The sequence below is a fragment of the Ostrea edulis genome, chromosome 1 (assembly GCF_947568905.1).
Source record: "Ostrea edulis chromosome 1, xbOstEdul1.1, whole genome shotgun sequence".
In the NCBI taxonomy this organism is placed as follows: domain Eukaryota; kingdom Metazoa; phylum Mollusca; class Bivalvia; order Ostreida; family Ostreidae; genus Ostrea; species Ostrea edulis.
Window position 1 is genome coordinate 75,704,079 of NC_079164.1, and position 121,896 is coordinate 75,825,974.

The 121,896-nt window shown below is 35.1% G+C and overlaps 5 protein-coding genes, 1 long non-coding RNA gene and 1 other non-coding gene across 18 annotated transcripts; 3 read left to right on the forward strand and 4 right to left on the reverse strand.

The window, feature by feature from the left end:
* Window positions 1-11,094: 11,094 nt before the first annotated feature.
* Window positions 11,095-13,828, reverse strand: LOC125681063 (uncharacterized). Its single transcript, XM_048920975.2, has 7 exons — window positions 13,679-13,828; window positions 13,181-13,486; window positions 12,905-13,069; window positions 12,150-12,326; window positions 11,878-12,064; window positions 11,509-11,723; window positions 11,095-11,385 (listed from the first exon to the last, which is right to left on the reverse strand). The coding sequence occupies exons 1-7, from the start codon at window positions 13,722-13,724 to the stop codon at window positions 11,231-11,233; spliced, it is 1,251 nt and encodes a 416-aa protein (XP_048776932.2). The 5' UTR covers window positions 13,725-13,828; the 3' UTR covers window positions 11,095-11,230.
* Window positions 13,829-25,522: 11,694 nt separating this feature from the next.
* On the reverse strand, window positions 25,523-35,657 carry LOC125681753 (cyclin-L1-like). 2 transcript variants are annotated; one of them, XM_048921961.2, is made up of 11 exons: window positions 35,454-35,657; window positions 33,659-33,733; window positions 33,430-33,539; window positions 31,637-31,757; window positions 31,299-31,363; window positions 29,674-29,773; window positions 27,249-27,353; window positions 26,977-27,097; window positions 26,799-26,892; window positions 26,607-26,648; window positions 25,523-26,260 (listed from the first exon to the last, which is right to left on the reverse strand). In XM_048921961.2, exons 1-11 carry the CDS (start codon window positions 35,655-35,657, stop codon window positions 25,906-25,908), a joined length of 1,392 nt encoding a protein of 463 aa, XP_048777918.2. In that variant the 3' UTR covers window positions 25,523-25,905. The 2 variants fall into 2 exon arrangements, with proteins under 2 accessions (XP_048777918.2, XP_056016760.1); XM_056160785.1 differs by lacking the exon at window positions 35,454-35,657 and adding an exon at window positions 35,076-35,100.
* A 19-nt stretch (window positions 35,658-35,676) lies between these two features.
* Window positions 35,677-47,133, forward strand: LOC125681119 (45 kDa calcium-binding protein-like). The gene is made up of 6 exons (XM_048921055.2): window positions 35,677-36,270; window positions 40,116-40,252; window positions 40,404-40,517; window positions 40,653-40,811; window positions 41,360-41,535; window positions 45,356-47,133. Exons 1-6 carry the CDS (start codon window positions 35,993-35,995, stop codon window positions 45,530-45,532), a joined length of 1,041 nt encoding a protein of 346 aa, XP_048777012.2. The 5' UTR covers window positions 35,677-35,992; the 3' UTR covers window positions 45,533-47,133.
* Window positions 47,134-59,105: 11,972 nt separating this feature from the next.
* LOC125680981 (phosphatidylinositol 4,5-bisphosphate 3-kinase catalytic subunit alpha isoform-like) lies at window positions 59,106-83,072 on the reverse strand. 10 transcript variants are annotated; one of them, XM_056160820.1, is made up of 23 exons: window positions 75,197-75,252; window positions 74,733-74,850; window positions 74,537-74,633; window positions 73,826-74,078; window positions 73,359-73,577; window positions 72,118-72,368; window positions 71,653-71,770; window positions 71,400-71,518; window positions 71,032-71,217; window positions 70,586-70,721; window positions 70,269-70,411; window positions 68,615-68,724; window positions 68,415-68,496; window positions 67,807-67,971; window positions 64,615-64,718; window positions 64,070-64,229; window positions 63,743-63,858; window positions 63,507-63,628; window positions 63,275-63,353; window positions 62,653-62,817; window positions 62,045-62,162; window positions 60,786-60,937; window positions 59,106-60,554 (listed from the first exon to the last, which is right to left on the reverse strand). In XM_056160820.1, the coding sequence occupies exons 3-23, from the start codon at window positions 74,627-74,629 to the stop codon at window positions 60,287-60,289; spliced, it is 3,159 nt and encodes a 1,052-aa protein (XP_056016795.1). In that variant the 5' UTR covers window positions 74,630-74,633; window positions 74,733-74,850; window positions 75,197-75,252; the 3' UTR covers window positions 59,106-60,286. The 10 variants fall into 10 exon arrangements, with proteins under 10 accessions (XP_056016795.1, XP_056016790.1, XP_048776810.2 ...); XM_056160815.1 differs by lacking the exons at window positions 74,733-74,850; window positions 75,197-75,252 and adding an exon at window positions 82,953-83,072; XM_048920853.2 differs by lacking the exons at window positions 74,733-74,850; window positions 75,197-75,252 and adding an exon at window positions 76,365-83,052 and having other exon boundaries at window positions 73,365-73,577.
* LOC130053529 (uncharacterized) lies at window positions 66,025-67,094 on the forward strand. The gene is made up of 2 exons (XR_008802059.1): window positions 66,025-66,656; window positions 66,746-67,094. It is a non-coding gene; the product is annotated as an uncharacterized LOC130053529 (long non-coding RNA).
* LOC125681162 (uncharacterized) lies at window positions 83,053-99,175 on the forward strand. Of its 2 annotated transcripts, none has more exons than XM_056160861.1 (8): window positions 83,053-83,512; window positions 84,987-85,131; window positions 85,260-85,400; window positions 88,853-88,912; window positions 91,967-93,768; window positions 94,016-94,191; window positions 95,377-95,555; window positions 95,978-99,175. In XM_056160861.1, exons 2-8 carry the CDS (start codon window positions 85,002-85,004, stop codon window positions 96,226-96,228), a joined length of 2,739 nt encoding a protein of 912 aa, XP_056016836.1. In that variant the 5' UTR covers window positions 83,053-83,512; window positions 84,987-85,001; the 3' UTR covers window positions 96,229-99,175. The 2 variants fall into 2 exon arrangements, with proteins under 2 accessions (XP_056016836.1, XP_056016829.1); XM_056160854.1 differs by having other exon boundaries at window positions 83,135-83,512; window positions 88,850-88,912.
* A 5,284-nt stretch (window positions 99,176-104,459) lies between these two features.
* On the reverse strand, window positions 104,460-104,531 carry Trnac-gca (transfer RNA cysteine (anticodon GCA)). Its single transcript has one exon. It is a non-coding gene; the product is annotated as a tRNA-Cys (tRNA).
* Window positions 104,532-121,896: the final 17,365 nt, after the last annotated feature.

Below are 121,896 nucleotides of genomic sequence, written 5' to 3' on the forward strand. Positions count from 1 at the left end.
TATCAGACGTCATGCAACGACCTAATCTGCAGGGACACACAATATTAGTAAGTTTATTAGTATTTAAAAATGAATTAGCTCAAACAAAAATCGATGATCACCATTTTTCTTTGATTAAAATATCACTCGTGCAGAGGAGGAAGTAAAAAAAACTTCATATCTAATTTAATGGCCTAATTCAAACAAATATTATTCTTGATATGGTCAGTGTAATGTATACCAAAGGCTGATAAAAACAAAATTTACACTTTCACTACCTTTATCCGTATTTACATAGCTAGTCTATAGTATATGCATACATGTACATCTTGTACCGACCCAAGCGTTCAACAGAACACTGAACGTACCTCCATCAAAGAAGAGCTGATATCTCGGAAGTTGCGTAAACACAGGCGAAGGTAAAACTCATGTCAATTTAATGTTGAAAAATCTCCATTTATTCATAATTTACAGTGAAGAACCCGTCAAGAACTTCCAAGATGTCAACAAAAAGAGTAAATACATTATCCACAGATTGAGATATTAAACTAAAGTTTACAATTATTAGGACCCCTGGATACACCAGAGGTTGGATCAGGTGCCTAGGAGGAGTAAGCATGCCCCTGTCGACCGGTCATACCCACCGTAAGCCCTATATCTTGATCAGGTAAACAGAGTTTATCAAATTTCCCTAAAAATTGTTTTTAATTTTTAAAAAAAACGACTAAAAGGATACAAATTAAGTAATGAACAATTCAAAGCTTGAATAAGGATAGGAGGTTAGTATCCATGCACAAATAAGTTCAAATGTATACCGACATGTTATCAAAAGTTATTAATTTTATTTGATGAACCTTTCAAAATGATATCATTATTACAAAAATCCCACCATCCATTAACTAGATATGAAATATGGTCGTTATACATTGAATACCTTAATTTAAAAAAAAAAATGACGAAAAGGATACAAAGTAGTGAGCAATTTGCAACCACAACTTTATTTTTTTTAATTCAATTTCAGAATAATTCAGAAAAATTATTTAAGGTTGATCGATCCTCGTGTGATGTCATAGGTTTTTGCCAAAGTCTTTAGTAAATGAAAATTTGCACATAATAGAAATATATTTTTCAAAGGAATTTTATTCACTGCATAAAATAAACAAGATGTGTTTGTGAAACACAAATACCCCCGATAATGGCCAATTCCGAAGATGGCCAAGGTCACAAGGGCAAATATCTTGGTACCAGTAGAAAGATCTTGTCAAAAGAAATGCTCATGTACAATGTGAAAGCTCTAATATTTACCATTTAGAAGTTATGACCAATGTAAAAAAAAAAAAATTAAAGTAGGTCAAATGTCAAGGTCAAAAGGTCCAATACCAACGGAAAGATCTTGTAACAAGGAATACTCATGTGAAATATCAAAACTCTATCTCTTACTGTTCAAAAGTTATTAGCAAGGTTAAAGTTTTCAAAAAGTAGGTCAAACGTCAATGTCACGGGGTCAAAAATGTTGGTACCCACGGAAAGGTCTTGTCACAAGGAATACTCATTTGAAATATCAAAGCTCTATCTCTTACTGTTCAAAATTTATTAGCAAGGTTAAAGTTTTCAAAAAGTAGATCAAACTCCAAGGTCAAGGTCAGGGGGTCAAAAATGTTGGTACTCACGGAAAGGTCTTGTCACAAGGAATACTCATGTGAAATATCAAAGCTCTATCGCTTACTGTTCAAAAGTTATTAGCAAGGTTAAAGTTTTCAAAAAGTAGGTCAAACTCCAAGGTTAAGGTCACGGGGTAAAAAATGTTGGTACTCACGGAAAGGTCTTGTCACAAGAAATACTCATGTGAAATATCAAAGCTCTATCACTTACTGTTCAAAAGTTATTAGCAAGGTTAAAGTTTCAGAGAGAATGACAAATTACAGAATTACAAAATGACAATGACAGAATGACAGACAGGACAAAGACAATATGCCCCCCGATCTTCGATCTCGGGGGCATAACAATATGGTAAACTATTGATACTGAGTAAGTTTATATTTTCCATAGATAATCAATCATTTATAATTTTTAAAAAACATCGTCAAGCGCATAACTCCTTACTGGTATTCCCTCTACTGTATGTCTATTATACATGTACAGATTTATGAATTAGCAGTTTTTTTTTAGTCCCCTGCCTACGAAGTCGAAAGGGACTTCGGGTTTGCGGTATGTCCGTTCGTCTGTCTGTCTGTTCGTCAGTCCAGTTTTCCGCACTTTTTTCTCTGTTCTTGCAGATATTTATTTTATATTTGGTACGTTTCTTTGCCATAACAAGTTGCAGATCAAGTTTGAATTTGGTGCCAGTCCGTTGATTTTTTACTTAGTTACGGCCCTTGGACTCAGAAAAATAGCATGAATTATCAGTTTTTCATTTGATATTTGGTACATTGCTTAGCCATATTGATAACAAGTTACAGATCAAGTTCGAATTTCATCTCGGTCCGTTGATTTTTCATTAGATTATGGCCCTTGGACTATCGCATGAATTGTTAGTTTACATCCAAGTTTCTTATCTCTGTAGATAAGAGTACTACACTCATTAAAACTTCTAGCATAGTAATACAATAATATAGCTAAATTATCCATGATCACCTACATGTCACAGTTTATTGACTTGGTTAAAGACCTAAACTTAATTATAAATTTGTCTTTTTTCCTGGTCTAGTCTCTACTCGAATAGTAGTTTATTTCCAACCATTCCTATCCTGGTTCCCCAATTTTTCCTTTTACCATAACCTTCATAATGAACTTTGAATATTGGTGTGGTACAGTAATTTTTGCAACCGATAGGGGACTATGTATTGCCATGCAATACTCTCAGAATGCTTCTTTAATGTTAACTTTTAAAATTTGTGATTTCAACAAGTTTTTTTAAAAATTTATTTTGATTATTCGTTATAACGAAGATATGTGATTTTCTGATGTTAACATATACTTCTGTTTTTGTATGTCTGACATCTTAAAATATGTGGCAACATACACATTTTCGTTGGTCATTAATTAAATTTAACTATATTGAGTGGAAATTAATACAGTTTTTCCACTTTCAACCATTAATATTGATAAGTCACATGAGGATCGACCAACCTTAAATAGTAAAAGTAAGCCGGCAACTGTTTTGAAAATAAGATAGTTATTCAAAGAATATTCAGGTTAGTTAACTTTAACTGACAGTTAACTAATTGCCAGTTAATAACTTGAACACTTATATATAGTGCTAACTTGTAGTTAAATGTCAATTAGACTTAATTAACTTTTGTCCAACTGGACACTATTCAAACAGTATGGTAAATAGTAGATTTTAACACCAAGTCTTTAAGACACATGTGAATCAGAACATGCAAGGTGTGCAGCCGACATCTGTTGTGGTGCCTCGGGAATGACCAGTTGGTGACACACGTTTGTGATTCTCGGCAGAGATATTTGGACAAGACCAACATTATTATTTCATATTTAGATGAATAACTAAAACGGATAGGAGGTTATTCACCGTGTACAAATAAGTTCTAAATTTGTACCGACATGTTAGCGAAATTTATTTAGATGGTCCGCATTATTTTTCTGATAAACTTTTTAAGATAATTTGCATGTAAAGATAGATCCACTGGCAGGTCTAGAGGAGACTACGGAGGTTGCTCTCCTCCCTTTTCCTGAATCATTTTGGTCTCTTTTGCCATTTTAGAGTATGCAGTCACTTTTTGGCAGAAAAGATATACTACCTTGGGTCACACTCCTTCGGAAAAGACTTGGATCCGCCACTATCTGATAAAGGAACATTCTCGGAATTCCAAACGAACAGGGTTTTGTAAGGAAGAAAATAAATGAACTATTCTAGAAAAATGTTGGGAAAACAATAAATATAGCAGAGCTATATAAATGCTTGATTAAAGGTAAGGTGGGGAAAGCGTGTTTGGATCGTATTTCATTTCCCCCCCACAATCTTATTTAGACAAAAAGAAACTTTTACCCAGTGATCGTATAATTCCAGCACACAAACAGCACAGAAGACTTCTGATCGACGAAAGTGGCAGACCTAGGTCAGTATGGGAAATCGCCGTGTGTCCGACCGCCCGAGACGCACAAATTGTGCCACAGGCGAACAAACTCCATGGTATATAGACGCCCGACGGGACGTGTTGAAATTGCCGCTAATAAAATTTAGATATCGTACCGGTAACGAAGTTGTAACAAGCCAAGGAACTGAATCTCTTCAAGGACGACGGATTTCGTGCTTCTGCGCATAAAACTAAATCCGTACAAGTTGTGCCATGAATCAAACTGTCGTACGTATATACAACAAAAAATCTACACTCTTTTGTTATCATAAAAGGTTAAAGGTTGTGAAATGAGAAGAAAAAGGAAACAAAAGACCACGTACACACTAAATATATCATAAAGCCGTCGGTTCAAGCTCCAGTACTGAGCTCTATATCTGTGAGATAGTTCATATAATTCATTATATACTTTGACATCACCCTTGGAACAGCATATGATGATTAAATGATAAATCTTTTTCTAACTCCATATCATTATTTAGTAGGAAGAAAAACTGACGATCTGCATTTTTAAGAATGATTTCTAATATTACATATTTGTAATATCTTCTTGCTTTCATACTTTTTTATTGTACAGGGGAATTTTCCCATTTTTTCCTTTGAAATTCTGAAATTTTTACTCCCTACTTTTGAAGCACCCCCGCATAAAATCAAAGTTCATGACCGTATGGTTTTTTTTCAAGGACTTTATTTAATTCATTAATGCATATTTTACTGTATATTAAGATTTGAATACAATCTATATGGTAGAAAGGAATAAGGCACGCCGTCCTTTACTGATTTTAAAAATGGCAGTTATTTCCTCAGGGCTAGTAAGCCTTTGGCAGAGCTGACAACTTTTACAAACAGTCAGCCCTGCGTGTCTAACTTTTACAGCGATCGAGTTTCAATCACTGCCGATGTACTGGTTCACAAAGGTTGGCATGAATGGTATTAGTCCTGCTAATCTGACAAAAATTAAGAAAAAAGTAGCAACTAATTTGAATAATTAATTTGACAGCTTAACGTTTTTCTTCATGGGTTTTACAAGGCGACTCGCTTCATCTCTACCGCCACATTGTACACGCTGTGTATGGCATCATGGTCGGTTCTTTTGATATTATTGAATTAACTCTTTAAGGGTTGCTATTCTATTCCCATACATCTACTGTAATATTTAAGCATTAATTTTGTTTATTTTTAAACTTGTCTGTAAGATCGTAATGTTTATATTTAGGCCTAGCTAACCCGACAACACGTGCTGATTCATATTATTCCTCTGATAATATTGTTCAACTTCGTAGAAAATGTTGCGACGTACCAAGCGACCATCTAAATCGCCTTACGCTAGACCGGCACAACATCCAGCTCTTCGGTCATTGCCCACACAGAATCTGACCCCTGCAATTCCAACCCGGATTCAGCCCCGTCCGACAACAAGTCAACCCCAAGAGGAGAATCAGATGGGCATATAGGACACAGCTATCATTTAATCACAAAGGCAGCCTCCCAGCCTAATCGCGGAAACCACCGCACCCACGTGCACACAGCCACCGGCGACACCCTTCATAACAGGTGAAAATCCCCTTTCTTAACGCACAGCATGTTTATAATTTTCGTAATTTTATTTCATATTATTGATGTTTTGCTAGCATTGTTTTGATATTACCTGCCTTAATGCTATGGTAATTTCCATTTACTACTTTAATAACACGCTGTATCAATTTTATTGTGTGCGTGCTTAATGGTTATTCGTTATAATATAATATTATGAGCCCCCCCCCCCCCCCTTTTCAAGCAAGAGGGGCATATATTAGTTTTCACCTGATGGTTGGCAGACTACGTGTTGCCCGCTCAATATCACCAATTACTTCATCGTAATGATATTTCATACGGGAGTTGTTAACTTGGTTATGAGTTGACGAGGACCCCTATTGTTTTTCTGGTCAAGGGTCAATCTTCTCTGGACATAGGAATACCTAGTCTGCTCAATATCTTGAGAACCCTTTGCTTGACAGACATCAAACACATCCCAAAGAGTAGATAACCCCTATTGATTTTGAGGTCACATGGTCAAGGGTCAAACAGGACATAGAAATTATATACTGACCACTCAATGTCTAGAGAACCCTTTGCTTGACAGACATCAGACTTGGTACACTGGTACATCATCAGAAGATGACCCCTCTTGATTTTAAGTCACATGGTTAAAGGCCAAGGGTCAAACTGGACATATGTATATATTGACCACTTAATATCTAGACAACCCTTTGCTTGACAGACATCAAATTTGGTACACTGGTGCATCTTCAGGAGATGACCCCCCTTGATTTTGAGGTCACATGGCCAAAGGTCAGTGGTCAAACTGGACATAGAAATATATTGTCCAATCAATATCTTGAGAACACTTTGCTTGACAGACATCAAATTTGGTACATCTTAAGGAGAAGATGACCCCTATTGATTTTGAGGTCACGTGGTCAATGGTTTACTTGTTTCCTAATTTTAAGAGTTCTTCGCTTTACTGACACCAAATCTGGTACAGCATAAGAATTAGATGACCCCCCCATTGATATTTGGTCACTTGGTCAATCCACTCCTGACATTGGAAGATATTGTCTGCTCTATTTCGAATTGGTGATACTACTATCAATCAAATTAGGCACGTGTATACCCGTTTTCAATTTTGCACCATGGGGGCATATACATGTATGTTTTACAAACACATCTTGTTATTACAAGCATTACTGATGAACTTGGGGCTCACGTTTCTCAAGCCATCAAAGATAAAATTTGGGCAAAGCATTATGTCAATTTATTTTAACTCTTGAATTCACAATCACACAACAACCATGATACGCACAAATTTTCAATCATACAAGGTCAATTAGTTCTCGAACCCATCATCAAACATAAAATTCCCATGATTCATAACTCCATAGACGGATTTTTGATATTCGCAAGTATATATTTAGCTAGGCACCCTTCTGACATCCAGGGCATCTAAAAAATATATTTATGCCATTCGCATAGCACATGATCGTAACTAGTTCTAACCGGCTCGAGTACGATAGGTGTTCAGGCCAACAACAACAAAATCCCTCAACCTCCTTTGGTTCCATTGATGCTGGGTTATGGCTCATGTATATATGCAATCCTAGGTTTCCTACCAGGTAACCCTTCAAATCAGTGAAAAACCAGACACATTGCTACATACACACTGGTACATTTAAATATTCATTGTTTGATTAAAAATATTCAGTGAATTATGGATCCATTGACCTCAAATGTTGCGATCATCACTTTAAAGGCCCATGCTTTAAACCACACAGCATCAACTTATCAAATGGGCATAAACTCTCTTCAACCTTTCATACCAAATATGAATTCCAGCTATGTTGGCCCCCACCAGTTCACCAGTGTATCAACTATATTGCTTTCTTAAGTACCACCTAAGTATCGTTTTCAACGGCTAGGTGCATTAGTTATAAAATTCAGTTAGAGGGCGGTATTGACAACACAAAACCTTCATAGTAAGCTCAATCCTACAGGGATTCATTAGGCTGAACCTAGTAAAGCATGCCCGTTTCCCTATCACTCTTCGTATATCTATCCTACCAATAGTTCAAGTTCATACGAAGCCGCCACGTTTCCCACCGCATTTCAGTTGGCAATTTTTGCATTGTTGCGGGTTGTTGCTAGTCATGCCGCTCCTACACTATTGTACAATCACGTATCAATAGGCGATGTACATATTTCGTTGTTATAACTGGCTCAAAACATTAATGCAATAGGGGTTCTATGTTACACATTTCACTCAACTCACGAGCAGATTCATTGTTCAAGCACATGCACAATTTTTTGTCCATTAGACCAATCACGTGGCCCATTTTACTGCCACCTTAATGCCAAACCGCTCACAAAATATCAACCTGCATCATTATTGCACAGGCCTATTGAATTCATCGGTCTAGATCCCCAACACGAAATTAGGCTAGAGGCAGATGGAAATGTCAATCATTTAATGCCTATATCAGAGCCTAAAAATTCAAATTTTTAAGTATACCTGCAATATTGTGCGTCCTAATTCAATACTACTGTCTGGATTATTGCCTCTTCCATTATCCTGCCCGCCGTATATGGATTTACTACAGCACATCTTTTTAGTGTGGTAAGAGTGGTATGGTGTGGAAGGAGGTGGAGCCTATTGTTGCACAAAGGGGCAAGCCTGATGTTATATTAATTAATTGGGGAGGGGGGCCGTATTGGTACAACGCCATTGGCTAGATTGCAAAAATTTCTGAAATTAACTATTGCCAGGATGCCTATTTACAAACTTCTTCCACAAACTCGGTTCATATCGTCCCAGATCCTCCCCAGGCGTTACTATACACATACGTTCTCAATATTGCAGCAGACAACGCACGTACGAGTATTATCAAATATTTAGCTCCATTCGTAACATCACACAATGCCGAATACATAAAATACCTAGGTCTTCAACAATGCTCTTCCAAATTTCACAGACACAGTATGTATTGTCTGATATTGCTCATGTTATGTTTTTAAACACTATCTGGGATGGATTGCTCAGCATTGTCCAAAGAAACGCTAGAATATTTCCTTAACCTAAATACTATTTGATAAGCAGTCTCCCTGTCATGGCTCGAGCAAAATTTTGCCCGCTTGTGGCGGATGTCTTCATGTATGTTCTTAAACATACATGAAGACATATGGCCGAATTTTGCCAAGCCTGCCACAGATTTTGTTTCAGTCCAGGTCCGTGGCCAATAATTGGGCTTACTGACATTGAATGATTGATTGATATATTTATTGATTGACACATTGGTGGATTGAAATATTTGATTGATTGAAAATATTGATTGATTGACACATTGGTGGATTGAAATATTGATTGATTGATTGAAAATATTGAATGAATTATTGATTGATATATTGATTGATTGACACATTGGTGGATTGAAATATTGATTGATTGATTGAAAATATTGAGTGAATTATTGATTGATTGACTCAAACATGCATAGACTATTGATGCTACAACATTACTATCCAGAAGTCGTTGTAGATCATGCATTTCATTGCAGAGTGTGTATGATATACATACTGATGGTTTGTATTGATATGAGCATTATCGTTGAATTGGAAATATGTTTTTATTAAGTAAAGCCATGACAAAGACTGCCAATACGTGTTATCGTTCTGTTCTATTGAAATAACTGACTTTTCGTTTAGAATGTCTCTAAAAAAAATTCTATATAAACATCCTCAATTTCATTTTCTTCAGCTAAAGTATTCGAAGAATGAGATACAGTGGCTTAGTGATGATTGATAACCTGCAAAAAATCATTTATAATCTGAAGGCAGTTTATATTTTCTCTAAGTTGAATAAACAAGAGGCCCATGGGCCGCATCGCTCACCTGAGTCACCTTACTCATATTTAAAGATTTTTCCTATTCGCATTTAAAACTTTTATCCCTATTGTGGGCCCAACCTACTCTCGGGGGCCATGGTGTTTACAAAATTGAATATGCACTATTTCATGAAGCTTTCATGTAAATGTAAACTTTTCTGGCCAGTGATTGTTAAGAAGATTTTTAATGATTTTCCCTATATATTTGTATGTAAAATTTTGATCCCCTACTGTGGCCCCATCTTACCCCCAGCGACCATCAAACTTCAATCTGCACTATGTCAGGAAGCTTTTGTGCAAATGTAAACTTCTTAATTTTTTAAAAGATGTTTTTTCTATTTATTAGTTATGTAAAACTTTGATCGCCTATTGTGGCCCCATCCTAACCCCAGGGGTCATGAGTTTCACAAACTTGAATTTGCACTATGTCAGGAAGCTTGTATGTAAATCTCAGCTTTTCTGGCTCAGTGGTTCTTGAGAAGAAGATTTTTCCCATATATTTGTACAGTATGTAAAACTTTTATCCCCCATTGTCGCCTCAACTTACTCCCCGGGGTCATGATTTTAAGAAACTTGAATCTGCTCTATGTCAGAAAGCTTTCATGTAAATTTCCACTTAACTGGCCCAGTAGTTAAGATTTTTAAAGATTTTCCCTATTTCTTTGTATGTAAAACTTTGATTCCCATGGGCCATGATTTTAACAAACTTGAATCAGGAAGCTGTCATAAATTTCAACTCTTCTGGTCCAGTGGTTCTTGAGAAGATTTTTAAATGACCCCACACTATTTTTGCATTTTTGTGATTATCCCCCCTTTGAAGGGGACATTGATATCTTAAGATTATCTTAAGATATGATAGTTTTGTGAAACGGCTATGATCATCACCTGCATACGGCGTTTATATATATCTCAACCTATTCGATACCCAAGAGCTTGTTCTGCGTATGATAAAGTTTTTAAATCGAGGCAAGCTACTGGCAAACAAAGTAATGTTACGTACAGGGGTTTCAAACATTCTAGTTAAACAATTCGCAAATTCTATATGGTCCTTATAATGATCTCGTTTGCCAATACAACCTATACTTTTGCCCAACTCTTATTTACAGATTTCTATAAATTGCAAATACCAAAGTTTTTTTTCGCATTTTGGTCAAAATTATCTAAATTTTCACGTTTTACCAATATACAATCTTTTGCAATTCTGAGCAATGTATGTTTTAAAACGTTTTAATTTTCATTCCATATGCATTACTATCGGAGATGTAGTCCAGCCAGAGAATCACTCAGGTGCAAAATATGGCGGATAAGCCGAGAAATGTGTACGTATTTCAGCTTTAAAGGATTGTTGGCACCAAAACATAATTTGCCTATAATGGACGCAGAAGTAGATATTCTTGCATTTTAAATATTCTTTACTAAGTAGAAAAGGTCATATAAACATCTGCACCATCCGTTAGAAGCGGTTACTAGAATACATGTATTCAATACAATGCAATTACAATATAAAGTTTTACTACATATTTATCCAACCTTGCAAATTAAGAAACTTAATATTTCATTGAAGATTTCTTCGCCTAGAAACTCTTGCTCAGTAATAACACATGTTTGGTATGATATTTTATTGTTCAAAAGAGGGTTTTGAAAGCACTACAAAAGGGTCAATGATTTCTGCAAGGATTAGCCCTTTTCACATGGTTTGGACATCACATGTCGATACGTCATACAGTCCAGGCGTCTGTTTCATCTACATTCCCCGTTGAATTCGCTGCATGTATACGTTGAACGTCCGTTACCGGTATTTTCGTTCCTCATTTGTTCCATTCCCATGATGTCGCGATTATCCCCTGAATTGAGGAATTCAAAGATGGACTGCAAATACTGGAGTTGATGTGGTGCTGCAATTGTATGCATAATCATTAAATTCCATATATCCTTAAAATCAAACTGCTAAAGTTCGTGAATGATTGTAAACTCAGTACATGTGCAATATATATATTCAATGCTATCTAAATCCTTACTAAGAAACTGGGATATAAAATTCGTGATGTCGGTCGTCTTTCCGCTGGTCACGTGCTTCTCCACTTGTTCGAAGTGTAACATGACCGACTTGGCGTAGTCCGCGTACACCTGGAGGATGGCAGTAATGGCGGGGGTGGGATCTGTAGTGATGTATGTGGGTAGGATTTTCTTTAGCCAAGCTTCCGTCTCGGCGAAGGGTTTGATTTCGGACAACCTGTTTTAAATATAAGCCATTTTCAGTTAAGTTTTGAAACAATTTCCCAGCTGTCAGATTCATAAAGGAAGCTGTTTTTACTAGTCAATCGGATATCTACTAATATAGAATTGTAATAGGACGAAAACTGTTAGTTGTAAACTTTCAGCGTTACCTCGGTTCAAAACGGCTAACAATGTTTTTTCGAGATTTCCATAGATCATGCACACTCGGACATTGGAAGACGAAGCCATTGTCCGTCAAAAGTTGATTCAGTTTCTCATCGAACATGACTGGTGTCCAGTTATCCTGCTCAGCTTTCCACATGAGCATTTTCATTTTTGCGAGGAATTCCACGATATCTTAAAACATTGTAATATAAATAGGACAATTACGCTTACCAAAATATATCTATACAGTATCTTATTAGCAAAGATTTACATATACCATGGAGTTGGAAATATTCAATATGTTCCATAATGTCCCCGTGCGCTGCCATAACGATTTTCTGGGTGACGTCGTCCACAACGGCCTTGTCCGATATCCAGTTCTCTAAGACTTTCCTCACGCCAGTGTTAATTTTCCAATCATCGGCCATTGTACGTACTTGGTCCTTGAAAACATCTGGGATAAGGAAAAGTTCCATGTATATGAAAGTCCGTATAGAACCGTTTTTGTGACAATATAGACTGTAAAGCAAGAGGACAAAGATTGCACCCCCCCCCCCAAAAAAATGTGTATGAAATTTCATTAAAGGTCAATAATATAATTGAAATTAAATATGCAATAAAATTTTATATTCCAAACTTTTAATAAGGTTGAGAAATAAGTTCTATTTTTGTAACCCTTTTAAGTCCAAGATTAACCACTGCTTTTCATTCATGTGTACAGTTTGAAAATGCTACGGTTTGTCATATTGTAGACCGATTTACCACTAAAAAGAAAACGCCTGGCCGAGAAATTTCCAAAGCATGAAATGCTTGCATCCAATATTCATAAATGGACCAAAATTAACTTGTTAATGTTTTCTCAAATGCAATTGTCAAAATCATAATGTTGCGCAATATTTTTCGTCTCTAACAGGTTGGGAACACTTCCCATACAGCGCGATATTCTCGTGCACTTATCAAATTACAGCTACTAAAATTTAAGAGTATATTTCGGTTTTAAGTCAAATATCAATTCTCTATAGCTATACTCACAGAAAACTATTTGGTTGACTCTTGTCGTTGCACACTGGAAATGGGCGTCCAAGAGCTCTCTGGCAACGTTAACAAAACTCTGTTCTTTGAGCATCATTTGGTCAGCGTCGTTATACCACACATTCAGCATTGTAACAACATTACGTGGTGTTAACGGCATCTCCACTGAAAATTAAAGGGATGTCAATGAAATTTTGAAATGCAAGTTAACGAACCCAAATCTGAAAGCATTAAATGCGAACCTTTGCTTTTCAAAAACTATATACCGGTACTTACATTTATATGGTCCTCTTGGGAAACTGCGGAAATATGGTTTCAGAAGCTTTTCAATCACTTTGTATAGCCATTTGTTTGGAGAGGAGTGGTCAAGTGCATCATTATCGAGCCCCCAAGGTCCGAGTGGTCTGGTACCGGGGATATGAAATTCTGGCCTAGACCCGCTCAGTGGTCCGATACCCCTCATGGAATACTCAGGCCTACTTCCATCAACTACATACTGTCTTAAGCTTGCTGCGAGTCTCTCTAGTTTTCCGACGATGACAAGTAGTTCATCCTCAGAACTCGCTGGCCTTGATAGCGAACCTGTGTGAAAATATATGACAGTTGTAGTGAACACAAATCTATATATTATTCAAAGAAGACTAGCATATGTTCACTCCATTCTGTGCGTGTTGGAATGGTATAATTTCTTTCACTAGAGTTCAGAAATACTTGTCGATACATTTCAAATCTCATTATTATTCACAATGGAAAAGTCAAAACAAAATGTCTTACCGTGCAAAACTACCAACACGACCACGAGGACTTTCAAAAACTCCATGCTTTCCTCCTGCAATTTGATGTCAATGATACCTGTCGCCTAGAAGTACACGCACTCACCCGCTCAGTCCTTTTATACCTACCCGACGTCGTGCTGTGTAACAATTGGCTGTTAAAATTTGATGACACGTGCAATTTGGCTGAAAGTACGAAAGCCGACTTGGCTCATTTTAAAAAATCTAACTCGTTATAACGAGTTAGATATCTGGTAATAACAAATTACAAATGTAGTATCTCGTTATAACGAATTCTATCGTTATAACAAGGTAGTTAATTATCTCGTTATAACGAATTAGTTATCTCGTTAAATATTACGAGTTAGTATCTCGTTGTAACGAGTGAATTATTTTATTATAAGGAGTGAGTTATCTCGCTATAACGAGTGAGTTATTTCATTATAATGATTTAGTATCTGCATGCGTGCGTGTGCATATGTGAGTGTATCAAATAAATGCTATTTATTTTCTTCTGTGAAACTTTTTAAAAAGAGTTGTATATGCATATTTATAATTTATGCTCCATGTCCACGAGTTTTTGAAAAGTTTGAATTGATCACAAACAACTATAATGAAATATTATTGTAATTGTAATAAACTTTTTGTATGCAGGTAATTTGTAAGAGGTTCCCACTACAAGGAGGGACCCTGTCCTCCTGAAATGCTGCCATAGGGTTGTGATATAAACATTTGAATATGTTAGCCTCTCGTATGACATTTTTGAATTCTATACGTACATGTACTGTTAAAAAAAACACAAGAACATCCTTCTTTTTCTGCTTTTTCATGACAATGATTTTATCATATATATAATTGGTTTTATTAAATCGCCTGTATCTCGGTATCATTAAAACTAATCATATTTTGTATAAATATATCCTTCAACCTTTGCCGTACTTGTAATAACACAAGAGTTTCATTAACAGTATTTTCGTACCATACATGCCCTAGTCCAGCAGAAAACAGCATACCCCTTACAGTAGATAACCAACACTTGGTGTTTGGTTCAAAAGATATTGTTTAAACATTTCAGAATATATATTACTTAAAACACAGTTATCAGTTTTCTTAGCTAGAAAAAATATTTTACCGTTCTAAATTTTCTCTCGAACTCTAATGGAAATCTACCTAATTCTGAATAAATCATCATCGAAGCTGTAGATTTTTGAACACCTAGGACTTTCTTACAAAAATTCAAATGTACACTTTCTAATTCTTTTGCAGGGACACAACCCCACACTTTACAACTATAGTTCGCAATACTACTCACATATGTGTCGAATAATTTTAACTTGGTAGAGACATTTAAGTGCAAGGACTTCATTGTAGATAACAGAATACTCATACTCTTTTTACATTGCATAGCTGAAATACTTTGTGCTTTATTGAATTTACCATTGACGTTAAATTTACCATTGACGTTAAATGTGACTCCTAAGTAGTTAAAATGATCTACCACATCTAAAGGTACGTTATCATAACACCATGTATAACAGTTTTTCATTTTACCACCTTTTCTAAAAACAACAATATTTGTTTTATTAGTATTGACATTAAGTTTCCATTTCGAGATGTAAGTAAATAAAGTATTCAACATATTCTGTAAACCATCTACTGTATCTGAAAAAAGTACAGTATCATCAGCATACATTATGAGAAATAAAGCAATATCACTGACATCTTTTGGAACACATAAGGTGTTAATAAATTCCATTTCAAAATCATTCACGTATAGAGAAAATAGAATTGGTGACAATTAATTCTCCTTGCATTAAACCATAATTACAGGAAAAATATTCTTACTATTGAAATTTATATTTTACACATGACTTCACATTTGCATACAACGAACGAATGATATTCATTAATTTTACAGTCTATACCACATTGAGACAGTTTATAAAACAACATGTTTCTATTTACTGAATCGAACGCCTTTTGGTAGACTACGAAACAACAGTATGATTTCTTACCTTTCAATATATGTCTGTTTATTAGAGAATGTATTACAAATATTGCATCCGTGGTACTATAACCCTTTCTAAAACCAAATTGAGGATCTGATATGATATCTAGAGTAATACCTCTATAATTATCACAGTTATGTATATCTCCCTTTTTAAATACAGGGACGATTACCCCTTCGGACCATGACAAGGGAAAACAACCTGAGGAAAATATAACATTGAATGATTTAACATGATATTCCACTAATTCATCATTAAAAATTATAAGATGTTATCATTTCCAGGTGACTTTTCTCTTTTCAGAGTGCGTATAATGTTTGAAACTTCTTTTGTGATCGGAGTACTAAGTTCAGGGTATGCCTGATAATCAGAAGGTTGAGGTGAATTCATATGAACATTAGAGGAAGACAGTGATGACAAGTTTTTAAAATGATTATAAAACGCAGGCAATTGTAGTTCAGAGCTAGATTTTCCAGTACGTTTCCGAAATAAATTGTAAAATGCCTAGGATGAATAAATTCTGAAATGAAGACAATTCTTGAGAACTCAGTTTGGTATGATTTTTATTTGTCTGTGTTGACTCTGTTGAGTTTGTAGGAATATTTAGATTCAAGTTGTGATGTTATTGACGATGAACAGAAGATCGTGACCCCGAGTCTGGAGATTTACGATGAAGAATGGACGTTGAGGCATCTAACTTTTACTGAACTACAAAAACTAAGTCCTCGGTTTTAATGTAAGACTGTTCTTTTAATGTTGATCTATGTAATAGTATATACATGTACATTGAAACTAAAAGATAATATACAAACAGAGTAATGTTTATTATATGTAAAATTCAAAATAATAAAACAATAGAAGACATAACTAACTTAAAGAATATTCAATCAGACACAAAGAAACCACACATGTACAGTGTCAATACACAGTTTAAATACATGCGGCTGTTATATACACAGTGTTTAGGAATGTAATTAACGTTTTGTGTTTGGGGTGTTTTTTTTTTGTAGATGTAATTTTAAAACACAGTAATCCACACAGAGCTGTAATTAACACTGTTGAAAGATGTAATTAACAGTGTTGAGATGTGTAGTTAACACTGTGTTTATAGATATTGGATTTTCTTCACTTTAGCAGTGTAACACTCAGCCACAAAGAGGTTGTCCCTGATGTCCACACTTATACCCCATGGTTCGTCTAAATTACAGTTCTGAATGTAACGGAGGAACTGTCCGTCCTGATCTAGGATGTGGATACGGTGGTTGATACTGTCTGACGTCAGGATGTGACTCTGGCTGTCTGTATTGATGCCATGTGCATTAAATGGTTTCTCCGTATTAGAGGGATGACCAGTGTATCTGAATCGGAGTTTTCCTGACTGATTGACCACCTTTATGACTGCTTTAGCGTCATAGTCAGCCACACAGATATCCAGGTTCCTGTTCTCACTGATATATTTATCGCCATTACCAGATGAATAGAGAGGACGACCCTGATCATCAAACTGAATGGTTTGTGTCTCTGTGGAGCCAGAGTAACGCACAACTTTGGATTCTTCTCCATCATCACAGTACATGGTAACCAGGAGACCATTAGAGGAGGTACTGCTGACGTATTGAGGTGTCCACCCCTGTAGTGTGATCACTGTCTGTATCTCTTTATTCTTTACTAGGTTTACAGTATTATAGACATTGTTAGTATAAACAAGATCTCCGTCTCGTGTCACTGCTATGTCCACTGGTACGATACTATACATGTATTCGGTTTGTATTGATGTCAATAGTTTACCTCGGAGGTTGAGGAGCTTCATATTACCATACCCACTTGTCCAGACTTGTTCTTCATTGACACAGCTAACAGTGTAAAGTCTGTGATATTCAGTGTCTATGGTGGCGGTGAGTCGCGGTTCATCAAGCAGTGTTTTGACTGGAGGAGACAATACAGCTTCTGGTGACTTCATTGTTTTGACTGGAGGAGACGTTACAGCTTCTGGTGACTTCACTGTTTTGACTGGAGGAGACGTTACAGCTTCTGGTAACTTCACTGTTTTGACTGGAGGAGACGTTACAGCTTCTGGTGACTTCACTGTTTTGACTGGAGGAGACGTTACAGCTTCTGGTAACTTCACTGTTTTGACTGGAGGAGACGATACAGCTTCTGCTGACTTCATTGGTTTGACTGGAGGAGACGATATAGCTTCTGCTGACTCAATGATTTGACTTGTTTCGGACATTTTGGGTAGTTAGGAGCAGAACTTTTTATGAACAATATGACTTGGTGTTTTCTAGATGAATCCTCCAGGTGTTTTCCTGCACAGTTAGTACAGAGATTTATATTGCAAAGTTCGCAGAGACTCTCGGAAGGGGGGGGGGGGGCAGTTTTATAGGAGTCACACAGTAGGATGTCCAGGACACTGCGCCGGGGTTGAAGCATTTCTGATGTCGGGATGACATTAGTTTACTGTAAAAAAAAATAAAAATAAATAAAAAATAAAAGAACCTTTCATTTTAGTGTTAATAAAAATTATCATAGGATGCAGATGTGAACTTTAATAGATATGGTACATGTAACCAGTTTAAACAAACAATGTACGCTTTAGTCAATTATAATTACGTCAGCTCTAAAATTAGGTATCTTTTATAACTTCTCATCTTCACAGGTCAAGGGTCATAATTGATTCGTTACCTCGCACTAACCCTTGACATCAGTCACCATTCAAAATATGGACTCGAGAGGGAGCATATGATTGGTGTTGCAGCCTGTAGCGTGGAGCCAATCAGACAACGGCTTTTAGAATCAGTCGAAAACGAAACTAAACACGCATGGCATAGCATCAGCTAGTCTGTCGCATGCCTGACCCAATTTCTGCTACGATACATTAACGTAGCGGAAATTGGGTCAGGCATGCGCCAGACTAGTATTCAAATGGCACGGAGCTCCGATTAGGGAAAATAAAGATTCTTTTTAAAAAATTGGCTAAACCCAAGAAATATTAATTTATGTGTAGAGTTTTTCTTGTGCTAGAATATCAATGTAGTGACATTTTAACAAAAACTGAGCAATTGTAAGAGTATATGATATGATGGATTAGTAAAATACATTCTAGACTACTTACCAGTGTCTGTACGTAGACATAAACAATCGCACGTTGATTGTTAAATAGAGACACCACAGACACTCAACGTTTTAAATATCTATCATAAAAAATTGTCTTCCTGTATATTATGTTTACAGGAAGACAATTTTTTTTATCATGGATATTTAAAACGTCGAGTGCCTGTGGTTTATGCTTAACTTTGTGACTTTTGACTGCTTCTCCATTGTTTTAATATTTGGAATAATTCTCAATCCCAGAAATAATCTCATTGGCTGATTAATTTTCGCCTATTGTGTCATCCTCTGTCCCAAACCTATGTTTTGATTGATAACTTATGTTAAGGTAACGAATCAAAAACCTTTGATTTGAAAAAGACGATTAGGCTACTTTTAAAATTCAAGACATTTTCATGATCAGTATAAGCCAACTTATCTTGTTAAAGTCACTGATCATTAAAACAGATAGCTAGTATATTTATAACAATTTAGTGACACTACAATGTGTTTAGGCCTATATTTTGCCTCACCTCTAAAATCCAACATGGCCTCTGTGATATTTCGACTTTCATTGTCGTCCTGTGCTTTAGAAACTTGTACTTGAAGTGATCGATCATGTATTATATGTACACTATCCAGTATAGGATTTAAAGTTCACATTGAACCAGTTCTTGATATAGCATTGCAATGCTGCACACAGATGTATTTCAGATAGCATATATTCACACACACACACACACACATATATATATATATATTGACCCCACTCTAATACCAAAACCCCGATCCCTAAGATCATGGACTTTGAAAGTTTGGTAAAGGGTTATCTGCTCAGTCATTATAAATATCTACCTTGGTATTTACTTGAAATCAGTTTAGTATCAATAACATTAAAGAAGATGTTTTACCTCACCTGAGCTGAAAGCTCAAGTGAACTTTTCTGATCACCCAATGTTTGTTGTCCGTCTGTCTGTAAACTTTTCACATTTTCGACTTCTTCTTCAGAACCACTTGGCCAATATCAACGAAACTTGGCAAAAAGCATCCTTAGGTGAAGGGCTTTCAAGTATGTTCAAATGAAGGATCATACTCCCTTCAAAGGGAGATAATCGCAAAAATAGGGTAGGGTCATTTAAAAATCTTCTCAGGAGCCACTGGGCCAGAAGAGCTGAAATTTACATAAAAGCTTTTTGACAGAGACAGAGTGCAGATTCAGTTTTGTTAAAACCATGACCCCCGGGGGTAGGTAGGTTGGGGCCATAAAAGGGGATCAAAGTTTTACATGCAACCATATATGGAAAATCTTTAAAAATCTTCTTCTCAAGAACCATTGGGTCAGAGAAGTTTACATCTACATGAAAACTTCCTGTCATGGTTCGGATTCAAGTTTGTTAAAAGCATGGCCTCCGGGGATAGGGTGGGGCCACAATAGGGGATCAAAGTTTTACATACGAATATATAGGGAAAATTTGGGCCAAAGAAGTTTACATTTACAGGAAAGCTTCCTGATATAGTGCAGATTCAGGTTTATTAACATCACGTCCCCGAGGGTAGGGTGGGACCACAATAGGATCAAGTTTTACATACAAAGGTATAGGGAATATCTTTAAAAATCTTCTTCTCAAGAGCCACTGAGCCAGCAAAGTTTACATTTACATAAAAGCTTCCTGACACAGTGCAGTTTCAAGTTTGTAAAAATCATGGGGAAAATCTTTAAATATGGACCAAGGCGACTCAGATGAGCCAATGGGCCCGTATTTAAAAATGCTTTATACATAAATACTACCAGAATATGCTAAGTTTGGAGTCTGAACCTCTACCCCAGGGACCATGAAAATTACAATTTTGGTAGAGGCATTCCTGCTCTTCACTATTCATTTATTTTATCTTTTACACGTGTGGGTGTAGAGAACATTTTTGAAAATGGTCAATTTTTGGCATTTTTTTTTTTGGTCCCGTCCCTAAGTATCCGGGGGTGCAGTGATCCTGAAATGTACAATTTATGTCCCAAAGATGCTTCATACCATATTTGAAAAGATATGTAATTTTCCCTTTGGAAGTTAAAAACCTTTTCTCCCATTGTTTGATTTTAGATTTAATCTGTACTAATTTTGGTTCATAGCTTTATTGTGGTATCTTATTTAATTCAATGTCAAAATGTATTCCTAACAACGTAAATCTGGTGCATGGTACCCCACCTAAGCCTATAATTTGGCAGCAACGTTTCATCACTATACTTTTTGGGACCTAACCATATTACATGAATTTTTTCATAATTGATATGTACATAGTCCAGATATTTCTGAAAAATATTCTAAAGTTTTAAAAGTTTCTGCGAGCGATTCCCCACTGCCATCACGCATCAAGGATAAGTAAGGTATCAGTAGCCAATTGCGATATCTTTTTTTCTACATGTTACCATTACTAAACCATATTTTGATGCCAACCCCAAATCATTCTGAACTCTACCTTAAGGAATTAGAAAAGATGTTTTTCTTGTTTATATGGAATAGTATTAAAACACATAGGGTCAAAAAGGAGGACATTGTTAAAAAATATAAAGATGGGGGGATTAAAAATGGTAAACCTAATGCCATTTATAGCATCTATGAAATTATTCTGGATAAAAAATATCTCATGTTTTTAAATGGAAGGATGGAATATTTTATTCCAAAGTTGGACTTCAGCAAATTAATAAACTGTGGAATTCAATACATTACCATATTCTTGAAAACACTGAAAAATAAATTTTGGATAGATGTATTTAAATCATGGCTTACATTGCATAACCTTAGTAAAAAGTCTGATGTTGCCGCTGATGCACCTCTATTCTATAACCCACATATTCATATTGGTGGAAAATCATAAAATCATTTTATAATAAACAAAATTAATGTTTGACAGCCGCATAAGACAACTTGATGATATAATCAATGAAGATGTTTGGGTGAAAAATTATGGATGTGGCAAAACTATCAAAAAGCTCACAAATCCATCGATTATGTCAAAGATATATAGTGTTGAAATGCAACAAATCAAAACTTTTTTTTTTTTTTTTTTTACGAAATTATAAATAAATTATGCAAAATACCTCAATCACATCAGGCAAAACAAAATGGAGTGAGCTATTAGAAGTTAACACTAAAAAATGGAAAATAATTCATAAAATACCCTTCGAAGAGTGACAAAAGATAGCAATTTTATGTATGGTTTCAATACAGAATTATAAATCGAATCTTAGCTACACATTCTATTTTATTCAAAATTTTTAAAAAAAATTGACTCCAAGTACTGCAATCATTGTCTTTCTAAAGAGGAAACAATTTTTTTTTTTTTTTTTTTTTTTTTTTTTTTTTTTACATTTGTTTTCTAGAAGAATTTGAGCATTTTCTGGAAGGTAAGACTGACTTACAGACAGCTAAATTACAAAAAAAAAAAATCTTTTATTTTTGGTTTTACTGAAAATAATAGTATGATACAAAACACTATTATCTTATGGTTTGAATACTATGTGTACACAGCATGATGCACCGCTGAGAAGTCCTTGAGTGTGTGTGCTGCAATATCACAAATGAATTTTGTTTATGAAACACAAATATTTATTTGTAAAAAGTATTTATTTCGTATAAAAATAATAAAAAGGAAAAGTTTGATGCCCAACGGAATCGTTGGAACCTGTTGTTTTCTTAACCGACCCCCCCCCCCCTCTCAAATTCCACATACCTTCAGCTTATGCTTTGTTTCTTTTTTCCCCTGGATATAATATATATATTAATTAAGGAAGTTAGCTCCTGGGTTTTTGAGCACAACTGCGCAGGATGCTACAACTAAGTATCTACTGGTTCAATCCCATTGGTGCAAACACATTACACATCTATTACTGAACACTATCAAGTTGAAAAAAAAATTGTGTCAATTCAAATTTTGAAAGGGTTTTGCAGGGACTATATTTTGTGGCGGAAGGATTGATTAATCAAAACGTTCTAAATCTGCGTGATATTACAGTTTCCGTTTCATCCAATATATCTTCTATTTTTATACTCCTATACGTGTATTTCAGTTTTCTAATTTATGACACAAGTAGTTAAGACTTGGAACTAGTTCAAATGTTGTAATCTTTTAATTTGTTTCCGATTCTTATAAGACTATTTGAAATTTCCAATTGCTAAAGTAGTCCGTTCTAGATTAACAAAACTAAGAATATCTGCCCACCCTTTAGAAATTGAAACTGGTAGATATTCAAAACCATGTATTCCAAAAGAATGTCGTTTTTGTCAGTTTTGTAAAACTACCGTTGAAGATGAGTTACATTTTTTATATGACTGCTTCATGTGTAAAGATATAAGAAAGAAATATTACCCTTTGAACATCTACAATTCAGAGATGATATATCAAAGGAAAACCATTGTAAAGTACTATGCAACCCTGTCAATGTAGTTCATGCTACAAGGTTTTGTGAATTTTTACATGAATGTTTTGAATTGCGCACCAAAAAAATGAGTGCTATAACATTTAATTTATGTATTATGCAATACTAAATTGCATACATAGTCTAATATCACAGGTACATATCAAATATATACTTGTATTTACATATATGTAAATGAACTGTTAGTAATTAGTTTATTGTCATTATATATCTCATATTGTGTAACATGATTGTATGCCAACATTCTTCAAATGGTGAATCAATAAATAATTGAATTATAAAACTTACTTGAAATTTTGATAAAAAATTCAGTATTTTCGCCAATAATTTAAAAATTTGGTCTCCAACCCCCATTTTTTAAAGTTCCATTTCAAATTTTAAGACAAGACCTGGAAAATTATGTGGAATTTTAGAAAATGAAATTAATTTTAAACTCTCAAATTTGATATCATGATTTTTTCCCCCCGTATATCAAGCGCAAAAAGGTCATCATTTATTTCCAATACTAATATTCAACTTTTTTTTTTTATCTGTAACTGTAAGAGGACATGATTATGTATCTATTTTATGTAATGATTGATTTGTGTTGCTAATGTTGTGTTCACCAACAGACAAATCAATTAAGTTTAATTGAACAAGAGGTACTGTGAGCAATGCTCACTAAGAATACCCCCCGCTTACCCCAATCTCCCAAAGGGTGTTGGTAATAGGTATAAACTACCTCTTTTCTGAGTGTAAAAAACAAATGGCATGACAAACCGAACCATATTGCTACTTCGATGTCCAGTGCGCTTGACCTTTGACCTTTTGACCCCAAAATCTTCACCCCATGGGCAGTCCATATATATGATATGGTGACGGTAGGTGGAAAGGATAATGCTTTAGAGCCCGGAAACCATTGCGTCTACAGACGGACGGACGGACAGACGGACAACCTGATTCCAGTATAACCCCCCCCCCCCCCAACTTGTTGGGGGGGGGGGGGGGTATAATAAATATTATAAGTGCAATAAGGTCATGTTTAGAACATTGTAGCTCAATAACAAGCGCGTTGTGACCCGTTTTTTCTTTTTAATTTCCTAATTCTCCTTCAATGTAGAAATCAAAAATACACTTCCCAAAAAATGACATTTCTCCAAATCTCAGGTGCGAACATCTTTAATGTACATATCTGATGTACCGGTATGTGCACACACAAAAATATAAAAAAAAAAAAAATAATAAAAAAATGAAAAGATATAGGAACTTAAAAATACTTAGGTGATCTAAAATCTAATCTCAGTCGTTTAATAGCTGTTGACGTTTGCGGGTGGATCGCGATGGTGGATGACGAGATGTATGATGAGATAAGAAAATTAATTAAACTTCAGATTGGTTGATATATATGAAAGAAGAAGATACATGGAACAGTGATCAATCTCATATAACTCTTATAAGGAATAAAAAAATAGGGAGTTGCGCAAACACGGACCCCTGGATATATCAGGTGCCAAGGAGTTAGCTTCCTCTGTCGACCGGTCACACCCGTCGCGAGCCTTAAATCTTCATCAGGTAAACGGAGTAATCCGTAGTCAAAATCAGTGTGCCAAGAACGGCCTTACAATTGGTATGAAACACGCCAGACAGCATTTAATCCAGTGATAAGGTTGTATTAGCAAACTAGATTATAACCATATAATTTGCAAAATGCCGACTTAAACAAGACGGTTGAAACAACTGTAACATGAACTTGTTACTACCCGTGACATTACTGGGGTCTATTCGACATCGTACCAATATTGTCATCGTAATCAACCGCGAAAGCATATTCTGTGGCACAAGTCCTAGAATGGGCGCCAAACGCGCTATTCCATTAGTTCATATAGCCTAACTGTTGAACTGATAACTATTCATCACCAACAACCAGTTGCTGTGCTGACCGAGGCCCGTCAGAAGACTACATGCACCAGTGTTCAGGGTGTACCCAAGTGACATGTTCTAAATGGTGCACCGATCATTAATAAAGTTCTATAGGAATTTACTGGGTGTTTTTGGTGACGAAGTTTAAATTACATACTATACTCCTTTTAGTGCCAACTCCCCCAGGAACCAACCCTTACCCACTAGGATCACAAAATTTACAATTTTGGTAAAGGACTACATATCTACATGTACTAAGTTTCAGTTTGGTATCAGCAGCATTAAAGAAGATATTATTTAACATATACACTATATACCAAGTTTGGCCCCACCCTACCATAAATACAACATATTTTACGGAACCAGTTAAATCTTTAAAAATAATGTACTTTCAACACCTTATAAATAATAAACATTACTGAAACGACTGTTTATTAATTCATAATAGCATCTGCTATCAATGTTGTAATACAAAATGTCAGATCTCCTTTAATAGTACAAAACATGATTCTGCAAAATCCCTGCAAAGTTAAAAAACGTACAGCATTTCATGACCAAATTTTTCATCAATACACACACATTTATCACAGATTTATGCACGTTACCGGTACGCTTCCATCATTAAACAAACATCCAATTGCTCATGCATACACATACAATCAAAATTCATATATTCAATGCATAACATGCATCGAGAACATAAATATGCACTTGCTGAAAATAAAATAACGCACTTGAGGAGGAGGATCAATATTGCAAAAACAGTTCAATGCCCTTTGAATTCCCGTTCTATTCTATTCATCTCCTGTATTTATCATAGCGGTCCCTTCCTGGACTAGAATGTCCATTTCTCCTGCGTTTTGCGGAATGTCTTTCTGGGGAATAATAATGGTCCTTTTCTTTGTAGTATTTTTTCCTGCTGACAGACTTGTACCGGTCTGGAGATCTACTTGGGGAACGACTTATACTCCTGGAACGCGACTGCTTCTTCCGTTTATGGGAATGTTTATGCTCCTTTGCTGACACATAACGATCACGATCATGAGAACTGATGTACTTGTCTTTTTTGTGTTTCTTTGATGGCGGAGACCTAGATCTGCTATGCCTTCTGTTTCTTCTAGGGCTTTTGCTGTCACTCCTACTCGATGAGGACCTGTGGGATATCACAGTAATCATTCATTCATGTATTTTAAACCTGAACAGTTCACATTTTCATAATCAATGAAGCTGTTTATCTATAGGCGTTATCTGTTCTATACCAACCATAGTTACACATGTACATCATTGAACTAATGAATTTAAAGGAAAACAATTCTGGTGCAATTCACAACACCTGCATCAACAGGAAAACTGAATTGTACTCAAGCGAAGGAATTTCATATAGGACATCTTTACTGTCATTGTACCCAATAATGCCAAACAACAATAAATGTTTTGTCAATGACATCTGAAATTAAATTGTACGCATTCTTAATACCAGACAAGTTTAAGTTGCCTACCTGCCCCTACTTCTTGACCTTGATTTTTTGATGTTGTTCCTTCTGTAATAAGAAAAACCACATTCATTACCTATCGAATATCCCAAACTCCTACATTGTAATTCAGTGAGTAATGTGTTTTCTTACACATGCATGTTCTAGAACTTCTGTATGATAATATATAATACCAAGTTTCATCCAAACTCGACTTACATAGACCCATTCTCTGAGTGTTTATCCTCCTCAGCCTTGATGCGTTTTAAGGCATGTAATAATGCTGGATTGGGACTCACATTTTTCGGAGAACCTGTAAAATACAATGATCATTTTATTCATACTTCCTAATCAAATATTCAGCAGAAACAATGAGTGGGAAAAACTGATGACTAACAGGGTCTTGAGGCATCTTTCGGTGTACCATGATCCGATGACAGACCTTTAGCTCGATTTTTGGCTTCCATCTGTGCTTTCTTTAATTCATTCACTTTAGCCTCCAATTTTTCATGATTTGGCTGGAAATAAAATGAAACCCATGATGCATCTCATAATCAGTGACAGAGAACTATCAAAATTTATTTCCTCGGTGTATGTGCAACTCTTCTAATCTAATACAATATACACTGAAATTGTTTCAATACATCAAACCAAGTAATTTGGACTTACTCTTGGTCTGGCATAAAGCTTCAAGATGGTGAGACAGATTTCCTGAATGTGGTTCTCATCGACATTGAAAAGGGCAAACCAAGGTGGACTGGTTGGCAGTGGAATCTGAGAAAAAAAAAATGTCATCAGTACATATGAACACAAACTTTTCAATACCACTATTAACAGATCCATTTATCTACAGTAGGGGGACAAAATTCTTGAAAAATAAAATTGTACCAAGTTTCTAACACTAGAAACAACTATCTTGACAGTTGATTAAATAGCGAAATATTTGGGGACGACTTTTCTTCATCTGATCAGTCCGCTTTACCTCCAATTGAGGTAATTAGAACAATTTTATCCCCAACATACTCCGACCTACTTGGATCATTTACTAATTTACCCTAATCAAAGCAATGTTGTACAAAACACAAGAAAGAATTTCAAATGTAATCACATGGCAGGGTTTGACACTAAGGCACGTCCAACCGACCGAGTCTACTAAATGATAGGTCCGGTCGGGTTAAATGTCGATTTACTAGTCCGACTGGTTGTGTTAAAAATAAACAAGGAACTTTACTTTAAACAGTAAGATATTTTATTCTTAACTAAAAAGAAAATAATTGTAAAGAATTTGCAAGCAATCTTGAACCGTGTGATGGAATAATCTCTATTTTTAGTTCTAATAAATAAGTCGCGGTCGGTAGTGATGTTTTACGACATCTACTCGATGTTAATTTTAAACAGTTTATTTGAATTGACTATAATAAAGTGTTTATCAAGTTAGGGCTGTTCCAGAAATGATCAAATGGGGGGGTCGGGCGGCAAATGATATTTTTTTGTGGGGGTGGTCGTATTTTTTCATATTTTAATTGGTCCGTGGTGGGATTGTTAATAAAATATTTATTATGGGTAGTGGGTAGTTTCTATTGTTTTATTTTGTGCTACGTGGGTGTTGAGTTTTCAGAATATTTTTATTGTCGCTCTTGTCGTGTTGGTTACAAAACGTTAGGAGGGAAAATTGAAAACGTGCTTTCGAAATCGAAAGTAACATAGAACTATTCGAGTTGTCGCTCTTTGCAGCGCATAACTTTCCATTACGGCACTCTTCAAATTAGAGGTGCGTTTAATAGGGTCCCTTTGGACGTGATGACGGCGAACTCTGTTCTGTAGATTATTACAGTTTACAGTGCATCGATTTTGGGAATATTTTGAAACCAATCGGTATTCCGTTTTCTAATAAAAATAGGCAAACCTTAGTTGATTTATACGAGGGTACCGATGCGTTATAATTATCAGTCGTTGTGATGGTGATATAGAGGCCTCCGGGCGCGGGCTCCATTAGAAGACGAACGATTCGTGGAAAAACATATCCATACCCATTTCATGATAATAGCATCGTTTGGACTCCCAATCTTTCCAACATTTCCGCCATAGATGCCTTTGATTGTTGATGTGACATCGTTTCTTCAGAACTACTGTGATGCAATGTCGCACAGGCATTACCGCGTCATTGACTAGAATGTTTGTCCCGAAAACCTCGCGAGATTTGTACCGTTTTCATTTTTAAAAATATTTTTGTGGTGGGTCTGGTTAGTTTTTTTTTTTATTAGATGGGTCATTGTAAAATGAGTTTATTAATTTGATGGGTCATGGGGTAATTTTTTATTTTTTTTTTTATGGGTACTTGGTATATACAAAAGGTGCCTCCCAACCCCCCCATGTATTTATTTCTGGAATAGCCCTTAATAAATTACATCGTAAACGACTATTTATCGGTGTTGACATAGTGTGCGGGAATGTCTCTATATTTTAATACGACTTCTCGTCCTCAAGGAAAGACGTCCCAGGAGAAAAAAGAAAAGGTTAAGAAGAAACAAAGCAGGGCTTATGAAATGTAAATGAAATAAAAAGCCAGATGAGGTCATTTTATACTAAATAGATTAAAGAATATCCGTGTTAGGTAAAATTTAAAGAAACAGAAAACGTGTTTGAAAATCAAATTGAATGACGAGACTAATAAGATATTTTGAGACAATACGTTTTGGTTCAAACTTAACGTTGAAGTATTTAAACATGGAGAAACTATCAGGGTTTTTTTCTGGAAAGTTGGTCAGGGTTAGTGGATATAAAGTCAGGTCTAGTAAAAATCATTTGAAGTAGCCCGACTGGTCTAGTGCTCAAAAAAGTAAATGTCAAACCCTGCATGGACACAATTTAGATAAAATACTAATGAATAATAGAGTTAACCACAAGAATTATAATATTTCTAATGCAAGGGAAGCTTCATTAATGTTATACAATCAAACATTTCAACATTTAATATATTTCTCAACACTTTTGTCCCCATACTCTTTACAGAAACAATTTCAAGTATTATTTTGTAGCTATGATTAAAGTTGTTGGCGTAGAAGACGGCTGAAAATATGTACCCCTTACATACCTGAAGCTGTCTAGCAGCTAAGTATATACAAGCGCATGCTATCGTGTCTGGCTGGAACCTCACAAATACTTCTGTTCTGAAACTATCATTCATGTAGTTCCTGCAAAAGAAAACAAACTTTCTAATACCTCATTCACTTTCATACTTTAATCTCCACATGCAATGAAATAATCACAATAATATTTGGGGAACATGTACACACACAAATTTAGACATATTTTGCTTGTTTTGTACCTTCATGTTCAAGCACACCTCTCTTTAAAACTGCATATCATTTCCTAGCGTGTGTAATTGAGAAAACCATAAAAATACCAACCATTTTCCTTGTGCTGTTGATTAAAATGCACCCAAAGTTGCTGGAGTTCCTGTGCAATTAATAATTTGTTAAAAAATAAAGAAAAATGAAATTATTCAGGCGGATATCGACTATCTGCTTGCTTGCCAACACTCCAGAGTCTTCTATAACAGATACAACAGTCTTGTTCTCCATAGGAATCTCCAGTATAGCTCCAGTATGTGGATGGAACACTTTATCACAACTGCAAAAGTTTCTTGTCAAATATACACTCTTCTGATAATGTATATGTTCAAAGGTTTACTCCTAAAATGTTCACTCTCCTACATCCTTATCCAACACAGAATGTAATAGTTTTAACATACATCAATCATTTCCACTATACTAATAAGTCTTTTTCATTAAGCTTTGCCTTTTCATTCATTTCACCATGACAATAACATGTAAAGCAAGACATGAAAGTTCTAAAGTAAAATCATCCATATTTTATCAATAACATAACTGAACTTTTCCATGCCGAGATGGAATACTTCAGTTACTTTCCGGATGCTGGTTCCAGTCTGGTGACTTGGTTCTGTTCTGTCCATTTCTCGCCTATGTGTCAGACCATGGCAAAGATGGAATTCTTGAACATTGTGGAGCGTTTCTGGCAGCTAGGCAGACGTTGCAATGACAGACATCTCTACCCACCTAATTCTGGGGTAGGCAAAAAGGAAAAGTTCAGCATTAATATGGTTTCCTCGTACAACACATGAAAATGTATGCAAGACTGAAGGCACTGAAGAATACTCTATTCCTTGTGTATTTCCACAAGTGCTAAATAGTAGCTCTTGAGACAAAATCAATTTCAATTGAGAAATATTTCACAAATAATGAATGTTATAATACTACATTATTTTCTAGAGAGAGAATGAGATTGGCAGTGTTACATGTTGTGATACAAGTACACATAACTTACATAATTTCCAAGTTTGTAGATCACCAATCAGTTTATTTGTTACAAATATACTATTTCACTGTTGAAATCCATCCGCCGAACTTACACATTTATTGCTTTTACAGGTTGAAATAAATTTCAGGTGGCCTCTCCCTCTTATTGTAACAAATTCACTATTTGTTTTCAACATAATGAACCAGCATTAAGAACAAGATTTTTTCTTTCTTTCAAAACAGATATGGCGAAAACCTCACTAATGGTGCAAAATGTATGTGCAAAATTTGTGTTATACATCAAAAGAAACATCTTTATCACATAAACAACTTTACCCATATACGAAAGATATGGCATCTCAATTTGACAATACAACTATGTTACATTAAGAATACCTACCAAGCACACTGCACAAGTCTCTGATTTCTCTCTGCTTCGAGTACTTGCAAGTACATCACAATGACCTGAAAAATATCACAACATGATGACAAATGTTCAAACATCATACAAACACCACGGTCTTGACTGCAAGTACCATGACTACAACCACTGCATGCCAAATCTAAGGTGGGCTTATCTAGCAGTTTCCCCTACATGAACATGTCACCACCGCGTAGAGTTAACTATAAAATTTCAATTTCATAAATATGTGTTGTACATGTCTGGACCCTCCCCATGCACTCTTGTATGACATTCATAATAACAATGTTAAAATAGTATGACATGAAATGATATACCTTATGTGGATGCTGTACATGCACACAGAACCCCAGCTCTTTCAGTATACGACGTTCTGCTTTGATCACTTGATTCTTGGTTGTGATGTAGTTCTGGTCCAGTATTAAAGGATGAATAGTCCTAAAATGCAAGAATTAGCAAAACATGGCATGTGTTGATAATGTGTAGCCTTGTGTTTTCCCCACAATTCCTCCATTTTTGATTTTCTTGCTGCTTCAATTTTGCATATATGCTGAACAGTGGCTTTACCATTTTTTTGGGTGCACATTTCATGTTAAACTGCACATATAAATCATAAACAAAGTGATACACTGATTCAGGGTTTTCAATAAGCACCTGCACCCAGCAAAATGTCGCTGCTCGACAGAAATCGGCAGGTTGAATTTCCTTTGTTGTACTGCACAGCGTGATTGTCAATCACACTATGACTATGTATCAAGATCTGTTCTAAACAAACACTTTGCTGTTTATTCAAATACATGTAGTTATATCCTGGTGCTATTCTAGGTCACAAAATTTTTCTTCTTCTAGTTCTACTGAAAACAAATGCTTGCCATAAAAGCGTAGTTGCTTTAATCATGGGTTAATCTGAGTATTAACAATGGATTGTAAATTTTTGGGGCATTACTAATGTAAATAATCAAATATGAAGGGACTTCAAGCAACAAATTTTATTTCCAAAGAGGTCTAAATTGGGGGGTTAGGTAATAAATTGTCACACAAAGTCTTTCATTATGAAATGAACTTTCATTCATGAAATTAAAGTTTTGATGCATCAGCAATATTAGCTTTTACTGGATCTTATGTGACAGATTACTTATGTTATATGGGATACTCCAAAATCTTCAAAATAAATAATATATACCACTATAAATGTATGCCTTTCAAAACAATTTCTTTATTACAATTTCTTAATTTTACTGCAAAAATAAACCACTAACAAAATAGATACTTCTGCATGTGCTACTAAACAGATCTAGACATACTCAATGTCCACATTCGTTTCAATGATAAATCCGCTTGCTTACCTATTTCTTATTGAAAACCCTGCTGATTTTTAAGACCATTGTACTTTTCCTGTAATTTTTCCATTAGCACCTTTGAGGGTACATAGTGTATGAAAAGAGTGCTATATAAATATGGTATTATTATTATTATCTTAAGTTCTGCAGTCATTCTCAAAAACCTGCATTCAATATTCAACAATACATACAACAAATATTTCCATGAAATTCATGATTATATTTATGTCTGCAAAAGACAATAGATAAAGCCTTTAAAATATGCGATGTGCTACATTATGTACAATATATCATCAAAATAACATTTTACTCAATAGCAAGGCTACAATTTAAAGTCATTTAATGGCTGTTCTGCCTTTCTTAAGCCACTGACAGCAAAATTTGAAACCCATTCATGATACAAACCATAGTCACTAACAAGCAGTGATTACTTTGATGGCCACAACATGTAGGGAAACCATGTTTGGGTCATAGGTCACCAATATCCAGAAATGATTAAATGCCTTGGAAGCTCACTCCAGACACTGTACAATGCAGCAAAGAGAAAAACAATATTAATGGAGGAACTGTGAGGAAGGTTAAAAACTCCGTACTCAAAAACATCAAACATCCATGCAACATTTGTCAAGTAAACTAATTGCTTCCTGTTATTAACACATAGAATAATCAAAGAACAGTTGATTTTCAACCAGCTGAAAAAGAGAATACATTTTGTGCACAGTCCCCCCACCCCCTTCATTTTAAAGAGAACAGTAATGCAAGATACTTACTTCTGGCCTCTGACTTGTTTGATGTGATGGAATACATTGATTACATCTCTCAGTCGTCTTGGACATTCTTCTATTTTTGAGGCTAAATTTATACAACCCATAGCTACAACCTGCAAAATTAAAAAGCATGGTAAAAATTAGGCATCAGGGTGTATCATGCTTTCTTCACAGTCCACGTACACCAAAATATCATTGTTAGCACTTCATTAATTGCATTTCTGTAACTTACCTCGTAATTATGTTTCACCAAAGACTTGGAGTAATAGAAACGTTGATACAGTATTTGTCCTGTTGCCATGGCAACCTTCAATAAAACAAGAATACATTTCAAGAATCTAACTACAATTATATATTTTAACAGGTTGGGAACACTTACCTTATAGCAAGATTTTGCTATAGCAAAACATGATTATCCCTCTTAAGCAAGAAAGTAAACATGACCATAAACAGGTGCTTTGGTGTCTTGATTAAAAATAATAATTAATTCCATGCAATGCTGAATAAGTGCAACACACATCCAGCATGATGCGATTTGTCTCTGTAAAATTGACAACACGGTCAAGAAATTTCATATCAACGCTGCTACATAGAGGGAAGGATTCTGAAATCCAATGCACATTGTGATTTTGTTTTGATTTAGGGCCTATATATCATAAAAATTTTACAGAAGTATTGGACATTTTATCACTTTTCCTTCTTTCTTGTGAAACACATCGGGTGTTTTTCTCAGTTGCACAGGATATATTTACTCTTGCTAAAGAGGGATACCAGGGTTTGACACTAAGGCACGTCCGATCGACCGAGTCTACTAAATAATAGGTCCGGTCGGGTAAAATGTCCATTTACTAGTCCGACTGGTCGTGTTGAAAAAATAAACAATAAACTTTAGTTTAAAACCATAAGATATCTTATTCTTAACTAAAATAGTAAGTTATTTACGTAATAACTTTAAAGAGTTGAACCGCATGATGACATAATCTCTATTTTTAGTTTGGTCGCGGTCGGAAGTGGTCTTTTACGACATCTACTCGATGTTAATGTATGTAAAGTTATGTTTCAGATAAATTGATATAAATTGAATTCATTTCAAATTAAAAAAAAAAGATTTGCAAAAGTGTTTATGGAATTAATAAATTACGTCGTAAACATCCATTTTTCGATGTTGACATGTGTGTGGGAATGTCTCCATCTATATTCAAATACGACTTCTTGCGATCTCGTCCTCAAGGAAAGATGTCCCAAGTGGAAAAGAAAAGAAAAGGTTGGGAAGAAACAAAGCAGGGCTTATGAAATAGAACTTTTAAAAAAAAAAAAAAATGGTTCAGGGCATCTTATTCTAATTGGGCCAAAGAATTTCTGTGCCATATAGAATTTAAGCAAAGGGAAAATATGTTTGAATTAAATAGCACCAAATTAAATGAGGAGACTAAAGATTTTTTTTTGAGACAATGAAATACGTTTTAGTTCAAAGTTAATGTTTGTCATTTGAATCAGGTATATGTATTTAAATATGGAGAAACTATCAATTTCTTTCTGAAAAGTTGGTCAGGGCTAGTAGATGCAAGGTCAGGTCTAGTAAAAATCATTTGAAGTAGCCCGACTGGTCTAGTGCTCAAAAAAGTAAATGTCAAACCCTGGATACTTGCGTTTTCGTGAGAATATATCTATAGGGGAAGTGTTCCCAACCTGTTCAAATTAGAGAGAAAAAACAAATAAAAATCTAGGTCTTACATTTCAGCTCCTTTTAATTTTGTATATTCTTTATTGTCTGTTATCTAAAAGTTTAAAGTATTTCACCCTCCCCCAAGAACTGTGTAGCGCTTTACTATGCTTAATGCCATTAGTCATGCAGTACAATCACAAAGCACGCCATGAAAACGTGTACGCAACGACTTAGAACTCCGATATACATGGATTTTCACTTCTTATTGGACATAATAAAAGAAACCCCAGTATATAATTTTTTAGATAACATGGAACGAACATACGCTATCAACTTGCATACAGAGTATATTGATACATACTTGAGGTAGTTTTAAAAGAATCCCTGCGGATTGAAGGAGTTCACATCCAAGGATTCTCAAGTCTGTTTCGGTATCTAAATCCAGTCCATCCTGCATAGATGGTGTTGGTGAAAGTTTATCGTCAGGAATAAGTACATTTTCTAGTGTCAAAATCACTTTACTGAAGTCTCGAATGGTGAGTGGGTTCGCCTTCACCTCCGCCATTTTTCTGGAACAATAGAACTACTTTCTTAGCTTCTGTGAATTTTTCATACGCGGTGTGTCATGTGACGAAATATCTAAATAAATAGATATATTACTGTTGAGTGGTTTAAAAATCTATTTTAGTGTAGTTTGATGTAATTGTATTTTTTTTTAAAATTCAAACGTCAACATAATAGGAACAAATAAAATCTTCATTCACTCAAGTTGACGAACTATTTGCTAAAATTTTGATGACGTTTTGTACTTCAATAGGTGGCGCTGTAATCGATCTGTGTACGCATGAAAAAAAGAATAATATCTAAACGATACACAAGTCGGACACTTGAACACGAAAAATGTTAAAGTTATTGACACTTGCTATATTTGTTTCAAGCAATTCAGTCGTTTTCTGCAGACCAAGAACTAAAACTCTAAATGTAGTTGAACAATCAATATCAAATTCAATCAATGCTGAGAAGTTGTTACCTCCAGATCATGTGGATGCTGTGAAGTTTGAGAAGGATGGTCATATAAACAAAGATTTCCACAAAGAGGTTTTCCTTGGCAATCACGAAGAAATTGATGACGACCCAATAGATATAGCCGAAGCAAAACTAGTGGATATTTTTCACAAGTACTTATATTTGCAATTTTAAATGACAATCATCCAATCATTATAAGAATATCATTTCAGATGATATGGCATCTGCCAAAGTTTCCATAAAAGTTTTTGAGCAACTTCACGCTTGGCAGATTTAGTCGGAATTTGACACATCTGTCGCATTGGCCGGGGGGCGGTCACAAGTGTCATAGAATCTGAGTACACATAACAGGGGAACTCAAGGTTCATGATTTACTCAAATTCTTATGCCAACAAACAATTAAATCATCTCCATCAATACAGCTTTTAATTACTTTTTTCTAATTGTTGGAAAACTTTTCAGTTTGAAATGTTTTGTATATATCTATTGTTATTAATAACTTATTATATAATAAGCTGTTGTAGTGGATCCAAACAACAGATCACTAATCTGTTGTGTTTTTTTTCCTTTCAAAGTGTTTTGATTATAATGTAATTCATTATTGGGCTGCAATGAAGACAATTATAATAAAGAGCAGAATGGAAATAATACTGGCTTTCAGCTAAGACACCTCTGTTAGATCTCGCACTAAAATGTGACAGTGATGCCCTGTCTGCCAAAATGAATGAATGTCCTAGCTGTTAATATTTTTCAGGGGGGAAAAACAGATTGCATATTCTGATGCCTCTCTGGCTATTTCTGTCAATCTGTGATTGAGTGAACAAAGCACATGTAGATAATAACAAAAGATTTACAATATGCAGATTTCAAATTAATTTTCATCCTAAGAGATGAAATATGGCTCATCATAAATTAGCATCATCTTTGGTTTATGCATATTAAGTCTATTCACCGGTGAATGTAGGAAAAAAAGTTTAGTGGTTTAGTGAATGATGAGAGTATTGGGGTTTTCTTAAATCCAGGCATGTGGGGAAACAATATTTCACAGATCAGTGTGCAGATTTCACCCCACCCCCCAAAAAAATCCTTATAGTTCACCTTGATAGTCAATAGGACTTATTCCCAAGCTGATTAAGGGACACTTTTGACAAATTGCCCGCTAAAAATAGGTAGGGATAATTAAATTTTTAGATGTAGTTTGTGAATGCTTGCAGCTGAATTGAATACTTTACCTTTGGATTCAGTGTTCATGCCCATATATCTTCAGTGCAGCATTGAAAAACTTCTGTACAATCTGAATCAAAAAGGTCCACATGCCCAGATAAGCTGTGGAGAGATTTTCTAGTTTCAATTTTCATTTTGGATTCTGAAAAAGCAACTTGCTCCAAATGATCTGAATTGTACATTTTTTTTATATCCTTTTTTACTAATACATTTATTTAATTTAAACAATATTTATTCAATAATTTGATGGGATTTGGCAGCAGGCTTAGACAATTGAACCCTAACAGGATATGTACATGTACAAAATTGTATAACGTGTAATTAATTTGGGGTGTACCTGTATATAAAAGAAGAAAAAGATGAACAACTGTATAACATTTGCACTTACTACAATTCAGAGAGTATATTAGACAAACTTTAAAAATATAGTATTGGTACCGGTTATATATATTCTTAATATAGTGTGCATTTAATATATTTGAAGATTACTTAAATCTTTTGGTAAGTGCAATAAATTTATGTACAAGTTCAAAAAGTTTTTTATTGGTGTCAAAATCAATTTCAGGATTTCTTCCGAATGATAAAAGATTTGTGGATATGCATGTATCAGTGTCAGATACCAATGCAGCTTTTATATTAAGAAAAAGTTTATATCTATAATTATCATACTCAGGACATTGCAAAAAAAAGTAATGATTTGCATCCTGACAGGATGCATTACAATTATTACAACTGGAAGAGTCTGACATATAGTGATGGGAAAGTTCAAATTGCTTTCATTATTTCTTAACTGACAATGAATGATATTGTACTTTCTATCACCAACATTACTACTCCTACAAAGATAGCTTTTAATATTTTAAAAAATTCATTCATAGTGAATTTTACACTTAAAATTTATAAAAGTATGTTTATTGTTAATGGGTACCTGTAAAATGCTAAACGAAACAGATTGTAGAACCAAACTGTGTAATCATGATAATAAAAAAATGGTACAGTATCTCAGGTCCCTCTTCCCTGTTGATGTGGTCTTTCAGGTTGACTGATACATTTTGAGTGGTCCATCAGTTAGCATCAAACATTGTTTGAAGAAGCTGGTGTTTGAGAAAGTTGAAAGCACGAAGACATTCAACCTCTTATTTTTATCTCTAACTGCTTGGTTGTGAGCACTTTCAATGATGGAAAAAATTTAATAGTATACCATATTATATGAATGCAGTTCGATAAGATATATATATACATGTATTATTAAAAATTATTATTGATAATATACAGTAAGTCTAAAGAGTAAAGATAAAATTCTATAGATAGATATGATATTAAGTTTATTCCAATTTTGGGCCCAGAGGGCATATATAACAGCAAGATAGCTTATAAAGAAGGAAATTAAAAAAAAATAGTTTACAACATAGATTACATGAACTGCAAACTACATGTGGATGTAGCATGTGGGGGAAATGAGTATACATACATATATGAATTGCAAATCGGGTGTATACACAAGTAAATGAACAATATCAGTATTATACCAACATATGAATAATAAACTATTAATGATTTTTGCAGTTTTAAAGCATATCACTTCTTTTTCTGAAAGTTTTAACTAAATAGTCACTCAATTTGACAATTACTGGTTTGTCTTCATTAATAATCAACCAAGTAAATTTGTCCTTATTAAATATATAAGTTTTTGTTGAGCTTGTATATATCATGAAAAAAACCCAACATATTCCTCTCTTCAACATAGAATGGACAATCAGTGAGGAAATGAAATTCATCTTCTACACAATTTAGGTTACATAATTCACATATTCTTTTGTTTCTTTTCCAAAGGAATCTATATACATGTATTTGGGGTGTTGCTAAAATGGGGAATGGAAAACGAAAAATATTTTATACAATAATATCAAGAGGAGGTCAGCATTTTGTAAAATCAAAAGGCTTATGAGCATTAAGGGAAGCAGAAATTACAAAGACAACGGGAAGACATACCCAAAGGCGGATCCAACGCCAGCAACCCCACCCCTAGTTTAGTGTGTTTCCCCCGACCTGTGAGACTGTAACACCTTTCTTTCTGAAATTTCAGGATTCAAAACTAATTGCACATGGTATTTGTAATGTAATCAACTTCTTATATGTACTTTATGCTTACTCACACCACCACCACCCCTTTCCCAACTTTTAAAACTTTGTATTATAGTCAACCCGAAAGCCTATGATCAAAGGGGAGGCGAATTTCATTTATACATGGTAACTTTCACAGGGGCCTGAGATACCATTTTTAATATTATTATAATTAAAAGAGTTTGGTTATACAGTCTGTTTCATTTCGGTAGATTTCGTTTCGCACTTTACATGTACCCATTCTTAATTACTGAGTGATAAAAGTCAGATAAAGTTATAACAAGGTCCAGAATTCCCTTTTCCCTACCAATTTTGATGGCAATAACATTACATAATGGCCTTGAAACAATTTCTGAAGGTGAATCTCTGTATATTTGGGAGTAAAAATATTTTTTGAAATATGAATAAAATTTAAGTTACAGATATTTTGGAGAAAGTAAACAATCCAGAGAGTAGAAAGTACTAGTTTTGGGTAAATGGTAAAATACTGTCAATTTCAGTTAAAATTGAAGAAACTTAATCCATCCTCCCATCCCTTACCCCAAACTTAGGATATTTTCAAATTTCATAGATACACACAAAAATCTATTTGTACAAATGTATTATGTATATAAACTCAAAATCTGTCATTTTAATTTTTTTTTATCAGAATAGATGTGGATTCAGATGGTTATCTAAGTAAAACAGAGCTAGAGTCCTGGATTGTTGACAAAATCAATGCCCATATGGATGAGGCTGTGGAGGAAAATGATGATATATTTAGACATCTGGATCCTGATGGAGATGGTTCGTAAACAAAAAATTGAGACTAGAAACACAATGAATTAAACTTAATTTGTAGGATTTCAAATAACAATCTCCATTTCTTTAGTCGGAGAGACAAGTTTTGAAATGTGTTTTTTGGTTATTATTCAATTTCTGTATAATGTCATTTTAGGCTTTGTTGAATGGAAAGAATATTACAAACACTTCTTACTGGCAAAGGGACATGAGTTAAAAGAAACCGAGAAATACCTAGAAGACTACGACACTGATATTCTGAAAGATGATGGTGAGACGGAACTCGTATGAATTCATACACTATGCCAGTTTGATTACAGAAATCTTCTCCTTATTGAATGTGGTACAACAGATATTTTGGTATCAATGAAACAATGTAGATTTAAGTTATTAATTTTTTTTCCAGAACGTGATCAGCTTGTACGGTACAAATTCAAATGGACTGATGCTGATATTGCTCCTATTGACAATAAGCTGGATAAATCGGAATTCTTCAGCTTCCGACACCCTGAACACAGTCCTCAACTGATCGAAAATATGATTTCTTCTATAATTAATTCATTAGGTATTGGGTTTTTGTTGTTGTAAATTTAAAATGCTCATAAATTCACAATAGATTTTATTACTTTCAGTGTAAATTCATAACACAAGACTAGCAAAAACAAAACAAAAATATGCACATTATCAAACATATTTACAATATTTATACCCCCCGCAACAAGTTGTGGGGGGGTATACTGGAATCGGGTTGTCCGTCCGTCTGTCTGTCCGTCCGTCTGTCCGTCCGTCCGTCTGTAGACGCAATGGTTTCCGGGCTCTAAAGCATTATCCTTTCCACCTACAGTCACCATATCATACATATGGACTACCCATGGGATGAAGATGTTCCCTATCAATTTTGGGGTCAAAAGGTCAAAGGTCAAGCGCACTGGACATCGAAGTAGCAAAATGGTTCGGTTTGTCATGCCATTTGTTTTTTACACTCAGAAAAGAGGTAGTTTATACCTATTACCAACACCCTTTGGGAGATTGGGGTAAGCGGGGGGTATTCTTAGTGAGCATTGCTCACAGTACCTCTTGTTTAAATTTGTTTGATGACTTTAAAATTTACAGATCAGGACAAAGATGGGAGCCTGACCCTGAAGGAGTTTACCTCTAACCCAGACAGCATGGGAGACGACCCCGGGTCAGAGAAGGAGAGGGAGGAGGAAAGGGAGGTCAGAAAGAAGGAGTTTATTTCAGCCATAGATAAAAATAAAGATGGGGTAGCCACAAAGCAGGAACTGATGGTATGTTTGTGTGTTTATTGGAAAGAAAGAATATTGAATGAGTGTAGTGTGCATGATATTTAGAAGCATTTTACACACTATCATAATTCAGTATACTTGCTGTCATCCAAATGCATCACAACAGTGTATACATGTAGGAGTAGGACTTTTGAATTTTATGTTCATCCTTCCCACTAATAGTTAAAATAAGGATCAGAAAGACCTAGTGAAATATGAGGTAGTATAACAAAAGTCATCTAAAATGTGGGTGATCATTGAGTAATGTAAGAAGGGGGAGAAGATGATGATTGTGTATAACGTAATGATGGTTATCTGATGATGTATAACGTAGTGATGGTTATCTGATGATGTATAACGTAGTGATGGTTATCTGATGATGTATAATGTAATGATGGTTATCTGATGATTGTGTATAATGTAATGATGGTTATCTGATGATGTATAATGTAATGATGGTTATCTGATGATTGTGTATAATGTAATGATGGTTATCTGATGATGTATAATGTAATGATGGTTATCTGATGATGTATAACGTAGTGATGGTTATCTGATGATGTATAATGTAATGATGGTTATCTGATGATGTATAATGTAATGATGGTTATCTGATGATGTATAACGTAGTGATGGTTATCTGATGATGTATAACGTAGTGATGGTTATCTGATGATGTATAATGTAATGATGGTTATCTGATGATGGTGTATAATGTAATGATGGTTATCTGATGATGTATAATGTAATGATGGTTATCTGATGATGTATAACGTAGTGATGGTTATCTGATTGTGTATAATGTAATGATGGTTATCTGATGATGTATAATGTAATGATGGTTATCTGATGATGTATAACGTAGTGATGGTTATCTGATGATTGTATATAATGTAATGATGGTTATCTGATGATGTATAATGTAATGATGGTTATCTGATGATGTATAATGTAATGATGGTTATCTGATGATTGTGTATAATGTAGTGATGGTTATCTGATGATGTATAATGTAATGATGGTTATCTGATGATGTATAACGTAGTGATGGTTATCTGATGATGTATAACGTAGTGATGGTTATCTGATGATGTATAATGTAATGATGGTTATCTGATGATTGTGTATAATGTAATGATGGTTATATGATGATGTATAATGTAATGATGGTTATCTGATGATGTATAACGTAGTGATGGTTATCTGATGATGTATAACGTAGTGATGGTTATCTGATGATGTATAATGTAATGATGGTTTTCTGATGATTGTGTATAATGTAATGATGGTTATCTGATGATGTATAATGTAGTGATGGTTATCTGATGATGTATAATGTAATGATGGTTATCTGATGATGTATAATGTAATGATGGTTATCTGATGATGTATAACGTAGTGATGGTTATCTGATGATGTATAACGTAGTGATGGTTATCTGATGATGTATAATGTAATGATGGTTATCTGATGATTGTGTATAATGTAATGATGGTTATCTGATGATGTATAACGTAATGATGGTTATCTGATGATGTATAACGTAATGATGGTTATCTGATGATGTATAACGTAGTGATGGTTATCTGATGATTGTGTATAATGTAATGATGGTTATCTGATGATGTATAATGTAATGATGGTTATCTGATTGTGTATAACATAGTGATGGTTATCTGATTGTGTATAATGTAATGATGGTTATCTGATGATGTATAATGTAATGATGGTTATCTGATGATGTATAACGTAGTGATGGTTATCTGATTGTGTATAATGTAATGATGGTTATCTGATGATGTATAATGTAATGATGGTTATCTGATGATTGTGTATAATGTAATGATGGTTATCTGATTGTGTATAATGTAATGATGGTTATCTGATGATGTATAATGTAATGATGGTTATCTGATGATTGTGTATAACGTAATGATGGTTATTTGATGATGTATAATGTAATGATCGTTATCTGATGATGTATAACGTAGTGATGGTTATCTGATGATTGTGTATATCGTAGTGATGGTTATCTGATGATTGTGTATAATGTAATGATGGTTATCTGATGATGTATAATGTAATGATGGTTATCTGATGATGTATAATGTAATGATGGTTATCTGATGATGTATAACGTAGTGATGGTTATCTGATGATGTATAACGTAGTGATGGTTATCTGATGATGTATAATGTAATGATGGTTATCTGATGATGTATAAGGTAGTGATGGTTATCTGATGATGTATAATGTAATGATGGTTATCTGATGATGTATAATGTAATGATGGTTATCTGATGATGTATAATGTAATGATGGTTATCTGATGATGTATAACGTAGTGATGGTTATCTGATTGTGTATAATGTAATGATGGTTATCTGATGATGTATAATGTAATGATGGTTATCTGATGATTGTGTATAATGTAATGATGGTTATCTGATTGTGTATAATGTAATGATGGTTATCTGATGATGGTGTATAATGTAATGATGGTTATCTGATGATGTATAATGTAATGATGGTTATCTGATGATTGTGTATAACGTAATGATGGTTATTTGATGATGTATAATGTAATGATGGTTATCTGATGATGTATAACGTAGTGATGGTTATCTGATGATTGTGTATATCGTAGTGATGGTTATCTGATGATTGTGTATAATGTAATGATGGTTATCTGATTGTGTATAATGTAATGATGGTTATCTGATGATGTATAATGTAATGATGGTTATCTGATGATGTATAATGTAATGATGGTTATCTGATGATTGTGTATAATGTAATGATGGTTATCTGATTGTGTGTAATGTAATGATGGTTATCTGATAATGTATAATGTAGTGATGGTTATTTGATGATGTATAACGTAGTGATGGTTATCTGATGATGTATAATGTAGTGATGGTTATCTGATGATGTATAATGTAATGATGGTTATCTGATGATGTATAATGTAATGATGGTTATCTGATGATGTATAACGTAGTGATGGTTATCTGATGATGTATAACGTAGTGATGGTTATCTGATGATGTATAATGTAATGATGGTTATCTGATGATGTATAATGTAATGATGGTTATCTGATGATTGTGTATAATGTAATGATGGTTATCTGATGATGTATAACGTAGTGATGGTTATCTGATGATGTATAATGTAATGATGGTTATCTGATTGTGTATAATGTAATGATGGTTGTCTGATGATGTATAATGTAGTGATGGTTATTTGATGATGTATAACGTAGTGATGGTTATCTGATGATGTATAACGTAGTGATGGTTATCTGATGATGTATAACGTAATGATGGTTATCTGATGATGTATAACGTAATGATGGTTATCTGATGATGTATAATGTAATGATGGTTATCTGATGATGCATAATATAATGATGGTTATCTGATGATGTATAATGTAATGATGGTTATCTGATGATTGTGTGTAATGTAATGATGGTTATCTGATAATGTATAATGTAATGATGGTTATCTGATGATGTATAATGTAATGATGGTTATCTGATGATGTATAATGTAATGATGGTTATCTGATGATATATAACGTAGTGATGGTTATCTGATGATTGTGTATAATGTAATGATGGTTATTTGATGATGTATAACGTAGTGATGGTTATCTGATTGTGTATAATGTAATGATGGTTATCTGATGATGTATAATGTAATGATGGTTATCTGATGATGTATAATGTAATGATGGTTATCTGATGATGTATAATGTAATGATGGTTATCTGATGATTGTGTATAATGTAGTGATGGTTATCTGATGCTAATTGACAGGACTACATGAATCCCAGAAATCCTGATCAATCCAAGCAAGAGGCCAAGAACCTGGTAGCTTTAATGGATGACAACAAAGACGGAAAGCTTTCTCTAGAAGAAATCAAGAACCATAAGGATGTGTTTATCAGCAGTAAAATTGTGAACGTTAAAAGAGTGCTACATGATGAATTCTAGCGGTCAGCTGGAACCTCACTGTGATATATTTTTATACACTGGTATAGGATATTTATATTCTTAAGTTATTATATGAAATCCATGGTTGCTTGTCGTTAATGATTGTACAGAGAAGTATTACCAAAAGAGTTTTGATGTAAACATATCAAGTTCTGGGTACATGTATGCGACTGTGAATTAATACGCCTATGTAACGGACGGTGACTTGTCATTAATGCCAGTTTTTGTGCTTGTATGAACAAAAAAGTTCTTTAACATATGCATAATAACAAATATGTCTTTTTAACCATATAGCATTTTCACAAGAGAATGAGGAGTCCTTTTTGCATAATTAGCACACTAGTTTTCATTGGTTATGTGCAGGTGAAAAATTTCATCAGAAATCAGAATCATTGTATGTACATGTATTTTAATATTAAGCTTGAGATCAAAAGGTTGATGTCGGATAAAAATCTAAATTCAAATAGTTAGGGGGAGGGGGGGATAAAAACTCCCATAAGTTTCTGTCATCCAACATCGATTACACTTCAGTGGAAAAAGACAAGTGCCTGTTAAAAACCACAGAATAATATTATATTTAAAAAAATTTTTAATAGTTTTAATGTACACTTTCTTTGGTGAATAACCAGTAGAAAAGGTATACAGAGTGTAATTTATAATCGTATACTTTTACTTGTTAATCGATTAATTTCAACATTCATCATATTTAATTTTAGGACGAGCGAGTGAGTCTTAGTGAAAACTATGTGTATTTAGTTTTTTGTCAAGACATTAAACGTTTGATCTTGTCCCTTATTACTATTTGTGTATCATTTAAAGTTTTTTGCAGTTATGAAAACCTGTTACAGTGAGATATGATTTTTAATCATGGTTACCAATGATATTTGCTATATATATTTCTGGATACATTCCCCATAACACTGTATATATACATTTTCTGTATGTATGGATGTGACACTTTTCATGTAAACACATTCTATATGCACTGTTGAATTTTAATATGAACATGAAATATATTCGGTTTTTACTGGTAAGTATATGCCTATATGTACTCTTTATATACAGTGGAACTTCAGTATCTCAAATACCATGGTTAGGTTGAAATGATTCAGAAATCCCAACCACTTATTCTTGAAGTATTTTACCCTCGAATCCTCCGAGATCTCGCAAGTTTTTTCTCAGTCCCATTGATTTTTGAGATAATGAGGTTTGACTGTACGTGTATGTACTAATAAGTTTATGAATAGAAACAAATTCGATGTGAACTGATAGATGTATGAATGTAAAACATAATCTACCTACATGTACTGTTTGTTTATACATGTATGTAAATATTTTTTTAAAAACTCTGTATGAAGTGATAGGATTATGAATATGAAAGATATTCTGTATTTACTTATAAATCTATGAAAATAAGGAAATTCTATTGGTAGTGATAAGTTATAGATTTAGAAAATACATTCTTTATGAAATAGATTGGATTATACACATAGAATGATGAAAAGATTAATAGGTGGGTGGGGGTGAGTGTAGACTAAATTTGTTTACTTGCAAATGCAGCATTGCAAATTAAATGGAACTTGACAATGGGGGTAACAAGTTGTGGTGTTTTGTGCTTTTTCTCTCAGTATACAACAATTGTTGCTCTCTCATCAGCGTGATAGTACACATGCTGGTACATCAGTGTGATTACATCAGTGTGATAGTATACATACTGCTACATCAGTGTGATAGTATACATGCTGCTACATCAGTGTGATTACATCAGTGTGATAGTATACATACTGCTACATCAGTGTGATAGTATACATACTGGTACATCAGTGTGATTACATCAGTGTGATAGTATACATACTGGTACATCAGTGTGATAGTATACATACTGGTACATCAGTGCGATAGTATACATACTGCTACATCAGTGTGATTACATCAGTGTGATAGTATACATACTGCTACATCAGTGTGATAGTATACATACTGCTACATCAGTGTGATAGTATACATACTGCTACATCAGTGTGATTACATCAGTGTGATAGTATACATACTGCTACATCAGTGTGATAGTATACATACTGCTACATCAGTGTGATTACATCAGTGTGATAGTATACATACTGCTACATCAGTGTGATAGTATACATACTGGTACATCAGTGTGATTACATCAGTGTGATAGTATACATACTGCTACATCAGTGTGATAGTATACATACTGCTACATCAGTGCGATAGTATACATACTGCTACATCAGTGTGATTACATCAGTGTGATAGTATACATACTGCTACATCAGTGTGATAGTATACATACTGCTACATCAGTGTGATAGTATACATACTGCTACATCAGTGTGATTACATCAGTGTGATAGTATACATACTGCTACATCAGTGTGATAGTATACATACTGCTACATCAGTGTGATTACATCAGTGTGATAGTATACATACTGCTACATCAGTGTGATAGTATACATGCTGCTACATCAGTGTGATAGTATACATACTGCTACATCAGTGTGATTACATCAGTGTGATAGTATACATACTGCTACATCAGTGTGATTACATCAGTGTGATAGTATACATGCTGCTACATCAGTGTGATAGTATACATACTGCTACATCAGTGTGATAGTATACATACTGCTACATCAGTGTGATTACATCAGTGTGATAGTATACATGCTGCTACATCAGTGTGATAGTATACATACTGCTACATCAGTGTGATTACATCAGTGTGATAGTATACATACTGCTACATCAGTGTGATTACATCAGTGTGATAGTATACATACTGCTACATCAGTGTGATAGTATACATACTGCTACATCAGTGTGATAGTATACATACTGCTACATCAGTGTGATAGTATACAAACTGCTACATCAGTGTGATAGTATACATACTGCTACATCAGTGTGATTACATCAGTGTGATAGTATACATACTGCTACATCAGTGTGATAGTATACATACTGCTACATCAGTGTGATTACATCAGTGTGATAGTATACATACTGCTACATCAGTGTGATAGTATACATGCTGCTACATCAGTGTGATAGTATACATACTGCTACATCAGTGTGATTACATCAGTGTGATAGTATACATACTGCTACATCAGTGTGATTACATCAGTGTGATAGTATACATGCTGCTACATCAGTGTGATAGTATACATACTGCTACATCAGTGTGATTACATCAGTGTGATAGTATACATACTGCTACATCAGTGTGATAGTATACATACTGCTACATCAGTGTTATAGTATACATACTGCTACATCAGTGTGATTACATCAGTGTGATAGTATACATACTGCTACATCAGTGTGATAGTATACATACTGCTACATCAGTGTGATAGTATACATACTGCTACATCAGTGTGATTACATCAGTGTGATAGTATACATACTGCTACATCAGTGTGATTACATCAGTGTGATAGTATACATACTGCTACATCAGTGTGATTACATCAGTGTGATAGTATACATACTGCTACATCAGTGTGATTACATCAGTGTGATAGTATACATACTGCTACATCAGTGTGATTACATCAGTGTGATAGTATACATACTGCTACATCAGTGTGATAGTATACATACTGCTACATCAGTGTGATTACATCAGTGTGATAGTATACATACTGCTACATCAGTGTGATTACATCAGTGTGATAGTATACATACTGCTACATCAGTGTGATTACATCAGTGTGATAGTATACATACTGGTACATCAGTGTGATTGCATCAGTGTGATAGTATACATACTGCTACATCAGTGTGATAGTATACATACTGGTACATCAGTGTGATAGTATACATACTGCTACATCAGTGTGATTACATCAGTGTGATAGTATACATACTGCTACATCAGTGTGATTACATCAGTGTGATAGTATACATACTGCTACATCAGTGTGATTACATCAGTGTGATAGTATACATACTGCTACATCAGTGTGATAGTATACATACTGCTACATCAGTGTGATTACATCAGTGTGATAGTATACATACTGGTACATCAGTGTGATAGTATACATACTGGTACATCAGTGTGATAGTATACATACTGCTACATCAGTGTGATTACATCAGTGTGATAGTATACATACTGCTACATCAGTGTGATAGTATACATACTGCTACATCAGTGTGATAGTATACATGGATCTCTCCATCTCTGTAATGTAACAGTACATGTAACAAGGACCAAACACAAATTTAAACTAATAAGCAATTTATGCAATGTTGAAGTAGTAAGTATTGTGTTGACTTATTGAAAGTAACTTCATCTGTAGATATGTTTAAATCATGTGTAATACAAATCAAAGTGTCAGTTTGTGTGTAGGAGTATGTAAAGTTATTGTAAATCACTATTCCATACACATGTATATTACATTTATAGTTTACAAAGATAAGTTTGACAAGGCAACTCAGAAATAATGTCTCTTGAAATACTATAATTAGTCTAAAATTATTGCATGAAATGTAGTGTTCTTTGAGCTCATGTTAGACAGTGTAAAGTGTGTCAGACAGATCAGATTGTGATATTTTATTTCAAATCAAAAAAATTAAAATATCCTTCTCAAACAGCAGCAGATACTAACAACCGTCCTTTACACAACCCACACAACACTAGTAGTACTAATAACACTAGTAGTACTAATAACCATCCTGTACACAACTCACACAACACTAGTAGTACTAACAACACTAGTAGTAATAATAACCATACTGTACTCAACCTACACAACACTAGTAGTACTTATAATAACACTAGTAGTACTAATAACCATCCTGTACACAACCCACACAACACTAGTAGTACTAATAACACTAGTAGTACTAATAACCATCCTGTACACAACACTAGTAGTACTAATAACCACTCTAGCTATACATGACACACACAATACTAATAGTACTAATAAACACACTATACATGACACACACAACACTAATAGTACTAATAAACACACTATACATGACACACACAATACTAATAGTACTAATAAACACACTATACATGACACACACAACACTAATAGTACTAATAAACACACTATACATGACACACACAACACTAATAGTACTAATAAACACACTATACATGACACACACAACACTAATAGTACTAATAAACACACTATACATGACACACACAACACTAATAGTACTAATAAACACACTATACATGACACACACAATACTAATAGTACTAATAAACACACTATACATGACACACACAACACTAATAGTACTAATAAACACACTATACATGACACACACAACACTAATAGTACTAATAAACACACTATACATGACACACACAATACTAGAAGTACTCAAGTGTTAATGTTCTCTTCTATGTTATTTTATTGATTATTTATCAATATTTTCAATATTACTCAGAAAATTGTTGCATTTTATCTAGACTTTTTGATTTTTTGAATGACTGCTGTGTATGTTTAAATAAAGTGCTGTTTTCTTCATTTTCGTTTTTAATTGTGTGCATAATATTTAAAGTGTTACAAAGATATATGTTATCGGGGGTGGATCCAGAATACTTAATGTAGGATATGTTATCAGGGGTTGATCCAGAATAGGGGTGGGTTCAGAATATTTTCAAGGCCCCGGGATTGAAGACCCTAAAATTACCATTTTTTGTTCAAAATATTCAACTAAAGAGGAAGTTCCAACCCCCATAACTCCCCATTAGATCCACCACTCCTATATGTAGTAGTTAGGGCTATATGGACCGTGGGTATTGGCCTGGATAGCTCAGTGGTTAAAGCACCTGACTAAGTAATACAGGGGTTCCAGGTTTGATTCCCTGTCCAGCCATAGATTTTCTCATATACTACATTTTGTTGCTGTTGACCACTCGATCCTGCACTGCAGGTTGTCCTGCCAAGGGCAAAAAGAATATGGGATGTGTGTCTTAATGAAAAGGAGGGAGGAATGTAGTATTTAAGGCTATGTGGACCATGGATATCAATAGGTCTGGATAGCTCAGTGGTTATAATAGAGCACCTGACTAGTAATGCAGGGGCCCCAGGTTTGATTCCCGGTCCAGCCATAGATTTTCTCTCCTATACTACAGTAATACTGTTGTAATTTTTACTTCCTTTCCATAAAGGGGCATTAGCCATCAACTTGAGAGTAAACACTTCAGTTCTGAGCCATGATTAAAATGCAGTGATATGTTTAAAATGAAATAATTTCATTTCACATGTAAAATTCAATATGACGGGATCATGTGATATGAACATTATATCATTTACTTTACTTACTTACTTAGGCCTGTCGTTCCGTGAGGAACATAGGCCATCGACGACAGTCCTCCAACGAACACGATTCTGGGCTGCTTTTGCGGCGTCATGCCAGGTCATGTCCTGCGCTTTTAATTCTACTTCTGAGTCATGCCTCCAGGTGTTTCTTGGACGTCCCCTCTTTCTCTTGCCCTGTGGGTTCCAGGTCAGGGCCTGGCGTGTGGTGCCGGAAGGTGGCTTCCTTAGGGTGTGTCCAATCCAGCCCCACTTCCTACGTCTGATTTGTATGTCTATGGGTTCCTGCCCTGCTCTCTTCCACAGTTCTTCATTTGTGATCTTTTCAGGCCATCAGATGTTGAAGATGCGCCTGAGACAGGTGTTGTAAAATGTCTGGATCTTCTGCAGGGTTGTTTTGGTCATTCTCCATGTCTCTGCTCCATACAGCAAGACGGACTTAACATTGGAGTTGAGGATCTGCAGTTTGGTAGTAATGTGGATGTTCTTTGAGGCCCATATGTTCTTTAGCATGGTAAACGCTGCTCGTGCCTTGCCGATTCTTGACTTGATGTCGCGGTCTGTGCCACCCTGTCTGTCCATCACACTCCCCAGGTAGATGAAAGACTCAACTTCTTTGATGGGCTCACTACCAACTGTGACTGGTAATTGGACAGTGGTGTTGATCTTCATCAATTCTGTTTTCTTCAAATTGATCTTGAGTCCCGTTCCTGCTGATGTTGTTACAAGGTGAGTTGTTTTGTTCTGCATCTGACTGTGGTTGTGCGAAAGGAGAGCTAGGTCATCAGCAAAGTCGAGATCGTCGAGTTGCGTCAGGAGTGTCCACTGTATACCATTATTCCTGCCTGATGTGGTAGTCCTCATGATCCAGTCAATAACCAAGAGGAAGAGGAATGGTGACAGCAAACATCCTTGTCGAACTCCTGTCTTGACCTCAAAACTCTCGGACATCTGGCCAGCATGGGTAACCCTGCATGTCATGCCTTGGTAGGTGTTACGGATCAGGGAGACGAGCTTCTCGGGTACTCCATAGTGTCTCAGTATCTTCCACAGTGTCTCATGGTCCACGCTGTCGAACGCTTTCTCGTAGTCGATGGAGTTGATATAGTGGGGTGACTTCCACTCCAGTGACTGTTCGATGATGATGCGCAGACTGGCTATCTGGTCAGCACATGATCTGTTGCATGTAAAACCAGCCTGCTGGTCACAGAGCTTTGGGTCCACTGCCTCTTTCATCCTCTCGAGAAGGATCCTGTTGAGGACCTTGCCAGGCGCTGACAGGAGCATAATTCCCCGGTAGTTACTGCAGTCCCTCAGATCACCCTTCTTTGGCAGCTTAATGAGGATGCCTTCTTTCCATTCCTCTGGGACGTTCTCTTCCTCCCAGATCTTCTTGAAAAGGTTATGCAAGATGTTAAGAGCTGTCTCTGTATCAGCTTTGATGGCTTCCGCTGGTATCTCGTAAGGCCCTGCCGCTTTTCCATTCTTAAGTGTGGTAATTGCTCTCCTGATCTCTGTCTTTGTTGGCTTGTCACAGTCGATAGGGAGGTCTGCATTGGCTGGTTGTATGTCTGGAGGCATATCTGGTGTTGGTCTATTTAATAGCTCTCCAAAGTGTTCTACCCATCTCTTCAATTGTTCTTCTGTTATTGTGAGAAGATTCCCGTTCTTGTCCTTCACTGGCTTGTCTGTCTGCTGGAACTTGTTGGAGAGCTTCTTTGTGACTATATACAGTTCTCTCAAGTTTCCCTGTCCCGCTGCTTCTTCAGCTTGTTTGGCCAGATTGTCTATATGATCCCGTTTATCTTTCCTGATGCTTTTCTTGACTTCTTTATCTGTGGCTGTGTAGTCCTCTTGAGCTTTTGCCTTTGCTGCTCTTGTCCGGCTTGTGTTCAGTGCCACTTTCTTTTCCTTCCTAGCCTCCAGTTTTCTCTTGGTATCAACAGATATCCACTCTTTGTGTTGAGCCTTTCTTCTGCCGAGAACTTCTTCACATGTGTCTCGCCACTTTCTTGATGTGCTGCCATTGGGTCTCTATGTTGATATCATTGTTTTCTAGCTGGTCTTGTAGTGGCTGGAATCTGTTGGACAGGCTGAGGTGGAATGGTGTCCTCTTTTCCTTTGTTTTGAGGACACTCATGTTGTACCTTGTCCTCATGTTTGTCGTGTTGTTAAACTTTTTGAGGCGTAGTCTTATTGCCGTCATCAGCAGATGGTGGTCTGATGAAATGTCTGCTCCTCTCATCACCCTGACATCTTTCCATGCTCTTCGAAATTTCTTGCTGATGCAAATATGGTCGATCTGATTTTCTGTAACATGATCAGGGGATCTCCATGTGGCCTTGTGAATCCGTTTATGAGGGAAAATGCTTCCTCCTATTACCAGCTGGTTAAGGGAGCATAGGTCTGCAAATCTCTCACCATTCTCGTTCATGTAGCCCATGCAGTCCCTGTGTGCCCATGACTTCATTGTAACCAGTGTTATCAGCCCCGATCTTTGTATTGAAGTCGCCCATAAGTATTGTCATATCTTTCTTCCCTGCTTTATCCAATACTGCCTGTAGTTGCTGGTAAAAGGCGTCTTTCTTTTCGTCACCAGTGTCGTTGGTGGGGGCATAACACTGGATGATGTTCATTTGATCTTGCTTTTCTTGGTGCTGAACTTAGCTGTTATTATCCATGAGTTGATAGGTTCCCATCCGATAAGAGCGCGTTGTGCCTCCAGGGATAGCATCAGGCCTACACCTTTGGTGTGGGGGGCTCCCTCCGTGGTGTGTCCTGAATACAACAATGTTTCTTCGGTGGTCAGCCTCAACTGTCCTGTCTGTATCCACCTCGTCTCACTCAGTCCTAGGAGACAAATGTTGTAGTGCTTCATCTCCTTTGCTACTTGTGCTGTTCTTCCTGCTTCATACATTGTTCTGATGTTCCAGGTAGCGAGTCTGATGGTTTTCCTGGGTGTCAGAAAGGGAGTCAGCCCTGCAGCTTCCTTTTGGCTTTCATTGCACAGCATCATAGTTCTTCTTGAAGCAGGCCCAATCTGACCCAGGTTATGTTGGTTTTGGTTTGTTGTTGATGCTTCTGTAACTTGACATTTTTTATAGGTAGGGTTGTTGGCCCTGCGCAAACCTCTAATAACCTCAAGGAAAGGTGGTTTAATTTTGAAGTTTCCTTCCTAGACTGCTTTCCATCCCTGGATATTGAGCACAGTCCGCCCATTGGTTTTATATCAGTGATTTCCTTCACCTAGCCTTTCCCATAAGTGCGTATGGCCACAAGGCAGCAGAGGTTTGGAATCAGAGTTTTCCTTCTCTTAGATGAGCTGTCCTCCCAGACTGATGAGCCCCATCTACCCAAAGCACTGGTTTTCAGGCGCCAGGTAACCCGCCTTCACCCCTTCTCCTATCAGTAGTAGCAGTTCCGTCGGGCTTGATGCAAACCACACGAGCAGGCTAGGAGCTGGACTTGGTTGTCAGAGGCTATTAGAGGCGCACGCCATGAGGAACATTTTATAGACAATGGGAGCTTATCCCCATCACCATCCCTCGGCTTATAATGACAACTTTTGGAACAGAACATTATATCATACAGTGTATAAACTAAGTTGCTGTTGAGTCCCGCATCTCTTTATATTTGGTTTCCATTCTCATTTTGTTGCTATGATAATTTTGCTTTATGTCATAGAAGATTAATATTATCTTTAGAATTATTCAATTGTGTTTTAATAAAGTACCTAAGGAATGAAAGTAATTTCTACTCATTTTATATGACATAAAGTAAGTAAGGGAAGTGCATACTGAACAAGTTTTACTAAGTTGATATTTTAATGGGGCGATGCACAAATTCATGATTTTGATGGTTCAAGATTAATGAAGTACTGTACCTGTTGAGCTAAAAGTCTAAACCTTACGTCATTGTTTCTAAGATATGGACTATCTATAATCTTTAATTTGCCCAGTCAATCACAGGAAAACATAGATAAGATGCAGATTCTAAATCGTGAATAGTCAGTGATTATCTGCACTACATAGGCAAATTTGCATAGGCTTAATTGATAGTTTATTTGAAATGGACCACCTTAAACAAGAGTAACGCAAATGGTACATAATACGCCCATGAAAATGCTTACATAGGGTGTTTTTCTTAAGCCATAATTTGTAGAACTTTGCTTCAGGTAGTATAAGCCATCATCAGGCTGTGGCATACTTTCTTTGCATAATATGAATAAAGGGTCTTAGCTTAAAACTGTGACATGAGGTAGATAGACAAACCTAAAGTTCTGTGTGTAAAATATTTCCCCAAATTTGATAAAGTTTAACTACCTATAAATATTCAAAATGTCAAAGAAAATTAAAAAATAAAAAATTTGTTAAGAATCAAAATCCTTAAATACACTATGCACCTTTCAAGTTATTCACAAATACCCTACCTCCTAAACTGTGAGAGGAGTTATAAGGACAAACAATGTCCTTCATTTAATATAATATTTCCTCAAAACAGACAAATCATGTAATCTCAATGTAATAATTCCTCAAAACTGACTAAGTTCAATAACCTGTAATTTTCTCAGGAATTGAAGAAAATCAAAATCCTAGCAACATGCACATCTTCAGTACCCACATGAATACTTTGTAAAATAAGAAGGTTCTCATTTGAAAAGTGTGGGAGGAGTTCACTGAACAATTTATGTACTCTCTTTGTAATATTTTCTCAAAACAGACTATGGTCCTCACTTGAAAATTGTGGGAGGAGTTTGCCGGACAAATTATGTACCCTCCATATAACAGTAATTTTCAAATAAAAGGACAAAACTCCTGTAAGAGAGGTCGAAATGGATCAAAACTGTAACATGATCTAGAGTGATCGATCCACAAAGAAGCTTATTAACAATCAGCTTGATATGTGAAAGGTAAATGAAATTAGAAACAGAAAACCATGCACAGACGGACGTTTAGTTAACAGACATCGTTGTACCATAATACACCCCGTCTTAAGACGGGCATATAAAAATAAAAATGGATGAAGCCAGGAACACTGCCTGTGCAGCAGTCCGGGTGAGCTAAATAGTAGCAATTCAATTTCAGATTTACTGAATAAGCATAACTTTCTTAATGAATGAAAGTGCAAGAACTTCTTGAGTGTGCAATAAACTAACTTCCTGTAATAATGCAAATACATGTATTAAAATATATATGATAAAGTGAATTTTGTTGATTAATTTAGCTGGATTTCATGCAGTTTAATATCATGATGTAATTAGGAAATGGGCAATTTTTTCTTTAGAAAAAAAATGAGCACCTGCATTGTCCAAATCACCAAACTGTTGTACATATTTGTTAAATCATCATCATCATTAACCAGTTTTGATTATACATGGATTAATCCTCATGTTGAGGGTGTGGCCTAGCTGTCTGTCTGTCGAGAGCGAAGTCTTCCTCTCCACACCTGGCGATCCAGTGGGTTAATAGAGTCCATGTTCAGGGCTACACAAGTTCATCCCAAGAAAGCTTTGGTCTGCCTTAAATTAACCCCACTGTGCTGCAATGTTCAAGCATCTGACCTGCGAGATCCAGCTTGTGCTGTGCTCAATGTGTCCAAGCCTGCCCAATTGGAGAACTTCAGCAATGTCTCTTATTTTGAGCCTAGATAGAAGAGTCTCTAAAAGTGGATGTCATCCTCATGCTTGACCAGGAAGGTCCATCTTATCATGTCTCTGTCATTATGTTGAAAGTGCTTGATGGTGCTCGCTGATGTTGCCCACGTTTCAGAACCATAGCGCATGACACTCCTCACATAGCTGGAGTAAACTTGACCTCTAATTGCAGCAGGAAGTTGCTTGTTTGTGAGGATAGGAAGGAGTTCTCTGAACTTTTTCCAGGCTGACTTGCATCATGTTATGGCAGTCTGCAAGCTCACACCCCCACTGGAAGACATGGTATTTCCGAGGTAGCAGAAGTCAACAACCTTGTCAAGTGTGTCATCCTCAACCTCGCTTACTAGCCTACCGTCTATTGGTCTTGCTGTGCCCATACAGCATGGGCACAAGTATTGTGGGTGCGGTCTGAGTGGACCTTTAATTTTATTGCAGTTCTTGTGGTCTCAGCAAAAGCAATTAGTGCAGAAGATAGAGCTTCTTCCTGTTCTGCTAAGGCATACATGTACGGTACCAAACAAAGGTACTTTCCTGATCTTCTCAGGGAGCTCAGGTTTGGACCAGCAATCATTACTTTGGACTTTCCCATGTTCACTCTTAGATCCTTTGCTTCTATGCCCATCTTCCAGGTGGTGATTCTTTCAACTAGTGCCTCTAGCGAGGTGTCGACAATGGCAAGGTCATCAGCGTACAAGAGCTCCCGAGGGCAACCAGTGCGCAGCTCCAATGACAAAGCTTCCACGACAATGATGAAGAGCAGCAGGTTCAGTAGAGAACCCTGATGTACACCTACTCCCACTTTGAAAGAATCACTGTATCCGTCTCCAACACGCACAGGGCTCCTAGCATCAGAGTACAATGATTGTACTGTACATACCAGCCATTTCTCAACACTCAAATATTATCTTTAAATGTTATATCTGTGAAAAGATTTTTTGCTCAATGCCTGTGCACTATATTCATGGTGCAAAGACCTCTTTCCCATCCATTTTTTAAAGATTGCAACATAATTGTCATATTTGTGAGGACCTACTTAAACTAGATATTGTTTTTATGAAAAACAAATGTCTCCCCAGTCCCCAGCTCCCTAACTTGGAAGTGCTACAAACTACAAATGAAGCCTCCTCCCCTTAATGTACAGCATGGTATGGAGGAAAAAGCATGAGCAGGAACATAGACATTATGAACTCCGATATGCCATATACGAGAAGTGTTCACAAGCTATTTCAAATCCTCCACCCCTCTTAGATTCACTATAACTTTTAAGAAAATAATGGGATCCTCCCGTCCCAACAATCTACAAATGGCAATGAAGCATTGTACAAAGTTTCAAGTCTAGCCAATAAGCCATATTGGTGGAGAAGTGTTCACAAGATTTTGTGACAGACAGACGGATGGACAGAAAGTAAAAAACAATAGGTCTACCCCTGGGAGAGAGGAGATATAAATGTTAAAGTATTTTGTTTGAAAATGGATTGATCTCTGCTACTTTGAGTTTCATATGTTTGATACATGTTGTTCCATCAGCTTGATATTTTTGGGTCAATTTTCTGTAGTACAGTATCAATACCCATATCTTTAGATAAAGTCCAAATCAGATTTTCTTAGATTTATTCATTACAAAATATGCAAAATAATTCTCAGCAATAGTGTTGTATTACATGTAACCCCCCCTCCACATACATGTATTTCACAGTATGACAAACACAACATCTTGTATTTTATGGTATGACAAACACAAAACACATTTGTAAATAGATCTTAGGACTATACTCAAGATTTACGCATAAAAAAATGTATGTACCTTTCACACAAGTAAACGTAATGATAGTTGATTGCACTTTCTTCAACAAAAACTATGATAGTTTGTTCAAAACAAATTCTGAATAGCAATGACAATACTGTTCTAATTGTGCTTAAGATTCATGCGTGTGAAATAGACATATCATATACAACAACAATCATTCTTACATTCTGCACTATAATAAATTATGAACTTGCACGTCCAGCCATCCTTTAACTGCTATAAAGTATGATAATGAATGCCTAACAAATATTATAGTATAATCCATACCTATGCATGATTGTAATGTTAGAATCCAACATTTAGTTCAATATCACAAAAACAACCTTGGGACTCAATAAAACAGGTGCATGTACATACAAATTGAGTTTATCTTATTTCTTTAACAATAACTTTATTTCTCCAATAAGACATGTAATTCTTGATGAAGAATTTTGAATCCATACATGCATGTATTTATTAGTAAAAGTACTTACATGAAAGCAATACAGTAAAAACACTTTAATTTTGCTATCAATTCATTGTCAGTGTAAAAAGTATTAAAATGGAATTAATGCAATCATTTTCATACATGTAGTAAATTACTGTACATATATGTCAGAGGTAGCAGTGTTCAATTCTTTTAAGATCAAATTGCTAATTTCATTTACTTGAAATACATTTCACATACATTATGCCTACTTTTGTAAAATGAGCCCTCAGAATGCAAAAGCAGGTATAAAAATGACGCAGCTGACAAAAGACTTCATTTTGACAGCATATTGCAATTAATGACTACCAGTAAAATGTTCTGAAAGACAATACCATGGAGCTCCCTGTCCCTTAAAATTTTTCATAGAAAAGAAAATGTTATCTGTCTTGCTCTGATTTCTGTCTCTATGTATAGAATGTAAAATTACAAAGTTGATAACTGAACACAGGTCATTCTCCAAGAGAGAGAGAAAAGTATTGGTGTCAATCTACATCACTTCCTATTTACTGAGATTCTTCACGAAGTGGAATACCCAGTCGACCTTAGTCGACCATTGTCCACCATGGGCTGATTCGAATTGCGTGTTGAAATATTTGGCCGCCTCCTCCTCCGTTTCCTCCACGGCCAATGTCTTTCGTACGTAGCTGATGTCATCCAGGGACTGTAATTCGGGTATTCCACACGACAGCATCATAGTGAAGAGATTAATAAGAAGATGGGCATGTTTGCGAAGAACCAAATATGCCTCTAGACACAACCTGTTAAATCTGTGAAGAAAAGATCAAGAAATTGAATAAAAAAAGATGTAAAAAATGAAATACAATGTATAGTATACAGTATGTATTTTAAAAAATCATACCACTGAAATTAAGAGCAGAATTTCTTGTTCTTGTTATAAATATTCTTATGATTCACACACATGTACATGTATTATATGATCTGTAATGTAATTTTTTTTTTCATTCTTTAACTTGAAGATTTCACAGAACGTTACTTACTCTCTGAAGAGTTCATGTTTTGAAGTTTTATCTGAGCCTCGCACTATGACCCGTACGAAATCCTCTGTCAGCACAAAAGGGACCCTCTCTCTGTTGATTCCAAACTTTTTCTTCTTGTGGTTCAAAAAATGACCAAAGTCTATGTGAAATACCTTAAAAGAAGAACATCAATATAAAATTTATTTTATGTTAGAATGATATGTATAAGAGAAATAAAAAATGATGTATATTTTATTTGGACCCCCCCCCCCCTCCAGATTTCAATCATGTTGGCATAAACAACTAAGCACAGCACATGACTCATTTACAAAAAAAAAAAAAAAAAAAAAGTCGGGAATATGATGTACCAGTGTACCAAGATTGATATCTGTCAAGTAAAGGGTTCTCAAGATATTGAGTGGACAACACTTGGTCTACCTACTGACAAGTGCAAACCAATATTCAGTGAAAAACTGCCTAATCCGACACCTGTGAAATCCGTTTCACTGGGCATTACAACCTTGTTTTCATTCTCAATTTCATACTTTCATTGTTTTCACACTGTTTCTGACACACTGTGTATTCTGCCAACAAAATTTGTTTCCCAGTGCATGTTGGATTGGACAGGTTTCACTGTACCCCCTTTTTCAAGAGGGGGTGGGGGTGAGGGGCACATATAAAAACATGTGAAATGAGACGTGTCTAATATTTTGTTGATATTAATTTAAAGTACACAGTGTGTAAAGTGAATATAGGGGTGGTGATATATTAAACTAGGAGCAGCAGAAATAACTAATGTCTGTTTGACATACATTGTACAATCGTCAGAAAAACTTAATCTATATCATGTTACTTGTAGATGATTTTCAATTTTCTCCATTAAAAACTCCATGATATTTAGCACGCCTACATTATTTTTTGAATTAATCTCGTATAAATGCACTTTTACATGCATTTGATCCCACACTGTCGTAACCTGCTGGTTTTCTCTCTGTTACACCACCATTCAATGTTGAGTGTAGTGTAACCAAGAGAATACCTGTGGCTTCTGATGATGTTGATTCCAAAACTTGTCACCGAAGAAATTTTAAAAAAAAATCTCTAGTTCAGACACCAAATACTTGATAATATCTTTGCAATATTTCACATATAAAGTAGATATTACTTGACAAACCACATGAGTAGATGGATGAACATACTGTACATTCAAAACATTAATAATTTCCTATCAAATGCTTGCATTACTTTCATCACTCCTAATTCCTTCCTCTGGAACATACCTGACCATCTCTTGTACACATAATATTCTCTGAATGTCGGTCTCCAATGCCCAAAATAAATGTGGCCACACAATAGCCCGCACAGGATCGGGTGAAGGTTTCTATAGCTTGGTCATACCTACAAATATGAGAATGTGTTGTAATCAATGACAGGAACATTTGTGTTCAAGTAATGCATGGGGATTAGAGATCATGAATTTCCTCTACATGTAAGATATACACCTTTCATGGCATTATACAGTGCTTTAAATTACTCATATTTTGTAAAACATCTATCTTATCTTGCATTGTTGGATTTGTCAGTGAGACATCATTTTCATGAGACAAATTTTTTCATCAATGTATAGGGGTATACAGTTTATCATTGAGCAACTATTTTCTTGTATAAATTGAGCTTTCATGAATAAGTAGTGATTTACAGAACACTCGTAGCTGTCTCCAGCCCCTACAAAGTACTCAGAATAAGCAGTAATTTACAGAACACTCGTAGCTGTCTCCAGCCCCTACAAAGTACTTAGAATAAGCAGTGATTTACAGAACTGTTACACTAGTAGCTGTCTCCAGCCCCTAGAAAGTATTCAGAATAAGCAGTGATTTACAGAACTTACTTCTCCTTGTTATTTTCTTTGATCCACCGATGAAGATTACTAGAATTGATCTGAATAGCACCAGATATTGTCTTTTTCTGAATGTCCATGATTGTCAGAGCATCACGGACACATTCTATTAGTCCCAGTTCTTTCCCCGTTGATAGACATCCATATGGAATCAATCTGCAATGGTAAAAAGAAAGGCATCAGAAACACTAGCCCATTCATGGCATCACGAGAAAGGAAAGAAAACTGTCAGAGTAAACAAGCACTCTAGCATCTTCCATCAAAACATATTTCAGGAGGTATTCTACACCAGAGAAATTGGATATGGATGAAAAGTGAATGATATGTACAATATTTTGAAATTGAAAACTTTCAAATTCACTTTATTTAGTCAAAAAATGCAGTTTTAGTAGAATGCAATCTAAAAAAAGATTTAAAACCCCTGCTGGACTTGAACCCTCGATCTACAGTTCAGCAGTCAATGTGCTAACCTACTGAGCTACTCAGCTAGGCAATGATTTTTGAAATGCATAGACAAATATTGCTGATATTTATATTTTCATTGTTTTAAAAGAAGTCAGCAATTATGACAATGTAGAGCACTTCTTAAATTCCATTAAAAAAAAAACCATACCTTAAATCAAGTCCCTCCTCTTTCCAGAGTGAGTCCATGACCCTTAACAGTTGTAGTGTTAGCATATCCTGCCTAAGATCTAGAAAATTCAAAGTAACACAGTTTAATTCTTTCTCACAGCAATAATACCTCAAAACAAACAAGAGATTTTGAAATAAGATTTTCACATTTGTATGTTGCATTATGGGTAACATTTGTATGTTGCATTATGAGTAGACAAGTAAAATCTTACCATCTCCATTTTTGAAGAAGAATTTGAAGGAGAGGTGGTAGATGTCAGCCATTGGATCTGCATTCTGCCAAACTAGCTTCAGAGGACGCTTGGCAGATTTCATCACCTTACAATCCGCAGCACTATTCAAAGTAGCATGTTAAGAGATTTATCAAGAAGTGTACAGCCAAAATGTAGACAACAGGGTGTTTATAATTTAAAACTTTCTCCATTTAAAAACTGAATATCAAACTGACCATATATCTCCTAATCTATTGCTGTTGTTTAGCGGAGACAGGAAGTTACGGAGTGCGTCATGGTAATCGGGCTGCTGGAGTTGTAAATGAAGGTGTTTCATTTGTTCTATGTGGTCCTGCAAACAGAAAATCGTCATTTACAACCTATTAACCCTGCCTGAAAATCTTCAATTGTGACACTGTGAAATAACTGCCATATTCTTTCTCAGTTCAAGGGTGAAATGCTCTACCACTTACAAAATATGTGTATGAGATCACAATTGAAATACAATTGTACACATGTGAAAAGAATGAAACACTTTATATATACAAAAACCAAACATTTACATTTTTGACATCCATTCGCAGGGCATCTGTAAGTTTGGTGAGTTTTTCCAGTGCCTCCACCTGCCTGGTCAGGACTTTTAAATATGGCCCTAGGCCTCGACAAAAAGCTTCTAGCACAAGTCCAAATCGAGTTCTAATGGCTGGATGGTGCATCTCAGACCTAAATGAAATCAAATATCACTTGAAATACAAGTAAATGTAGCTAAATTTCAAAAGCAGTTCAATTACTCATCTGCCCCTCAGAGGATTACTCATCTGCCCCTCAGAGAGTTCATTCATAATACTCAAAATCAAATGTACAATGTAATTGTAACTACAGTCCACTCCACTTATATTGAACTATCTGTTATATTGAAGTTAAAATAAATCCCCCAGCAGCAATATTTGTGTAGTTCAGCATTGGTTATATTGAACTTTGGATATAATGAACAATTCAGGTCGGTCCCCTGAATTTCATTATATCCGGAGTAGACTGTATATGTCCCCAATATGCATTATCTATAAATATTTTTAGGCCATATTATACTTTTTTTTACTGTACTTACTTGAGATGCCAGAAGAAGACCTGTCCTATTTTTTGATTTAGAAGTGCTTTCCTCAACAAAAATCTGGTAACTGGATTATCTAAATATGGTTCAAATTTCAATGCCTGAAAAGAAAATTGAAAACTTTTCATAATGTTAACAAACAGTTCTGTAATGAAAACATTTCATATATGCATGATATAAGATTCAAATACAGTTGAACTTCGCTATCTCGAACACCGATATCTTGATTACAATGGATATATCGAAGTCATGGGTCATAGAAACTTTTGGCTTCAAAAATATAAGGAAAAGAGGATTTTTAAAAGAAAGGATATAAATAGGATTTCAAAAATGAAAATAGGACCTTTAGAGGACAAATCTATTAACAGTAGTTTTAAAAATTTGACAGACTTACACACACACTCATTCAATACCCATTTATTTCAAATTAAATCTATCTCAATGTCTATCAATTGGACCCCTGGAAACACTCAACTGTACTGTAATATGTCACTTATAGAGTTTATCGAATTCACATGTAAAGTATTTCTTGTGTATCATGTTTATCTTGCAAAATACATCAGATTTTCATTTTAAGGCAAACTCCTGTAAAAGAAAATTGACTCTGCAGGCACGAGTTTACTTAGAGTTGTCAATCTCTTTCAATCGTTTGCAATTCTTTAGTTTTGAATTATCAACAGGAAAATAAATTGTTCATTAATGTGTAGTTGCTTTTGACTTCTTCTCATTTACTTACAGTTTTGGCTTGTTATCTGAATTTCCAAACTCTGTAGTCTGGCACATGCCTGACCCAATTTCCGCTACGCTATATTAGGAACACTAATGCAGTGTAGCGGAAACTGGGTCAGGCATGCACCAGACTACAGAGCTCTACCAATGGAAGGTACCTTTCAAGTCATCAAAATTGTGTGCTACATGTATCATTTTTAATTTTACAACATTAAAGCAAAAGGTTGGCATAGCCTTTAACAGGTTGGGAACACTTCCCCTGTAGCGAGATATTCTCGCTAAAACGCGATTATCCCTCTCTAGCGAGAATAAATATATCCCGTCCAACCGAGAAAAACACCCGCGGAATACATCTTTTCGTGATTCACGTGAAAAGAAGAAAAAGTGCTAAAATGTCTGATACTTCTGCAAATATATGAATCAAAACAAAAACACTCACGATGTGTATTGGATCTCTTACGCAGCAACTTTGATTTGCAATTTTATGACTATGTTGTCAATTTCATAGAAACAATTCGCATCATGTTGAGTGTGTGTCGCACTTATTCAGCGTTGCACAGGATTTGCCGTTATTTTCAATAAAGACGCCAAAACACCTGTTTATGGTAATGTTTATTTCTCGCTAATTAAGAAATAAGGTATCATTTAAAAATATTTATCGGGATATAAATACGGGTTGGTCACGTGATCAAATTCCATAAAGCCCGAAGGGCTTTATGGAAAATTTGATCATGTACCAACCCGTATTTATATCCCGATAAATATTTTAAAATGATACCTTATTACTTATATTTACATTTTTGGTCGGTAACATTGCTGAATTGTGTTAACAACACGTTTCCATACATTTCAAATTGTTGACGTCCACAACGAAGCGTCATAGATGTTCAAAATGACGACAACACAAAACAAAGTTCTATAAAATGAAGAACTGTTTTAATTATTAAGACGCTAGAAAGCAAGTATATCAACATATACTTATACATTAACTCGGGAGTATATAATGGAAAACTCTTCCATATGTCTAATTTTAGGGGGTGGGGGAATTATGATTTAAACGGGGATGCGCAGTGTTACACTTAGAGTTGTGATGCGCTTTGACTTTTGAAAAGTGAAGACGTTGAAGACCGACTTTGAAAGATATTCTGTGGATATTATGGAGTTAACAGAAGACTGAGATGGAGGAACATGAAGAACAGGGCGGCAGTCGTCAGGTGTAGGCAAATCATTTATAGACAGGACAGAGGACGCAGCTCAGATGAATCTCCGGAAAGAACTGAACATCGCAGAGAATGTGGAACTGCACGAAGGTAAGGGACGGTTTGGATTTGGATATGTAATTGTTGATAAACATGAGCTCACTGAACGCTTCTTTTGACTCGATAATTTTTTGTAATAGGTTTTTAACGACGCCTCGCTTCGATGTCCCGACATAAACTTGGAAACCGACATCAAGCACTATGGCTGCTGTGGCACGGAAGCGGTGTGGTGTGTAGGTCTTAATGCACTTTGACGACTTATCGGCCATACATCCTGTGAATGACCTTTTTGCTAAAGCCTAATGTCATCGTCTAGCAGTAGGTACAATTCCGCATCACCGATGACCAGGGTGAAGTTGTAGCAGACGAAATTTTAGACATACATTAGGCCTAGTAGGCTAGTAACTAAAGACATTGTTTACAGAAATGCTTTTATCAATTATTGATGAAAGTCCACTGCTTGGAATACAAATAAAACCGTAAATACATTTTGTGATGTTGATTTCATCTATTGAAAGATTTCTGTAGTAAGTGAGAGCGATTGCTAGATGTGTATTGCCTTAGTAAAAGTAGTACCTGTTACCTACTATTAACAAATGTTCATACGCACAGCCGTGACCTCTGTTGACCCCGTAGTAGATTTATCCAGAAATAAATACGTATTGCTCGTAATAGTGTTATGTAGGAGAAAACAGTTGCAAATGTAAATATAGAGGGATAATCGCGTTTTAGTGAGAATATCTCGCTACAGGGGAAGTGTTCCCAACCTGTTTAACAATAACTTTCACAAAAATAAATGCACAATTTCATTTCCCTGCTCTCAAATATATTACAAGACATGAATAACAGAAACCACATATATATATATATATATATATATATATATATATCTACATAACAGCCAATTTTCATAGGTATCATAAGATTAAAATCCCAGATACTTTATAGGACATGATAATTTTTATAGGAAATTAAGGATTTATAGGACACCCATGACCCATGTGAAGTGATTCTGAAATCCCAACTGCTTTTTCTGTAAGTATTTTACCCTCAATATCCCAAATCCTCGGATATCTCGAAGATTTTTCTCAGTCCCATTGAGTTCGAGATAATGAGATTTGACTGTACATGTATCCCTTCATACTTGTGAAATAGGTTAGCTTGATGTTAAGACTAAATCTTCCCAGATTATAAAACTAACCTGTACAAGTTGCAGGAGGTATCGTTGTAGTTTTTCATCTGTCAGATTTTGCTCAAGACATCTAACAGCAAAGCTCCGAACATGAGGGTCAGGGAAAGAACAGTCCAGCAACTCCAGGACAACCTCGGGTTCCAGAATCGGCCATTTCTTCAGTAACATGTACATCTACAAACACAACATGTACATTTATAAAAACAAAAGAATCGGCCATTTCTTCATTAACATGTACATCTATCTACAAACACAATATGCATGGGATATTTGATCTTTGCAAACTGCACAAAGTAAATTTGATAAATGAATCAAGAGTGGTGAGCATGTACATTGAAGATCAATTCCTTGCATAATATTCTTCATGAGTTTGGAGAATTCAGAACAGAATGTGGTATTCTTCAGAATATATTAGTTCACTTGTCACCATCGTTTCAACATAAATATCTCTTTTGCATGATAGAAAAATCTTCACAAAAGAAGGGTAGGCAGTCCTTCAGATAAATAAGCTTCTCCCTTATTAATTTCATATCATGTTAATTACATATCTGTTCGTTCACATGTCACAGTAGTGTGAAAGCTAAGTTTACAAGGACAAAATAAAGAATGTATTTTACCTGAGCTACATTTTCACGGTCATTCCATCTCATGGCCTGCAGCAGCTTTGGCAAAGAATGGGGAAGAGACATGCAGTATTCTCTGTAAAATACGATAACAATTCACAACATGCTTTTTCATGCCTTTTTTTTTCTTTCTAAAATTCGGCAAATTAAAAATTCGGAGTATCAGAGATTTCACCCGACAGACTTCTATATACCTTTGTTTCCACAATATTTCTTTTTCTTGATACGAGATTTCAGCCAATGGATCTCTTTGTACAACTTCCCTAATTGTCTCCTCATCCTTCTGTCTACTCATGGGTGTCTCCTATACACAATAATAACGAGATAATGAAAACAACGAAATGTCACAAATATTGTGTTGTTAGCCAGCTCATGGGAGTCTCCTATGTAAACACAATAATAACGAGATAATGAAAACAACGAAATGTCACAAATATTGTGTTGTTAGCCAGCTCATGGGAGTCTCCTATGTAAACACAATAATAACGAGATAATGAAAACAACGAAATGTCACAAATATTGTGTTGTTAGCCAGCTCATGGGAGTCTCCTATGTAAACACAATAATAACGAGATAATGAAAACAACGAAATGTCACAAATATTGTGTTGTTAGCCAGCTCATGGGAGTCTCCTATGTAAACACAATAATAACGAGATAATGAAAACAACGAAATGTCACAAATATTGTGTTGTTAGCCAGCTCATGGGAGTCTCCTATGTACACACAATAATAACGAGATAATGAAAACAATGAAATGTCACAAATATTGTGTTGTTAGCCAGCTCATGGGAGTCTCCTATGTACACACAATAATAACGAGATAATGAAAACAACGAAATGTCACAAATATTGTGTTGTTAGCCAGCTCATGGGAGTCTCCTATGTACACACAATAATAACGAGACAATGAAAACAATGAAATGTCACAAATATTGTGTTGTTAGCCAGCTCATGGGAGTCTCCTATGTACACACAATAATAACGAGACAATGAAAACAATGAAATGTCACAAATATTGTGTTGTTAGCCAGCTCATGGGAGTCTCCTATGTACACACAATAATAACGAGACAATGAAAACAAAGGAACACCACAAATATTGTATGATTAGTTAATCATTCCATTCTTCATGGTATTTGTAAATATTTAGTTTCCTGCGGCAGCAAACTTAAAATAAATTTGTATCATACTAAAAAAACTACATTAAATTTGAGAGTAATTCTGCTATCTTGCCTTGTAAGTTCTATTTGTTAGTCATAATTCCATGAACATTCAATTTGTTCATAACTCTAAATATATACAAAATTATTCACAAGAACCTTATTTTTGCATTATGTCAACTGCCCAAATTTACAAGAAATGTGATTAATCAAAAGTATATAATACATCATATAGAGAGACATGTATATTATAATATTTCTGTAAGAATTTGGGTTTCATTCCAGAAGGTACAACTTGTACACGATACAGAAGGTACAACTTGTACATGATACAGAAGGTACAACTTGTATGCGATACAGAAGGTACAACTTGTACATGATACAGAAGGTACAACTTGTATACGATACAGAAGGTACAACATGTATACGATACAGATGGTACAACTTGTACATGATACAGAAGGTACAACTTGTATACGATACAGAAGGTACAACTTGTATACGATACAGATGGTACAACTTGTACACGATACAGAAGGTACAACTTGTATACGATACAGAAGGTACAACGTGTATACGATACAGAAGGTACAACTTGTACATGATACAGAAGGTACAACTTGTACATGATACAGAAGGTACAACTTGTATACGATACAGAAGGTACAACTTGTATACGATACGTACCAACAAATGTGATCTTCTCTCTCTGGTTGTCAAGAAATGAGCGAGTTCTTCAAACTCGTATGCCTGAGGGTGAACGACAGGGAAAGCAAACCTATCAAACTCTATTTCTAGACATGCCGTTTCCTTTTCATCAGGATTTGATCCTAAAATACAAGTATGAAAAAACAACTTTTAGAATAGAAAATTTCATGAACTTTTGTATTCCAGGTCAGAATTTTTTTTTAATCATCTTTGAGCAACTTAGAAAATTTAAACTTATGAGAAACCTGTATGATACTGATTCTGCAAATTAAAAGAATAATAAATTCCCAGATTACCTGGAATTCCAATGGGATTTAGGAGTTCATCCATTCCCTGAGGCATTGGCCAGAGATTCAAACTGACTTTTTCATTTAGAAGTCTATCATTAAAGTCAAACAGTTGTAAATTTCCCCAGGCTAGGGCAAAGGTCACCTAAAAATAATAATACACACGTACATGAATGAACAAATGTGTAACCCTTTGTTGACATAATTATAATTAAAAGTGGTGCAAATCCATTGTTCATATTCATAATGACAAGACACAAACTTTAATACTGAGAGACTTTTAAATCTATTTGATATTTATGAAGATTTATATAATGTAAGTTTCAGAATATTCATCATTTCAACTACCATTAAATATTCATAACTATAATGATAGCTGCTTATCCAACATTATCAGTATTATTTATTGATATCTGGTTTTTCCTCATGATATGTTACAAATGAGTGATTTCTACCTTTCTGTTTCGCCTCCTATTGACTGAGCAGATGGACATACACAGTCGTGCACTGCGAGGTATATCTGTCATGTTCAGGAACTCTAACCACTCGTTCCAGCGAGGGTTGTTCGATTCCACTTCCTTCGTCACCTGTGCCTCACACAGGGCCTCTGTTCCATGATAGATGCCTGCCTTGACATAAATCTACAGAATGGCCACACAAGAAAATCAATTTCAGATTATAATTCAGTTTAATTTTGGATATATTCTTGAAATAAGCAAATGATGAGAACATGACATGCAAAATATTCCCGAGAAAGTAATTGTTTTAAAACGTTTAGAATACGGAAATCCCTAAAGTGCTCGTAAATTGACATTTCTCGTACCTTTCCTGCCTCTTTCACATTAACGTAAGTTGCACAGTTTATCTTTATCCTTATTGCAGCATTAATTTCCCACAGAGAAATGGTTGGTTGATTGTTTATATCTAAAAGCAACTGGTGACCTGTGAAATCAGAAATAACAAAAATTATTCATAACGATTTCTCACATCTTCTTTTTCCTCATCCACAGTCTGATCATAGCTAAGAAATATTTAATACAGAACGACCTAAATCTTATCAAGATAAAACTGTTTACCTCTTTGCGCATAAGATGGCATGGTGAAGGCACACTCTGGTAACGTTGCATAAATACTTTCCTTGGTCAGCAACATGAATTGTGGGATCTTCTCTGTAGCAATACATTCCCTGACATACTATGGGGGGGGGGGAAAAAAGAAGAAAAGTTAAATTAACTTTTAAATTACAATCATTCACGGTGAGTTTCATTAATGAATAGTCTCTTCTGGTTTTTCATAAGCATATTTGCAAAAGTAAACATCTACAGTGTATATCAAAACAAAAATGTTTCACAAGTATGTTCCCCGTGGTGCAAAATTGAGAAGGGTTAAATATACACATGATTCATGAGAAGTAAGCCTGTCATCTAAAACTCACCCTGTATTGACTAATTGGTTTCATGAGAAGTAAGCCTGTCATCTAAAACTCACCCTGTATTGACTAATTGGTTTCATGAGAAGTAAGCCTGTCATCTAAAACTCACCCTGTATTGACTAATTGGTTTCTCTGACAACAGAAATTCATCACAACCACACACTTTCAGAGCGTATGTGCTGCGGTAACTCTCTATTAAGCCTTCCACCTGTGCTTTTGTAATGTCCATCAGGCGACCTCTGCGCCTTATGACCTCTGAAATCACATCAATGGGTCGTGCTGTGTGCTCTACCCTCACACTGAATTTATTCCTGTTTCCATCATCTGATACAATCCATATACAGCACACAACATGTCCTTCTGAAAGAGAAGAACATAACATAGTCCTGGTCCTGTTATTCATCAGCTTAGTACTCGCTCCAAACAATCAGTATTTCAACATGTGTCTGAGAAACACAAATAACCTTGAATGTTGAACAATTTTAACCTTGACATGCAACCATGAACTGATATTGACATTCACTGTATCTTTGTCTTATATTTCTTTTGAAATTGACATTGCTTTTATCTGTGACAATGAATACATGTTTCTTGCAAACTAGTTTGAACCAGGTTTTTAGTAACACTTGTGCGTGTAATCATTACCAAATATGTAGTGGCTATTCCATTTAAAGTAATGGATGAGTCAACAATATGGTATTTTAGTACTTAACTTTAGTTTATATTTTTTAAAAATACATAGAAATATAAACATAAAAAATACAATTTCTTTGTTGATTTATAGGGTGATGAAGGTAGCACTCATTGCAGAATTTTTTTACATAACCCACATTTATAACTGAAAAGGCGAGTTATGCATTTTTCCTGCAATGCTTGCGACCTTTATTACCCAATAAAACTACAAAGATGACGTTTTATCATGTTTATTGTTTAAATAAAGTTTTAGACTTTGACTTGTAATTTAATGAAATATGAAGTCTACATCTTGTATACATATAGCTCATAAGTTATGGCTAAGGTAAAATTTTGACCTTGACATATGACCTTGAAGCTTAGACCTTGAATTTTCAATTAATCAATATGAAATTTTTGTCTTGTATGGCTCAGAAGTTATGACCAATGCTAACATTATAAACAAACAGGACAGAGAGGCACCCTCAGTTTGGTAGCATAAAAAGAATGGAAAAGGTGAAAAGAATTAAGGAGCCTCAGAGGTGATGATAAATTTCCTTACCACTAATTAGAATAGTTTCATTTAGAGTTAAAATAGTTACATTGTCTATAGAATTAGGAATTACCCTGCACAGAATTCATATCTTCTTCCAGTTAATCTCAGAAGGTAATACTTACCATTACCATTTTTCTCCAATTTCTTTTTCAGATGTGGAGGTAATTCTGGGCAGGATTCTAAATCTGGTGGATAAGTATACAATGCAGCGCTTTGTTTACTGTTAATCTGTCTCTGTTCCAAAGCATCACGGCAAACATCAAGGGCAGTTCGCCTGAAGGTCATCACTTCAAGGTCCTTCATGTCATCAAAATCACTGGTGGGTATGCCAACAGTCATACCTGAAACACAAAAACTCAGTAAAAAATCACTGATCTGTCAAAAGTGTCAATATATACTGAACAGATATATTATAGCTGATTGATTTTTTCTGTCATGATTTTCATATTTAATTTCCCAGTTTAGTGGTTTGTGGTGAACATGGAATAAAATTGAATAATAATAAATAATAAATTATCAAGTAATTTGCATTGTTATAAAGATATAAAGCAAGACATTATAAACAACTCATTAAAACACACATCCCCACCTATTTCATAATTAATTATTTTTTCTTCTCTGTTTCCAATAGGTTCGACAACTTTGAGTATAGGCATAAATAGTCTAAGATCACACATTCTTCTGGTTTCATCGTAGAATTCCTCACTTTCAGCATCTTGTGTGATGCTCACAAAAATATATGACCCCTGATCACCAAGTTTATGACATAGAGGGTAATTTTTGGCCTCGGCCCACAACTGTGCTTTAATCCTTTCTAATGTTTCATCTCGGTTAACCATCAACTGCAACAAAAATAAAATTCTAGTACCCCAGTACCTGTGACTACAACCCACCTACATATAAAAGTTCTTTCTTGGTTTTTTTTAATATGGCTAAATTTTTTGCAATGGAACACAAAATCCAGTGGAACAAAATTCAAGGTTTTATATAAAAACTACTCATATCTATTATATTTAAGGAAACTAAAATTAACCACAAATCTGGAAAATATTGTGCTAATTCAAATGCTTATATTTAATCTGCTATCAAAATCTTATGAATCACTATTCTTTTGCTAAAGAACACAATATTCTAAGAATCTATTCTTATAAATACAATAAAAGGTATTTTTGTGAAATCAACAGATCCGAACTTTAATTGCCCAGGATCTGTCTTAAAAGCAAAAACAACCAAATCTACAGAAGTCATTATTCATATATTTAGAAAATTAAAAAAAATCAAGGAATAAACTGAAAAACACCTGTATCAATACTCCATTTGGCATGAGGCAATCCACCATCACCTGTGAGGGCATCAGATGGTGACCCCATAACTCCCCTGAACTTGGCGGCATAATTCTGAAAATACAACGGCCACACTGAAACTGATATTTCTAGTTTTTCTTCATCTTTTTATACATGACACAAAAAAGTTTGTCGACGTGACTTCTGCCTTACCTGTACGATTTTGTCACTGATCACTAGAATGGTGCAGACAAACAAGTCATGAGTAGGAACATAAAAATGTACGGCATAAAAAGTGAACGGCAAATATTTCTACAAGGACACTCAACCCCTAGATGTGCAGACAATAATAAAGATTTAATCATGTGAAAAATTTCAATTTACAGGAAATTTGTCAATGATTGTTACATAGCCTGACAAATCATTAATGTGATAACTCTTAACTCTGGTTCCAAAAATTTCACCTCAAACTGTGACTCTTTTCTTCAAAATTCAAAAGTAAACGGAACAGAATTTGTGTCAAACAATTAACTCTTCCTTGATAGAAAAATTATGCATTTGGACTTTTCACAATAAAACATGATTAAAATTCACAGTTGTCTTAAATTATTATTATCAAAATAACTTACATATCTAATCCACAAATACAATGTTTGGTATGTGTGTTCTAACTGTACCTGATCAACTTCCTAGTACTGTATTGTTAGTCCACTGTCCTTCAATATGTTATTTATACACCTGAAGTCATTAAAAATCTCTAGAGTATACTATTTCTAGGTAAGATACCTCGAATGCTTAATTTGTTTTTAAACGATACCTTGGTTATACATTCAAGTTTCTTATTAAGCAAACCTGATATTTTGAAAATAAAAACATATATGTGCATATAATCTTAATCTCAACAGCAGGTGGCTCTTACAATCAAATAATGCCGTCTGGAAGAAAAATAATGTGTTGGGTTTTTAAAGATTAAGGTGACATTTTTATATAATACATACCAGTAACTTACACTTATTGATCAAGTTTCGAACTTATAAATTCCCAGTAAGATTATAAACTTATTAGATAATACTTTCAACTTATTGTCGGAAGAACAAAACACAATGATATGGACAATTAACAAGCGGAACAACATCTATCTTGTACCGGTACATCACAACTAGAGGTGTTATTTTCAGCTTAAAAAACCAAACAAACAAAAATATCCCTCTACATACATATCATGACTTTAAGGCATTTGTGGTTATTTTCATAAAGTTCACTTGGTGTTTTCAACAGATTGCCACGCATACTAATTTGGTTTGAAACTTACAAAATAGCAGTAAAGATGACACATGGATCTTTCACCAGATGACAAAAACAAACATTTCAATCAAGACACCAGGAAATGTCTGCAAGCCACTGACAGAAGCAAACATGTCTGCTGCACTGGGCTTGTACTTTTAACAATCAATAATCACCAACAAATTTGTCCTTTTATGTCAGGAATTATTTTTTCCTTCATTATGATCAGATAAAACAGATTTCAAATTTGAAGTTTCAATTTGCTGTTAAATTTGTACAACTTTAATTTGAGTTTAATTACTTACCGGTTTTGTACAAATTATAGTTATTAAAGAAAATAAAAAATATTTTAATCTAAAAAAAAATTCTGATTTATAACAATTTACAGCAATTTGTAATATGTCAATATTTAAAGATTTAATTCTACTTCATAAAACACTGAAGCATATGAATTTCTTTGCTGATTACGAAATTTTTAGTATAAAATATTTTTCATGTACACACACATATATATATATATATTCTACATTATAGAAATCTCATAATTGACAAGAAAAGTACCTTGGGACCGCTGTTCCTTATACAGGTATCATACGAAGAAGGAATCTATTTGCTGGGTTCTTACATCAACAGCTAGGGAAATATCATTGAGTTTTGAGATAACATCTCTATTACCTCACTATATCGCTCTGTTTACAAATTCAGACTTGCTATCACACACAACATATTTGTGGAAATAAAACTCGTAAACAACATTGTTTTGCTTGCTTTTCAATTCGACCATCCCTTAAGCCTCCCTGTGGTTTAAGCATCGCATCAGTGGTGATGTGTTTAAAGAGTCTATAGTTACCACCCCAACACAATGGTCTTACCACTACACTACCTTAGCAATTAATCAAAAGCAAGCCTTCTCTCTGTTTACCTTTTATTGTCATACATTTATATACAAAATTTATCGCCATACCATTCTTCTTGAGCTTTAAACTTTATGATCAAAAACCTGAATTTCAGACTTTGAAAGCTGAATTTTTTCCCCTTAATTTATTTAGTTTATTAATTTATTTAATCTACTTGTGATCCTGCATTTGTTTAAACCATGACAAAGTGAAAAATATTCAATGTCATTTACAACTGCCTATGTGCATTACTTCAAGTATCCATAAAAATAACAAATTATGTAAATTTGATTTGCACAAAATCTCACCTCCCACCACCTACAAAACAAAACCTGTTATTGGAATGATGGTGATTTATCCGCCAGCCTGTCAAATTAAGAACAATCGGGACTGATAATGTGGCTCACAAAAACAACATTTAGTTTTTCAGAGCAGTTTTCTTAATTGTTGTGGAAATGAGATTTGGCATGTTTTCCTCCATATCATTTACAGATTCTGAATAGCTGTGTAGGTTGTTTGTGTTAAAGGGTGTGAAAACGAAGAAAGCAGGGGGTAATTTGTGTATTAATCAATGAATCCGATTATATGCAGATTCCATCGATTTCAAATACACCATCATAGAAATAACCTAATATACATACTTATTTCTATATTCATATTTGGTGATAAAACTTTTTTTCTTCATATATACACATAAAAACTTTAGGTTTTGTGGAGTAAAAATGTCACTTGCTGCACGTCGTCACATAAAACAGCAGTCTAACATTGGGGAAAATATGATAATGGATATTATGTATCTCTGCTGCCATATGTACAGCTCTCCAGTCAAAACGTGTACTCAAGATCAGAATCTTGTTTGCATAAAGTGCAATTTATGTAAATTGTTGAAGTGAACTTATGTGAAATGCAAACCATATATTTCAAGTGCATCTATCTAGATGACAACCACTCTACTGTTGTGCTTTCAAAAATGATCAAATCAGTTTGACTGTCTTGACTTGATGGGCTAGCTAGTACTGTAGGGAATTCCCTTAAAGTATCAACAAAACTAATTCACTGCTGTTCAATTTATGAAGTGAAACTACTAGAAGTGATAGTAAACAGAATCAAAATACCATGATAACAACTTTTTGCATATATTTCTGTAATTCCTGAACTGAAATCTTCAGATATCTATCTATCTATTAAAACTAATACATGTAATTTCAAACTTCAAAAGCATTAAAAAAAAACTCATGGAAGTGGACATGCAGATAAATAGATTTTAAATCATTGCTGAAAGGGATGAATAAATTTTGGGTACATATTTTGAGTGGAAGTTCAGCTTGAACCCTTCAACAGCAGAATTATCAATTAGCTCCCTCAATGAAAAGCAAATAGTTTGTCAATGTCAGAATGACAATCACAGCCTTGAAATGTTGTTTCCTTTCAGAGGAGGCGGTTAATAAAGGAAAACTGCTGTATTCATGCTATGCTCTGTAGTTCAATAACACTTTGACATGGAAATATTGAATAACCTCTTCTGCCCTGTAACTGGTACTCAGATTGAAAAAACCCATTTCTTCATTGGCAAAGATGTCAAAAATTTGTATTGAATCTACATGTTTAATGTACTAGTGACAGACTTAAAGAGACAGTGACATCTGTAAAAGACCCATGGGTCACATTGCTCACCTGAGTCATCTCGACCCTTCTGTTGTTCAGTTGTTCTGATTTTTAAGAGTTTTTTTCCGGTCTTTATTCCAATGAAAAATGTTGCCCTATAACCCATGATTCAAAAGTTATGAGCAGGGTTAAAGTTTCAGACATAGAGGAGAAAACAATACATCCCCCGACTACAGTCATAATAAAACTTGAATTCACACAACTTAGGAACATTTGCATCTGATTTAGTGTGGCCCTGGCCTGCTACACTTGGAAAGAGTTTGTTTAAATTAATTTCCCACATTCCCATATAAAACGTTTATCTGCTATTGTGACCCTTCCCTACCCCCAGGGCCCCTGAATTGAACAAACTGAATCTGCATTACCTAGGGATGCTTGCTTATTATGATGACTAATCATGGTCCTGTTGTTCTTGAGAAGATTCTAAAATATTTTTGCTATATATTTACATGTAAAACTTTGACCCCCCATATTGTAGCCCCATCTACCCCAAGGACCACAATTTGAATAAATTTGAATCTACTCTATGTCAGGAAGCTTTCATGTATATTTCAACTTTTCTGACCCATTAGTTCTTGAGCAGAATTCTTTAAATTGAACCCATCCTATTTTTCCCTTTTCTGGATTATCTCCCTAGCTATTCAAGGGGGCATGGACTTTCATTCAATAAACTGGAATTCCTTCCTTCCAAGGAAGTGACAGTGATAATCACAGATTATCTTAGATTCATGCGTCACATGACCCACATCACTCAAATGAGCGACGCATTTGCCCGTGTAAAAACCTTATAAAAACCCCTATTGACTGCATGTGCCCTTGCCACGATTGGCAAGCCAGGAACGGAACTTTAATTTACACAACATGAGGATTCTTGATAGATTGTGTCACTGTGGTGTTTCGTTTGTAAAGAATGTGTCTATACATATTGTTCCTTTATAAAACATGAAATACATACAGTGGCTCCACTCAGATCCCGATGGTCATGGTAGGGGCAAATTTGAATAAAAACTACATGAGGATGCTGGATTATTGATTTGACAAACTATACTCTTGTAGATCCTCGGCACAAGACTTTTAAAGAATTTTAATGGATATGTCTAAAACATATGAAACTTTAAAACAGCTACTTTGTGGCCCCACTCTGACTCTAGGTTTGACCAATTCCAGGTATAAAAAAAAATAAAAAATAAAAAAGACCTGTATGGGAGAACAATTTTATGTAAATATCAACTTTCATTGGTTTTCAATATTTTCTAGAGAAGTCAATTTTGTTTCAGCCAATCCAAAAAACAAAAAATGAATATCATGCAAGAACATTGCCAAGAGAAGAAAATAATTCATAATGACTTTGTGCTGAGTGAGCTATAAAAACTATACAAGAAAGAATTTCTGCTAACGTTTTCTATCAAAATCAAAAGGATAGTGCCACGAATAACAGGCGGACTTTAATATCCTAATGCATGTTTGTGAACACTAATATCTAATATAATCGTCAGTCTTGGAAATCACGCTTTTCAATTGCAGTCTGCATCATCATGCCATTTGCTAGTTACAAAGTATGATCTAAGCCAATGATGTCACATCCTGTTACTACACATAGAGACACTTTTTTCTTTCATTTTTACACTGCTGGAATTAAATGCAATTTATTATAAAAATTATGTATCTTTTCACCAGCTGGCAATATCAACAAGCCCAATTTACTTAGGCTGTGAATTTGTCATATGCACACAGAAAAAGATAACCTGTAAATCAAAGGTGTTTATATGGAATAGATCTGTTTTCCTATTCTCTGTAAATTGTGACACTCAGAAATGTTTTGTCAATGAAACAGTACCCCCTTGCTTGTTGTAAGAAGCGACTAAATGGGGCGGTCCTTCGGAGGATACTCCAAAAACCGAGGTCCCGTGTTACAGCAGGTTGGCACGATAAAGATCCCTCCCTGCTCAAAGGCTGTAAGTGCCGAGCATAGGCCTAAATTTTGCAGTCCTTCACTGGCAATGGTGACGTCTCCATATGAGTGAGAGTCTCGAAAGGGACGTTAAACAATATACAATCAATCAATCATAATTGGTTGGGCATTTATTGATATGTGATAATACTTATAGAAACACTATTCACAATTTTAGGACTCAAACTCAAATGGTTTGGAAATTTCACTTGAGTGAAGTAAGGGGTACATAGCTTTGTGTAATTGATGGTTCCAAAATAAGTATACAATTTCCTCTTCACTCAGCTACAGTGTTCCAATAATTGTCAAAAAATTATCAGCATTTAAATTTTTATCAAATGAATAAAGATGCCTTTGAAGTATAAACAACCAATCATCATGTATATATAAATAACTTTCTCCTCTTTTCAAGAACTATGTATTTTATCTACTGCAATTTAACATTTATTTGCACATTTTGATATGAAAAATTATTTGCAGATCATGCTGTTATAGACAGTTGATGTGTATATTGTTCACACTTCCAAAAACAAATACTACATGAAAAATGATACTGAAGCTTTGCATTTTCTTCAAAGCATAACATAACTTATGTAACTTACATGTCCCGTAAACTTAAATGTAAACATACAGCTGCCATAACATTCTAAAGTTATTAAATGAAAATTTAATATAAACAGATTTTTTTTTTCAAAAATATAAAATTATGAGTGAAAACATGCTGTATTAGACTGGATTTTAAATGTTACAAAGAAAATATAGAAAAGAATATATTTTGCACATTTTATGTATATCTTGATTCAAGATCATTTTTGATAATTAATATGTAATTTATGTTATTAAAACAGTTAGTTGTTTAGATGAAACTATAGCTTCTCTTTGTAGACTGCAAATTACTAAAATAAAAAATAGTATATTTGGTTTTGTGAATATTCTATCTACCCTAATCTCAAAAGTTGTCCATATAATTATTTTGTGTTGTATTCATGTACTTTTTTTCTGTATTTCACATTATACGTGTTTCATTTGAAACATTTTTTTAAAAATAACATGTTTAAAGGAATGTTTATCATCCCTAAAATATTGCAAATAAAAGACAAAATACTTAATTTTACAGAACAAACAGGTTATTAAATTCAGTTTTAAACAACCTTCTTTCTGAGATCTTCAACAACATTGCTTGAAGCCCGAAATATCTGTTACTCATTAAGATCATTTATATTCATTCAAAAGAAAGAATTGAAGATTCTGTACTGTTATATCCAGATAAAAGAAACAAAAGAATTAATTTATAGGTTTTATATTGAAAAAGCGATAATATAAACTACCTAGCATATATTACATCTATATATTATCCCATTGCTTTTTCAATAGAAAATAAGAGCTGACTATCAATATGTTAATCAACTGATTGTATATTGTTTAACGTCCCTATCGAGAAATTTTCACTCACATGGAGACGTCACCAATGCCAATGAAGGGCTGCAAAATTTTGGCCTATGTCTGGTGCTTATGACCTTTGAACAGGGAGGGATCTTTATTGTGGTACACTTGCTGTGGCATATCAGACTCACAATAGTGCATTTTGACATACGTAACATGACATAAGCACTATTTATCATAAAGTATTTACAATAATATATGTTAAATGTAACATAAATTACCTTCTTAAAGTGATGCTTGAATTTGAGCAGAAAAAGTATTGTACTTTTTCAATTTCTTTTCTAAAAAGGCTTTCAAATAATCTTTAAAGACATGCTTTACCAAAATGACAAATGATTTTACAAGGACTTTTCTTGCATTTAAGCAGCATATTATCAAGATATATTACTTTGATAACATAAATATAAGCTCCCTAAGCAACTACAAATAATAATTTTAAAAAAAAGGATCTATTTTAAAATTAATTGTGTATTTTATCAAGGCTCATTATGTATCACTTATGGTAGCTTTACATAGAAACTGAATGTGACTGAGAACTATTTATATCAGGTGATAATTTTGATGTTGCCTTAGTGACAAGACTTTGTTGTAATATTATAATTACACCCTTTCAGCCTTAGTGGAAAATAAAATACATATAAAAACCTTTCTGTATACGTATTTAGATTATTGGTGCAAGTCAAAATTAAAACTGGGAAAATCTTAACTTATTCGCTTACTTGGAGAATATACGTTGGCAACACACAAATGTAGGAAATGTTACAAATATCAGAGAATAGATGTAACACATAGCTCTTTTGAACATCACCAAATTCAATCTAATAAAAATCAGATCTCTAACCGTTACCTTCTCCAGTGTAACGGTTAGAGAAGATCTAATTTTAATTAGATTGTAATCCCCTCGTTTCAACAGAAATTAATTAGTCCTCACACAGCTAGAAATATAATTAAATACAAAATAGAAATAAATTATCTCCAGTTACAGACCAATGTGGAAACTTATTCATTACATATATTATATCATGTATTTATAATGAATGTTGTTGTTAAAAAATGTATATGCCCCCTGAAGGCCCTTGATCGGTTGATTAGTGAATAAACATACATTCTACTGAACGTAGATATGCTTCAGAATAAAGACCCGTTTCCCCACTACTACACAACCGTATTGAAAAAATGACAAATCAAGTTTACCTTCTATTATTTCTCACTCAAGAAATTCATGTGGCGAACTATAAATGACTAAACAAAGTTGTTTACAATTACACACACTGTTCATCCCACCGGAAGTGTTGATATTAAAAAAAAACTTTCGAAAGTGGAAACAAATTTTCCGTTTTTATCAACTTTGCCAAACAATTTTTTTGAAATAATGTATTGTTTAATGGTATCAATTGTAACATAAAATATAAATTAACATACTTATTACTTAATTATTTCATCAAATTGATGAAAATTAAGTATAATGCTGCTTGTTAAATGCGCGCATTTAATTTCCAATTTTGGCCGAGTTGGTATATTCAGATTCGTTGGAGAGAGAGAGAAACAGTTCCAGATTTTCTAATGCTTGCAAGCATGTAAATATAGCCATTCAAAGTTTTGCATTACGTTTTCGATATATTGACCTTAAGTTGAAAATAGGAAATAGCTCATCAAAACCACAATAATTTCCAAATCGGCAAAATGTGGTTCGACTCGAATTGACTCGACATGGATGTGGAAACCGTGTTATCATAGTCCACGCTGTATAAGGGGTACGTGCAAGAAACTCAAAGTACATTTACTGTAGTGGAGCAGTGAGTTGAGATTTTGTCTAGGATAGTGTTGTTTTGTCTTGACATTTGATTGATATATTCTTTTTTCTTTCTTTTTTTATCATAAAGTTTGAGACCACAGGACCACCATGTGTTACAACCAGGTCCCTGGTTACAACATAATTACTGTCTGTAGATATATTGTGACAACACAAAAGACTCTTACGAGAACAATCAAATGTTCCTACTTAATTCCGACACTTGCATTAATTGAACATGCCATGCACTCACTTTTTCACCTATAGAAGTAAATCAAATCCATTATTCTAAATTACATCAAATATATATATACTACTTCCCTCAGGTAGCTTAAGGTCAGCAGCCAATCAGCATTAAAACTTTGTATATACAATTTTCAAAAATGTTATCCAAACATTGTCTTTTAATAGTATAGATTCAATTTAATTCAAACTGATCAATATCCTAAATCCAGGCTTTCCTGCACTTTTACACAACATATACATATATTCAAAATATAGGGGTGATTTCCAAGTGGATCACTGTAACAGTAAAATGTTATTGAATGCACAAACCTTGATCATAAAGCTGAGAGTGTTTTACTGTAAAACAACCAGAGGTTTAATTTACCTTTATGTTTGACATAGGTTTCTCAAAATTTGTGATGTTGACAAACTTATATTTCCACGGGTGTCAGGGTAGGTTACTCTCTTGTTACCCCATGGTTCGATTCTCATCAACAGTTGTATGTGAGAGGGTATGGTGGTCGCCAGCTTAGACACATTGGTTTTCTTCTTATGAACAGGTTAATGGACATCTCATGCTAGCATCTGTGCATAGCAAGAATATGGACCGCCCCATCGCATTTGTATTATATGATATTATGTACTATGTTTGATTAGTGTTATCATAACCTGTATGGATGGACATAATCAATATGGATGGAACATATTAAAAATGGTCAATTGTTTCACATATAATGAGCTTGAAATTTGCATGCTTAGATTTTTTTTTTAAATATATCAAAGAAACCTACAATAATAAAATTCTTTAAAAATTCCTGAAATCACAATTACACTAGCTAAATTTTGGTGAAAGCCCCTCAAAATACCTTTCCTTTAATGATTCCAAATTTATTTTTATATATGCATTTTGTAGCAAAATTTATTTACAAATTGCAAATGCTTTTCTGTAGAGAAAAGAAAAGTTTAAAAAGTGAATGTTCAAATGTTCAAATTTTGTTAAATTTTTCAATGATATTTCCTCAGTCGCTACTGGAAGAAAGTACACGTCATAATTCTAAAGAGATATTATGACATTTATGTACCAACAAATTCAAAATGGAGACAGAACATACATTTAATTTAATTTTACTTTGGGAAAAAGCAAAATTGTCCAGGAAAGAATGAGCATTTAAACATCTATGATTGTTACAAGTTTATATCAATTTTTGTAGGTAACAATCATTATCATGACATCGCGTGAAGAATCCCCCCCTCCACCACCGCCACCACCACCCCCTAAGACTTCCTTGGACAAGAATTCCTCACAAACATCCTATGGGTATCAGTATCAGCAACAACCTGTCCACTATGGCCAAAGTAGGTACTCTATAATGCATGTAGGAAAGTGAGAATTTATCTGATTATTATCACTTCAAAACTTTTTCCACAAGATTTTATTGAAAACTGACCAATCACTGTCTTCTACATTTGTACAAATTCCACAGGCTACTCAACAATGGGAAATCCATATTTATATCAACAGCAGACGACGGCGACATCTAGTGGCACATCTACAGTGACCAATGCCACGAGCGGGACAAATTCACAATATTCATATCAACAAACCAGTTATAACCCATATCAAGGTAAACAAATAGACTCAATGACATTCTGATTTTGATTTATTCTGCTGAAGCTAATACATGGAATTGCATCAAAAACTTTCAAACCATTCATAGAATTGGTCATTTACACAGGATTCACAACATTCCGAAATGAAAGTGTGTCAAATGCATTATTATGATCAGTCCGCTGAGATTAAAAGTTCGTTTAACTTGCCACTTTTTATGGGGAATCTAAAGGTTTGGGAAATTTAAATTACTATAATACAATGTGGCTATGTATCCATCTATACTATTCTATTCTTATTGTTTAAACACTTCAATTTAAAACAAAATCTAGGTGAGTTTTTCAATTCAGATATGATACCATATTTAGTATTCAATACACATTTCTGGTAGCAACAACTGCGCTTTCTAGGTGTAGCGTCATGTTCTATTTTTATTTCTACTGGAAAAGTGGGACGAGGTTCCACCCTGTTTTTTGCGGGCTAGTATGGATAAACCTAGAGCCTATGAATGATGCGAAGTTGATCGTTCGGATCTAAACTAGCTATATTTAGCGTATATCGCGTGATTAGGCACATTCCAGAAAATCCCTTTGAGATTGAAGCGGTTAAGTAGAGCGAATATATGTAAACATTGACTTAATGATGAAATACGCAACAAAGAGTGACATATTAATAAATTTTATGCATAAATAAATTATACTGAGGTCAAACATGGACGATAATTGCCCGTGTTCATATAGTATTTGATTGATTTCAGTATCCAAGGAAAGATAACTCTCATTATTAACATACACACAACGTACCGGAAGTATACAATAATACAATGTTTATACATTTCTGAATGATGAGTGAATCTTTATTTTCATCAGAATCTTTTTCATCACACTCACAGACCAGGTCCCCATACCCCTACCAGTGTCAATCTGTGACTGATAGTTGTGCGGTATTTAATTTGATATAGTCTAGAGGAAATATAGTAGTGACATTTCTTCCTCACTGAATTAGCTGGATTTTTAGTGTTTAAAGAAAAGTGGAGGGGGGGGGGGGTAAAAATGCTATTTGCCAAATTTTCAACAATATTAATTACAAGGCAAGGCAAATTTAAAAGGGGTCATAAGCTACAGATGATACAATTTTCACTTGCAAGTTGCAGTGCCACTAGTTACACTTAGTGACTTACTTACAGATAGATAAAGTAACTTACAGACAAATAATTTATTTATCTATCATTTCATTTCACATTTTTTAATATCATGGTTTGTACTTGAAGAGCCATTGCAATAAAGGGACATTATTGGTGTTACAAAAAAATCTGATCATGCAGTTTTGAAATTTCTGAATTCTGAAAAAATAAAAATAACTAAATAATAAACATTTCAACCATTCATTCTCAGACAGATTCTGATACCACTTGGCCCCCAGACTGGCCAGAGAGTTAATCTGCTTCTGTCAGTTCTGATGCAATTCAGCCCCCAGACTGGCCAGAGAGTCCAGTGTTTCGGTAAATTCTGATAATGATGCAACTCAGCTCCTCTTACCCACAAATTTATGTGTCTCTCAAACATTTTTAAAACCAAGTAGAGTTATCTCTCCTAGTGATATCGTATCGCTTACCCACGAAATTACGTCCCCAAGAACCAGCAAAATTTTGCTTAGCCACGAACATTGACCCCCATGAATTAAAATGATTCCATAGTATTTGATAATTAAATATTATTCAGTTATTAAGTTGAATTTCATAGACATGCTTCACGTTGAAAACCATTCAAATCACAAATTTATATCAAAACATCATTGTTAAAGATATGAACATTAAATAAAGAAATTAGGTACATTTATGTGGAAACTGAATGCAGACATACAGTTGCATGAAAGCTATGGTAGCAGCACGAAGACAGTGTATTGAAATTTCAGGGTGTCATATGATTCGTAAGTGATGCCACAGTTGCCAAACTCTTTGAACAGAGACGATATATTGAAAATTTCAGGGCGTCATGTGATTTGTTAGTGACGTCACAGTTGTTAAACTAATATACCCTCCAGATGGAGACCTAATATAGAAAAATTCAGGGTGTCATGTGATTGGCTTTTATCCAATCAATTATCTACAAATTTGTCTAAAGTGGGATAAACTGCAATATTGCACACCCCTAACATATTTCCTATTCAGTGTATACAAGATATTAGATCGTATGGTTAAAGGTCAAGTCAAACATAGTGAAATTGTGTGAGTCAATAATTGAAGTATTTTTCAGCCAACAGACTTCATCTTCACTGTGTAAATGGATGATGTCTAAGTCTCCAAAAAAAAAAAAATATGCCTATAAATTTTGAGGTCTCTAGGTCAAATGCCAAGGTTACAACTTGTTGATAAACTATATGTACTTAACATGTACCAGTGCTTTTTATACCCCCCGCAACAAGTTGTGGGGGGGGGGGGGGGGGGGGGGGGGTATACTGGAATGGGGTTGTCCGTCCGTCCGTCTGTAGACGCAATGGTTTCTGGGCTCTAAAGCATTATCCTTTCCACCTACCGTCACCATATCATATATATGGACTACCCATGGGATGAAGATGTTCCCTATCGATTTTTGGGTCAAAAGGTCAAAGGTCAAGCGCACTGGACATCGAAGTAGCAATATGGTTTCCGGGCTCTAAAGCGTTATCCTTTCCACCTACAGTCACCATATCATACATATGGACTACCCATGGGATGAAGATGTTCCCTATCGATTTTGGGGTCAAAAGGTCAAAGGTCATGCGCACTGGACATTGAAGTAACAATATGGTTCGGTTTGTCATGCCATTTGTTTTTTACACTCAGAAAAGAGGTAGTTTATACCTATTACGAACACCCTTTGGGAGATTGGGGTAAGCGGGGGGTATTCTTAGTGAGCATTGCTCACAGTACCTCTTGTTGTACTTGTTAACATAGTTCCACCCTCCTGTGACATCATAAGCTTTTGCAAAGTCAGTGATTTAACAAGATTTATGCTTGATAGGAACATAAATTTTGTTGGAGTCTTTTTCAATAGTTATTGTAAAAAAAAATCTTGTTAACCATAAAATATTTCAAAAGTCTAAGTTATACATGAATAATCAATTTATACATGTTTTAAAATATTGAATCCAAGGGCAATAACTCTGTGAAATTTTGATAATGCTGTTTAAGGAAAATTTCAATTTTCTGATGTTGATACAGGTATATGTGTGCTAATTAATAAAAAAAATTATTAATACCACAACATACTTATTTTATCATTTTTATTTGTTACTAATATATATTATTTGAAGAATCAACAATCAAATATCAGATTGAACCTATAATTCTAGAAGGATGGAATTTCTTTAAAAAACTACATGTAGTCAACATGCACCATTACTTTTTGTACTGGTTAATAATGTAGTCAAGTGTACTTATACTTTTTGTAGTGGTCAATAAACTACATGTTACTTTTTACTCAGCAGGCAGTCAGCAGTCTACACCACAAAGCGCTCAGATTTCACAATACAGTTACAATAATCAAGGCAAGTGACGAAATATTTTTTTTAGGTTTTTGATTTCTATATTTATTTCTCTGTCAGCAGAAACTTGCAATGTAGCTTCTTTGTGAGTCACTCAAGATAATGTTGCAATTTTGGCCTCTCTTGAACTTGTTAAAGAACAAGGTACGATTGTGTACATAAAAAGGCCCCCAGAAATTCTCCGATTTAAATGTGTCTTGAATCAAGCTTGATCTGTGTTTTGAATAAGTTAAATACATTCCAAGTATACTATCTCAACTTAAATCAAAGTTATTTCTTATTTTATAGCATTATTACGTCATGAATAAGAGTTCTTTCCGCCTTTTTTTCAAAAAGAGCTTGATAACTGTTAAATTTCATCCAGATTATTGCTTAGGAAAAGGTGTGCCCATTCGTCGAGCAAAATGAAATTAATATATATTGTGTATTAGGAGAAGATGAAAAATGTGTTTGAATATAAATTTGCTTGACGCATGGGCTGTATGTTTTCTGAAAGGAAAACCCCCTGAATTTATGGAAAATTTTCATTGGTTTTTGCATTTTTTGGCAATTTTATGCCAAACTTCACGCTCCTGTCATACAACACAAAGCAATTTTGGATCAAATTAAATGTAGTTTGGATTTGCTTATATATTCCTGATTTGAATGCCAGATTTTGGGACTCCTACTGAAATCATCTATTTTCTGGGCCAGATGACTATAGAAAATGTCTCTACTTCTTTGGGGAAACCTCTAGTCACAGATTTTAAGCTAGGACCTTTTATTCATATGATACAAAGAAGGTATGTCACAGCCTGATGATGGCTGATACTACCTTAAGCAAAATTTTACAAATTATGGCTAAAGAAAAACACCCGACATAAGTTTTTCACAAGCGTATTATGTACCGTTTTTAGCTCAACTGAGCTGAAAGCTCAAGTGAGCTTTTTTGATCGCCTGTTGTCCATCGTCTGTCCGTCTGTCTGTCCATCCATCTATCCGTCTGTAAACTTTTTACATTTTTGACTTCTTCTCCAGAACCACTGGGCCAATTTCAACCAAACTTGACCAAAAGCATCCTTGGGTGAAGGGCTTTCAAGTTTGTTCAAATGAAGGGCCATGTCACTTTCAAAGGGGAGATAATCACAAAAATAGGGTGGGGTCATCTAAAAATCTTCTCAAGAACCAATGGGCCAGAAAATCTGAAATTTACATGAAAGCTTCCTGACATAGTGCAGATTCAAGTTTGTTAAAATCATGACCCCAGGGGTTGGATGGGGCCACAATAGGGGATAAAAAATTTTCATACAAATATATTGGAAAAATCTTGAAAAATCTTCTTCTCAAGAACCACTGAGCCAGAAAAGCTGAGATTTACATGACAGCTTCCTGATATAGTGCAGATTCAAGTTTATTCAAATCGTGGCCCCCCAGGGGTTGGATGGGGCCACAATAGGGGATCCAATTTTTACATACAAATATATAGGAAAAATCTTCTTCTCAAGAACCACTGAGCCAGAAAAGCTGATATTTACATGAAAGCTTTCTGACATAATGCAGATTTAAGTTTGTTAAAATCATGGCCCCCGTGGGTATGATGGGGGCCACAAGGGCGATCAAAGTTTTGCATACAAATATGTAGGGAAAATCTTTAAAAATCTTCTCAAGAACCACTGAGCCAGAAAAGTTGATATTTACATGAAAGCTTTCTGACATAGTGCAGATTCAAGTTTGTTCAAACCATGGCCCCCGGGGGTAGGATGGGGCCACAAGGGGGGATGAAAGTTTTACATTCTAAAAAAAAGGGAAAATCTTTAAAATTCTTCTCAAGAACCATTGGGCCAAAGAAGTTGGCATTTACATGAAAGCTTTCTGACATAGTGCAGATTCAAGTTTGTAAAAATCGTGGCCTCCAGGGGTAGGTTGGGGCCACAATAGGGCCTAAGGTTTTACATGCAAATATATATGGAAAGTCTTCAGATATGGGTCAAGGTGACTCAGATGAATGATGTGGCCCATGGTACTCTTATCAAAAATGTCATATAGGGGTGATATCATTTGTAGCTTACATTGGTCTACAAACCTGTATACTGTGTTCAACACTAATAGCAATCTAATTAAAATTAGATGTTGGATCCACTCGCATACTCGCTACACAAACATCTAAAAACATCCCATAGAGGGTCACGTCAGAGGTCAAATTCGGTATCACTCTAGACTTATCGGCTTCAACAAACATTCAATGATTTTGCCAGCGGTGATTTCATTGGTCAATCGAATTTGACCTCTGACGTGACCCTCTACGGAATGTTGTTAGATGTTTGTGTAGTGAGTATGCAAGCAGATCTAACATCTAATTTCAATTAGATTGCACTAATAGTAGCCTGCTACAACTTATAATGGAGGGTGGGCTACTGAACAAGTCATTAAGTTTACCCTACAGGGATACTAGAAATTTATATACCATCAGGAAAAATAATCATACAGATAAATAAAAGAAAATGAACGTGTTCCAAATTTAAAAATTGTTGAATGGGAGATGTCTGGATATTTTTAAAATAATTGAATCCACTCCTTTTCTACCTCAACAATGCATTTGAAACTATAAAAAAGGTTGGATTCAAACAATGAATTGTTATAGAACCATGTGGAAGCACTTGACAAGTATCTCACCACCTTATTGGAAAAAAAACCCGAAACATCAATAGGAAACAAGAAATACAACGACAAATTTAGTTTGAATTAATATTCTGACTTCATTTTGCTGTAAAATGTAGCCAGAATGCAGTGGCATCTTTTATTTTTAAAAAAAATTCATGATAGACCTCCCCTACCCCCATCAGGAGGGATCATGTCCCCATCTACACCTTCCCCCTTCTTGCTTTGTGATTGGACCAGCAGACAAAGGCTGCTGGACAAAGTGGGTCAGTAACAGGACTAGAAGAACAGTACTGAGTAGTCCTGCAGGCTAGTGTGGCTAAAACGTTCGTTTCTATTCCAGGTATACTGGAGAAAAGAGTGATTCATGCTGAAGCTTGCATGACTCTGTTTTTAAAAATAAGTCCTTTATATTTCCAGGATATTATGCACCCCAGAATTCTTCCCAAGGTCAACAACCCAGTTACAGTACATCAACAAATACCACTCAGAGCTACCAACAGTACCAAGATACAACAGGCTACTACAATTCCAGCAATAACTATGACTATGCTGCATACCAAACAGGAAATCAATATCAGTCAGGAACCCAGCCTAATTACGACTCATACAATAGCACAAACTATAGCTACAATGATTATTATGGTAGTGGATATGATGCTTATGGGAATTACTATGGGTACAGGGATGGCTCTCAGGATCAGGATGCCTCCTATGGATCTTACTCATATGGTCAGAGTAATGCAAGTCAACAGGATGGGAAGGTATGGAACAGTAATAGTGCTAGTATCAGTACAGAGGGACAGCAGAAGATTGCTCCCCAAAGGGATCCTCGGCTGGAAAAAGGGAGAGGGAGAGGACAGGCACCAGGAGTTGGTAGAGGAAATGATGCACACCAGGTTCCAAACAATGAGAGGCTGTCAGAAAAATCAGGGGAAGGAAGAGGAAGAGGGACCACTGAAATTAGACCCAACAGGGGTGGCAGAGGAGGAGTACCTGGGCCCAATCGAGGGGCATACAATGGAAGCTACAGGGGAGATAATTTTGATGCAGGGAGACAATATGAGGACACAGATTACAGGAGAGGACCTTCACAGATACCTCCAATGAAAAGTAATCAAGATGACCCTCCAGAGAGAAAGAGGTACCATGATAACAGAGGAAGTGGATATGACCAAATGTATCAGTATGAAGATGAAACTTATAAATCTTATCCACACTCAGATAGAGGGTGGAATAGGGATGAATACTGGAACAGGGGATGGCAGGAGGGTTACAGAGATTCAAGAAGTGAGCCAGGAAGGGAAAGAGGAGGAACCAGGGGCCGGGGGGACCGAGGAGGAGGAGGAGCTAGGAGAGGGGGCATTGACAGGGATGGAATGACAGGTAGAGGGAGAAACAGGGACAATGGTGGAAACTTCAGAAACCAGCGGCCACCTTACACTCGCGGAGGATCTAGTCACAGAGGACGGGGTAGAGGAGGAACTAATCTCATGCAAAATGACAACAAAGCCTATGAGAAAAATCAGAGGCTTTTGCCAGGTAGAGACCAGAATCCATGGGAAGCAAACGATAGCATTCAGAATGATAATAAATTGACTCCTGGAAACAGAAATGACAGTAAAGACATTAAACAAGCAGAAAAACGTAAACTTGAGATAAAAACTGAGGAACAGCCACTAGTTAAGAAGCCATGTAAAGTGGAGCATAAGGTAGGAGTTAAATCCTCAACTTCAAAGCCATCGGTGGAAGAAGTCAAAACAGAACCTGTTAAGAAAAATGATCAGATCACCGTTTCTGAATCACAACCCCCACAACAGTCAGTGATTAAGGCAGAAGTTACTGTTCCAGAGGCCCCAATTCTGCCAGACAGCACCTCCAAAGACAATGTCACTGGGCCTTCTCCTCCAAAGAAAAAGAAAGCAGTAGAGGAGTTGCTGGTGGATCCAGATGTAGAGAAGGCATTGGAAGAAATGACAAGTCCCTTTTTCTGTAAACTGTGTAATTTGACAATCAGTCACCCTTCACAGGCACAGTCTCATTACAATGGCAAACACCATGCCAAAAAAGTAAGGTTGTATAAGCAGTCTGCAGCCTTGGAGGCCACACTAGCTAGGAAAGCGGCCCAGGGAGATCTGGTGACCACAATTAATCTTGTCACTGAAGTCAATCCAGCATCAGATGACAAACCAAAAGATGAAAATGTCCAGGCCATCAGTGAGGTAAAACGATTAAAAAGTCACAAGTACAGACAATCAAACAAATTCAATGTTTTCATGTAGAGAAAGTAAATTGCATTAAAAATCTTCACTTAAGAATTTCTAAAATAAGAAAAAACCTAATATGAACATTGATGATTTCACAGTAATATCTATAGCAGGTGTTATTTTTAACAGGAAATTTAAATTTCTTTTAACATCCAATGAAAGTCAATAACCGGTGGTTATTTTCTGTTGGGTATGATTTCAGAGTGTAATTGAGAAAATGAAAGATGAAAATGACCGTGTTTACTGCAAACTGTGCCAGGTTGCTTTCAACTCGCCTAAACAGGCTATTCAACATTACGAGGGGAAAAACCATGCCAAGAAAATGAAAGCTGCTGGCATCGTGCAGATATCGGAGACGGATAAACAGCATGTCAAAATGTGAGTGTACAATTACATCTGTGTATGTATCAGTGCTTTGTTAATATTTCTATCACATTTTGAAAATTGCCTCCTACTATTGAGTGTTATTATTCATTGAACAGCAATTTTATTTTGGGTCAAGCAAAAGTAGAAAGTTGATAGATCATGAGTACAATTTTTACATAAAAGGAAAGATTGTATGTAAAATGAGAATATTGTATGGCGGTTTTTTTCCGTGGGTCTAAGATTTGGCGATTTGCTGGATCAAAGGTATACTAATAATTTTAGTGGAATAAATTTTGGCGACTAGGGAAGAGTTATCTCCCTTGCAAATACTGAAGTCACAATTGAATGCATATTTGGCGAGTGAAATTTTGGCGGAAAGCTATCAAACCGCTAAATTAAGCCAAATTTATCACCCTGCGGAAAAAACCCGCTATACGGTATAAAATATCAAAGATATTGCCAAATAAAAACTGAAATACACATAGCATTGAATGTTAATTTCTATAGTGGACTGAGGTCATTCATTTTCATACAAGTGAGAAGTTGTGTACAGTAGAACACGGTTACAGAGAACACAAGTATAACAAATTCATGCTCACAGCGAACTGATTTTCATTCCCTGTAGTTTTAAAACATGTTATGAACTTACTGGATATAACGAAGCAAAATGATCTGTCCCCAGTGCAATGCTATAAGTGTGCTCTACTGTATAATGGGGGAATCAACACATTGGAGTTTCAAAGGGTTATTACAGAGGAAACAGTTGGAATTGTATATTTATATTATAACTGTCTATGAATATAGCTACAGATATGTATGAGCAGAACTGTACCAGTATTTCATTCATATTATACAAACAGAAAGGAAACCACATGATTGTACTCTTTGGCAAAACCATGAAAATTAATGCCCAGGAAATGAAATGAATCCATGTTAAAATATGTTATAACTCTATTGGATACTTTTAAATACAGATTACATTACCTTCACTGAAAAGTAATAAAGTTATTTTTCTGCATTGTTTCTATGTTGCTGTGAATCTTTCAGTAGAACTTGATATACGATGGTACATGTGACTTACTGATTGTCTCATACAATACCAATATTTCATTCATATAATATAAACAGCAGGGAAAGCACATTCATTTAGAGAAATAAATGACAGACAACCAAACTCTGGAGCTGATTCTCTTTCAGTGATGGCGCCGTGTTCGAGTGTAAGATGTGTAGTGTTCAGGTGACCTGCAATGAACAGTTACAGTCCCATTTGAATGGAGCCAAACACAAGGGAAAACTACGATCCCTGGAGAGAGCAGCTGACTCGAACCGAGGCAGATGGGGAGGAAGGGGGAGGGGGAGGGGCAGGGGAAGAGCAGGTAGGGAGGCCATTCTATAGAAACCCTTGTGAGGAAGTTTCTCTCTGTGCTGAAATAAAACAATTGCATGTATTCAATTTGTTTTTATGAATGCACAGTATATTTCCATTTAGCAAATTGTATCTTTTTAAATGTCACTAATAAATAGGTAAAATAGTCTAAAAGACAATTTTGCTGTAGATGAATTTGTAGCACTTGTGAAGGTCATTTGAATGTACACAGATAGTTATAAATATTTGAAATGCTTGTCATGCCTTTTATCAACAAAGTTTATTCACAAAATATTTATAGCATTTTGAACCAAGTTCAGAATATTTGAATAATCTACACAAAAATTAAAAAATGTGATAGGGTTTTTAGTACTGTTGATTTCTATGAATATTTACGGTAAATATATACACAATACAGAGGTCTTTGTTCAGGGCATGCTGGGTTTGCTGTAGAAGAACACAATGTTGTGACCATCCAGACACAGCAGCAGTCACGAAAGAGAGGGCGGGATTATTCCAACTTCCGAACTCCAAGTGGCAGCTATTACTGCAGCATTTGTAATGTGACAGTCAATGGTGAAAATCAGTTTGCTCAGCACATGGACAGTCGCAAGCACAAGAGCAAATATGCCAACCACAAGATTACTGAAGAAGAGCAGCAACAAATGGAAATGACCACCTAAAACTCAAATGGCCAGCCATTTCTTTTCTTACTCGCAAATTCACGGATGTTCTCCTTCTCTCTGTCTCTCTCAGAACAGCTTAGTTATCCCCCCAGAATCAGGGGCACGTTAATGTTGGCTCATCTGTCTGCCTCTCCCCGTGTCCGTCAGTCCGTGGCAAAAACTTTGAACATGGCCCGTGAGTTTTGATCTATAACTGAGAGGGCTTTGATGTTTATTGGTTATACCCATTGTGAAATTTGAAGATTCTGTGACCTCTCACCCACTTCATACTCTAACATTGCTTATTCCTTTTGAAAGTATTAGTGAGGGGTCTTTGGAATTTAGTGGATGAAATCCATGTTGCAAACTTCTTCAAGAAGTGTCACATTTTTATGATCCTGTAAGAATGACCTATGACCCATTTTAACATTGTTTATAACTTTTGAAAGAAAAGTGTAAGGGTTTTGATATGTTGTTGAGTTTAAAACTTTTGACAAGGCCTTTCTATTGGTCTATTTAAAGATATTCATATAAATTGGCTATTACATGTTGTGCTATTATCAGGAGCAATCTTGTTTCACCCACAGATTTTTTTTTCCATTTTTTTTATGATTGTCTATGATTTATAAGAGAATGAATATGTTATTCATGTGCAGTTGTATTTGTGTTGTTTCATTATTCAATGTAGAACACAACTGATATGGTACATATATTCTAGGAACTGTAAAATTATCAACACTGTAAGCTGTCTACACCCCACCCCCCTCCAAAAAAGGGCAAAAAAAAAATAACCCCCAGAGCAATGAATGAGCAGGAATATCTCTTATTTGTGGTAAATGATATATCATGTACCAGTATGTTGTAGAGGAGACAGGACAGATTTGAAATACATCAAAGTATTCATTTAGCAATATATGAAATAACTTTCTTTTTTCATAGTCATTATTAGTGTTTCACTGAATTGCAAAACATTTCCATCTTGGAAATTGAAGATGCTTGTCTACACATGTCAGATTGACTTCAGGAAATTGTAGTCACTTCAATGTTTTGAAATGTACATTATGTTTACTTCCATTAGTTGTATGTGTTTTAGGTCTGTGATACTGTATAAGTGGTAGTTTTAGTGAGACACGTTTAGCGATTTGTCCATAAATCTATATATTTAGTGAGAGCTAATTTTAGAGACTTGAGAATTCCTAGAAAAATAGCTATTACGTCTGATATAGAATAAATATTAGTGATATTCAATTTTAATGATCTCAACACTGCCGTTCATGATGCCAAAATTAAATTCTTGCTGAAAATTCTACTGATACAGTATCTGTCGAGTTTTATTAACCAGTTCATCATTCATTCTGCCAGTCAAGTAGCCCATTTACTTAGTCAGATGTTACTTTAAGAATGTAACTTCTGTAATTTTCAAACCTTCAAGTCTCAGCTTGGCTAGTGTTCAGATATTTGTTTACAATGGTGACCCAAAAAAATTTACTTTTGAATTTGAAAAACTTTCTGTAACACTGTCATCAATATGTGTTGCTTTTATAGAGTCCCACTTCATTGATTTCAGGTCCATGTTTTAGACAAAGGTGGTCCAACATATTCGTACTATTGGAAGGTCACTTCACTAATTCATCATCAGAAGTTCTTTACGAATAAATTGACACCTTAGGGATTGGGAATGGCTTGTTTTTATAAAAGCTCAACATAATGAATAAGGTGTTAGCTATTTATGCAGCCTATATAGTTCAATAAATATAATATCCCCTTTGTCTATTGAAAAAGTATTTTTATAATTTTTAAAGGTGTCATTGACATATGTTTGTACAAGTAGTTGATATGTTTGAATTTATGTGTTGGCTCATTTGATACAGTCGTAAATTCTCATAGAGACCTACTGAGTCAGTTTCTTCCCTGTGGCGTTTGAATTTCCACACAGAAAATAAGAATTTGACTTTTGGCTTCGTTTTTAAATTGAACAAATGAGGTATGACATACTGGTGTGGAAACAATATTGTTCAGATGCTATTTTTAAACTGGTTTTGTTTTGTAAAAGGTATGAAATATCATCCCTGAGACTTCTTGGGAAAATTATTGTTGCATGCATCTTTGAACAGCTGTTTCTGTAAATTATTTACCTGTCCACACAGCCTTCAGTCCTCATCATTAGAATCACTGTCTAATTTGTTGGGTATTTGAGGTGATAATTTGCATAACAGCAAAGCCATTATGTATAAATTTTCATGCTTTCCATTGTAGATTATCAACTCGCATACCCAACAAACTAGACGGCGATTCCTTATTTTAATGTTTGAAATAGAACTAAAAATCTAGAATTGGCAAATGAAATATACTGCCTAATAGAAATTGATATACACATGGCATTCCATGTTAATTTCCATAGACCCCACCCACTGACCTTCCATTTGCAGCAAGTGATAAATTGACATCCAGCTGAAAGCTGTGAGAAAAATTAACACTTTGTAAATATTTGTTGTTTATTGTTATTTTCACAGTGAGAGAGAGAGAGGGTGTGTGTGTGTGTGTGTTTAATGTTATTTTCACAGTGAATGAGAGAGGCTTGTATGTATTATGTATGTTTTATGAAGTACAGTTCATCAGGTTATAGGATTGATAGAAGGGGAATGAGCATGTATGAATTTACCACCACTGGGACACACGCACACATCAGATCTTACAAACATATATATATATATATATCTATATATACCCTGTATGTTTGATTAGACAGTGTTTGTTATCATGCTTGTAATCAGTACCCTAAGATTTTAATGGGCATTGAATAGCGTTGGGCTGAATGACCAGTCTATGTTTCTTGAAATTCAATATTGTACTTAATTTCTTGTTCAACTGGTTCAGTAGACAACTGATGTAATAGTTAGATGTTGTTTGATGCCAGAGATGCCATAAGAATGGTTTATAAAAATAAACTGGAGTTGACAATACACATGTACAGTTCTGTGGATTTTTGATGTGTATTTTATAATTATCAGCTGTCTTGGTATTCCACACAAGCACCTGCTTTTGGATCCTAGCTCACTCCCAGTGATCCAACATTGGGTGCAAAACGAAACCGAAAATGTGCAAAACAAAACTAAAAAGAAATATTTCTTGAAAATAATCCTTGGATTCTATGTCTGCTTTTCTCTATTTCTGAATTCCCAATAGCATTTTATTAAGCTTTTTAAATTACACAGTTTTACTGATGAAATATCCATTAAAACTGTAACTAAGAATTTGATAATAGCTAAAATCAGGGGCAGATCCAGGAATTGCAATTAGGGGGGGTGGGGGCACAACTGTAAGAAGCAGGGGGTTTGGGGGCCACCTTGAGGTCCCCAGTGGGTCCAGGGTGAAGCCCTGGTGGGAGCCCAGGGGTGCAGCCCCCGGAAGCTCCTGGAATTTACAGATTTTAAAGAGCTTGAAATATGTCTCCTATGTAGTCATTTTTATTATTTTCTGTCATTTTTGATAAGGTGAATAAAATGATGAAAATTTGTGAGGGTTTGGGGGAAATATGCTACATAATCATGTCTTCTAACACTTCGGAGAAAGAAAAAGTTTAATACTATTAATGGAAATAAATAATGACCTTTTTGCACTTGATATATGAAAAAATTCATGATATCAAATTTAAGAGTTTAAAAGGAGATATTAGAAGTAATGTCAATTTCTAATATTTCACATAATTTTCAAGGTCTTGTCTGAGAATTTAAAATGGAACTTTAAAAAAGGGGGGTTGGAGACCAATTTTTTTTAATTATTGGCGAAAATACTAAATTTTTAAACAAAATTTCGATCAAATTAATTTTAACACTTTTATAAGAATTGGTGTTCTGTTTGGAAAAATATATCAACCAAATTAATGAATTACAACATTTGAACAAGTTCCAAGTCTGAGCTACTTGTATCATAAATTATAAAACTGAAATACAGTATAGGGGTATAAAAATAGAAGATGTATTGCTGTAAAATCACGCAGATTTAGAACTTTTTGGTTAATCAATCCTTCCGCCATAAAAAATAGTCCCTGCAAAACCCTTTCAGAATTTGAATTGACAGAATTTTTTTCAACTGGACAGGGTTCAGTAATAAATGTGTGATGTGTTTGCACTAGTGGGATCAGTATTGAACCAGTAAATGCTTAGTTGTGGCATCCTGCGCAGTTGTGCTCAAAAGCTCAGGAGCTAACTTCCTTAATAAGCATAAAGGTTTGAATCTGTGGTACTTCACCTACAGCTGTCGACGTCTCATTATGAATAAACATTTCTCGATGGGACGTAAAATGACCAACCAACCAAATCGACTTGTTCGTTGTATCTTTTATCAGATAAATACAATATCGATTAATGAGGATCAAACTCCTTTATCTTGAAAGTCAGTGTATTTTTTAATTGATATGGATTTTGCAAGATCTCTGCGAGATCGTCTTTTCTATGTGATCTTTGTTTTGTAGCACGGGCTGCCGATATACTGGCATGTGAATAGAGTGTGGAGGAGGGACAGGGTCATACGTAGAACAAGTTCTTGCGCATCGAATCAGTTGAGAGATATAAACACCATATGCAGGTGATAATGGAATATTGCTACATAAATATGGGAGGTTGACGATGGAGAAGCTGAAATAATCGAGTTTGTCATAAAGTTGAATTGTTAGTTTGCCGTTGATATTTATTTTCAATAAAATATCGAAGTACAAAGTAGAAGTGAAGAGCTCGGTGGTGTCTTATATCTCGAGTTCATAGGGATAGATCGAATCGAAAATTGTTATTGATAAAACGTTACAGATAAAACGTCGCCGATATATCTAAATGTCAAATTAAAGGCTACAGGAAGAGATTTTTCTTCTAACGTAGAAATTTTTGAATAAATTCTGCTTCATAAAAATATTAAAACAGGTCAGCTAACAAAAGAGCACAATTCTTGCCCATGGGGATTCCAACAGACTGTTGGATGACCTGGTCACCAAAGACTACGAAGATATTGTCAATGAGGAACTCCAGCATATTTTTTATTTCAACTTCAGAGTACTTGTGCGTGGAACCAGAGTTGTGTTTAACAAAATAATTTTTTAGATGACTGATCACTAGATATGAATATTTCTGTTTTCCATATATGTTGAATCCCGTGGGGATCCGGGTTAGAATAGATCCCCAGTACCCCTTGCTTGTAGTAAGAGGCGACTAAATGGGGGCAGTCCTTCGAATGAGACTGCAAAAACCGAGGCCCTGTGTCACAGCAGGCGTGACACGATAAAGATCCCTTCCTGCTCTAAGGCCATAAGCGCCGAGCATAGGCCTAAATTTTGCAGCCCTCCACCGGCAATGGTGACGTCTCCATATGAGTGAAATATTCTCGAAAGGGACGTTAAACACTATACAATCAATCAATCCATTTATGTTGAAGAAGCAACTGTCTATGACGTCAAAAAGTCTAGTCTTTAATTGATCGTGAGGAATGGTCATGTGAAGTGTTGGAAATTCATACGTTTTGATGTTGTTGATTTGAAAAAGAGTTTTGCTATTTAAAATTTACTAAAAGTTCTTTTAAAAGAATTGTTTAGAATCCACATTTGATTTACACTACTTCTGGCATATGTAGTCGCACAGCATGTTTCTTATGTTATTATTGTTGGTTCATGCATTCCATATTTCATCCATTTTCACCTGCTCGATTAACTTCAGATTTACTGCAGCTGAAAAGAGGATACCAGATATCGGGCGCTGTGTGACATTCCCAAATTCCACCATTGTCATGATTTTGTTTTGTCATCTGCTACAAACGATTAATTATAGAAGCCCTCATGTTTTCTTTGGTACATGATAACTTTCTAGAATTACTGAACTCGACCAATGTTTGTTGGGCCCCACGAAACTACTAACAGCTTTTCATTTGACTCTCTGGTCTCGCAAAAGATTCCTGTTAGTATGCTCATGTGCTGATATGCCCATATGTTTTGAGATGTCCTTCTTTACAAGTGATGTCTTTGTACTGGTTATCCAATGTTTTGGGTCACCCTTAATTTTAGTTAAAATGGCAAGAATTATATATCTTTCTATATAAACTGGTATATGGCATGGAATACGCAATTTCCGAGTTGCCCAACAGTTCTTTCCCTTTGTAGAATTCTTACGAACAGTGAGACGCAAAACATACTATCGTCCACACGCGGTGGGTACAAATGCAAATCGCTGCCTTCATATATTGCTTAAAGGCCGATTATCAGACATCATGCAACCACCCTAACTGCAGGGACACACAATATTAGTAAGTTTATTAGTATCTAATAATAGAATAGTTCAAACAAAAATCGATAATCACCATTTCTGTTTGATTAAAATATCACTCGTGAAGAGGAAATAACAAATAATTTCATATTTAATTTAATGGCCTAATTCAATCAAATATTATTCTCCATAAGGTCTGTTTAATGTATACCAACGGCTGATATCAACAAAATATGCACTTTCATTACTTTCATCCGTATTTACATAGCTAGTCTATAGCATATGTATACGTTTTGTACCCACCCAAGCGTTCAACAGAACACTGAACGTACCTCTATCACAGAAGAGCTGATATCTCGGAAGTTGCGTATTGCTTCGGTGTTTCTGAGTTCTCCTTTTAGAATGAAGCATAACTCTGCCTGGTGCCAGTAATCCACCAAATCAAACTCTAGACAAATCTCAAAGTTTCCTTAGATCCTTTGTCAGTACGTAGTCCTACACCGTGTGCTGGACTCCATACGCTCCTGGAGATCCTGTCTAGCATTCTTGATCTTCTGTCACGTCTTTTCACTTTGACGCTACTCGCCAAACTGAATTATCGGATTGTCGGGATGAATCAACTGTTTCAGTTCATAACTTCTCCTGGAATCACTCAATGTATTTTCCACATGCATTCTTCCACTTCTTTTTTCTGCTTATCTTTAGGAACCATAAGGTGAACTAGAGTAAGTTGCTCTAGCCTTATTCAAGTCTTTTCTCTGACGTCTGCTTCTTCCTTCCTTCTTGGTTAGTCGCCTCCTGATGTTCATGTATAACTCAACCAGGGTTGTTATCTATTCACTCTTTTCTCTTTTTGAAATACTTCCGAGTCATCCATTTTATTATATATCCATCAATGTATCGTTCTTTGATACTGTGGATTTCACAGCGTGTGATCCGGTTTTCCGGATCACCACACTGTGGTATTCTGATTCCGTATCAGTATCCTCTGAAACTGATGCCGTCACAATGCATCAACGCAACGTTATTTGTGGAAAATATTGACCGCGTCACAAACGAAACTGCGTACACAAAACATAATTTCATGGTATGTCTGTGATTTTGATAATTTGGATTACATTTTTTATCTTATAAATGTGGATTTAAAATGCATAAGGGGGTATATAATAAATTTATCATTACTACAGTAACTTGATCCGAAGAGTTGGATCACGTCTCGTTGACAGGCGCGGATCATCAGATCAAACTCGACGCTTCGCGTCTCGTGTGATCTGATGATCCGCGCCTGTCAACGAGACGTGATCCGACTCTTAGGATCAAGTTACTGTAGTAATAATATATATATATCCTGTTGTCTTTACTCTGCTATTTGTCACCTCTGCTGGTGTCTTATGCTCTGGATCTGTTTATGCTCACCTTGCTGACATCATATGTCACAGCCTCAACCTTCCTATAAAAGCTGCTCATAGTCTTGGGTATTGTGGAGATAGTTATAACATCTGCATCAAAATGTTTATAGTCGTACTACTACTTCTGTCTTGTTCCAAGTTCATCCTCTTTAATTTGCTTTGCTCATCGTCAGTCAATTGGTTATAAGTAAGGCACACTGCCCTCTTGTGTCACAGTCTGTGGTCTTCTGCTGGCTTTGTCTTCCCATATTGTTCTTCGCAATTAATCCATTGAGACTTCATTCATTTTGTATTCTTTTCAACAATTGCATACTTTTTTTTTTTACATTCTGTATGTAGGCATAATTAATTGCGCTTTGATTGTAGTAAATGGGAGATACATCAAATTACACATAAGTTTATGACTTTTGAGGGTACACGTACTTCTCTATTTTTAATTTAAAAAAAAAAAAAAATTAATCCCAGAAGCATCTGGCGCAAATCTACATAAAATCAACATCCATCAGTACTTTCAGTACTTTGATTGTCGAATGTTATTAATGATCCCCATCCATAGTAAGCACTCTGCTGCAAATTATCTTAAATACAAAAAGTGAGGGGACACCCGGGTTCGAACCGGGGACCTCTCGATCTGCAGTCGAATGCTCTACCACTGAGCTATATCCCCTATATATAATATGAATTGTATATATAAGAGATTTGTTTGATACATGTAACAGCTGTTTATTCTCCCTACGTTTGGTTTGCGTGTTTATCTTTTGAGTATCGATAGTTCAGCACGCATTGACTTGTTGGATCACCATACACTGCTAACAAGGGCTTTAATCTAATACGCAATTTCCGAGTTATCAGCTCCTTTGTGAGGGTACGTTCTATAAGTTTTTAAATGAAAAATATTTTTGAAAAATTTCACATGGACTTTATAACTAAAGAATGACCACTATCATCTCTTTGTGTCAGAAGGTCCCGTGTCATCGTCATTTGGTCACGTGTGTTTAGAAACTGAGCACCCGGGATTGGAATTGAAAATTACGGATCTTTCGGACAGAACCTTAAAAACTTAAAAAATCTAAAACAGATAGTGTCTCAACTTGAGTGAACAATTCTCAAATCATGACAAATGGGATGTAGCATACATTTTAAAAAAAACCCAAACTGAATGAAACGTGATATGAAGTTTTGTACGATTAACATTCATCAATGAAATTCTACTATCAGGATTCACAAAAATGATGACCTCTATATGCATAAGTTATAGCAAGAAAATTCACAGAGAAATTTATGTACTTCACATTAAATGACGTCACAAACAGTGGTATTTGTACCATTAGTAAAACTGTCGTTAGAAACCAATTTCTGTCGCTTTACCATTGGGAAATGTCATATTATTTCACTATCCAATTTCTAAGCTGTATATTAACAAGTCTGCAGATCAAAATATTTGATTATTGTTTACTTTTATAATGTGTATTTCCCCAAGTCTTTGATTATGCAGTATAGTAATTTTGATAGTAAATTAAACCTTTGAAACCCTCATAAAGGGTACAGGCAGTAAGAATAAGAAAATTAATCGTGTTTAAACAGCAGGTTTGGAATAGCTTTATTCCTCAAGAAGATATTAACTGCTGTGAAAACAAACTTTAGACATATTATGACATACACAAGAAGTGGTATAAATCAAATGTGTATCAAAAAATTCCAAACAACTTTTGGCTTCTCCGTCGTCAACTTTCCATATCCATGCAGTAATAGGCCTATTCCTTTATAATCACTTGCATGTGATGTTTATGTCTCGCAACTCATTCAATACACGAGAGCATCTTCTGCGTATGATAAATTTTTATCTTCATAGAAACAAGACAAAATGACATTAATAAAAGAAAATACCTTGATTAAGAGATGATACATTGTATTTTGAATTTTGTCTTGGTTTCACATTGAGATACTTTAGGACTTGGATACCTTGTAATTGTTCAATGGTGGCTTTGTGCTTTTAGTCCATGATTAATACCCGTACTGCATGTCCATATCCTTTCAAAAAGGACTTGAATGAAACCACAAACAATACTAATCTAACAATAACGACTTTTGTGACTTTAACTGACTGATTAAAAACATCTTTTGATGGTTTTATATCTTGAACAATAACCCCTTTACAATGGAAAGGTTTTGGGTTTTACTTGAGAACAATATTCCCTGCGCACTGTGCGTTCTTGTCGTCCAACGAGAACGCCCAACTTATCATTCCAGAGTCAAAGAAAGAAATGACGTCCTGTATCCTGTGTAGCCTCGCAGAGTTCCACTGCTGCTGTGCATAGCTCTTCTCGGTAGGAATTGGAACTGTGGAATATTACAGGGAAAATTCATTTGCCTTTTGGAAATGAATTACGCACAAATGGAATTTGTTACCTACATCGTGCTAAAGTATTTTTATCCACGATTTTAGAAAAATGCTCTATGTTAAGATGCCTAGAAGGCTCGTTAATGTTGAAAAGTTTTCATACTAATAACTCTGAAAGCCTACTGGTAATATTTTCTGGCGTTTTCGACAGCTGTCATATCATACGTTCCAAGATTTCCTTTGGCAAAATCATACAAGCTCTCTGCAGCAGAGAGTAGCTTCTAAGAATATGTTATGCCTGAAGATACATATGGAGGAAAAAGAAATCATGTACGTCCCCCAACAATTCATCCGTACACTTAATATGTGTTGTAACACAATATATGGGAACAAAAAACCCAAACTTAAAAATGAACATAATGTACTCTATCAATGCTGCAATAATCTTGGAACACTGATTTGGATTGCGGATTACTCCGTTTACCTGATCAAGACATAGGGCTCACAGCGGGTGTAACCGGTCGACAGGGGATGCTTGCTCCTTCTAGGCACCTGCTCCCACCTCTGTATGTCCAGGGATCCATGTTTGCCCAACTCTTTATTTTGTATTCCTTATAGGAGTTATGAAATGATCATTGTTCAATATCTTAACCTTTCATGACAACATTCAATGACATTTCATATCTTTATATCCGTGTTCTCACCATACAAATTATCTCTTTAAAAGAAATAAAGCACTGTATTCTCAGTTGATTTTTTGAACAAGAGTTCCATGAGCACACAGGGAATGATTACTCCTTATAGGCACCAGATCCCACCTCTGGTGTGTCCAGGGGTCTTTGTCTTCCCAACTCTTCATTTTCCATTTCTTATAGGAATAATGAGATTGATCATCATTCGTTATCTTTATCTTTTCACATAGAAACCCTAAATGTATGTTGGAAATTTGATATCTTGATGGAAGATTGAGTGCATCTATCTCCATTATAATGTACTAGATATTATCAATAAGGAACCTTAACATCTTTTTAATATCAGAGTTCAGAGTGGTGTTTAACAAAATAATTTTTGAATGACTGATCACTCGATGAAAGGTGAAGATTACGAATAACAATCAATCTCATAACTCCTATAATGAATACAAAATTATGAATGAGCAAACACAGACCCCCTGACATGCCAGAAGTGGGATCAGGTGCCTTGGAGAAGTAAGCATTCCCTGTCGACCAGTCATGCCCACCGTGAGCCCTATATCTAATCAGATTCACGGAGAAACCCGTTGTCAATCAACGTGTAAAGAACGGCGAGGACACCGAATAAGTGTATTGCTAGATAAATGAACCCTAACATCAACGCAAAATAAGCTAATAAAGAGCCAGGTTCACTAACAGTTTATTTTGAGGACTAATTTTTGATCGCAATATCAAATTCCATATACTGGTATAACAGAAATATTAAGAAATATGCAGTGAAGAATAGGGAACATACAAAAGAGATTATGACATCAATTTTGCCCCTTTTTCATTATCGTCTTTATCCTAAAAGGCTGATTTTAAAAAACGGGAAATGTAAATCATTATACATGTATCACTTTAAAAGACTTTTATAAGAAGACTTTAGATCAGATCTAAATCATTTTACAATGCGCAACGTCACGAACACGTGCGTTTGTCAAATCTACAAATCGTCATCTCTCATAACTAATAGGATAGAGGGCAAGAAATCATGGGGTGAACACAGGGATTACAATACAGTTAAGATATGTGTGAAAAATTGTGATTTACACATGGAAGCACCACATGCTTTTGGTCTACACATGGGCAAACCGCATGATTATGGGCCGACACGAGCCGGCCCATTATATGAAATAAGAATTCAGAAGTCGCATGACTGTGTTTCTGTGGGACATATGTCTGCTACATATTTTACAGTATTATATAGAAAAGCAAATCACTGGATCTGGTGTATGGGTTAGTGTTGTGTACTACTTGCAATCATTTGACTCTTGTGACCTAGATTGTTCGAGAGCTGGATGTTTATTTCTTGTTGTGTACAACTTGCACGTCTTTGACATCTGTGACCTAGATTGTTCTAGAGCTCATGTGTAGAAAGATAACGTAACGGTTGCATCATTATCAAACTGATAAAAAAAGCTCTGTTTAGACACTTTCTATGCATTTGGATTATTTATAACTAGGAACTAGGAATTTACTATTTTGTGTGTGTAGATTCAGATCGGCACGGATTTTGATATCGATTGTTCAACTACCGTAAGTTAGTATTCTGCTATTGTTACAATATTCTTTTAATCTTTAATTACATGTATAAATAAATCTTAGTAATTGTTTGATTGCCTTTGTTAGTAAATTCTGCTGCCGTATCATCAAGGGTAATTTTACCCATAACAGTTAGAACTGGAGTGGGAGTTAGAACTGGTATCTGGGGTTCCCATTGGTGACCTAGTTGTTCAAATAGTAGTGCTAAGCATGTCCAATATGGTAGAAGTTTCAGATAAACAATTTACGTTGTTTTCTGTCGGCATCCGGGTGACCACATCTATCTTTAGTGACGGCTTGTTGTTACCATCGGAAAAGACTTATTTACTTACTGCTTCAATCGTCGAAGAACTATTTTCTATCTGTTACAGTAGTAAAGATGAATCTTAAAATCCCGCATTAGACATATTAAAAGAAAAGTAAATACCACTACCCATCTGTGTTTAGTAAACCAGAAATGATAAAAGAATTAGATAGGTTACATGAGAAATATGTTTTGGTTCCAGCTGACAAAGCTTGTAACAACATTGTCTTGGTTTGTACGACTCATTATTACAACTGTATTTTAAGCGAATTTGGCATTAACTCCACTTTAGGTACTTATACTCCAACTGCCCTTTTAAAAGATGAAATTCTTCAAAACCATGCTTCAGTTTTAGGCACATTTGGTATCCCAGTCGGTGGGTCGAATGAATACGAGTTACCGTACCTATACTGGATTCCTAAACTACATAAAAACCCTTACAAACAAAGATACATCGCAGGATCCAGTAAGTGCTCTACCAAGCTCCTATTTTTGCTCCTCACGACAATATCAACAGCTGTGAAGGAGAAACTTCAAACTTACTGTGCGACTACATATGCCAGAAGTGGTGTAAATCAAATGTGGATTCTAAAAACTTCTAAAGAGCTTTTAGCTAACCATCGTCCGAAACCCACGGTTGGTTGCTCTATTCGTTTACCAACCGTGGGTCACAAGGCGAGTATTTTCGCTGGAAGGTGTGTCTCGGCTTCTATATGCGATTGATCGCTTTACCATTCCTTATTGCGATATTCAACCAATGAAAAAGCCCCTTATTTTCAGTCCTCGGTAGCCTAGAAAAAAATGTTTTCAAAACCAAGATTTTGACTATGTTTAAGTTGAACAAGTTACAAAACTTTCAACGAGATGCTTTATCTGCATTATTGAAGCGGGGGGTGTATTTGTGTCTATAAAGACAGGGGAGGAAATAGCCTGCGTTATCAAGCGTTTACTATCGTACTGTGTACGAGTCTATGTACAGGTCTACATGTTCAGCACGAGTTCGTAGTTCCATCATACGGGAGCAATGTGTTTTTTTAACACGTGCCATGAAGCAGTGATGATAATAAACATACCAGAGGCGGATCCAGGATTTCCGAAGGGGGTGGGGCATATGTGAAAGAAAAGTATTAGGTAAAATAATCAGCCATTATGGGTGCCAAATCTGGAGTTTTCATCTATATACATGTATCTTTGATAGTGGCACACAACAAAACACACTTTCATGGGCGCCGCCATTACAGCTGACACTTTGAGTACCGGGAATATTTACGGCGATTCCCATTGGTCCTCGATAGGTTACGTAAGATCATGCATTTTAATGAGTTATGCGAAAATATCGGCCTTGTGACCCACGGTAGGTAAACGAATATCCTGGATTCGTGCATGCATTATTGTCCCCTAAAACATCAAGTGATTAATTCCAATAAATATGTAATTATATACAGCATTGATGTGTTGCTGTATTATTACAGCAACTGATATTGGTAATTGAAAAATATATTCTTTACTCATATCATACTGCTTGAAGACCTTAACTACTTTTCATTTTCATTCATAATATGAAAACTCTCTCTCTCTCTCTCTCTCTCTCTCTCTCTCTCTTTCTCTTTCTCTCTCTCTCTCTCTCTCTCTCTCTCTCTGTATAAGATTATTTGATTGATACCAAGTATAATGAGACAATAAAAAGAAGATATTTCTTTTCAAAATAAAGTAGTCACAAATGAATGAATATCAAATGAAATCGATAGATATGATACATCAAAAGTCTGGGGGGAAAATGAAGATAATAAAATAAAAAAAAAAAACTCGTGACCATTATTGTAATTCCTTAAAGCTAAAGTTTACTGTTTCGAGTTCAAAAGCTGTTTCAATAAGACATAAGAATACAAAGTTTTAAGTTATAAAGATAAAGCCATTTACATTTTATGCCTATTGATATTTTCTAAAACCATTTAAACGTGTTAAACGTTAAATGGAAAAACACAGCATTGATAGAAAATCTAATTCAGAGCACCTAATTTCTCTTGTGATCAAGTAATGATAATTCTAATGTGTTTCTTAAAAGGATCTGTATAAACAAATCTATGGTTTTTCTTTCAAATATGCTCTTTGAAGTTATCAACAAGGAGTCTCCAGTACGATTAAATATGTTGGAGATCCTTGTATTGTTCATTGTGACAATATATTGTACCATTTTTTTTTTTTTTTTTTTTGATATAAATTTCCAGCTGACAAAGTATGTAACAACATTGTCTCTGCTTTTAAGACTCAAAACAACATTGTATATTAAACGATGTTGGCATTAATTCCACATTTAGTAATCGTTCCTATACTCCATCTGCCCTTTCATTTCAAAAGATGAAATTCTTCAAAATTCTTCCGAATCATACTTTCACTCAAACAAAATTTATCACGAAGAAATGAAATATAAATTAAACGAAATAACTGTCGGATCACGCTCAGTACCTTTTTAACGCTGGGAGTACTGCTTGATATGGCTCAGTTCTTTTCCTAAAACCCTTCTACACTGAAATAGCAACCTATACACCAAGCGACCTGGTGAACAAAAAAATGAAAACACACTATACACAAGAAAATTAACCCGAAACCTCGCAAATATTTCACACACAAATAGCTTACCGAAACCAATGCCCACACAGTAAAATCCTCGTTTCCCTGGCTACTCAGTTATTAGAATCTGGAATTAGCCAAGAAGACCGTCTTCTGCACAATATGAAAATGTGGCCAACCGCTACTTTGACTGATCAAACTGGTTATACTAAGACAGCCCTACCGACCAACACTCACACTAAGGAAACACTTTATTGGGAAAAACAAACTATTTACGGACAAAACAACAAAACTAAAGGAAATTCAAATTCCTCATACACATTTAATATCCAAGTCAATGGAACAAATGAATCTGAGTCATGTTACTGTACCTATACTGGATTCCTAAACTTCATAAAAAACCCTTTTAAAACTTTTCTCAAATCAATGATATCAAAATGTATGACTTTGCAACACTTTACACGACCATTCCTGACGGTGAATTAAAGACTAGACTATTTGATATCATAGACAGTTGCTTCTTCAACAAAATGGAAAAAAGAATAGTCATATCTAGTGATCAGTCATTCAAAAAATCACTTTGTTAAACATCACTCTGATTCTAGGTACAAATACTCTGAAGTTGATTTTAAGAATATGCTAGAGGTCCTTATTGACAATCAAAAAAAAAAAAAAAAAAAAAAAAAAAAAAAGACAAATGAAAAAGAAATAACCTTTCAAATCTTATGACTTCTTTTCTGGTAATCACCTTTAGAAATGATTTTATAAGCCTATCAAATTAATAAGATGTTTTCATCCCTTGAAAAACAACATTGAAAAAATAAAATTACAATTGCAGCCTCTTTTTCTGTTCTTCAGCTGTTGTTTCTGCTCTCTCCCTTTTCTTGTGAAAATGTGATCGCCATTTGATAACTTATTATTTCCATTCTCTGTCCATAGGTATTGCTGTCATAGTGCCGCAATTACAATATTCTCTAACTTTAATACAAACATTTACCTAAGCTTAATCAATTTATGGTGCAGAATATTTTAAGAAGAAAAGTTTTACTGCTTGTAAAGAAATTCCTGAAATTTTGATTTTGATGAACTTAATGTATTTGCCCGATTAAAAAAATATCTTAGCTACATATATTATTTTAAATCTCCATTAATCTTGTGTAAAAATCATAGGTTACCTATTTCATAATTTAATTAATGGTTTACAATAGTTTTGCAATCCAGCGTTGACAGAGGTATTAGCGAGCAGCTACATACATAATGAGTTTTTCCACCCCACCCACCCCACCTAAAAAAAAAGAAACGAAAAGAACAAAAGTAAGAAACGAAAAAATTCGGTTCGATCCATTAACGGACTACTGACATTTGTTAATACTAGTAATTGCATGCTGTGAGTAATTTGGAATTTTTCTTCAAATAGATACTGACTGGTCACTGTGTCATATATTGTTATATTTCTTTCAAAAATTAGAATCTTGGATATCAAACAGGGAAAACTTTCTTTAAAAATATATAATCATGTAAATCTACATGCACATACACAACACAATGTTTCAAGTTTGTCTTTTAAAAAATCATATGAATTCGCTGCATTTGTCATTTCAATTACTCCATTTTGACTAGATTAATATCAGCTTTGTCTGATCGCGAAATTTTATGAAGACAGGAAAGATCAACATCCTTGTGCCCCTTGATGGCAGTGTCCTTTTGAAACGTGTCTACCGTCCTTTGAAGCGAAGCCAATTCAAGGTTTAACAACTACCCAGACCTCCATTCTTTACTGAAGACAAATTGAAGCATGATGTGGAGAAAAACTATGATTAAGTATCATTTTATATATACATGCTAAAGATTGCTCATTAAAACGTAGAACTACTTGTTAGTGTATTTTTTCACCGTATGTATTTAATTTTAATTCATGTTTTTAAATTCAGTGGTATTTAATTCTCACAATGCTCTTTGTATGAAAAGTAAAATAATTGAATAATATATCATATGTGCATTGATATTCATTAATGTATGTAGAAAGACAAAATATACCTGCTATGCTATATTTCGTTAAATAAACTGATTCATATAATTTGAATTTCTCGATCCGTTTTCTCTTCTGTTCCGTTTTCCGTTCCGCGTTTTCTTTTTTTTTCTTTTCATCGGACCGAGTATCCTACTTGGTATGGAATAGCTACTGGAGACAGATTAACATTATCAACTGTTGACTTACATGAAATGAATCTACGTCTGTTGATATGTCACATTATCATACACATTATCATCGATGTATTCATCGCATTGATAAGAAAATGAAAACAATGGTGAGGTCTGTGGACATTGTTGTGTATCGAACTTTCGTTCAAAATGTGTTCTGGTATAGCAATTTTACTGGTATAGCATGCATTTATAATTGTTGAGAAAAGTGTTCAAAACTTTCAATATTTTATTCTTTCTTTTACTTAGCAATTGCAGCAAATTATTGAAAATTTTATTTTGATATAAAAATAAATAAGATTTATATAGCGCCTTATATAAAACAAATTACTCTAGGGCGCTTTACAAGGGTAGCGATGAGGAAAGCAACAATCAAACAAACAAACAATGAAATGAAATTAAATAACAGTATAACATGAAATCTTACATCTATCAAATTATCAAAATAAAACATTATTATCAAGATCGATAGTTAGAGTTTCTCTTTTATGTTAATAGTACTATCATAACTTGTATACATTTGTATCCCATACAGCATCATTACAAGACAAGCCTAGCGCTTCTCATAACTTTCAGTACTTTGATTATATTCTTATCAAGCAGAATTTCTTCACTAACTTCTACGCGGAAAAAAATCTCTTGTGGCTTTAATGCGACATTTAGATATATTGACGACGTTTTACCTATTAAGAATAATAATTTTCATTTATATGTCGATTCGATATATTCCAGTGAACTCGAAATAAAAGACACAACAGAGTCGTCCACTTCTACTCCATATTAAGATATCTTATTGAAAAATAGATATTAACGGCAAACTAACAACTCAACTTTATAATAAACGGGGTGATTGCCTCTTCTCCATCGTCAACTTCCCATATTCATGTAGCAGTATTCCATTATTACCTGCATATGGTGTTTATATCTCTCAACTAATTCGATATACAAGAGCTTGTTCTGCGTAGGATCAGTGTTTAAATCGAGGCAGCCTATTGAGAAACAAGTTTATGGTGTAGGGGTTTCAACAGTCTCGTTGAAAGTCAACATTTTGCAAATTCTATGGTCGTTATAACGATCTAGTTTGCCAATACAACCCATCATTGGGTCAAATGCTGTCTGACGTGTTTCATACCGATTGTTTGGTCGTTCTTGGCGCACTGATTTTGATTACGGATAACTCCGTTGATCTCATCAAGATATAGGGCTCACAGCGGGTGTAACCGGTCGACAGGGGAATGCTTACTCCTCCTAGGCACCTGATCCCACCTATGGTGTGTCCAGTGGTACGTGTTTGCCCAACTCTCTATTTTATATTGCTTATAGGAGTTATGAGATTGATCACTGTTCGTTATCTTCACCTTTCATACCAGTATGTTTTAGATTTGAAAGACCGACTCTCCAATACATAATCACATGTGAGGTTGTACAAAATAAATGAAGATGACCAACGAATGATACATGAAGAATAATGACAGAAAGGTTAGAGTCGGTCATTAAAGGTTGATGATTATGTGTTCATTCTACCTCAAAATTTTTCGAAAATGTTTTTTTCAATCAACAAGGTGTTGGAGCAGTTCTGATGCAAGATCACGATTAATTATGATTGGTATTTTAAAAAACTTTCAAACATGGTAAATGTAAAATGATATATCTACAGTACTTTCTTTCGATTGAATGGACTTTATTCTACAGAGGGGTGTTGCAATCGTGTCGTGCATATATGAATATTCATAGCATCAATGCAAAATTGCACGCAATGTGACTTCATAAGTCTTGGGTTGTCAAAAATTAATATCGTTACAGTCGATATGAAGATTGATGTTTTAGAGCCTCAAAATGATTTGGATGGCAATGCGTTATTTCAAATATGCATTGTAATGGATACTTATTAGGCTAATAGAAAAAGCGCGGATGAAGCATTGGGCACAACAAGTATTTCACAGATTTTAACTACACACAAACATGTGCTGTTTGCAGTTGAGAATCATTGCCATTGTAGTACAGAATCATTACATGTGTTTATATTAAAGTGTGAGTGGCGAATTGAAAGCACCCCCCCCCCCCCTTCGCCACAAATCTACAAGGCATAACTGGCATATATAGACGGTAAAGTCGAAAACATTCAAACCCAGCAGATAACATGTTTAAATTAGAATTGATGTGAATAAAATCCCAGATTTGGTCCCCAAAATGGCTGGATATTTTGACTAATACTTCGACACGCCCCTTCCTTTCCCCTGAAATCATGGATTCGTCATCAATTATGCTTAATTCATTAATATGTTATATTGTTTATGTTTTCATAATATTGAATAAATGTTACAAAATTGTTGCTTTTCTATGTTCATGATTTGGAAGTTGTATAGTTCTGTGGAAGTTTTTGTACAGCTAAGCTCCGCCCTGGAAGCTATTGTGTGCTGGATTTCTGCCAAATGTCTTCTGTCTAATTTAGGGTATGACAAAGATCAATGGAACAATACCGCACCATGACACAAGGAATAATATATACATGTAGCATTGATAGAAAGTCGAGTCTGATTCAGAGCAATTAATTTCGCTTGTGATCAAGCAATGGTAATTTAAACATGTTTCTTAAAAGGATCTGTGTAAAAGGCTACAAGTTTTCTTTCAAATATCCTCTTTGAAGTTATTGACAAGAATTTAGTGATTTTGGAAATCCTTGTATTTTGCATTATAAATTTATCGCCTACTTCGGCTTTCAAGGATAATTTTATCGACTATTTTCATATTGTTATGCCTTGCTGGTCACCAACATGTTGTAATTTTACATAAGCTATAATTGGGAAATCCTGTTTGGTCAGTTTTTCAAGGTTATACACCTGGTGTTGGCCGTAACATAAATATGCAGACGTTAGCCTCCTCTGCGGAGTGATCTCGGTAGGTGTTATGCGTGTGTTTTTCTCATACTGAATAACGGTAGGAGATGATACATGGATGGGCAAGTTCAATTGGTAAGACTTGGGTACCTCTAGAGTGATGGCTGTGCGTGCACAGAGGCTAGACTCCTTGAATGTGAATAAAACAACAATTGCTGCTCTAGTGTTGTTTTGAAAAATGACGTTTGATATGAAAATGGTATCCATGACAATTTACCTAAATGTGGTAGTTCATTTTGATACCTAGCAGTATCTAATTCCTATTACATGAATATGCATGTACATGCAGTACTAAGATATAGTGTAAATATCATCAAAATTAAACCAAACATAGACCGTATATAGATCTAACCCCCCCCCCCCCCCCCCAAAAAAAAATTAAGTGACTTTATATACAATATATTGGAATCAAAACAAACACCTAGCATTGCTTACAAATATTCATATTGATGATTTAAAAACATCTGTTACTTAAATTTTAGTTATATATATCTTTTTGTCATGGTAATTTTGCTTTATATTCCCCAAAAGTTTTAATTTCACATGTCAAACACGTTATTTCTCTCCATTCTCCGCCATGTTGAACACTTGATGCTCTCGGTAAAGTCAGGAGTACACTTTTCCAACCCGTGTTCAACACCAGTGTTATGAAATACACGTTTTATTTACAAATTTAGTAACTCGCGTAACACGAGTTGTTCAATCAAAGATTCTTTTGTATTTTGTCTTCTTGTATAATTGATAAATTCTAAAACTTTTATGCAACGATGCATCCATTTGTTTGAATAATTAACGATTTCAAAATGAATGTTTTCCAACCGATAATAACTTTAACAGTAATCTTCAAAGGAGGTTCGGCCTACTGGTTATGTCCCTCTCATCGCAAATGAGAGATCCACATGCCAATCTCTGCTTTGTTGCCGAGTCTCAGAATGATTGCTACTTCTCAAAGGAAGTCAAATCACGATTTGATTTAGATAAGAGCTTAAAATGGGCTCCGTGTGACGATGGATAGTGATTCCCATTGCTATGACACTTAACGCCATGACAATGTGGATTTTTGTGACGTCTTTCCTAGAAGCTGATGACGTATATATAGGCGTGAAAACCCCCACATGAAAAATAAAACAGCAAACAAACACCCAGCGATTTGTAAACCACGTCGAAAAGTAGTAAACAGTTATTGACTGCGTCCGAGGACAACAGCTTTTTTGTTTGACCCGAGAATGGATCTGTTGCGGCTTTGGGCAACAGATCCGTTCTAGGGTCAACCAAAACAGCTGTTGTCTATAACTGTGTTGTTACACACCTTCATTTTTAGGTTTTTATCAGATGCAAATGGTTTGTTGACTTGAACTTTTAACAATTCATAGTAATTGCGATAATTTATCAATATATCCACTAGTTTAAATGAAAACATACCCAATATCCTAAATAATAATCAATAATTTAATTCTTATTGTATCCTTGTCTCTGATTGGTCTAATTCCAATTGAGGAACGCAGGTTATTTTTGTATAACCTGGTTTGGTATGAGGACACACCCCCTTGACAACCAGATGCTGAAACTATTTTTTCCCTCTCTCTAAATTTACATCGCAGCACTCTTTTCAGCCTTCTATGGATTAGAAAGTCAACGTGTACAATAAGTTTCTTCGGTTTGATACACATTGTTTTCTCGTTGTCAATATTAGCATCTACTTGTACGCAAATCACTGAACTTGTATATTGTAAAACATTTTTCTCTTGATTTATCAAGTAAGCATTGCCCTGTTCATTTTGAAATACATTTCTCACTGGGGGGAAAGAAGGGGGATGTTTCATTGCTTGATCCGCCTTTCAACAAAGCAAATAAAAATTCATACGTTAAATTATGCGAGTATAACCTGGTTTGGGTCAGTTTACGCTTTTTTATAATTCGCTGCCCCAGAATTAAAGTCATTCCTTAAATAATTACATTTTTTATGCTTCTGTTCTTCGTCACATCTAACAAATTCTGTATTTCATCATCTGTCAAATCAGTGAGCCGTGGTTTACCATTACGTAAACAAAGCATCAGATCGAGAATCACGTTACTTGCGTAGCCAATAGAAATTGAGCAGACTATTGCCCGGTCAACAGTTCGTAAACTGTTCACCGGTCAATAGAACACGAGTGTGAGAGTTGAAATGTTGGTTTTAAATTGTATTAGTTATATATATTAAAAAAATGAAAGTGTATAACAATGTTTCTTCTTGCACGCATTGCACTTCAAAATACTACTGTACTATAGTATTCGAATAATTGTCTGTTAAGAAGATTACGAATAGTGATCAATCTCATAACTCCCACAAACAATACAAAGAGAACTGGTCAAACACGGACCCCTGGGCATACCAGAGGTGGAATAAGGAGCCTAAGAGGGTTAAGCACCCCCTGTCGACCGGTCATACCCGCCATGAGCCCTATCCAAAAATGTATCTTGATCAGGTAAACGGAGTCATCTGTAGTCAAAATCAATGAGCCAAGAACGGCCTAACAATTGATATGAAGCATGAATGAAATATGTATTAAAAAATTAGGAGATCAATTATCCTTAGAGATTTTGAACGTGTGAAATGAATGTGCATAGATGCTGGGTACAGTACCGATGGGAACACCTGTTTGATTGATTGGTTGTATTTGTATATTGTTTAACGTCCCTCTCGAGATTTTTTTAATCATATGGAGACATCACCAAGACCGGCGAGGATCAGTACTTTCGTTTTCATGTTTCTGAATAACCGCAACCTTTTTTAAATTAAGTGCATGCCTTTCTGCATAGGAACCGGTAATTTTGACTGTAATGATAATGTAGGGATCTATACCATATCACCCCCTAATATAGATGCACAAGGAATGAAACGAGTTTTCCCTAAAAAATAGCTCTAAAATTCTGCTTTTATCGTAACCTACAGGTACCTTAAAGTGCTTTCTGATCCAGGAATTTTATACATTTATTGCATGATAGTGAGGGAGATATGAAGATTTATTCACCCAAGAAAAATCATATTCCCCGAGGGCAACGTTTCATATCTCCCGATCATTCATGCAATATATTGTTTATTATACCGAAACAAAGCAAGACTACAAAAATGTATTTGAAATTGGAGTCCGCTCATCTATATGGCTGAGATCGCCCTAACGGTAAAACCGCGCCGTCAACGTATTACGGTAGAAGATACAAACAACGAAATACAGTGAAATGATAACCAGTTTTTGTATTTCCATTTTCCTTGAATGTAGATTAACTTCCTTGGGTTTTTTGTATCAACTAAAACCATGCATTCAACTGTGTATCAGAGACCCGCATATTTTGTGCCTTACAAACTATGAAAGTAGAATGACTCGGACTTATTGTGACGTCACAATACACTTCGTCTACCTTGAAAATGCACGAGGCTGCCCAAGGGGTAAACATGATAAGGAAATATGATGTTTGAGAGGGAGATATGAAGTTTTGTTATCCCTGGCATGTGACCGTCTAGACCAATCAGATTACGCGTTGCACAGAATTCTCATACTGAGGTATAATAACAATATTTATGCCATTGAACCACCATAAAATAATCCTCACCGACGCGTATAACCCATAGTATTCGATAATTTTTCGCGATCACTTTCCAATTACAATTAACACTTTATTTACTGTTGCAGAAACTTAATATTGAATTTGTTGTTTAGTTTTGTTATGTTCATTAAAATTTTGTAGTTCAAATTTTTGATATTTTGTTTCTTTGATTTATTCAAGTTCTGCAAACGTATTTCAACAGTATCATACTGTAGGGATCCGGGTTAGATTAGGTCCCCATTACCCCTTGATTGTCGTAAGAGGCGACTAAGATGCGGAATAAACAGAGGCCCCGTGTCACAGCAGGTATAACACGATAAAGATCCCTCCCTGCTCATTGGCCATAAGCGCCTTCATCGGCAATAGTGACGACTGTATATGAGTGAAAGTTCCCGAGCGGGACTTTAAACATTATTCAATCAATCAACCAACCAATCAACAGTATCATTGAAACAGAACTGTTCTCTATTTCCACAGTTATATGTTTCATGTCAAGTTCGAAATGGCGATCTTGTGGGATTTTTCAAACATGAGAAGCAAACCATCCATATCGCAAATTCGTAAATTACGCCATGAATGCAAATCTGATTTTGTACAACTAGAAAATATTACTGAATCAAGTAGTGAGGCTCCGAACGTTGATTCTTTGGTTGTAGATAGTGCTGCCCCTGTTAACATACTGAAGCTAGTTACGGGAGAGTAAGTCGAAGCAGGAAAAGTCGGACGACATCGAAAGTCGGACAGAAGTACTTTCCTTCATCATAATAAATCTCGTATTGTGTTTTCCTTCTTATCTTTTTTGCTTTCACGTAAAAAAAAAATGGACCCGATCATCCAGTCGTCAATGAAGCGTTTGAAACATTGTAAAATCCAAATAAAAATGCGCTCATTTTGAAGATCCGGAAGAATGTTGACCGAGAGGCAATTTCTCAGTCATCACTGACACTTCAAACTCTTGTCAAAAATGGATAATCTTCAAACTACTGATTTCACTAATACAAAACGAATATTTATAATTCATAAAGCGATTGAGAATTTTATTTTGTTCTACCATTTGATCGAAAATTTGATATGTAGTGTAATGTCCGACTTTTCATGTTGCTTTGAATACAGGGCATTTAAAGTCGAACAATCATTTTTTAACAAGTTTTATTCGTAGGGCCTAGATTCCTTATGACGATTTAAGTTATAAATTGATGTATTGCCTCTTTATCGATTTATTTTTTTGATTAGATAAATCAATTATCATATTAAGTTAGCATTTCGTAATGTCGAAGCTAAGAAATTATAATATTCAGTAACAAATAGTCCAAGTTTTGATACTACAAACATTTCTTTAAAAAACCACAACCTATTCCTCGTACAAATTATCTTGCATATTTTCCCTTCATCGAATTTATTTAGTTTCAAAGTAGATGATCTACACATTCAGTAATGTTATCACATTATTGATTCGAACAAACAAACAACGCGCCGGTATTTGGAAAATGAAGTGTAAAATTAAATAATTCAGTTTAAAATTCCAATTGTAGAAAGTTGCCGTCTTCAGTGTTTATGCTGTTGAAATGCACCACTCTGGAGGTCGGAAATTAGCTATAGACGAAGTTTATGAATTAGGAGCTGAGCCTGAAAATCCAAAAGCCAACAATGCAGCCGCAATTTTGTTCAGACAGTGAATATAAAGTGTAAACGCGCCTACCTTTGTCGGAGCGACACTTCAATCATTGCACAGCTGTTCAAAGACAATATGATCTACGTGAAATCTTTCAGCAAACCAAAGAGGTCCTACAGAAAAGTACAACAAAAGAAGTGGTCCTCAGTAAAGGTGTAATAAAGGGTTTATGTGTAAACCC

What these genes read in the sequence shown, in the direction of transcription:
- LOC125681063 (XM_048920975.2), bottom strand. Translation starts at nt 13,724, where the DNA reads ATGGAGTTTTTGAAAGTCCTCGTGGTCGTGTTGGTAGTTTTGCACG. An exon ending in TGAATATTTCCAACTCCATG is followed by an intron (nt 12,065 to 12,149) that starts GTATATGTAAAT and finishes CAATGTTTTAAG; the next exon opens with ATATCGTGGAATTCCTCGCA. An exon ending in TTTTATATCCCAGTTTCTTA is followed by an intron (nt 11,386 to 11,508) that starts GTAAGGATTTAG and finishes ATACAATTGCAG; the next exon opens with CACCACATCAACTCCAGTAT.
- LOC125681753 (XM_048921961.2), bottom strand. Translation starts at nt 35,657, where the DNA reads ATGGCGGAGGTGAAGGCGAACCCACTCACCATTCGAGACTTCAGTAAA. An exon ending in AAACAAGTCAGAGGCCAGAA is followed by an intron (nt 31,758 to 33,429) that starts GTAAGTATCTTG and finishes CTTGCATTTTAG; the next exon opens with GACTATTCATCCTTTAATAC. An exon ending in AGGTCAAGAAGTAGGGGCAG is followed by an intron (nt 26,261 to 26,606) that starts GTAGGCAACTTA and finishes GATATCCCACAG; the next exon opens with GTCCTCATCGAGTAGGAGTG.
- LOC125681119 (XM_048921055.2), top strand. Translation starts at nt 35,993, where the DNA reads ATGTTAAAGTTATTGACACTTGCTATATTTGTTTCAAGCAATTCAGTC. An exon ending in CTAGTGGATATTTTTCACAA is followed by an intron (nt 36,271 to 40,115) that starts GTACTTATATTT and finishes TTTTTTTATCAG; the next exon opens with AATAGATGTGGATTCAGATG. An exon ending in CCACAAAGCAGGAACTGATG is followed by an intron (nt 41,536 to 45,355) that starts GTATGTTTGTGT and finishes GCTAATTGACAG; the next exon opens with GACTACATGAATCCCAGAAA.
- LOC125680981 (XM_056160815.1), bottom strand. Translation starts at nt 74,629, where the DNA reads ATGCCGCCAAGTTCAGGGGAGTTATGGGGTCACCATCTGATGCCCTCA. An exon ending in ATGTGAAAGAGGCAGGAAAG is followed by an intron (nt 71,218 to 71,399) that starts GTACGAGAAATG and finishes GCCATTCTGTAG; the next exon opens with ATTTATGTCAAGGCAGGCAT. An exon ending in AATAGATTAGGAGATATATG is followed by an intron (nt 63,629 to 63,742) that starts GTCAGTTTGATA and finishes TACTTTGAATAG; the next exon opens with TGCTGCGGATTGTAAGGTGA.
- LOC125681162 (XM_056160854.1), top strand. Translation starts at nt 85,002, where the DNA reads ATGACATCGCGTGAAGAATCCCCCCCTCCACCACCGCCACCACCACCC. An exon ending in ATACAGTTACAATAATCAAG is followed by an intron (nt 88,913 to 91,966) that starts GCAAGTGACGAA and finishes TTATATTTCCAG; the next exon opens with GATATTATGCACCCCAGAAT. An exon ending in ATGTCCAGGCCATCAGTGAG is followed by an intron (nt 93,769 to 94,015) that starts GTAAAACGATTA and finishes GTATGATTTCAG; the next exon opens with AGTGTAATTGAGAAAATGAA.